Source organism: Solea senegalensis, linkage group LG8 (assembly GCF_019176455.1).
Source record: "Solea senegalensis isolate Sse05_10M linkage group LG8, IFAPA_SoseM_1, whole genome shotgun sequence".
In the NCBI taxonomy this organism is placed as follows: domain Eukaryota; kingdom Metazoa; phylum Chordata; class Actinopteri; order Pleuronectiformes; family Soleidae; genus Solea; species Solea senegalensis.
Genome location: NC_058028.1, coordinates 18,177,522 through 18,288,618, shown reverse-complemented (window position 1 = coordinate 18,288,618; position 111,097 = coordinate 18,177,522). Strand labels below are relative to the sequence as shown.

The window sequence follows — 111,097 nt, the reverse complement described above, 5'->3', positions numbered from 1 at the left end:
GCGGCGTGTGTGTGTGTGTGTGCCGTGCACGTACTACTGTTAAACTGAGAGTTATTTTTGTTTATCACTTTGTTAAATCAAAAGCCACTGTTTACCTTGCACTGCCCTTTGTTTTATGATATTTCATAGGTGCAGCAGGTTTAAATGCAACACAAAGAATATGTCTCTGCTGTAGAAAATTTAACCATCTATCTTCACTTTTCTCTCATCAGCATGAGCACACTTTCATTTTGGGTGTCATTATTCATAAATGACTGTGCCAATGTAAAACTCACTTTATTAATGAAGAATGGCACCGTTTTAGTTTCATTTTTTAAAATCATATACATTTTCTTGTTTGAAACACTTTTATTATTGAGCCACTTGTGCACTTGTGCTCACCCTGTGCTCCTTCACTTCCTTGTAGCAACAAACGTTCTAAACAAAAACTAGTTTGTATTGGTCAGACGGGAGGTCATGTGACACATTTTTCTTTAGGATATGTGTAATATAAACCTCGAGGAGAGTTTAAAACCACTGTACTATAAATGAACCCGTGTCGCTTTTGTGATTGATTTTAAAGGTTAGGACTACAGAGCCTCCATTTGTCTCCCTCAGCCTCCGTGTGACTGATAAAGAACTAATTGAGTGTGACACAATCCAAATGAGCTAAATATCTGATATCGTTAGTTTCTGCTTCAAAATGAGCGGCCGGCTCACTTTGCAAGGGTGAACTGTGTGTTTGCTGAAAGCAGTTAATAGTTCACTAATGAGCGCACAGACAGGGATTGATCAACTTTAAACCTCTGGAGACAGAAACTCTGGAGAGACGCCACAAGGAGACTCACTAATCATGAAGACAGGATTGTCCTGCTCTTGTGATTAATCGCCGCAGAAGGTTGTGAGAGAAAATGACATTCTTCTAAGGTGTCGCTGCTCAGTGTGTGTGCTGTGTTTGTGTAATGAACACATTTGCAAAGGGGCAGTATGTTTACCAGCAGAGGAGGATACTAACCGACAGTGACGCTATTGTTGATTCACACACCACACCAATACTATAGAGCAAATGTTAATGTCAAATGTTAATGTCAAATGTACAAACATGTCTTCACCCACTCATTTCACTCACTGTGCTCCAGCTAAATGTCACATGCACTTGGTGACACAGGTTGCTCTAAACAGACAACATGAGCTCTCATCATCTTTAGATTAGTCACAGCAGAGTAGTTTCCTCTTGACATTCCCTCACGTGAAGATGAGTCACGTACATGTGTCGAAAAGCAAATTTATTTTCCAAATTTTCCAATAATTTCCAATTATACCTTGTCGTGTTATATGAATATGACCAATGATGAATGATAAATATTAACTCCTCATCTTCAGTTTTCCCTGCATGGGAACTGAAAAGCAAACATTTGTTGTTAGACATATGAAACTGCCCTGTTTGTCATGCCACACTTCTGTCACTGTGTGTCACTATGTGGAAGCTTAGATGGGCCTCGTAATACTCTTCTATGCATCTCCTCAACATGCATGACATTACGTTCAAGACACATGCAAAGTCTATCTCCTCTAATGTTTCCAGCAGTTATTTCAGTTATTTCATTTCTCAATAAAGAGGAATTACATGTGTGCCTAAATAATAACACAACAGCCTGTGGGTGAAAAGGGAGAGGCTCAAGTTTAGTTCTGCTAATTTAATAGTGAAGACAGCAGCTGTTCCTGTTTACTCCATGGGTTTGGCACCTGTGTGTGTGTGAATGTGTGTCTTTTATCTTTAAAGTTTCTAATGCCACCAAGTTTCCTATATTCCAATCACCATCTCTAATCAACCATTCACTGCCTCGTAGATATTTAATAAATGATATAGATATAGATATTTGTTATATACTCTAAGTGTACAGTTAGTGTTGAATATTTATATATATTATATATTATAATATATTTGCCAAAATTTGAGATTTCCATTGGAACTTGGGGAAAAAATTTCAAACTTGAACTTTAAAAACACATTTAAGTTCAAAATAAACAGCCCAGAAGTGCACCAGACTCTCTGGGATAATGACCTCTCTTGGACCATCACAAAAACAAGACTAATGTTAAAAATAGTTCTATGGTTTTGCTGTGAAAATGGAGGACATGAGGGTCGCGGGGATGCTGGTGCCAATCCCAGCTGACACAGGGCGAAAGGCGGGGTACACCGCCAGTCCATCACAACCATTCACTCTCACCTTCACACCTATGGTGAATTTAGAGCGTCCAATTTGCCTAATCCACAAGCAAGCTCAACTTGACTATTTTCAAAGGAATAACATGTCATGTTAAATTGATTTAAATTAGAATTTTGTAAAAAGTGACAGCCCTACTGTCAGTCGTAGTTATATGTTTTATGTGTTTAAGCTGCTGCACCACAGTAAGTAACACTTTCACCTTGCCATAAGTCCACACAGAAATATCCACATTACTTTTCTCCATTGCTGTTCCATGTTAAACTACAAAGTATAGATTTCCTTTAAAACTGCATTTTCAGACTAACATATTTTTGTGGGAGAAGCCTCACACATGCACACACACACACACACACAAAGCCACTGAAGCATTCTAGCCTTTGACCTCAAGGTTAAGCAGGTGAGTCAAATGTTTGTGCTCGCATTCTCTCAGAGTGACGGCAACTGATGTCTGCTCAGGATTACTTTGGTCTGTAACCTCTAAAGTAGGATGGATATGGATTGATAACTTGAGCTGAATATCTGAGAACGGTCCAGAACCGGTTAAGCTTCACTGTGGAAAACTCCACTGTTGCGATGAACAGAATAAGTACACTTGTTCTTTTTACTGTGGTGAAACAGCTGTCACTGTCAGTGATAGACTAAAACAGAATCAAACACACGTTTAGTCTATTACATAAGACCATGTGTATGTGTGTGTGTGTGTGCGTGCGTACATTCTAAACGATCAGTTTGCGTGTCACTGGTGTTTCAGGATGAAGGACTTGAATGACAGATTTTGTCCTTGCTAGAATTTCCCTCTCGGTGACTGAGCTGTTACAGACACGTCAGATTGGATTCACTTTGTGTGATGAATCTCCTCACGCGGCGACCGTGAGGTGCACCAGGTCGTCCAGCTGAAGTCATGTGCACTGCAGGTCTGTGTGAGGCCGTGCTGTTTTACCTTAAGAGACCTGCACTAAATCAGGTTGTACCATGATGTGTCAGTTAAATCAAACATGTTATTGAAGTCCCAGACTTTCGACCAGGGTCTGTTGGGATGTTCAAGGTCACCTCCACAATGACACACTGTGTTAAATCAGGTAAGATATCTGCAGTCTGCAAGTGAATTCAGACCAAACATGTACTACACTACTGTATAATTGTACTGAGTTGCTTCAGCAGACTCACACCAGGTCCAACTCAACTGCTTCCTGTACCAGAACAGCATGCCTTGCCATTCAACATCTTCTGAAAGGAAGTAGTGCTGCACACTGAGCACAAGCCAAATACTACTCATCTTTGCTGTTTGTGCAAAACTCCCCCCATGTCCAACTCAGACCAGCTGTTGGCCAAAGACACAGAGCTTCACTGCTCGGTCAGCAATGATCCCTGCCTTACCCCAGACCCCTCAGATGCTGAGAAGTGAGATATCGGTCTCTTTTTACGAGGCTGAATAATTTAAAGCTGACACCCCATCACTGATTTATTCACTTGACCTCAAAGGACACTGATCTCTGAGTATCTGCTTAGATATCAGGGGGATCCTCGGCCTACACCACTTGACCACAGAGACTCACTTGATGGACACGGGCATCTTGATTGGTTAATTGGATATTAGACCAATTACGGACCTTTGATAACGGTTTTCATGATCCTATTTAGAGGAGAGTAGATAAGTAGATGATAACGCATGGCACATGTGAGTGGACACAGTGTGATTGACCAATAGGTGTGTGCAGGTGATGCCTGGGAACTTCCAGTTTCAAAAACTGACATGGCACAGGTCAAATCACAAATCTTGAGGGTTCAAAACGGGAGTTTGTTTTCTAACTTGGGGGTTGTCTTAATTGGGGGTGGAATTAAGAAATCCAGGATATCTAAGAAAGTGGAGCTGGCTGGATAAGTAGGCGTGGCTTGGTGAAGCCAGGTGAAACTAATCCTGGTAAATGTGCATTCACAGCTTTCTAGTAGACCCTGATGTCGATTAATAAGTATAATACCTATTAATAAGTATTTCCGGTCATCGGGCGCACACGTCTGTCTCTAAACCTTTGCGCAGAGCAAGACACGCACATAGACACACCCTCGCAGTGCAAAAAATGAGAAAACTGGAGCAGTATGCCGAAGGACGACTGTAACTTGGAGGACTAGCTTGATGCCGGCGGAAGCGGAAATGCCTCCGCTCGCTTCTATGTCAGTTGTGCTAACTTTACCAGCGCTTAATTGACGGTTTCATCATAGAAAAAGAACCACCAACGCCTTTCTCTCGCTGCAATTTTCGGCTGATGGAACTTAGACCCGACCAGACGAACGTCGCCATAAAGCAGCAAACAGAGGGAGGAATTACACTTATTCTTTCTTTCTCCATGAGCTGAGAAGAAGGACTGGCTAACTAGTTACCCTCAGACCAGTGCCATGTTTTATTTTCCCTGCGTCCTTGTTCAGATTCCGGACACCGAAGAAGCCTGGATTCAGACCGGTATTACAGACATCTGAAAGAGCTAAAAGTGAAAGACAAGCTTGCATGTTTAAAGGAGAGATGGGCAAAATGCAAATGCCTGAAAAGTGAAAACTTTTTGTTGTGTTTTTATTTTCATTAGATTGAATCTTTTAAAACAATAGTATCAGGCATGAAAATGGTGCTTTGGCGTGTCCTCGTGGTGATATGCAGTAAATGTATATCACCACTGGGCTATGTAACCACATTGTGGTTATATAGCTGTTTCCGGACAGGTGGAAATGAGGAAGACCACAGAGAAGGTTTATGGATGTTGTGAAGGAGGACATGAGGACAGTTGGAACAAAAGAGGTCACAAGATGGGGCATGATGGAGGCTGATCTGCTACAGCGACCCCTAAAGGGAGAAGCCATAAGAAGGTTTGGACACAGCCCTTGACTTACAAACTCCACTCTGTGTCCAAGTTCTGTTTCTCCTCTCCTCCCATCTCAGACTGACTTTGAACTGTGTGATGAAGCTTTTTTCTTTTTTTTTGTGTCCCTGTCTCTTTAGGCGTGGAAAGAGTTCATGCATGCTGTGGCCAGAAAGCATTTGAATGTAAAGTCCATCAAACAGACTCTGGTAGGTGTATTGTTTTTTTGTTTTTTTTTCAACAAAGAAAGAAAACGTGCTCACACGTTATTGTGTTCTGCAGCCAAACATCTGTGTTTTAAACATTGTTATGCCTGGGAAAGGTGTAAATTTGTGTTTCTCCCACCACAGCATGGAGTCTTATGACACAAGGAATGGTGTTAAGACTTAGAGACTCTGAAGTGGTCTGCGAGCTGTGCAAATATAGAGTAGTCACTCATACCAAGTCTGGAGATAAAGGGAAACATTCTGCAACATGTGCTGTGTGTTAATAAATGTTAATTGCCATGCTTCAAATAATTTAAATAATTTGCATTGCATTTATTGTCTAAATCCACAATCGCATTATTATTTTATTTTCTCGTTTGACTATCAACATGTCCACAATCATTCCATTGTGTATGGAGATAGACAGATTGCTATTAATAAATATACAATTAAAATAGTGCTCTGAACGCATCTGTGTTTTTTTTCGTGGGTGTGTGTTTGCATGTGTGCGTGGGTGCGTGTGCGTGCATGCACACATTGTCGTCATCCTGGCATGTGTGTCTCCCTCCTTTTAGGCCATTGCAGCCTGTGACGAGACAAGGAAACCAGGATCCTGTTTCAGGCTTGATGAGGCTATAAGAGAGGTAGAGAGCACACTTCACAGGCAGAAAGGAAGGCAGACAGAGTGACAGACAGAAGTCAGAACAAACAGCAGAAAAGAGCAGGTTGAAGTGAATTACAGAAGAGTGGGGGAAAGAGAGAGGTGACTGAAATGGCAGACAAAACAAGCTTTTCTTAGACATGCATGACTGATCGGTCTTCCCTAAAGAACGGTAACCAAGGACTAGGACACACTTGGGAACTCTGAAGTTCCTCCTCTTTGACTTGTCCCCTGAACTCTGCCCTTGAGCGAAGGGGGCACCTCTTGGGGCCATGCTAGCAGCCCGGAGCAGTGGAGGTGGCATCGGCGGGCCACATCCACTGCATGTGCACCGCAAACAGTCAGTGGCCTCTCTTAGTGGGACAAAGGGCCACCGGAGCAACTCACAAGATGCCAAGCGCAATTCCTCTGCTGGGAAGCAAGGGGCACAGCTCCGGCAAAAGGCGACGCTCATCAGAGAGATGGAGACGACCTGGTACCTGAAAATGTTTGGACTGGGCAAAGAGGAGACAGTTGCACATAAAACTGGCATGCCCTACAGGTCAGTCAAGTGTGTTCAGTGTGTGTGTGTGAGAGAAGTCAAATCACATGTCGCTGAAAGATACCCTGACAGTGCAAATAGACTGAAGGCCTGAATGTGATAAACAGAGCCACACATTAATGCATCACACACACACACACACAGCTGCCCTATGTGCGTCTGCGGTGCCTAGAATGCACACAGGGGATTGGCAGACTCTGAATATAAAGCTGCCAGCAGGGACTCAAGGAAAGACACATTCTAACCACCTAACAGACAGCTGCAGCTGTTCAATTCTACATCATCTTAAAATAATATTCACCACTTAATTTGCGTTTCGTTTGACAATTTTCTAACTGAAAACTAAAGTTTCTCGCATCACCAAAGTCCATAGAGGAAATTGGCACAGAGGAGTTGTTGTTCCTCTGCTTTAATTTTGCTTTTAAAATTAGCTTGGATTCATTTAATAGTTCCTTACTAATGAGGCAGCAGTAGACAAACCGCTTTTGTGTCCACAACCAACATTTGCCCTCACATCCTAATGTTTAACACATTAATGCCAGTGTGTGTGCGTGTGGTGTACATTAGACATGGTCAGTGTATGTATACACTGACAGATTACTTAAGTATTTTGGGCTGGACCACAAGTGCTTTCACATGACAGTTGTGACAATTGTGTGTCACAGACATGACAGTGGTCATTGCGACCTCTGGCCTGCAGCTGTGTCACCTGATTTGGCTGTTATGTTAATAGCTGGCATCTAACGTGCTGCATTAAACTGCGTTGACATCTTCTAACACTATAGCGTTAAAACATATGTCGGCTGGACTGGATGTGATTTGATTCCTGTCTTTGTGACAGACAGACAGCACAAATAGCATGACACAAGTTAGTGTACGTAATTATTATCTAATATCATTATTTTAAGAATTATTAGTGAATAGTTCACTAATCATTAGTTGTTGATGCACTGATTAACTGACCTTTTCACACTTTCCCCTCATACACTTTCCTGAAGTCCGATGCTTTCTTGCAGATGCAGAGTATATTAATCAATACCGAGTACATGTTTATAACAACAACAATAATAATACTATTATAATAATCATAATAATAGTACACTTTATTTATACAGCACTTTTTATATTTACGCAGTACTTAGGAATCACTTGATTAATGCAGAGGTGGAATTGTACTGAAATATTCTACTCAAGTAAAAGTACCATTTTACTTAAGTACAAGTAAAAGTACTGGTCTAAAAATGTACTCAAATTAAAGTAAAAAATTAGCTTGTTTAAAATGTACTCATAGTAGTGTACTCAAGTTTATTTTTTAACAAGGTTGGGGTTCTTGTGTGGTGCAAAAAGGACAAGGGGACACAAACCTCACATTAATTGTTTTTAATTAAAGGCAAACCTTTACAAACTAAAGTGCTGACAGCATGAAATATGTAAACACATAATGTATCAGTCAACATGGGTCAAAGGTCACAAATGCTTTAACTTTCTCACTCACTCAATTCACCTGTCCTCATCACTCAGCTGTCCTCATCATTCCCTGCCAAATGTGTGGAATTATTATTTTTTTTAATTCAGGCCAACATTTTTTTACAGCACATCCAAAAAAACAGTACAGCACATCCAAAAAAACAAACTTCAGTAAAAGTTACTTTACAAAGTACAAGTACCTAGTTAACTAACCATCTCTTTCTCACACATAGATGTTTTCAGTATTATGTTACTCCTCCCTCCTTGCTGTGTTTCCCTCTCCTCACTCTACTCGCCTTTCTTGTCACTAAATGCCTAATCCGTCTGCGTCTCATTCCAGTCATCTAAGCCTAAAGATCCACATTCATTGGTCTGCTGTCTGGCCTTTATTCTCCTCCCCTGTCCCTCTCTCTCTCTCTCTCTCTCTCTCTCTCGCTCTCTCTCTCTCCCTCTCTCTCCATTCTCCAGCCTCCCTGTTGGTTTTGGCTCAATCCACTCTCTAATTTAGAGAAAAGACAAAGCAGAGCAGAGATAGCTGAGCAAAAATGTTCAGCCCTTCCAAATATTTATGCAACTATTTATGCCGCATAGCAACACGGCACGGTATTGCTTATTCAAAGAGATTTCCGTCATCCAAATGTGTTTGGTCACTGTTCAGAGAGAATGAATTGGCAGTGGTTGACAGTCTCATGCAGAGCGAACTGACGGCAAGATAAGCAGTGAGATCATTTTGTGAAGAGGCTCCATGTAATGTTGCCCTCCTTTCACAGTTACAAAGAATTCTTGCAGCTCAAAGTACTGAGTGACATTCTCTGGCCTCGTTTATGTCACAAGTGACACTTACATGGCTGCATATACTGTATTTGGTTTGTGTGTTGTTTGTGTAGTCTGGACTTAAACAGCAGGATCAGGATCAATGAGTTTCCTTTCATTCATGTTCACTCATCACATAACATTCACTTGGTGACAAGGATGAAGGATTTCGGCCCGCATAATGTTAAATTATAGTTTAGTCAGTTTAAAGACATCATTGATCCATTCAAAAACTGATAAAATATTGATAACTTAGCAGAAAACACTTGGCCTATACATGTTGATCTCAGTTGTAAAGTTTTGTGGCGGCCATTTGACCTGAAAGACTTATGTTCAGCTGTTTTTTCAGATGTGGTTTTTAAATGTTACTTGGTGACATGTTGGTGACACACACACTTCACATGCTCTTCACCGACCGGCTCATAAACTTAGGATGAAAGTCTCTTGTGGTTAGACAGACTGACAGGTGCATGTGGACTTGTGCTGTGTGTGTGTGAGTGTGTGAGTGTGTTTAGTAGTGAGCTCAGTGGAGCGTGAGTATGAGACACTTCACTGTGTGAATCAGTTAGCAAGACCTTAGCACACACAAAATACATGTGTGCACACACACATAAATTGGTAGACAATGGATGAATGTGACTCCATTACTATGACTATGATCAAACTTATGAAAAGCTAATGACCGACTCCAGTTTACCTCAACAAGTCCTCTACACTCAAGAACCCTTTTTAGGGGTAACAGAATGAAATGTCCTCACTTCCTTAGGTTTATAAGTTTTTTTATTCCCCACAAAGATACCCATAAAGAATACACACACACACACACACACACACACACTTCAAATGGCATGAAATTGATGTATCTCAGGTCTCTCATTTGAATCTGAAAAATGACTGCAATTTTAAGCTCCTTAGTAATTTTGCCCAAAAACTGGGTCAGAAAAATGACCACAGGAATCCCAGGCTGTCATAACTGAGCTGAAAATAGCACTTTCTCTTCCTTAATACCCGTCAGTGTTATTTAATTAGAATAAGTAATTTTTGCACACACACCAATTAGTGGCGATGAATTTGACCTCTGTAGTATAGTGAACACACACACAAGATGGGCACAGGAGCAGTGGGAAGCACTTATCTGCACCCAGGGAGTAAAGGAGGGGATTAGAACAGTGTCCTTCCCGTTATGAGCCCAATTCCTTTCCTCTAGGCCATGGGCTACTGTAAGTTGTTTGTTTTTGATAGGGATAGAATATTTTCTCTTCACTGTTTTTGTGCGACTGTATACAGATAATAAAATGGGGACCCGTTTAAATTGATCAGGATGAGTGTGGTGAATTTCAGTCTTGGGCCAGTGATGTGAAGTGCAACCTGCTTTAAATGGTCTTTTGCATGTTCACTTAGCCTACTACTGCATATTTAACTGTTTCATGTTATTGTCCTGTTGCTCAGCAGCCCTCTGATTTATTTGATAAAATATCCAGAGATGACATTATAGGCTTAGAGATTCATATGAAATAAAATAATGCAATAATCGAGCTGACTGTTGATGATTTGAGACTCCGTCAGCGGAAGAATCCGTCATCTCTTTATTGAACATGGCACTACTGGCTGATCGTGACAAAGTGTCACACAGTCTTTACGAGCTGTAGGATTTCCCCTCCTGTGTTGTAGTTTTGCTTCCAATACTGATGGATTAATTTTAGAGACTAACCCTAACCCTTTTGTCACAGGGCAGAATTTTTAATGTTGTAATCATATTTAGGTTTTCTGTTTTTATTATTATTTTTACTTATTTGCTGCAACACCTTCTCCTCTATTATTAATTAGTACATTTTTAAATAAAGTTCTTACAGCAGGGAGCCAACAATTCAAGGCTCCACAGCTAAACTTGATTGACTCAAACCGTATTGACATCCAACAGCATTGCTGCACTTCTCTGACCAGGTGTTGAGATTATATTTCCTCATAACACTGGAGACAAAGGAGTGGCAACATGATACAGTAGCGGGGAGAACAAAAACATGTGTACGATTAGAAGTTGATGGATGGAGTTTTGGGATACTGCCCAAAAGTGGCACTGCAAGCACCTTTTTGAACGGGCACAGTAAATAGATGTAGCCATTTCTCAGTACCTGTTAAACATGTTAAACAACATATACAGTACAGTCAGTGTGATGTGATAATGTCAGCCTCAGTGTGCTCCCATCCCTCAGGATTACGCTAAGGTTTTAAAACGATAATAAAACAATGGGATTTAGTGGAGAATGTAGGGCAACACATTGGTGTTAAACGGGAGCAGGACACTCCCTGAGGGCTGGAGGCTGATCAGTGGCATAAATTTTGCTGCCATTGAGTCATAGAAGGAGCATGTCCTTCCATGTAAACGACACATAAGTACCATTTTACACACTGTGAAGATGATAAAGTGTGGATGTGTATTTAATCATCTAATCTTTTTTTTTTTTTTTTAAATGGTTGCTCTACTTATTCTGTTTCTATCACACTGTGCACACTGGAGAATTATCAGACATATGCAATCATTAATCATTGTATAGGGATTTTTTTTTCCACTGGAGGGTGTGCATGAGGGGGTGGTGGGGCCAAAATGAAAGAGAGAGGAAAAAGGCGACTAATTAGTCTCAGGAAATATGAAGCTGATGCTGGAAACAGCCTGGATTTAAAAAGAAAAAGGAAAACATTAGAGTTAAAGGAAGTGAAATAAGTGAAGATATTGTTTTCACCACGTTGCCTCTTGACCTCATGTGACATTTTCTTCAATGCCATAGGAAGAAAAAATATAGGAAAGGAGAAAATCAAAGGTCCCAAAAAAAAGCAGCATCAACAGTTTGTTTTGTTATAATCAAAAGTTAATTGGATTACAGTAAATGTGTGCACACGTATACCCCGTGTGCACGAATGTGTCAAGTGTCTATAAATACTCGGTAAATACACACTGGCATTGCATAAGCTCAGCTGACTTTCCTGCTGTCGGGCAGGATCAGTTTTTCCACCCATCCTGTCGGACAACAGACACAGCTGCCCCTCTGCAAACATCCATGTCTACATTTTTATGTTTGCGCGCGTGTGTGTGTGTGTGTGCATCTTTACTGCTGTCGTTGCAATACAACAGTTACTGAAAGATAAACACAGTGAATCATGAATTGTATTTTACACATTAAATCAATTATTAAATATAATATTTATATTATCATAAGCAGTCAACCTTTGGAAAAATAATATTGCATATGCCTCCCCCTTTTTTTTTTTTACCTCAACCTTAAACCTCAATCCAAAGGAACTCACTGGGAACAGCCCACCACAAAGTTCTAGGTTTAAAATCACAGTGTAAGAAGCAAATGGCGGCCAAGCAACTGGTTCAGATGAGAAAAAAAACAAACACAATAAATGATGAATTTGCATGAAAAGCAGACATAATGAAGTGCTTTTATGTTTACATTATTGTGTGGACAGGTTTTTTGGCAGGGTTCTCCAGAGTGTGCTGACCAAGTATGGTTTGCTGAATACCAAGAATTAATCGATGTGTGTGTATGTGTTTGTTTTTGCACACACTTGTGTGTGTGTGTCTATAATGAAAGACTAACCACGTGTGTCGGAACGAAGAAATGTCCTGATATGGGAGAATAGCATTCCTCATGATTCCCACAATTCATTGGAGGACCAGACATGATGTCACTGAACAATCCCATGAGGATGCCCCGGGTGGGAGATCATATAGAGTAGTGTGTGTGTGTGTGTGAAATGCAATGTGTGTATTTACTTTAGGTGTTTGTTATTGGAAAAAGTCCAGAGTATACTCTGTTTAGAGAGAGGCAGAGGAGAAGCAGAGGAGGAAGGCAAAGATAAAAAGAGAAGAGGTAAAATAAAAGGAAATGTAATTGGGGCGTTTGTGGAAGGAAAAGTGCCAAAAAAAATAAAGTTTAATATGTGTGTCTGTGCCAGATGAAACCAGACAAAGGAGAGGAAAAAGCGTGAGATGTAACCGCTGAAAGGGAGACAAGGGAGGAAATCAGGAGAAAGTAAGAGGGCTTATGACGGAGGGAATACTGAAAGACAAAAGAGGGATGATGAGGAAAGTGAGAGTGGGAGAGAGTATAAGAGGGAGTTGGTGAAAAAGATAGTTAAAGGAAGGAGAGAGACGCAGAGAGAGAGAGAGAGAGAGAGAGAGAGAGGGAGGGCGGGAAAAAAATGTCCCAGATTCCCATGCCATTTAATAGGGAGCAAAACCAAACTGAGCTTATGATGTAGACTGGCTGAGCAGGGGGCAAAGTGACAGCATGAGTGTGTATGTTTGTGTGTGTGTTGTGAGAGACAGACAGAGAGAGAGACAGTTAGACAGTGAGTTATCTCTGTGTTAATGTCTTTTGCTCTCTCTCTCTGTATGTGAATAGAGAACATATTTGGCACAGCCCATGGTGAAGCACATGTAAGGATGTGCAGCCTGCAGTCAGACTAGACTACACTTTGATTATTGATTCTTGGAAACGGCTTTTCTCTTTTCAAAAGTGTTTTTTTGCCCCAGAAGTTGGATTTTCTTGCCTCTCTCTTTTTGCGATTTTTAAATAAGAGGACTGTACTTATGTGGAGCGTCATCCAGGGGAATACTTATCACTTCTCTTTTTTCATTTGAGATTCAGTCGCACAATCACCTGTTCCTGTGCTCCACTGTTGCGCTGCGTGGGCAAAGGGCCCACCTGGATTATTCTGAGTGTACATGTCTATGGGACAGACTCATAGAAGAAGGGAGAGACTGAAAGAGAGAATAAGGTGAAGAAGAGGAGAAGGAAGATGTATCTGTACAAAGCGACGTGCCCGGACATTCCCAACCCAAAACAGAAGGGGTCCAGAAGTCACGGCGGGGTCCAGGCTCAAGGCCTGAGCCATGGAAGGCTTGTCCGCCAGACGTCAACAGGGACGGGACCTCGACCTTACGCTCCTCTCATGCTTTGGACGGCTAAGAAACCCAAAGGCGTGGTGAGGCTCAAACAGCTGGAGGAGTTTCTGAACGTCCACTCGTTGTCTCTGCACGACACAGTGAAGAGTCAGACGGGCATGGTGTACAGGTAACCACACCTGTGTGTGCATGTGTGAGGTGTTTGTGGGACATATAGAGAAGCTTATAACGCTCTGAGGTTGCCATGGCAGCCCTAGCAGCCTTACAGCTGATAAGTGGGATGGTTAGTGTCCCTGCCAACTGCTGACTTGTGATTGACTGAGTTGTTAATGGTGTGTTGATGCCGGGTTGTTCTGCCCTTTTGGTGCATGTGTGGACTGTGGTGCCGGCTGCTTTCCTACTTATTACTGATCACATGTTTTTTTTGGTTTAGCTTTATTAATTCAGGAATATCTGATGTGTGTGGAAACGTCTGAGCTGAAGATTCAAAGAGCACAAAACCAGCACAACCAGCCACGCGCTCACATACTGTATCTTTAAAGTTAAAACGTGCAACACTTGTAAGTTCACCATTGTTGTATTACACAACGCCAAATGCATCAATAGTCCCAATTGACCTTCATGTGGGACCCAGTTGCTGATTGATCACTGACAGCACACATTTATGTAAGAGTATATCATTCGGACTGTTTTTATTACAATTTTTATAACAGCTAGTATTATTTTGAATAGGTAAACCTGCCATTTCCAACAAATATATGTTTCATTCATTCATTCATTCATTCATTCATTCATTCATTCATTCATTGTCTAACGCTTTATCCTCTACATGAGGGTCACTGGGAGCTGAAGACACCAGACAATCACATTCACTCACTATTGGTCTGAACCCATATCAATCATATTTGACCTTGAATTTGAACTTATAAATATAAATTAATATTTTATGCTATGCTATGCTGTGCAGTTGGTCATTTCTATGTTCATTTTTACAGTGTTTTTAAAGCGGAACAACTAAAGCATTTTTAATTTCACTTTTCAATGTATTTCAAAACAAGTAGCATGTAATGTGATTCAGTAATTGAAGCCGATGCGTCAGGCTCAATGACACTGAGAACATATATGGATTTAACGATCATCCAAATGGCTCACGTTAAATGTTAAATTAACTTTGTGTTTTGAAAACCATCCGTCCACCATGGCATCTTCACGGAATCCTTGGTCCTTTTATTTCTTTAGTTGTTTGCCCACGTTGTGACTAAGCATCAGTGCTTTGATGAGAGTGTGATTGTAACATTGTGGATCACTGCTCAGCCCTGAGGCGACAGAGCGGCATGAAGCTGCTTTGTGTCCGCTGTGCTGTTGTCTCCTGTGGAGAATAACAGAGAAGAATGATCTTAATAAAGAGTTTCTACTGCTGCTACCTTCAGTTTGTTATACAACTGGCCTCAGCAAGGATGCCCTTTTACAACCACTTGGTTCATATTCTAGCGGTAACACATATCCACAGGTGTCCTCCACAACATCATGGGAATCACTCAGAGACTATTTATAACAAGGATAGAGTCTTCTAAATAGCCACCTGGGACAACTCTGCTGATTGCAAAAAGAACTCTCATTTAAAGGAAAGCCTATGGGAAAATGAGCCTACTTCACACTTGATTTACAGAATCAGTTAACATTTTCCTGATGAGTTCATCTCAATCTCTAGTTTCAGGTCTTCTTCAGCAACACAGGATGTAAAGTAGACGATAAAGTATGACACATGAGTGGACAACAGTGGGATTGACAGCCTGGTTGCAGGTGACATCTGTGAACTTCCACTTGCAAAATATAAACATGTCACCGGCCATATCGATGACGTCACGACAGGTTACCACTACATGTTGACATCCCATAATGTTGATTATATGTATTTGAGTAAGGAAAGAAAAAGCTAAAAACACCTGTTTAACACAAATATTGTTTTTATTGAAAATCCAAATGAGGCTGTTATTCAGAAATGTGGCTCCATGTGTGATTTATATTTGGAGATGCCGCTGGATTAGTGTTTCCAAGAACTGTATTTTGGTCATTGGAACAGCTCTTTTATTCCCCGGGCTTTCTGCTCACTGATTCTCTGGCTATATTATGCAAACATGACTATGTAACAATCCGTGTAATAATAACATGAGCTAAACTTATTAGATGTGTTGGCACAGATGAATTGGGAGCTTAGAGCATGACTTCCCCATCACCCCTCTGAGAGAGAGGGAGAGAGAGAGTGAGAGAAAGGAAGTGTGATGGCAGTCTCCCTGTTGGGTCATCCAGGCTATGGGAGCTCATATGGCCATGTGTGGTGAGCATTTTGCCTTGGAACCTTGGCATATGTGTATATATGGGTGTATGTTTGTGTGTGTGCGCGATTTAATGTTTGTGTGTATTGCCATAGCAACCTAATAAAACGGCAATTTTTTTTAATGTCCTCAAGTTTTCCTTTTGAATATTTAATAGGAGTTAGAAAAGATGAAACTGTCCAGGATTTCACCAGGTGAAAAAAAGCAAAAATAATTGATGTTCTTTCTTCTATTTTATCTTACTCTCCTGTCAACCAGTGGCAGGGTCTGCACTGCATTCAGAAATGTCACAGTTAACCCAATTTGAATGCATCAAAGCAGACGCCCGATAACAGTAAGTAGACTGACGTCCCTCAGTACTTTGCTGTATATTAAAATTTCACTTGTTGTTGAATATTTCACTCTTAAAACCAATTTCTGCATTGATGCACCAAACTGATGCAACATTACTATACCCTAAAACCCAATGTTCAACATTGGTACAGATACACCGAACACGCATGACTTCTGTTTGCATTCAAAAATATGCACAATGCACAAAGTAGAAGAACTCACTCGCATGCCCCACAGATTATTATTCATGAGTATAGGTCAGACTGGGGCGTAGGTGTGTGCTTTCCACAGTAAAGGAGCATCTGTGCATGTGTGTGTGTGTGACAAATGCATTCAAGGTTTCCTTGAGGCAAATATTAACGCTGCTTTTTTCATCAGTGGCAGATATTATTGCTACATTAAAACACACACATGGACCATGTAAGAAAAGCAGATGACAGACATTTTGTTCCAGAGACACATGTTGGTCCTGAATGTACATCCAGTAGGTTTGTGCTGGTGTTTCCTGCTGGCATTCTTATTCTTCACTTTATTTGTCTTGTCATTCGACTCTCCTTGCATTGTACTGAAGAATGTACAGCTGTTACAGTTTGCTGTGTCTTTTTGTTTGGAAAGCAAATTAACATCAATCTGAAAATGATAATCAACAGTCCTGTTTAAAAGGGAAAAAAAAGAAAAAAGAGGAACAATGTAGTACATCCCCTTTTAACCTAAATGCCAAAGTAGTCACAGGCACTGATGCACTGATCAGACATTCTGAATTACATTGGCACCAATTCAATCAGCATAGTAGGAAAATAGATTAATCAAAAGCCCATGATATTATTGGATACAGAGCAGAGGATGCTGGGTAAATGGATGAGAGTGTGGGGGGTATTTAGACCTCCAGGGGGCAGAAAGCCACATATGCCATGTGCTTGTGTGTGTGTGTGTGTGTACAGAAGTGTAGATGTTTGTCAGTCCATCTGATTAAATGTTCTCTGCCTGTTGATGGACAGTGGTGTGAAGGTGACTGAGTTACAGTGTCACTCACTCTCCCTCTACCTTCTTTACCTATTTTCTGCTTTGATTTTTCCTTTTGAATTGTTTTTGTCCTACATTTTTTTATCAAACAAAATATTGCAAATGTATAACTTCATCATTGTTAGACATCCGTTAAATCTAAACCAATTGTCAAATGAGTCCACACAAGTCTGGGGTGGTACTGACACTACACTATAGCAGTGTTTTGGCAACTGAAGTGACACACTGGAGGTTTAAAGACCTAATGATTCTTACTCCTACAAATACAACATTGCTGTATTTGAATCCCAAATAAGAGAGAGCAGCAATGAGTGTCTGCTCACTGCAGGCAGTGAACAGTCTGTCCTACCTGGACTGGAGCCTTGTGTCCACTGACAGTGTTTATACTCTGGTATCTGCCTATGTAAGGAGAAGTGATCCAGGCAACAGGTTTATTTATTATTATGGCCCACGGAAACAGAGCGAGTGAAGACTTAGAGAGGAGTAAATGGAGGTGAAGAGACATGAACAAAGCAAAAAGACTTTGTTGTGTGCAGTAACTATTGTGTGTCAGTGTGTGTTCTTAATCAGAGCCTTGTGAAGTTGAAGTTTGTGACCCACCGAGTCACTTGAGAAACAGTGAGCACGCGACCAGACATTCATACAACATGCATTTGCACGTAGCTCCGACGCAGACAGTCAAACACAGCCATGTACGTACACATGCAGATAAATGCGTCGATTTCTCATCCTTTATTCATCTTGGAAAGCAAGTGAATATTTAATATATAGGAGCTGGTAATCCTCACTAAATACTTAATTGGTCTGGTAGTGACAAAAATGTGTGTGCGAAGGAATGAGCAACTTGCATTTTTTTCCCCACATGTGTTTTATTTGTAGATAAATCATTCAACTGCAGTTTTAGTCATCATCATTATGAATTTGAATTGTATCCATGCAATATTTAGTAGTGTGAGAATCTGGTTGATTGGCTCCAGTTCAATAAAAGCATTTGCAGAGGGTCTTTAAATAAAGGGTGGGTATGGATGGATTTATGGCTGTACAGTATCTGGTTTTGAGGCCTATATATTCTGAGTTATTAAAAGGCTTAGAGTGTGTGATGAGCTTTACACATAAGGAACCCACCAAGATCCTGTGACATCTTTGTCTTAGAACTAATGATGACTATTTTGATGGACAGAAAGAATGAAACAATTAGAGAACCAGTGTATTTATGGTGCAGCGTCACATATGCAGTTACAGATGATCATTTATAGAAAACATATACATATTGTATAAATAACTATTAGCACTGGAGCTCAACCCAGTCCTTCGATTGTGATCATAATATGGTGATACAGTGGGTGCAGCTTTTCAAATGTTCTTTTCTCTGTCAATGAATCAGGACTAAATATCAAGACTACAAAATACAATTCAACAAAATGACACACTACAGTAGTGCAGGTGTCAGTGTGGCACTTTCAGATACATCACTCTGAGTGTGTGTTGGCAGATTACAGCATTTTAAAGTCACTTGCATGCATGATTATCCAGAAAATGGAACTACGTCACACTCCACACCTGTGTTTTTTCACAGATTTGGTCTCTTTACGTTTTGAAGCAGCGCCGCCCTCTGGACGGAGGTGTAATGACCCAAAACCAAAGGTGTAACGCATTATGTTGTGATTGGCACAGGCATGTTGTCACTTGTCAGTTTATTCTTCAGAACTGTATTAACAATCAAAAGACAGCAACTTTATTACATAAATAAGAGTCAGCAGGTGCAAGTTACTTTTCCGGTGAGGAGTTGTGGACAGGGAATTCAAACGTGGACTGTCATGTCAGAAACGGATGCAGTGAGAGAAGATACAGTGATGAAAAGAAAATGAAAATGGTTCTTCAAACAGTGAGTAACAATTTTAAACTCTTGACTCCCTGATTTTCTGTTCTGTTTCACTCACTCCTGGTTTAAAGTATGTAATTGAAAGATGTTTTCAATGTGTGTAATTGGACTTTTAACAAGTCATGCATTTAAATACATGCACTGAGTTTTTTAAAGCTAATCTGGTGCTTAAATCCCAAACTGTTATGCAAATTATCAATAACCTAAAAAGCAGTAAAAATGGCAAATGTTCTGTTCTGCAAATGTTTCCAGCTGAAGTGATTGGTTGTTCTTAGGTTAACTGTGTTGACAGTCTCCAGTTTTTTAAATGGTCCAGGAATGACCACCATTGTCAATATTCTCTGCACAAAATCATGTGACCTTTACTCTGGTTGGAGTTGGACAGAGCTATGCTCGATACACTAGTGTAAATAATTAGTATGTGATTTCCAGCTATAACAGGTGCAACCCAGTTAAGAGGAAAGTGAGATAGATGTTTGCTTTACTTACTCTTACCGACCGTTGGTGTGGGCCGTTTTTTAAAGGTGTTCACCTGCTGATTCTGGCCTGTTGCCCTTTTCCAAATGCTTTTAAATCCTGTCAGGAATAAGGGCAACTTCCATGCTGACAACAGCAAACAAAAACTGAGTTTTGGTGATGAGTCATGACACTGACCCGCTTCTTGTATTGTTGGGGTTTTCTGTGCAAAGAGGTAGGGACGACTTTTATTCTATGTACATATACCATGTAATGTAGATACAGATGTATTGTGAACATTGCTTAGTGAACTTCTGGCTAATTATTACTCACTCACTCACTCACATATAGAGACAGACAGCCATTCACACCTATGGTCAATTTAGAATGTCCAATTTATCTATTTCCCAAAATTGGAGGAAACCAAAGAAGGCGGTCTAAAATTATAAGATTAGAGATGTAGAGATGTAGAGATGCTGCTTGTATGTATGGGTTAGGGTTGTATACATTTATGTATATATACATATATATATATATACAGTATATATATATGTATATGTATATATATATATATATATATATATATATATATATATATATATATGTGTATACATACAAGCAGCATCTCTACGGATTGCCACTGTGGGAAATGGAAAAATCCTGAAACTAGATATTGAGACCATTAAATAAATCTCAGTTACAATGAAGATTAGATCTATGAAGATATTTGCATGCTGGTAAAGAGGAAGTAGCTAGTGTAGGTTAAACTTGGACTTGGGCTGCTTTAAATGCTTTGTCAGGATTTACTGGTCAATGTGTGCACAGCTTGTTTTCTCACTTTAGACCCTTTTTAGAGCCATTTCATTGACAACAGTTCCTTAGAAAAGTGACGTCTCCCCTATTCTAGCCTCCTAATCAATGTATGTCTACCTCTATTACCTTTACATTCATCCATTTTCTACCTCCACGTGAGGGTCGCGGTGGAGCTGGAGCAAATCCCAGCTGAAATGGGGTGAAAAGGCCGTGTACACACTCGACAGTCGATCGCACGAAATAACATACGGACCATTCACTCTCACATTCACTCTTACAGTTAATTTAGAGCGTCTAATTAGCCTAATGTGTGCACATTTTTGGACTGTGGGAGGAAACTGGAGAACCCAGACAAAACCCACGTGCACACGAGGAGAACATGCAAACTCCGCCCAGAAAAGTGTGGAGTTTGGTTAGGTGTGTCCTGTTACCTTTACACTTAAAACTTTTTAATTGCACATGCTAAATATATTTCTAGTGAAATGGATGAGGGACACCAGATGTGTCCATGCTTAGTCAAAGCTGTTTACATACTGTGCTAAACAAATAAACTGGTTACCAGGTAGCAGTACCCCAACACTCACAAACACACACCCACAGAGACCACCAGTGTATTTGTGAACCACAAGTGTGATCAAGTTTGTACCTGATATGACTGTTATTCATGATTAATCACATGAACACACACACACATGAATATACTGCTGTTTCACTTTTCTCAGCAGTAGTTGGCTCTGAGTCAGTACTGGAGAGTTCAGTTACATGTGTTCTAGAAAAGGAGATTCAGGGATGAGCCGCAGAGTCATTGTGGATCACTGGACTCGTCAGACCAGTCCTTAAAACTATCTCAGCTTTAGAAATGATCAAAGCTTTACAAAATATTCTTGCTTTGTTAGTTCTGAGGATTATTTAATGCAAGAAAGTTTTGAGCTTTGGCAGGGAAAGGATAATCTTGGTGATTCCTTCTTCTTTGTTTTGCTTTCAAGTTTTAAACTGATTTACTGGTGGCAGGCTGTTTTAAGAACTCATGATCCAAAACGCTTCTGATCAAACACCAGTCACCCATCTCCCCTTGCTTGGGTCTTTAGGTGTCACTGCCCCACTGCTCCTCCTTCTTGCTGTTTGTTCATTATTGATGGGGAGTGATAAGTGGTTATTTAAGAGGCAGCGCTGTCTTTTGGTCGCAGAGGTCACTTGAGGATAAAAACCCAGAGGAGGTTCATCTTACACTGCTAAAGGAAAAGAGCCAATCTAACTAGACAATGAAACACACATGCACACACACCCCTTTGCTTTGAATCTATTAAGGGATGTTCAAGGTGACACTGTAGCCTAAGGGTAAATCAGATCATAGCTGCGGTACCTAAACTCATACTAATAGTCTGTGTCGGCTGAACATGGCCATGTAGCTCAATTAGAAACCCTCACAGGGACTCACTCTTGCGTATGTGTGTCTGTGGCGAACATGAGACTGAGCCACTTTCAGCTCTCTTACTGTTGGCCCTCTGTGATCAGAGGAGCAATGTTTTGCCTCTGCTGTAATGATGATGCCATACACATGAGGGGTGATTGTGTGGGTGGGTGATGATTCCCTCAAGGGGAAATGAGACACTTAAAAACATGTTTAACGTGGGTGGGATGAGCAGGTGATACAAAAACAGTCTTATGAAAGGCAGAGAAAAGGAGAGAAAATAAGTGTCTACTAGTTTGTTCTATACTGGTTGTTTGCAGTGTCACCACTAGGGGGAGCTATGAACTTGCCATCACTTTTATAATGAGCACAAATGTGTGTGTGAGAGCAGGCAGAAGTAGGTTGAACTCCTCAACACTGTATCGATCAGCAGTTTTTTCCTCTCTGACTGACACAAGTTAAAAAACTTTTAACACCTCTTGAAGCAAATATTTTACTTAACTGTCCGTAGTTCCATTTTTTTGCAGCAGTGCCACACTTCCTCTCTGTTTTACTGGCCACAAACCAAAACCTGAGCAGCTAAAAATCAATTGTCCACTCATTCCTCAGCAATTCTTTTTTTTTTTTTTGTCAAGAAGAAAGTTTTCAGCAAAGTAGGAGTGTTACCTATTTCTAGCTGTATATAACCTTCAAACCACAGCTCGGGGAGGCAACGCAATGTCAAAGCATAGCACTTTTATGCCGTGTTACTGATCATTTTCCTCCCCAACTTTCTGTCTTTCTGTCACTTCACCTTTCTTCTAATAAGCCAATTTCCTGTGGGCTACTTTTTATTGCAGGGTTGTTTCCACATCACAGCTGTCATTTTGCTCTTGTGTATTTTTTTTTCTCTCTCTTTTCATTTCTCCTTCCTTTACACCACACCCAGGTCCTCTCATTAGTAATTTCACTCCATCTATGTTTTTTGTGCAGTCATGCCCATCGTGGACACTGTGTCAGTTTTAGTGCCACCATATATCTCTGCTTCACAGCACTAACACTGATACACTGACATAGGCAAAGTTTACACTTCCTTGGATCAGCACTTTTCTTGTGCTTTCTCTCATTCCTGTGTGTGTGTGTGTGTGTGTGTGTGTCTTCACAGAATATAGTACAAAGAACAACTATATATGACTTAATGCTGTTTTTCTCCAAACCTCCCTGTTTAGAGAGAAACGGTGGGATATAAATTATTGCCAATACCACCTTGGTGTATCACAGAAACAGTACACACACACACACACACACACATACCTGGTTTCCTGCAGTATCACTGTTAAAACACTGCAATAAGCACAGGCGGGCACCGTACCAACAAATGCACTATACTTAAAGAATTGGACACAAATACTGTAGTCGTTGCATAAATGAAGCGCATGCATATCCATTAGTGAACTGTGTTGGCTTCAGTGCAGCAGTGCAGCACAGATTCAGTGATCCATGGCTGGCGACTGCAGTTTTAAAATGTCATTCATTTCAGTTTTAGCAGTTGTCATCAGCTTTTACCAGATTTTCAGTTACTTAAAATATTGGATTAATGTAAGGTTTCAGAACAAAAGCCTTGAATGACATGTAATTGCTTATAAAATAGACTGTGGTGTGCTGTTTACTGAAAAACTGTTTCAGAAAAAAAAAAACCACACTCGAGACCCACCTTAAAATTGCTGCATTGGCTGCCAGTATGTACCTGAATTAAAGAGTTGTTTGTACTTGTGAATGGCCTTACTCCATTAATGTTTACCAAGGTCTCGTCATGTTAAGCTCAGGTTATCTCTGGTGTGTGGAGCAATTCTTTATCTTTTATGGTCACTATTTTATTTAAAGCAGTGTCTGTAATGAGGCTTGTTACATAGTCCACTTGTGACGGCTGTGAATGGCTTTGTACGTCCAAAAACGTATAGGAAAATAGCTTTTTTGATATATGAAATCTCCCATATAGGAATATTTTATGTTGATATTTGTATTTATATTTGCCTGGTGATGGACACATGCACAGATGATAAATGGCACACAAATGATGGGGAATCACATGTGTGTAGATCATTGACATGAGTGAGGACCACACTCTCTCTTAGTGATGACTCGATACCACTGTTTCTAGTCCGATCTTGTCCGTAACATCTCAACCATACTTATTTAGTGACATTCATGTCTGTCTGTCATACAATAAACGTGATTTCGAAGGACTTCTGCTCTCTGTCATAGAATATATACTCATTTAAACATGCTGTTTTATTGTGATTAAATGAACTTGTATCCTTATTTCGAAAGCTATTGGCAGTAGAGACTTTACAAACCTCAATTTAACACTCCAGATACAAAACGCCTAAGATGAAAACATTTTGGACCCAAAAATAGAAACTGGACAGAGGCTCAGTCTGGCTCAGAGGCTGAGGCTGGACTGAGGTTTTCAACCTGGGCTTTACACATCTGATGGTGAGCAGAGTGTGGCACGAGAATGTGAAGAAAAGCAGAAGTAAACCTAAAGCACAGGCAAATGGGAGCAAGTTGGTTCAGAAAATGAACAAGATAACGTAGCTAAAGCATTACCAGTGATTTCTAAATTGTTGACCATGGCTTCCTGGTGTTCTTAGGGAGAACTGGAGGTGGGTTGTCATCTGCCAAGATGGAGCAGTGGTGCTCAGATGGAAAAAGAGAATTATGTGTTTTGATGTTGGTGATGCTTAGAGTTGTGATTAAAGAATTGGGTTAGCAGCAGCAGGTTTTTATAAATTGACTTCCGCCTCTTAGATTAGGTATTCAAATCACTTGCTGGGGATTTAAATATTGTAGTAGTTCAGAGTTGGTCACATTGTCATACCACATGTGCCTGCATCTCTGTTTAATTCTACAAAAAAAAGTTTTATGCTGACCTCGGAGCTGCATCAAACACTGAGTGACCTGCAAGAGAAATGCATTTCACACAGCAGAACTTTTCTGTTTCCCTCCAGCTTTGTCTTCACTGTAGAGGTTTGAGCACTCTGGAGCAATTCCCCCGTCATGTTCCTGCTCAGCCAACCAGGACATGGCTTTTTCCAAGGGTTTATATAGCGCCAACCTACTGTGAGCCAACTTTTAATTTGCCGACTGAAAGAGCAAGGTGACTCTAAGCTGCTCCGTCTCCACAGGAGCCATGTCACATTGGATTATAGTGCTTTACAAAATGTGTGCCCAAATCCAACAATGAATGTCAATTACTGGTATTCAAGGCTTCTCTTTGTTGTGTGTTACAAAGACTTAATCCAGGGACAGAGGTCAGATAGAGTCCAAATTATACTACAGCCTCATTAAGTCTAGGTGGGGCTTTGTTCTCTTGTGCAGGTCTCATTTCCGTGGGTCAATTTGTCTCACGCTAAAGGCTAACGATTATGAACTCATCCAGATCATCATCCAGACATTGGATGACGTTTTGCTTTTGTGAATGAGAAGCTTTGATAAATTCTCTCTGTGTGGGTTTGTTTGTGACAACCACATGCTCTTCAGGGAATTTCTTTGTGTTCTTTTAGTAAATGTTCCATTTCAGATGGGGCACAACATTTTAAACCATGTCCTCTAGACAAAAAATGTGGAGTAAATATTTAAAGTGTGTATGCTGTGGAGTTTAAGACCACAATTAACGTCTGAAATACTTCACTTTTTGCAATTTGTGACAGTACATTGCCTTGTACGTATTGGTTTTTCTTTTCAGCCAATTAATGCGTCATATTTTAGAGGCACAATTTTCATTTTAGTCCTTCGTTGTATTCATCTGAAAATGACTCGGTGGAACTCAGACTAAATTACTCCATGGCATAAATTAAAGCTTTATGGAAACCGAAGCTGCTCAGCAGTATACACTTGAAGTAACATTAGCTTTAGCTTTACCAGCTATAAAATGAGATTGATGCACATGCAGCTGCCTTGTACAGATATTGGAGTAGAAAACTTGAACAGCTTATACGGGTTTGTAGACCCTTACGTGTGCAGTACAGTACATGTACAAATATAATGTTCTCTAACCCTTCATGCATGTCCAGAGGGAAAAGGTCATGAAGTGCTTGGAGCTTATTTGAAAGTGTCACCTGTGCATTCAAAGCTGTCTACATTATTATACGTGCTCTGACCTTTACATTGATTGTGTGGTAAAATGTCACATACCTCGTCTTAGTTAACGTGAAGACTTGTGTCAAGTGCGTTGAGGGTTTCGGTCTTTTATTGCATCGCAGAGGTTTTATGTTTTTAATGCTTTGACTCGGCTTTTTACCTCAGTTTTATTGCACAGCATTAAAATATTGCCTTCAATGTTGTTATAATTCAGATTTAGTCAAGTCATTATTACTCTTGTATAGATGCTATGTAGGCTGCTGTTTTCAGAGGTTTGATCAAAATGTTTTTTTCCATGCAGTAATATTGTAATTTTTGAGATGATTACATGCGTCTGAGTTTGCAAAATGGTTTTCAGTCAGTGGCGAGGGCAATAACATGAATCTCATTCATGTCATCTGTGTTTCTATAGTCTATGTTTGAGATGATGCAGCTCTGACACTAGTCTTCCCACTGCAGAGTGCACAACTTTCTTATGAAAATGAGACTTTTTAGGACACCTCTTTTATGAGTTTTTATATAAAGTTTACAATGAGAAGTCACACCAACAAAGTTTTCTGGAATGGCAAAGTCAAAGATCCACAAAACATGAGCTCAACTTGGGAGTAACATGGATGAAGATTCTAGGGTGCAACAAGCATCCTTTATAAAAACACACACGATCAAAAACACAGTAAATAGAGATGATGACACAGTTGAGAGTGTTAAAGGAATTACGTGAACGGTTGAGACTAATATGGAGGGCTACCATATTAATGTATCTGCACACACCTGTCCATCCGTCTCAGTCAGGTCAAATCTCTGTTGGCCATTAAACCCTGAGAACGTTTTTAGCATCTTAAACAGGCAGAGTTACTTTTCCCCTCAGCTGTTCGCGGTGTGACCTACGGACAGGCACAGAGGTGTTAATGGTCTGCGCTTTGCTGCGAGGTGCAAGCCTTCGTTCTGATGGACATCTGCGAACGAGTGATCACAATAATCAACATAGTCATTAACAAGCCAGGCCGACTTCATAATTCATCATAATTTCCACCGACTGTGGCACAATTCACACACCGCTGTGCTACATCACTTTTGTCATTGCTATGTTATAACTGGTGCTCGCGGGCACCGCGTTGGTGACCACTGCAACATTACTAGCATGTGCCAAATAACCACTATAATTACTGAAACACAGCTAATCTGCAGCATAGTGCTGTGAAAGTGTCTGTTTTGACTTTTTACACATCAAGTGGTTCACCTCTTCCTAAGTTTCCATTATAAGCTTTTGCACCTTCAGGAACCATGCAGGGCAGGGGTTCCTGAAGACCAGAATTGGGGAAACACTGGGTTTGCTTTATCAGATATCCTGGAGATTTCTTAATTCTACTTTTGTGCTACTGGCCCCTGGTTTATCTACAGCGCTGCTCTTTTCTTTCCCTCTTTCTATCAGTGGTACCTGCAGCTGCATTTGCAGGAGGCTGCTCTTCTTTCTGTTCTTGTTTTCTTCATGTCCTCATCATGAAGTGCACTAGTGAATGGTAAACAGCTGACAAAGCACGCTGAAGGTTTCTGTATCAATGCAGCATTTGTGGGGGCGTTTTGCCAACCAGAATCAAAAATTAACAATTCTTGATTGTCATTATGCATGCACACAACGTAAATAACGTAAATAAAACAACTTACAAAATGTACAAAAATTATAAATATGTGTAAAATTAGAAACAAAGAAAACTGGAGAAGGACAGAATGAAAAATAGAGAGATGGATGGAACAGAATTGGAAAAGATGATGTCTGAGAAAGACATATCAGCAGCAGCAATGAAATTTGAAATGTGTGGATCTTTTATGGTATAGCAGCAGGTATTTGGCTTCGTCCATCATTTTTTCGGTGCATCATATTTTTGACATACCTGGAAAAAACTGCAATGAAACATGCACTTTAACCTCCTTCTTCATTATGCTAATTACTGGACACCCTTTCCTTTTGAAGGTGACCAGTATACATGTATCCTTCATTTCTCCAGATGCTCTCTGGTTGCCATCTGGCATCTTTAGTCCTGCCTGGTGTTATTTTATTGCTGCTTTGTTCCACACACATAACGCCTCCATACTGTTTCCATAGCGATGCTATCATGGAGATGACGGCTTCCTCATGGTGTTACCACTCTTGACTATCAAGTGTCCATTTCTGGAGATACTCTTGCAGTCAGGAACAACGCTCTCTGCAACAAATAGCTGATTGTAGTGCAGGTAGTGTGGGTGTATGTGCTTATTACATGGTGCAAGTTGAAGAACACCCTCATTATGTCATGCAAGTGACAGAATTATGAAAAAGTTGTACTTTTGTTATCAAAAATCCACCTGTAAATGCAACAGTTACATCCAGGTAAACCTGGGTGCATCATGAAAAATGGAGACTCCCTTTTCCCAACTCCTAAACTGCATCCACAATGACATCATTTTATAGGTTTATTAAAAACCAAGCCTCGTATACAGTACTACCTGGTAACAATGTACCAGCACTTCCTAATTTTACTATTTTGCGTACTGGCACTTCTCATGATGTGCTGGTTACTTTTGTTTAGATTATCTTTCCAAGTCATTATATGCCCCTGAATAACAAATTCCAAGTGCACACTACAGTACGTGATGCTCACCCGTTCTCGCGATAGTCTATTGTTTTTTTCTAGTGTCTAGAGTTTTTATTTTTAATGTGAAAGGAGAACAATATCTACTGGAAGTGTTTAAATGTTTCACTAATGTTTAGTGATAGTCACTGACTTGTTCTCACATTTGCGTCCCAGAGGAGAACATAATAACTGGACACCAAATAAAATGGACTGTAAATGTGAAACACGGCCAATTTTTAGTTATTCTAAATGGACTATCGAATATTTGTGAACATCACTGACATGATTTAGTAATACCGATATATACATGCTTCACATGACTCTAGGGTTGCAATGGAGACATGAACTGTTTTAGGCACAGCCATTTAAGATGAACATGTAACCTGTAAAAACAGACTTGAGACCTTAGCATGTGTCTGTTACAATTTATGCCACAGAAGTAATCAAAACATGATAGTGTAGGCCTCTCTTTATAATGCAAGGCATAATCTGCAATATAGATTTAGTCAAATGGTCGTCTGCAGTGGTAGGAGCACACAGGAGGTCCTTTGTTGTCTGTGCAGGCAGAAAAGTCCATATGGTTATGTCATATGGTTACAAAAAAGGGTCTGTATGATCTGCATCAGCATCAGCATCAGCCACATAAGGCTTAATGCGCAGATATTACCATGGTGACCAACCTGGTGATTTTCTGTAGATTTTTAATCTGCAAGAATAACACTTACAGCTTGTATGCCACAGATTGTCATACAAAGTGTTGAATTAGAGGAGCTGCAGCTTCCTGTGACATTCATTATTTTCTATTACCTGAGCTAAACTCAAGTTAAATTGATTTCTTACTCTTTTTAAATCTATTATAATTTCAATGACTTTGCTATGGAGAGGGTTTTAAACAAACGAGATGGTTAGTCTGTTAGAGAAGAAATGCTGCAGTAACTAGTAATTATATTTTCTGTATTTCTATGAGGTCTGTGACCGTCGGTAATGCTCCGTAGAAATTAAGTATGTACTGTTCAGTGAGTTAAAAATATACAGCCTAGGGGCATTAGCTCAACATTGTTATTCAACAGACGTACATATACTGTACTTCATTCAATTTCTGCCAATAAACACCCGTGTCATGTGTATGTTCCATTCCAATCCTTTTCATTCAGCAGCAGTGTGCTATTTTTGACTCCGTCTCTGTGGCATTGGCAGCAGTAGCAGGGCAGGACCTACAGTCGGCAGTGTAATCTGGGACCGTGCTTGCTGAAGTGTTTAATTAAAATAAATGTCATTAATTATAGCATTAAAGCTAATGATGATGATGAGAGATGCAGGACTAAGTACAAGTGTCAAGTTGCGTGTATTGTAAGACTGAGGGGGTGACTGATGAGTAGAAGCTCGTAAGTCTTTGACTATTCTTATCTTCACCAGCTGTCTCAAGTCTAAATAACGAGCCGTAATCTAATGCTACTCTGAGAACAATGGCGGTCACTAAATGGATACACTCTGGATTATGACCCAGTGGTGACCTGCCTGCATGAGTGAATGGGTGATAACAGAGAGGAAAGAGATGCCTAAATCATTAAGCTGTGTGTTGACATGATCATGTGGGTTTACAGTATTTTTGTAAAAGTGTATTTCTTTTCATTTAGCACAATTTTAGACTTGTTTTTAAAACAAACAAAAATAATTTAGTCAGTAGTTAGTCATGTAATGTATGAGGAGGTGTAATTTCATTTTCAGGGTTTTTTATTGTGCGATTAGTGGAGGTGGCAGCTGCCAGAATGTCTGACATCTTTCCACTGTGATATCACTCGCTGGAGAAAGTCTCATTCTCATTCAAAGATTGTGACGGATGTGGTTATTAAATTAATTTATCACTATGATTACATTTGTATTTAAAATAGCTGAGGTTCAATGATAAAATTCATTGGTTGGTTAATGCCGCTTTTCCACTACATGGTCCCAGCCTGCCTCGCCATGCCACGGCAGTTTCATGCAGCCTGCAGTGATGACTCCGCCCACGTTGAGGAGGTACTATATTGTAATAGAAAACCAACCAAACCGCGTAGAGTCGAGCTGTATCGTGCCGAGGTGAGGCGATGGAAGCTGGGGACATGTAGTGGAAAAGCCACTTAGTCATTTGAAACCCAGTACCTAATGTAAGTAGGTCAATGATTGACATGACCTTAAAGTTCATTCTTTCCACTTTAATAAGCTTATGTGTGTAGTATCCTTGACCCATGTTCTAGCCCACAATAATATGTAAATGACTTTAATGATTCAAATGAGCAGGAGTACAGTATGACATTTAATCAGTATTTGTGATCATGTGCACACGTTTCAATAATAAAATATACACTGTTTGGACTGCATCCAGTTTTGTTGTACAGTGTGACTGCAAAATGACAGTAGAGGTATTTTATTCTAAGATGCCTGTTGTTGACTGGATCCAGACTGGTGACTATGGTGTTGCACAGATTAATGGTGTCACAGTTTGTGCTGAGGGTGAAATCACTGCAGCAACAAAGGTGAAATTGAAATGCTGATTTTATGGATTTTAATGGATATGCTTGACTAATGAAGCATGCATGCTTTCCTGTCAAAGTTTGTCAATTTACCCTTTGCTCTTTGGCTTCCATCATGGCTGGAAGCACATCGGTGTGTGTGTGTGAGTGTGTGGGGGACATGTGCTTTTGTGTTTGTGGTTGGTCGTTTAAAAATGACAATATTTCTTTTGCTCTGCTTAGTACCTCAATATTGAAACCTCAAACACTGTCTTTGTTTTTAAACCCTAATTTCATCTTTTGAATAGTCCAGTTACTACTATTCTAATCATTGTTATAGTTATAGTAGTTATAGCATATCATTCAAACAAAACAAAACTCATTGCCTCATCTACTAATATTCCCACCCCCCATGATTTTGAAAAATACCAAAAAGGTTGGCTGGTAGCTAAGTGAGCACAAATGAGGTAGTGTGAGGAACAGTGCAGGGGTCTGATACTGAATGTGGAACAGAGTTGCAGCTGTGTGGATAAACCTCCCTACTAATGAGGTGCTCAATCAGTTTGCACAGTTTAATCGAGCTACGGCTGCAGTCCGACCAAGACAGGCAGAATCAATTTCCGTTGACCTTTACGTCACAGAAAAACAAAGAGTGAATGGTGAGATGGATTGTGCTGTGGTTTTTGTCTGCTGTACATGTTAATTATGATACAAATTAGATCGAGCATGGCTCTTGTGGTTGCTGTGTTGTCCGAACAAAGATGCCGTCGTCGTGTTGTTTGTTCTTTCCTGGCTTATTGTATACGTGCTGGAATAATCGGACCCATTATCCAGGTTTGTTAGTCCGACTAAAACTAGCTCGATTTTGGGCAGACTAACATGTTTATTGTGACATTAAGGAAACCAAATTATTATTCAGTGGTTGTTCAGCTGGTGTTTGACCAGAGGCAATAAATCATCACGCTCATTTTTATCGCAAAAAAATATAATACTTTACAATATGCTGTAAAGATTTACACCTGGATCAAAAGACTTGAAAATATGCTTTAAATACATGCAACATTACTTTTTACTTTTCATTTAATCTTCTTTATCATGGTATTTATGCTGTCAGGTTTCCCATACATTAAGAAATCCACACGGCCTCTTGAAATCACCTTCCATGCTCTTGTTATGCTCTTTTTAAAGTATTCTTATTGCAGATATAATTTAAAATAGCATCTAAGTTATCCAGCAATTCGAGGAGTTTATTAAAGCACCTGGCTCTTTACCGGGTGGCACTCACAATATGAAGATTATAGGAATTTCTTAAATGGTTTGGCCTTGACCCCAATACAAGTGTGCTGTTAAAGTTTTCTTCCTGCAGTTGCTCACAGGGTGTGCTCTGCTCTTCTTTTGCTTACCATGCATATCTGGTTCAAATATGAGGTCACATTTGCTTCACAATAGTTTCATATCTCAGTTCTAAAAACCCCTCTAAAGCTGCCAAAAATGGTTTAGTCCATGGCAGCAGGGACTGCTCAGTTCCATTGACAGCAGATGAGGAGCTTTAAGTCCATAAGGAGGGCTGACATCCCTAATACTGCCCTGTCAGCTTACGCCATGACACTCTGAGCAGAGCTGCAGGCAAGGGCAGAGAGGATACAGCATGTACTACACTGACGTTTTAGCCTACAGAGAAAACTTGTTTCTGGGTTCTTTACTTTTACAGCACACTTCAGTACTGTAACTAATAAGGTAATAGAATGGTTAAAAACCATGTAATAGGAAAGTATGATTATCTTAGTGCCATCTCAGCCAGCTCAAACTAGTTTCACGTGACATGCTATTCCTTGGAAGATATTCGGATTTCCTTCATTCGCACACACAAACAGGATGACATTATTTGTTATTACACTTAATAGTCTCATGAGGTTGATCACTCATCGTGCTGCTTTTCTGGAATACCTCCGAGAGCTAGATTTGTTCATTACTTTGCCATCTAAGCCGTAGAACCTGAAGTATCACAAGAGACATTGAAGCCACACTTTAGCTGCTTTGGTGCCACCCGATTGTCCAGTCGGGTTTACTTACTCTCACTCGCTCATCTCCTGCTGCTTTATCCTCTACATTAGGGTTGTGGGGGCACTGGTGCCAATCCCAGCTGACATAGGGCAAGAGGCGGGACAGGTCACCAGTCCATCCACTCACACCTATGGTCAATTAAGAGTGTCCAATTTACCTAATCCCCAAATCTGCATGTTTTTGGACTGTGGGAGGAAAGAAAGGCCAGTTGGGTTTAAGGTAAGAAAGAAACCTAAATTCTGGAAACAACATAACATCACTATCTTATTTTTCTAATGGGCCAACAAGCATACGTATACAAGTATGTGCACATATTGTGATCTGGGGATTTCAATGTGTAGTGTGTAGACTTTTGCTGATGAAGCACACACACACACACACAGGTGCAGAAGTAGGACACAGTCACCACCTTATGCTCAGAATATACGAGTGTGTCATCACTTGCCGCTTAGGGGCAGCTGCAGGGAAAACAAAAACAAAACATAGATAACACTTAGGAAACTAGGAAGAAATTATACAGTAAAACCCACAACATTGTCATTATAGGAAATGGCTGCAATACACACAGCTGAGAGGGAAACTGCAGCAGTGGTGGAGATTCAGCAACAGTCTGTCCTTAAAAAAACCATAGATTAATATTCACATTGGACGCTTCATATTGCAGTGTATATCTTAAATGACCATTGAATGTAACAAAAACATGTTTGTGACATGTTTTAAGCTGTTAATCGCTTCCAAACCCCCCTTCCAAATAAATCATTTTATATTAACAATGTGGAATTTTATTTCCTCTGTAGTTGCAGAACATCACAGCCCATACTGTTCATGCAGTATACTGCAGAGTACAAGCAAGCAAGAAAGACTTTGAGTAAGAATTAATATTCTCCTCGGCAGAGCTCAAGTTTGCCTCTCCTCTTTGAGCAGCAGTGTAGCTGTAAAACCTCTAATTAAACATGAATCCTTGTATCGATTGTGGATATGAATTGTGGCCTTCTTTACAATAGGGCAAAAGTGTACTTTCAGCATGCTCATACTTTGGCATCAATCTTTCGTTTTCAAATACTTGGAATTGTATACTCCTACAACACTGCATCTGTCACATGTATTTATTTATAAGTGCAAGTGTAAATTCATCATATTAAAATACAAGGCTAAAGAGAGTAGTGGAAAAACCTAACCATAATGGTTGGATTATGTTAAGATCAGTGGTTACAGTTAATAAAAAAAAAACTGATTGTCGTTAATGGTATCCATATTTCCCTATAACCACTTACAAATCAACAGCGTTCCTTGAAGTACAACTTGTTTTTGCAAATAAAAGGTGGGGACATTGGTCATTTTCATTCGAAAACATGTTAAATTCATCATGTGCACACTGTTATTGTGCTGGTGGTCTGGCAACCCCGAGCCTCTTTGAGTGTGTGTGTCTTTTTAATGTGACTGAGGTAAAGTGGGCAGCGCTCAACACGATCGACTGGAGCACTTTACTTGAACTGCACGCTAATGCATCACAGTTGAAAGCATAGAATCAAGATGAACTGAAATGCAAAGTGGAAAAGTCAGCAGATATTACTGTGACAGCTCTGGCTGTTTTTTTTAGTTTTTTTTTAGCCACAGCAGGTGATGTTGAACTCAATGTCTGTGAACGCACTTCAGGAAGCTCGTGATTATGTTTATGATGCTTTTCTTCTACAAGTGTCTCGGTTAGCAAGTTCAGTTCATATTAATTTGCCAGCACCTGTCTCCTTTAGAAAACCTAGACATGATCTCACTCCATGTTGATTATCTAACCAGCGAAGCACTGTCTCCATTTAGTGTGTGTGTTTTTTGCATGCGTCATATATACTCACTATGTAAATCACAGTACAACACTGATGCAGTACAACATAAATAAAAGCAATGTATGTGACAATGAGAGTATGCTTCAGCTTATTCTGTGTCTGGCTCAGAATGATGCATGTCGGGTTCAGGTCAGGCTCAGTCAGTAATCTCTCAGGCTTGGTTAGACAGAAACATGTGACCCGAGCCACTCTAACTCAAGGAAAGGCATGTAATATTAGAGACATATTCAAAATGTTCTTTACTTGAAGTAAACTGTTGTGAAAACTACAGGGTTAGAACTGCACAAACAAGGCCACTGAAGCCATGTCACCAAGCAGTACAATTCAGCTCAGTTCATTTGTAATGCAATTATTTGCATTTCCATTGTCAAATGTTGACAAGGGGTACAAAAATAGTTCACTCCCTGTTTTGGGGTACCAAGCTCACTGGTAGTCCTCCTACAGGGTGGAGCTATAGACTCACTGCAGGCCGTTGATTTGTCGACCAGAGAATCTCACTTACTTGAGATGGTAGGGGAAAAACAGCAATGTTTTTACTTCAGCCTTCTCTCAAACAAAGCTTGTCCTTTAAAGATAAGATAAAATGGTCCTCTATTTGTCCCCGCAGTGGTGAAATTTACAATTTACTTTTCTTGTGATAAACAGCCACATGTCAAGAAGAAACAACATGGAATGCTGAATGTCCTCTGTTGTCTTTGTTTACTGTGTCGCTTTCTTCTTTTGTTGAATCTATTGGTGAACTACACTTGTGGCGCTCTGCTATCTGAAGTGTGAAATAGCTCAGTACCATTTCAAATTGCACCATGGCGAGCTGGGTTGGCTAGGGTTCGAAGGGGGCATTTTAGGTCACATGAGTGATTCATTGCTTATAAGCTAAAATTAGCTGAAGTACTCCAGGGTCAGATCCAGGGTAATTTAAAAAATTAAATTGCTGGTACTGTATGCTTTACAGTAACCACTTTATTTAGTTTTTTTTTAAAGCTGCACACTCTCCAGGACAGTAACACACCTGACAACTGCAATACTGTTTTCCTGCTCCACTTTGTCTACTTTTCAACAGAGGAAAGAGTGTTTAACCAACTCTAATTCCAAATGTGGAATTGGTTGAGAATGCCCTGAGGAATGGACTTGTATCGATCTAGAAGGTGCTGCTGACGAATGGCTTTTCCATTCGTTGTGAGATTGATCCAAGATTGTGTTCATCTCCTCAGTGGTGATGGCACAGCAGGGGTGAAGGTAATATGAAGAGCTCAGTTTCAAAGGAGTGAAATAGGATTAAAAAAATAAACACCATCTCACCCCCAGCTCTATACAGGTATAGCACAAATAATACAACATAGATATAATACATACTGTGTTGTTTTTTTTTAATTAAAGGTGGATGAATTTTTAATGTTTGTAAATGTATTTCAATAATTGATGAAGTGAGTTAAAGTTTGAGGTTGCAGATGAGCTCATGGCAGGAGTTAGCACTGTGATATAACTGGTGTGCATATGTGTTGTTTTGTTTATCCTGCTTGTCTTGTTACACCAACCAAGAAAAATGGTTTCCCTATGGGGACACTAAGATGCCTACAACTACTACTGCACAAGATCAGATCCAGTTCAGTCATCGTGGGATCTAACCAATTACTTTAACAGTCGCCTCCAACCCTGGTTTCTGTGCGTCACCTTATCCCATAGAGACTCTTGGGAGATGGTCCAAAGTTGATGAGGTCCTCGCTCCCTGAGTTTGTAGCAGGACAGATTTATCATGTTCATGTTCATAGGTTGTTCTCCTAGCATCGATGATAGTGGAGTTATGTAGCGCTGAAAACTAAGCTGAGACAGAGCACTTATATTTATTAACAATTGTTTCTACGCCAAAACAAATGTGCTGTGATGTATAACTGTTGAAATGCATCTGGTCTTGACTTTTTCCAACCATAGCAGCAAACTGACTTCCTGTTTGCGCTGCACCTCTGTCCTCCAGTTCAGATGTTGATTTTTATCACGCGGCTGAGCATCGTGGCGTCTCCCATGACCGATGACAGACGGAGAGACACAAACAAACCAATATGGAAACGGCTGCATTTATTCAAGTCCAGATAATGACGCGGTCCATTGTCGTGCATTGTTTACAGTGACACATGCACGCACATGCAGGGATAATACTGCTGATGGAGCCTGCAGCACAATACTCTGTTTAGAGAGCAAACGAAAACACTTACTCTATAAACGCACACATACACGTGCCCACAGTCAAACACACTTGTATGTGCTGTAATCAAACAAATTCACAAATGCAAGAATTTCCTATCGTTCTAGCTGTTACACCTCAGTCTGCTGGTTCTCCTTTTCCTTCTGATTCCAATCTCCACTCACCTCCCCCATCTTGTTCATCCATCCATTTGATTAGGTGCTGTCAATGGGGGTTGGGTTAAGTGAAAATTATTACTTTTACACGACTATATTAGCAAATATGGGATTATAACTTGCAAACATCATTTTGTACTGTATGTACACTAAATGCACAACATACTGTGTCCAGAAAGTGAAATCAGTGTACCAATTACAAAATTAAGTGCAAAAGAGTGGCCCACTTTCAGCAGCAGGATTTATCCTTCTACAATAGAGGGGGACAGAGCTCACAAATATGTCTCCTGTAATGACTTTCTGTGTATGTTAGAAAATAGAAAATCCTGGAGAGAATATTTAAAAAAAAAAGCTTTGCTGCATGGAATTATTGGTGGAGGAAGAAAGGAGGGAAGCTTCAAAGATAAAGACAGGTGAGAAAATGGTGTGAGAGGATGAGTGAGACAGGTCGAGTGGGAGCTAATGAGAGGGAGAGAGAGAGAGGGTGAGATGGAGACTGAAACAGTGGGAGTGGGAAAGAGAGAGAGAGAAAGCTTGAGTATGTGTTGCACCACATGCTTCTCAGTTCCCTGAAGCAGAGCTGTCGGCAAAGAGGCTGCCCTGCTGAGAAAAAAACAGAAACAACAAGTAAAAAAGAGCAATGCATCCAGATGCTGGATGGAGAACAAATATCACAGCGTGAGGGAGAAGAGGAAAAAGATGAGAAATTGGGGCACAAGCATATTATTGACTTGCATCAACATCAGTATGGACCCAGAGGAAGTGGGAGTCGAGGAAGAGCAAAGCCAACAGAAGTAGTGATGAGACTGAAAAAAGCGCTGACAGCAGGCGTGTGAAGGTGCATCCTACCTGGACCGGAGAGAGACTCCTCACTTTCTCTTCCTAGTTTCCTCCTGCCTCCCTGTCCTTCTGTCTCATATCAGTTCCCTGACCCGGTCTCCTCCTCCTCCCTCTCCCTCTCTCTCTCTCACTCTCTCACACTCTCTCTCTCTCTCACACGCATACTACTGCTCGCTCTCTCTTCTTACAGTCAGACCAGGGAAGCACAGTGCCTGGGTTGCATCTCCATCTCTCTCCGTCTGTTTCGCTCCTCCGTTCCTCCACACTCTCTCCACCTCCTCTGATTGTGAATCTGCAGCTGAAATCCTGTTAGGAGAATTCCCCAAGCTTGGCTTCAGAGACAGGACGCAGGAGAAGAGAACACCAGAGGGGCATACATTCTTTTGAGATCGCTCAAAGAACTGAGGGTTTTTTGTTCTTTTTGGCCTTTGATGAGTGACCTAATCCGCTGTTTCTCTTCCCCAAGAAAAGACTTGAGTTGAAGACTTGATGTGAGAGCAAGAACACAGAGAAAGAGCTCTTTCGCAGCTTGATTTTTCTTCACAGAACCAAGTGATGCACTGAAGAGAGAAACCTAATCCTTTTTAAAGAAAGAACTTCAAAAGGAACAGAAGAGCCTGTGTGCAGACTTTGACTAAAAGAATGAGATGCTGAGAGAGAGATTTTGAAAACGCGCTCTTTCTGACTTCAGCGCTCCTTTTACAGGCTGGTTCTGCTCCCTCTGTCCCATCAGTACTTCTGCTTGCCAGGCTCTGCTCCCTCTTCTGAAGCTCAGCCATGCAGGTGTCCATCGCCTGCACGGACCACAACCTCAAGAGAGGCAATGGAGACCACAGCAAGCAAAGCGCCACCAGCCCCAACGTGGTGAACCAAGCCAAGGCCAAGTTCCGCACTGTGGCCATCATTGCTCGCAGCTTCGGCTCCTTCACCCCACGCCACATCTCACTCAAGGAGTCAACGGGGAAACACACGGGCATGAAGTACAGGTGAATCTACTGGGATTATTGTCTGTGTTTGTCTTTTACACCTTGTTAGGGTTAAAAGTTAGTTAGCAAGATAGAAAATCTTTGAAATAAGTGCACTTCCCTCTGTGGTGATTTGTTATTTAATAATGACATCATTCTGAAAAGCACAATTAAACCTCAAACTTTCAGCAATAAATTGCATCTTAATGCTGAATCTGCATCTTAAAATCACACAATTAATGTACAATTAATGAACACAAAGCATATTGTATTTGCATTAACAGAAAAACAAAAGTCAAACCAAACTGAAGAGCCATCAAGGCCAATAAAAGTATATAGGAGACAATCATTTCTCGTATGTACTCATGTATTATAAAGGTGCTTCTCTTCTGAGTTAACGCAAATAAGTGCAGTGTCCATCGCTTTCAGATAAGTGCACTACGATGGTCTACTGTAAGAGGCAAGACCTGTGTTTGTCCAAGTGTCTTCAACCTTCATACGAGGACTGAGCAATTCAAAGTCAATACCTAATTGTGATCGTTTGCGGTTTGATTCGGGAGGTGATTTGTTTCGTGTCAATCCTCAGGTCAATATTTCATAGGTTATAAAACAGGATGGATTATTACATGAGATGCCAATGTACTGCAATTCAAGGATGTCAACATGCAGTACATTATGATAAAAAATAGAATGAAGTTAAAGTAGATAAAATGACAGCTTTTGCAATTTTCCAATTGTGATTTTGACTTCAAAATGCTTAATTGTTCAGGCTTACTTCATTTCCTGTGTTGATTCCTGAGAGAATAGAGTTCATGATGTGTCGACCAATGCTAGTTCAATCATTTCTCACAGTCCATCATCCTCTACAATGCTAATTTGTTGACGGGTAAGTTTCGTAGGAGCTTCTTGTTGACACATTTCGTTATTTTTCCACAACTAACTAACACACTGTGGTAATCACTGGGTTCATTGGACAACTTTTTAAAGTAAGGTTTTTGACCTCTAGGACTCCCCTCTAATACCTTTTATTGCTGTCATTCTTGAAATACAGAAGCAGCTCATTCAAACTGGATATCACAACAAGAAAACCTGTCTGATTTATGAATAAGCGCTATTTGGTGTCTGCTACCTGCTGAGAGTTTACAGACAGTTTCTACACATCCTTCGTCTCTCCTCTCTGTCAGTCTCTCCTCGCTCCTTTTTCTCCGTCTCCCGACAGTTCATGTACACTTTTTCATTCTCCAGCATTTCTACACTGTGCAGTACAAATGTCACACCTCTCTGCCTATTTTTTCTTCTCCTCACACATACTCAGGCTCTCAGGTTCTGATGTTTTCAAATGCCATGAATGGAAGTGTACTTCTTTTTCTTCGGCTTCTCTCCCACACACCTAAACACTTCCCCCCCAGTTTTCTTTTCTCTCTGCCACTTTCTGAGGCTTGGTGAGACATCTCCGCAGTGTGGGCAGATTGTCTGAGTCGGATTTGACCTCAGCAGTGCTGCTGCTCAGCTGACTTGTGTCTTGGACTCTCATCCCCTCAAGCTGTGAATCTTCTGTAAAATACAGTGGCGTTACTTTTCTTTCCAAGCTCTGCAGATCACTGTCAATGGAGACTGTGTTGTGTGCTCAGCGAGTGCATGAAGATGGGGTTTGCAGAGCAGAGACAGTGACAGAGTACAGGCTGAGGGAAGCACTTATTGTTGATAATGTGTTAAATGAAACCACTTGATTAAAACGCTCCTCGGTGTCAGAGCAGACATTATCAGCCCTAAATGTGGTAGCAGTTTTGCTGATGGTAACATTTTAAAGCTGTTATTGAACTTTCATGTGCTGCACAGTGGCTCGTAGCAAATTAAACTTCAGTGACGGTTTATTTTGATAACTGTTGAGTCTCTACTAGTGATCAACAGTATTCAGTATCAGGTCAACAGATGATCAGTTGACAGTTATTCAGCTGACAAGTGTCCTACAATTAAATAACTGCTGTGCTTCAAATGTTTCTAACCCTTATCCTATAAAAAAAGTGCCTATAAAAATGATCATTACTGTTAAGGACTCCTTAAATTACATTGTCTAGACAATATGTAATGTCAGTGGGACATGATGTTTAATGAGCAGTAATGAGAGCTGGTAGACAGGTGAGCAGCGGACTGTTTGTGGCTTGGTGCCACATAATGTTGCTTTGGAAAAACAGATGGGCGCAGGTGCATTTGTCAAAATAATGGATGCTGGAAGAGAAAATGACAACTGCTTCAGTTTGAGGTTCATAAGACACTTGCATTGTGATTGGTGCCTTTTGAAATGGAAGTTTCAAAGGCAAGCTTGAGCTTATTATGTTAAAAGCACATTGTCGAGGTTCTCATTTTAATTTAATTTCAGTAGAACTAGAGGCATAGAAAAAAAGGCATCTTCTTGTTTGTGTCTCTATACATTGATGACCTTCTGCCAGAGTTGTTAATCCATGCTGATGTGTCAGTATTGATCGTAGGACACTGGCTTCATGAAGGTTTGTGCTGATCAGTGTGTCATGACTGTGACAGGTGACAGGCAGTAACAGAATCTCTTGACAGGCGTGGGTGGATGAGATTATTGAGTGAACTGACTTGGAAACACATGAATGGTGGAACACAGTCACTGCAACCACATTAGTATTTATGGAAGTAAGTTGATAAACAATATGCAAATTCTGACAAATATTTCCCCTGGTCTTGATACAAGCATGAGAATTTCAGTTGAGCTTGTGGTTTGAGAAGTAATTTGCCATCCGCCTGATGAGTATTTTCATGTCATGCCGCAGCTAAATAAACATTTATGGGAATATTTGCTGCTATGTGATAGCCAGGGTCATAATATTGTTCAATTATAATGGTAAATTATATTAAATACTTGACTCTTTAACCTGTAGAAACAGTTATTTTAAAACTGTGTCTTGGGAAGTGAGCTAGATTTGAGCGACTGGGTGAATATATTGAGTATTGATCACTGGCCAGAGACTTCACTCCTCATTACATGGTCCAACACTTACACGGCATGGCAGTGGTTCACTCATTTTCAATCAATAGATTTCATAATATTTTATGTTTCCAGTAGCAGCTTCTTCTTCCAAATGAGTTCATGATGAGCGCGCTCTCAAAGTCCACAGCGCATCGCAGTAGATTGACGTGCCTCTTTTAGCCTATTTATCTAGTTTAGGTAAATTATGCTTGGAAACTGCATTGTTTTTGATTAAAATAAGTTGTTTGGGATATTTTAGCGAACCCCATTCATGTATGATTCATGTATGATTTTTAAACCACTAACATGGAGCTCAGACCAGCAGTGTGACGTATAATTACGTGCCCCAGAGCATGTCATTATGATGGACATTTGTACTTAACTACTAATAACAAACCAACAACCAATGTGGATTTTCTTTGTAGGGAGAAGAGGTTAAAGGTGAAGCGGTCAGAACCATGGACAGTGCTTGACCGAAATGGTGAAAACAATGTACCTGAGCCAGAGTAGAGGAGCTGTTTAATGTTGCTGTGGTGCTGAACTAACCACTTAAAAAATTGAACGTGTCGCATAGTAAGTCAACTCCCAGTGGTGAAGGTGGCATGCTCAGCAGGACGATGGATTTGATGCTTGTGCTTTTATCAACATTATGCAAATACGGCAAATGGCTTCCTTCAGGTCCGCTGCCTGCATCCACTTTAAAACCAAAATATTGTTGTTATGCTGCAGGTGGCTTATTGGAAAAGCTTTCCATATTGCTCAACCCTGAAGTGAACCCAAGGTTGAACACACCATCTGCTCTGGCACTGTAGGTGAGAGCATGATAATGGAAGATGTGTTTTTCTTTTGGTGTGTAAAATTATTTCATTTCTTGTGCTTGTTTCAGGCAGCGACCATCGGCTCTCTCTCTCTCACACACACACACACGCACACACACACAAGGACAAGTAGAAATCATTGAAATGTTAATACATTCCAATGGCAGCAGTGTTGAGAGCCAGTGTTGGCAGTGGGGTAGAGAGCTGGGTTTGTGCATGAGGAGATGGGTGGGAGTGGTGGATGCATCACTGCACACATGTGAATGCAGTGATAAAATATTGGTTTATGGTGGATTTACAGAGCCACAGTTTTCAAGTCATTCTCACTCCAGCAGAAACAACAGAGCTTGTTGGTCTGAAACTTTTAAAATTACATTAACGTTACAAAAATACATCAAGACTCTCGACTGATGCAGTGTGGTGAGAGATTATTCAATTGATAATGATCTTCTTAAATTCCAGACTTGGTAAATAACATTTGCATCAATCAGTCAGTCAGATTGGAGTCTTCATGCTATAATGTGTCCATACTGTATGTGTTTGTATAGACTGGGCCAAGAGAGTGCTTCCTGCATCTGCGTGTGTAGCACTGATGCAGCTTTGAATCAGTGTTTGTGGTTTGGTAGCACTTGAAATGGTGAGATCTTTGTGTTGTCTCCTATTTAGGGTTGTTAATGCATACTTACTTTATTGAGGGATGGTGAAAGAGAGAAGGATGAAAGTACAGATGTAAAAAGAGGAGAGGAGAAGGAGGTAGGTATAACAGATGAAACAGCAGGTAGGTATAACAGAACTATCAGGGGATCTCATGAGACTATACTTAACTTCATATCACACCTATTAATAAGTCACTACAATTCCCCACAGAAATGTGTGAAACATTAAAATTCTGTACGTACTCTGGGTGCACACATTATAGGCTTCATTATTTTCTCTCTGACATACGTCACTAGCTTCTTTCTTCTTTCCTCTGTGAAAAGAAACAAATAAATAAGCATGTTTTGTTGAGGTGTTAAAGATAATAGTTTCCGAGATGCGTCATAATGCAGGCATGGGTGATTTTGCAGTGATGGCATAGTAAGTAGTAGCCAAGTATTGTTACTTTTTTGCAGCTTGACTATAGAAGCATTCGTTTTGTTTGACAGATGGAACAACAACTTTAATGTAAAAAAATATTTACATTTATATCACTACTTGTACTAATTATTTAAAAAGTAGCTCTTTGAGGATGTAATGCCTCCTAGAATCAGGTCATATCTTCGACTTGATAACTGAATCATGAAACCAGTGAAGATGTATTTGTGGAGTCAGCTTCACTACAGCATATAAAAGCCAAAATGGACATTTCTAGGATGACACAGTTCCTTATAAATCTGATTTTAATGAAGTTGTCTTACAAAGTTGTTTTCCTCCCTCTTTGGTGAGGCATTGCAGTGTGTTTTGGTGTTTGACCTCACTTATCAGAGGAATAATGTGATCATACTTGCATGCGTCCTGCATATGGACAGTCAAATAAAAAATAAACTGCTCATGAAAAAAGAGAAACATTAACATTACTACGCATGTCTATCTTGTCTGGGGCTGCATGTGAGATTATATGGCCTTACGAAGGAACACAACATGTGAACAAACATGATCATTTGTTTTATAGTCAGATATTCATAGCAGCTTTTTCTCAACTAAAAAGGGATAAAATGTGAAAAAAAAAAGATTAATAAAGGAAGGAATTCTTATAGTGACTGCTGGCCAGACTCCAAACCACTACACAATAAATATCCTAAACCAACACATTATCTATGCTTGTTGCTATGGTAATTATGTGCTTGACTATGTAGTGCCATCACTCAATTTAGAAACTTTTAAACTGGGCCTGCAATGATTTGTCGACTTAATTTGCGATGTTACATCTGACAAACCATGTTCAATAACTGCAATATATTAAGACTGAAGTTAAGTTATGCAAACAAGCCTTTGTATAAGCACACACACATTCTTAGTGGTTTTAAATAAGACGGACAGTGGTAGCAGAGCAGCAAAATTTGTTGTGAGAAGCTGATTTGTCTGCAAATAAACACCATAAGCTGGGTTCATGTGTGTTGGGGTAACCCTGAATTTTACACCACTTAGGGCGATTTATTAGTTTAATCTGTGCTACTTAACTAGTCTTTGAGCAAAATAATTAAAAATGAACCCATGTCTCCTTCTCTCCACATATTTTATATTATAACACATATATTTTAATTGAATATTAGAAGAATTAGAACTCTGACATCGTTGAAATGACCAGACAGTCCATTACACCTAACCACTGTGTTATCCATAAATAACAGATCACTGAATTTCGCTATTGACCAATTACAATCAATTGCTCAACCATACCATGTAATAAGTCATGTTTGCTAATGATGTGTCAAGTGCAGTGAATTATAGCAGTAGCTGTTTTCTTCATTTTTTTTATTCGTATTAATAAAGTTACTAGTGTTTATTCTGAACAAGCAGAAATAATCATGAGTACGTTGCAGCCCTCAACTGTCCTATCGGCCTATGTCAGCTGAGATTGGTACGGCTCCCCCCGCAACCCTCAGAGCTTGTTGATGAGCTGACCATTTGAATCAGGTGTGTTGAGCAGGGAAACATCTAAAACCTGCAGGCCAGGGGTCCCTGTGGACCAGGATTGGGCAACACTGCCTATCCTATTACCCCAACCATAACCACTTCAAGTAAATTCCTGACCACAAGTCTAAACCCTAACTCTCATTTGAACATAAACCTAACTGCAGCCTAATCTAAGCTCAAGTCTACCCTCACTTTGAAAATCCTTTGTCTTGATTCTCAACAATCTGCTTGATGTTATGAGGACCTAATCAATTGATTCTCACATCATCAGCATATTATGACAACAAAAGTCTTGAACCATAGTTGACCTCATAACCTACCTATACTATTTACATACACTGTAACTCACAGTGAGTTACTTGCTTATGTAATGAAATACTTTTGGTCAGAATAGAAAACACAAGTTTAGGTTGGATGGGAAACTCACTATGTGCAGGTGTAAAATAGCTTTGTTAGCTTTGAAGTCTTTTATCATTATGAACACAGTTTGTTGATCAAACAATCACAATATCAATTTTATACTGGGAAATGGAACAGTGGACTCCTGCTTGAGTAGTGATTAAAGGAGTGTAAGAAATAACAAGAGGGGAGACGGATGGGGAGTGTGTCAAATCTAAGAAAGATTACACTGTTAAATCCCTACGGGGTCTATTGCATTGAACTCTTGTGCAAATAACAAGCAGCCATTGTTGCTGATCATCTGTCGGTTTTACTGTGAAATGTTGCAGTGCCCTATAGCTGAATTAAATGTTGGACTCCATTTGTGGCAGCTGGCTATGAACTTGTTTGTCCATTTATTTGCTGCTGTTGTGACCGCAAGACATGAAAATGCTTCACGCTGTTGATGTGGTCCCTGTGATTTGATCCCAGTAGCACTGTAAGAGTTTTCTCTGAAGTCTCTGAAGTTGAGAAAGTGCTTTCTTTATCACAACAACTCTTGCTTTTTATTTAGGAGGTGCTAGGATGGCTTGTCAAATTTGTTTTGTGCCACTTGTGGAGGGAGATGTGTTTGAATGGAGCTGAAAACAAAAAAAAATGGAAAGAAATGGTGAATAAACTGAAACCACATATTCATGTAATCTTACCATTTTGTGTGTCGTGGTGTAATAGGACCCAAACTACCCTGGGACCTCGAACGTCACACTGAATTGCAGTTTGAATGACCTTTAACGAAAACAGTCTTCAGCAGATTGAACGGAGCAGCAGAGTGTGACAGCGTGCTCACACAGTTCAGTCTTTGGGCAGTGCAGAGATGGATGAGAAGAGAACGGGATGCACAGACTACAGATAGTCTGGCTTCACGGAGGTAAATGATATACTGTACTTACAGCACAGAGTAGATGGCAGAAGCTCTGTTGGTGGAAAAGACAGGGCTCGAGGTCAAAGACAAAAGGCTGTTGAGTTTGCTGGGGCAGGAACAAAGAGTGGAGGTCAGGGGCAAACGGAATTGTAACCAGGAAAACAGTCCACAAAGAAACGCTGGAGATATAGATGATTCCACAGCACCAGAGGAGCAGCAGTGCAGACTGGGGCACTGTGGAACTGCTGTAAGCTACAATTATATACCTCACACATTACTGTGTAAAATGCTGCTATTGTACAATTAGTGTATGTTCTTCATTATCACTATTTCTATATTAAGGTCTGCAGACTAGACTGGCTCGTTCAGTCAAAGTGAAAGATAATGAATGTTTCCATCTTAATAAATCAAGGGGACAGTAATCGATAATCAGCTGGCCTAGAGGTTAGCTCTGCTCCGCTCTCTACAGAAGTGCCGATTCAGCGGATATTTTCATGAATATAGATGATGTAGATTATACACAATGGCATTATTAGCCTGCCTTCATTCCAAAATTAACTCTGCCTCCTCTCTTATGACTTGCAAAGAGAGATGCAAATTATTTGCAGTGGATAAGTACACATATGAAGGTCAGAGTCAGCACAGCTCAAACTCCCTTTAACAACTGAAAACCCTCTGCAGCCATGTCGGTTTCACTCATACTCAGGAGGATTCAGTCCTATGTGACGTAAAGTACCCTCAAGTCTTTGTATGATCAATGTGAATCACGATTATTTTCACAAATCGAAATGTTTATTGCACTCATGAACAAAAGATCAGAAACATTCAATGGTGTGTTTCCACTAGCTCCACTTGCGTGACATCGTCAAACAAGAATCAAACCAAACAACGCTGAACTGTCGACCAGCTTAAAAGACTTAACAATTCTGAAAACGTGGGTTAATCTCTAACATTTAGCAAAGGAAATGTCTAAAAACTCATCATTTAACAGAGGAGTCTGGTGTATTTGGCGACAGCACTGCTGAAAGCCTGCGATCGCGAGTAGTGGTTGTGTGATTCTCGTCACTACCACCTGGGTTTCCGTCACCATCCATTTTGTATTTATTTCTCCTTAGCACAGACTTTCTCCTATGTTCTGTGCCGCGCTCACTCAGCGCCGCTGCTTGTAAACTCTCATGTGCAGACGGGCTTCCGCCTCCACTGAATCACGGGACATAAGGACACTTGTTGAGAGAGAAGGCAGCGATGCAGCTCATGAAGTAAAGTGCAGATGAATCGTCATTTAGAAATGAGATTACATGTAGTTGTCAAGATGGCGATTTTTATTTTTATTTTTTTAACAATTCATCGTGCAGCCCTACATCATGGGTAACTGGTGAAGAAATTATTTATTGTGATCCTGTTTTATGATAAAACGAAACAAATGAAATGGTTGTAGTTTGCTTAATACCTGCAGCGATGGGCGTTCTCTCCTCTCACTTCTTCATACAGTATCTTCATGTGTAGTGCTTGTGTGGAGCTGAATGTAACCATACTAAGGCCATATAATTGACTTCTGTCTCCATGGAGATGTGAATGACTGCAGAAGCTGCAATCAAGAGGCTCTGATGTGTGGGTTTGTCTAATGTGTGTGAAAGAGAGGCTTTTATAGGTTTATACAAGGCAAAATTTGACATTTCAAGGTGTTTTTAAAGCGCTGTATGATACAGAGATAGTTCACTGCTCTTTCGGTCTCACACATGCATGCACCACATCATGTTGACCACCCACATCGATGTTGAGTCTTGGAGACGGCTCAGCTGAATCAGGAGATCAGAAGGTGCATGTGGCTGCACGCTGTGTTAAAGTACAAGTGAGTGAACAAAGACAAATAATGTGATCAGCGAAACAGGATGTGATGAATGGGGGGGTGGACATGCACTGTGTGAGAAACACCCTCAGCTTGTTCTTTAATGCGACTAAGACGTATTGTTTTCACACATGGTTTTTAAGCGGTGTCAACATCAAAGCTGACAAAGGAAATCCTTCGGTGACAACCTTTGTTCACCATAGTTGTCCAAACGCAGCGTAAAATCAGCTGTAATTCTGAAAGTCACTGTAACACATCAATCATAAACGAAGTGATTTTGTGTCTATCATCTCCTACAGTGTAAGCGCTATTGTAGTGTAACATAAAACCTTTTCATGATATAAGGTAGTTGGTCTTTCAGATTAATTATTTAAAAAGTGAATTGAAATATTTCACTTGCTTAATTTGTGGGTAAATGTTTATTTTTAAGTTTTCCATGTTGAAGCTTCATTCACCACCACAGTTTACACTGAATTGGTTCTATATCGCTCTTTTTGAAAGACTAAATGAGTGGTTGCATCTAATCGATCTAAAAGCGAAGGTCAATCCTGACCTTTAAACCTATTACATTCAATGTTATGTTGTATGTTGTAAGCATGTAACTACAAATCCCAGAGCATTCCCAAAACACATGCTAATGATTTTCACTCATTCAGTCCCACAGTCTCTCCATGCACTGTGGACTATTTAAGTGCTATATTGTGTGGTGTTATATCATTGGACTATTTCCAATGAGTGCGTACATAGAGTGCATATATAGGATGTGTTCATCCTGTTTTGGTGATTGTAAATAGTCTTAAGTAAACTACAGCAGGTCAGGTCATAAACACTTAAACTAATATACCATATTTATATTTTATGAATGTAATATCTCAGCTATGAGAATGTGAAGTAAACCTCTGCAGTTCAACAACATTGCTCCGTTAATTCTCCTCATACAGAAAATCAGAATAAATAAAATAAATATTTGGATTACACTCCTTGGGTCCAACGAACCTGAAACAACCACGAACAGAGCCATTTTAATTCTTTGGTACTGGACATAGGTCACATATTTTAGCAACAAAACTCACCCTGGTCTCCAACCTCAGGTGAAAGACTCTTGTTTTGTCCCTCTGCATCTGTCCACCCCTCCATCTTCACCAACTCCACCTCTGCATGTTATATCGCGTCAGTCTCTGTGATGTAAATGTTTTTGCCCCATGAGAAAACATGTGATTGGTGTGCATACATCCACATGATGACACACTTGCATACTTTGCTAATTGTAGCTTTAGTGAGTGACCCGCTCCTCTCTTCTGCTCCTCTCCTCCCTGTGTAATTATCCCAATTTCATTGTTCCCATTTCGTTCTTTTTTCCCTGTTAACCATTGCCGTCAACATGGCTTGGATGTGCGTTGTATATGGATCCCATGCTCGACTGTATTTCTCTGAGAGAGAGAGAGAGAGAGAGAGAGAGAGAGAGGGAGAAGCGGAACAAGCGGTTAAGGATGCAGTGGAAGACCCAACAGAAATTAAGATTTTTAATGATGTAATTTTTCTTGTGGAAAAAAAGCTTATTGGGTTCATTAGTCCTTATGCTGCCAACACAGCGCTCATCAGTGTATATTGCTTTGTATGCACTTTTAAAGTGAAGCCCAGTTTATCTCAGTTACTCATTGAGCGTCTAATAAGTATATTACATAAACATCTGGCAAATGCCAACACACCAAGGGATTTCTGTCCACGCAGTCCTGATGCTCGTGTCACTGCTGGACCTTTGCTACATGTGTGTTATTAACTCCTACTGCCTCTAATTAGGTGAAGTCAGGCTTACTTTTACAATAAGCAGTAACAAATTCATTTTGCATTATGTTGTTGATGTACAGCATGATAAGCTTTTTTATTATTGCTTAAATGACAGTAGGTTATTGTACACAATTATACTAGGACAAACAAACCACTAGGTAAGCACGTTTGGACTTAAGTAAAAGCAATAATTCTGAACGTTAGAGGAGCATATTTGTGCAATTTGGTTGAACCAATTTGTAGACAGGACTTGGAAGATAAACAGTTCCTATCCCTATATTTTCAGCAGCAGCAACAACAGCAGCAGGAAAAAACTTCACATATTTATGAGAATTCAGATACAACCACATGTGGCCAAATCTAGGAGGATGCAGTGGAAGATCTGAGGACCGGATGAAAGGTTGCCTTTGTCCAAGTCTGTGTTCTAAAATTTAACTTCTAAAACACGTCCCTGAGCAGTTTTCTGTACAACAGAAGGTTGTACAGGTCTGTGTTGATGGTGAAGAGTCCAAGCTCATGTCATCTTATCAACACAGAAGTGGTAGGAAATGCAATCAAGAAAGAAAGATGGAGCGTAAGTGTAAAACAGGGTAAGAGACGGAGAAAACACACAGTGACGGGGAGAGATTCTTGCAAGGTGCAGTGCATGGCTGAGTGAGCACTGATGCACTTGTGAATAATGCAGCATGAATTGATCAAACAAGGTTTTCAGAGTGTGGTCAGAGTGGGTATGAACTCATTTACAGTCCATATGAAGCACTGGCAGAAGCAGAAGCAGAAGCAGGGAGGTGGTAACTATATCTCCAAGTGATGTTTAGTGGCATTAATATATAAATGTTGGGTAAAGTATTTAATGGTCGCTCAGAAACAAATGTTTAATGTTTGCCCTCCCCTCAAGCAAGTAGTTTAATCTCATACTACTATCTGCTGCACACTGATTTATGAGGTATGAAATCTGTCCTCTGTAATCTAATCGAATGTGATGTGTGTCTCATGTGACCACATGAGATCGTATGTTTCTTCCCGCACCGTTTATTCAAATACACACTCGTGTCATTTTTGTTCACAAGAGAGAGAGCAAATTACGTGATGTCTGGGAAATGCAAATTCCAAAATTTCCAAGAAATGAAAAAGACTGGCTTGTACGAGGGGGCCACACGGTTGGTGTAGTGGTTAGCACACTTGCCTTTGCAGCAAGTTGAAGAGGCGTGGGTTTTGGGACTGGCGAAGTGTCCAGGGAATACCCCGCCTATCGCCCTATGTCAGCTGAGATTGAGACAGCACCCCCGTGAACCTGATGTGGATGATAAAGCGGTAGAAGATGGATGGATGGCTTGTCCAAGATCCCAAGGACAATCACTTGGCCAGATGCAGAGCGTGCTGCAAATCAATAAAAGTGGACGCCATGGGCGAATTGGCTCTTACAAGTTGCCCTCCCATCTTAAGCTGCGTTAGCACATTTGGTCCTTGAATTTGAGGAAATTGGTCCTGGAAAGGCCTTGAATTTGATGTCAACCAATGTGTGGGAACCCTGTCTTTCTCTTTAAACTTCAGTCAGCAATATTATATGTTGTTGAGTGTACTGTGCAGCTCTGTCTTCCAGGCAAATGTCTTATCAGCAGATACTCAATAGTAAAAAGATCAGATCGGAGTTGGGGCCAAAATAGCTGATTGGGACGTCAATAGATTTTGTGTGTCCGTCCGTGAGTGACAAGGATAGAGAGGGAGCTGAAGAGAGTGAATCAAGGCCTCGCTGATGCTGCTTTGACATGAAACATGGCCATCAGTGTTAACATTGTGGTGTATACTAAATAAAAGACTGCAGGTCAGAGGACTCCGCTAAGGAGAAGGTCTTAAAAGCATCCTGAGGACAGATTGTGTTCATGCAGCTCAGGAATGTGGACATATGAGTCCTGAGGACATATTGTGGATGCATTTGCAGTTGGCACAATCTGGACGTGAGCAGATCACTCAATACTAATGTTACTATCAGGTATGAAGCAGGGTCTCCACACCACCATACTGCTTGCAGGGTGAATGCAGATCGTGTGATTCAGTCTCATCTGTCATTGAAGGGTTTGTGTTCCCCTTGAACACAGTGGAAAGCATTTTGTTTGGATTGCCAAACCTGCACATTTACTCCAAATCCATTTTTCTACAACAAAAGGTCTTGTCATTATGATTCATTTAAGATTTACTTTGTTTCATCAACCTTTTCTTCAGTTTGGACTCAAAAAAGCCAAAGGCATTTGTTGATCCCTGAAGGGATTTAGTTGTTGCACAGCATGCAGGCCTGAGCTGAATATAGCATGCTTTAATTGGTGCTGCAGTCGAAATGTCAAACAATGACCATCTTCTTGTAACATGTGGTATTAAAATCCCAAAATAATAGAGTTGGTAACAATTACAAGCAAATATCATGCATTTGAAACATTGTACACAAAGTCTTCTGTGACTCCTCAGCTGAGTCTTCATTTAAGATAAACATAATTAACATTTTCATTTCACAAAATCAGACCTTTTCTTTGACTTTTTGTCTTTTATTCAGTGCTTGTTTATTTTGCCCCCTGAGAGGAATTAACACTTACTATGATTGTTAGAAAAAGAAAATTTTTAATGAATAACAAAGATGAGTCATTTCATCTTCACATTATCAAGAATCATTCATTGGCACTATAAAGTGATAATCACTGTAAAACAGAGAAAACAGAGCATTGCATTGTATTGCATTGCATTGCATTTGGTTGCACTGGAGACATGGCAGTGTTTGTCTCTCTCCTGTGTTATTCACTTTATGGCCTCAAATAAATGTCTTCGATTTATTAAACTGGTCATTTTAACTCTCTGTGAGTGTGTGTGTAACTGTGTCTGTACAGCAGCCATTAGCTGAGAATGCATTGGAGCCATCTGTTGTCGTGTTGTGCAGGATTTATTGATTGTGTTCCACTCACTCCAGCATTATACTGTGATAGCCTGAAAATGTGCTGGCTGTGAATTTTCTCTCGGGAGTAAATTTAATTCAATCGCTTCACTTGGATATGAATGTGTTCGACAGTACTGCGTCGGAGCTGGGTGTGTGTGCTTGTGCTAGTTTTTTACCCCCTACTAAATTGTGTCTGCCGCTGTGCATGCATCTATGAATTTGTGCATTTATATATAAGAAAAACAGTTTTTGTATTTTGTGTGTCTGTGTATTTAGATGTGTTTTTGTGTTAATCACTGCTTTGCACCTGATGAACGGCCCGTAAATGATATAACAGCCTATAAGACTCAATATAAATCCCTTAATCGGAGCAGCACTGTGACATAAATTGCCACGTCACTGTTCCTTTGGGAGAAAAAGCTTTAAATGACATTTTTTTATTAAAAAAGACACACTGAGTGAACATGGTGATGAAAATGTATATGCAGGCAGTAGTAATGTTGTAGCTCAGTGGTAGAGAGAGTCGTCTTTCAACTACATGCCGATGTGTCCTCGGGCAAGACACTTGATCCATTTAACTCCCGGCGTGAGCATGTGAATGGGTATGAAAGACGAGTGAGAGAACTGTGCTGCACGCAGGTGCGCTGTATGAATGGGTGAATGGCAAAACTGCACTTTAAAGCAGTTTTTGAGTGGTCACCAAGGCTAGAAAAGTGCTATATAAATAGAAACCATTTTAATAATGTTTTATCCACGGCCATTAGTATATTAGTAATATTTTATACACAGTTTACATTGAAACAAATTAACAGCTCATAATGTATTTTGTTCAGTGAAGAGAAAAAGGTTTTGTTGATGATTTTTTGGGATGACGTCAGTGCTTTAGTTCAAAAATGACTTACTCTATAGCAAAGTACTTTGAATCATTTGATTAATTCTCAATAACAACCACATCCACAGTAAATCACGCCATTGTTGTGGCAAATGAACCTTTACTTTTTTGACCTGGTTCTCATTTTGCCAAAGTGCGATGTGTGAGTGTGAGATTCATGAGTTGATGAATTGATCTCCCTTTTATTGATTGAAGTTTATTGATTGAGTAAAAACTAATGACCCGTCAGGATTAGTGGAAGATGCGTCACAGAAGTCTTTTTCTCTCATTAACTTGTGTGTTTTTTGTGTCGTACTCAACTTCATTCACATAATTGTCCACTCTGCTTTTCTCAAAGACACTTAGCCAGCTGTCACTGGAGGCAAGACTTCTGTACCATCTACTATACGATCTTCTCCTGACAAGAACACGCAGTATAGATGCACTGATGCTCTCTGAGTGATTGTAGGTGGTCCACCGCCCTCTGTTCCTGGCCAGATCTCTGCAGCACAGCAGTGAGTGTCAGCACAAGTGAACAAACCAGCCTTGTGTCTTCTTTCCTTACAACAACAGAGAAGCTGCTCAGGTGGCAGCACAGATTATTGAACACTCTTTTCCACATTTCTTTCACAGCTATTGGAGTGGCACACTTCCCTGTTTATTTTCCAAATTAATAAAAGTTTTCACTGCAATGTGAGAATCTGTAGAAAAAAATGGGATGATAATCCCTTGTGTGTCCTTCTTACATTTTTAATCACAATATAGTTTTTTTTATTTGCCAACAGCTTTTTAAGTATTTATTTACTGGTAGAAAGAATTTAATTTTTATTTAACTTTGATATGCTGTCCCTGTAATTTTTAGAAGTACATAACAGCCTGTTTGTCTTAGATAGTTGAGTGCAGACCACTTTGGCCTGAAATATAACATCATTATATTCTGTTTATCTCCCAGCAGGTTGTATGGCCAGCTGCTTGTGTAAGTGGAAGTGCAGATCAGCATGTTTTCTATCCAGGCGTGAGAGCTTTTATAAAAGGTCCCCTACAGTTATAATATGGAACATTTACATTAGAAAGTTTTTTTTTTTTTTTGAGAAATAAATCCAGGCATTCTGAGATAAATCATCACTGTGAAAGGCAAGCTAGGGAAATTAATTATAGTGGAGTAAACTCAAATATGTACAGTATGTTATGTGCAGTGTGCACACTTCCATTTAAAGTTAATTTAAAAGAGATGCATCACACACACACAATAGGTCAGATCAGGTACTGTATACACAGATACTTATACAATATATAGTGTCTACATTGGGGGTTTGTTCTATTAGTGTATTTTGTATTTTTGTATTTCAGAGCTTGTTTTGAATTGACTTCAAGTACAAGTTGGTCTTATCAGTTCAGTTATCAGTTCAATATCTATTACGGTGCTTGTATGCTATGGTTTGTTAATAGCATTCACATCACATTTATGTACACAGTTACATGCTTCACTTTGTTTGGTCGGTGCTTCCTTTGTCTTTTCTGCTGTCAAGTTGAAAAGAACAAAGCGGCATTTTCACATCATACAAAATAATAATCATTGTTGCAGACGAAAACTTTATTGACGATTGCGCATTACAACTGGCTTTAAGCTCTCGTGCGTGGGCGCCGTCATCTGCTGGAGGGAAATGTGGGATCTTCTAAGAATCTCATTTCGTGTTTGTTCTGTTTTGCCTCCAGGCTCAGAATTATCTATGTGCACAGTCGAGGACAGCGCTCACTGTTTTTAAGCACTACAAAGAGAAAGCACTTAATACGGTTCAAATAAACAAAAAAACAAACAAACATTGTAATGCTCTGAAACAGTGTTTCGGTCAGGTCACAAGGACTGATCCACTTGCTACTGTTGGTGTCTTATGATATTTACAAGTTTGATAAAACAAACTTGTCAACAAACAATATTTTTGAGATTTCTCCTCTCAGGCCTCGCTTGTGTTTGTAACATATTGTATAACAATGGCATCTGTTGTTGGAAACCAAAGCACCAACAAAGTTTTAGTTTTTTTAATAATGATGCTGGCAGGAGAACAGATTGTTCCACCACTTTTATTGGCGTTTATTGCAAAGTCTGTTGTTTGTTTGCACTTAAAGTTGCCGCATATCCCCAGTTCCCCACATCAGCATCATTCTTTCACAGATGTGCTGGCGAATGCAAAATTTGACAAGCCTTGTATTTCATTCAACACCTCTGAAAATGGATCTGTGTGTAATATTTACAGTTTGTCTGTGTGTGTGACAAGAAGGTCACTGTTTTCAGTGTGGTTGCCAACTTTTGCCAGTAGATTCTGTAGAGTTACTGATCTTTTGTCCTTTCTCAAAGTTTATGCAGTTTTGGAAACCTGTCAGCTCTGATCTATACGTTGTAAATTGAATGTGCTGTTCAGTCACGACTGCAATGTGAGGATCTTTAGTCCATGCAGTCACTCTTCAGGTCACCACAGGCACTCATTGCTCTTCTCGGACATGTCCTTATCTTGCCGGTCACACAATTATTGATGCCTGATGATGTTTATGAATACATAATTGTGTTTGAGCTGTCCTAAACATGTCAAAATCCCTACAGCTTTACATTTGCAAAGCTTTACCCTGTGAGTGTGAAAGCTAATTGTGGTTCATTTGCATTTTGTGCAACAAACTGAGAGGCATGTGTATATTTTTCACAAGAAAAGACCATCAGATCCTTGTTGAACAGAGCTGACACAATGACAGGGGCTCCATGATGATGCATTATGGCTCCCAGTGGCATGTTTGTACTGTGGGGGTTGAATTACAGCAACACTGCAGATTATTTTCCTGAATTGTCACATGTCGCATTATAGTTCGCGATTATCACTTCATTTAACACAAGACTAATTTTTCCATCATTCCACACAGCTTAATAGAGGCTGTCCTTCTTTAAATACTAACACATAAATCATCTGTGCAGGCAGCTTTCTACCATCCGTACAACTGTTTTCTTTGCGACCATAGTAATTATGACTTCAGCAAAGGAGAAAATTGGGTTACATAGTTTATAGAGCAACAAATTCCATGCCAGTGTTGTTTTGGATGAATGGGTCAATGAAATACGAGACGTGCACACAGGAGGCTGTTTGTTTCCTCTGTGACACAGTTGCTTGGCCTCTTTAACTCAGAATATGGATTTCGGTAAAGTCTACCAGCGTTTTAAGAAACAAACAAAACAAAACATCATCATATAGTCACCAATGGCATTGAATCAGACCCTTTCTGGATGTATTTTTTTTAACATTAGCACTAATTTTGCAACACTTTTCAGTCCAGTTGGTGGTGTGTTTCTTGATTTAGTCAAAAAAGAGATGAGTAAGGAGTCAGTTACCACAGACGCTTACTCATGGTTATTGAAGGTGGTCTGCCGGTGTTCTATCCATCAATCCATGCTACCTATCAAAATCTGCTACTTTTGCAGTTCTGCACATGCACAGTCCCATCTCTCCTTTCCCACGCCTATACATTTCTGCAACCTCATGGTGTAATTGGTGATTAATGAATGAGTAACTTCACTGTTGTAACGTAAGGTCTATGTTTATAATTGCAATCTAAAAAATGTGAAACAGTGAATTTGTAGCATTAGAAAGTTGTGCATGCTGTGTGCGCGCATCTTTTATGTCCAGAAGTCTTTTCTCTTTGAAGGCCACGCTGAACTAATTCAATAATAAAAATGATGAAGTTGCCTTTCAGCACTTCAAAGACACTTGAACTAAAAGTCATATTAGTTATATTATATGGAATAGTCATATTATACTGCTCTATTATCACTGTAAATTTAAGTGGAGTATATTTTGATCAGGATCTCAGGGGTAGCATATTCTCATAGACTAATAACACCCACTCATAAATGTTGTCATATTATACCACTGTTCACTCTATTATCACTGTAAGTGGAAGTGGAAACCATAAGGTAGTTTTTTTTTTATAGGGTAGTGAAATACTATAGACTCTGCTAACAACTTTAGCTGCAGTAGCATTTTTTTGACGCAGCAGCAAAATGTGACAGAACGCCGGCACTCACTCCTATATCACTCAGAGTATTCAAGGGCATGGAACTGTGGATGAACTCCTGGTGAGAAATTGTAGCAACTGGAATGGATGAGTTTTGTATGCATGGCATGCTACACTGACAGAGACCCTCATTTTAGTATAAATGGAAGTGTGGCCATGTACACACATGCATAAATGTGCAAAGTGTCACCCAGGCCTTAATGTGGATTTACAAACATGTGCATCAGACTGCATAGCCTACAGACAGGTATGATCAAGATCCAGTGTGTAACGTCTGTTACCAAAACACTGCAGGCATTTGTTTAGGGAGTACAACCCACTTCTAAAACATTACATGGGCACTTCTGGGTGTTTTGTCTGGCTTTATTTGCGCTGTGCGTTTCTTGCCTCCCTGATTCTACCCCTGTGTGGGTGGGTAAAGCAGAAGTAGGAGAGTGAACTGAAGGAGGAGTCTGTGTTTTCTCTTTCTGTCAGGATGTTTAATGTTCCATGCGGATGTTCAGGTTTTCTATTTCCCTCGAATAACAACTGAATGAAGGTTAATGTGGTTATTGTGTTTAAAACACGTGACTCATGCACGCTACAGTACATGATGCATTGACACGACAGTCAGTCACTGTAGCGCGCACTGTGTGGGTACAAAATAAACACAAATCACAGACACACATGCACGAGGCATCACCACAAATCTCTCCATAATCACAATTACCGCTCATGTCACGGTATATAGAGCTGCTGGAACTGCGAGTGTGTCAAAAGACTGATTAGCTGAAAGTGGGCTTCCTACCGGTGCCAGTGGTGGTGTTATCTCGCCTCACTTTGTGACAGCTTTTATATTACTTCCATGCAGGCTGCTGCATTACTCTGCCTGGGTGTAGGCTTTGAAAGCTGCCCCCCACTCACCCACCAACCCACCGAAGCACCCACCCACCCGCACTCTCCCACTCACGGCTCAGGCTTTGATAGGTATAAAATAGCCCCACTGCTGAGATTGCTGCGTAGTGCATAGACACAAATTCATGAACAGCTGAGCTTGTGCATCTAGTTTTATGCATGCATGAATGTATGGGTACACACACACACACACACACACACACACACACACACACACCAGTTAATGCCTAACCCGAACATGTGGTTTGTGCATGTTGGTTGTGTTGCCGATTTATTTACACTTTTTTCTTACACAGAGGACATATGGTGTCGCTTTTGCTCAGCTCACTTCTCCCCCGTACTTCATAGATTAGATTTGTCCTTCATTTATTTTTCCATTTATGGCTGTTTCATAATCAATTCCTAGTCGTTTAAGAGAGAATTGCGATGCATCACAAAATAGATCATTTCTCTCACCATAGTGTTTATGCCAGAAAAGCTTCTGCAGGGTGATCCTGCTTCCCAAGAGAGGAAGCCTGCCTCAGTAGTTTGTGTGTTCTTAGCTGATGTATTTCCTCTTGAGGCTCTGAGGGTAACTTCATCAATCTCTGTCTTCTAATTAGTGAGTGTTTCGCTGACTCCCAAAAAGGCCAGATTGTTGTTTTTTTTCATTGTTATTTTTTGAATAAAACTGGGTCAACTTTATGATTTTGCTAGTGTATCCTTATTTTTTTTAACTCAGTGGTTCTTATTCCTCTTTTCACTTATAAATTGACTGGTGGATGTCCCCGAATGTTCTGTTTTCAGTTGGAAGGAAGGAAGGAACAAACAAGTTATTGGTGTGGATGAATCAAGTACATGAATCATTGGAACTCTGCTTTTACAGTAATTACTCAGTTGAATATGGGGAGATAATTAGTCCACACACACTATGACAATCATCTACCATTGGCTCATTTTTACTCTCAAATCAAGTCATTAACACTGAAGCGCTTCCCCACAAGAAGACTATTATGCAACTTATATATGTTATGTGTTAATATGTTATGATATAAAATGCTTCAGTGCTTCTCTCTTCCCCAGTTACTGCTCCTCAAACCTCACTTTAAAGAATATAGTGACTTCCTCACAGAGTCGTTTGCTCACTTCTTGCAGATTCCCGGCACAACTTGACCGAGTTATACTTTGAGCAAACAGGATGAAGTTGGAAAAAGGAGAAAATAGAAACAAGTCAGCAGCTTTAGTGCTTTATTATGTGAAGTGGTCGATAGTTCTCACAGTTGTTTTTGAAATTACTGTTTAAATAGGGCACCTTGATTTATTTTGTGAGTCGAATGTGTGATCAATAATGTTACATTATCGTTTATAGTGCAGGTATTAGAACAGTTACAGAGTTTTACAGCAATTATTGATTTAATCATTCAAAATATTGTATTTTATTGTTTGCAAATACAATTATTTTTGCCATGGTTTTTTGTTCGCGATTTTGATTATGGCCAGGTCTTAGGAAGCTACCTGCTGATTGGTTACTGAGTTTTGGAGTGACAGCAAAATGGACCAGATGTCGTCACAGGCTTGGAGTCACTGTGCGTCTGGAACTCGTTTCCCAAGTTTTCCCCGTCGACATAGGACAAAATAATTGTAATTATCTAATGTTTGTCAGATTATAAACGTTAGAAGCTTACAATTATTTTGTACCAGACGGACAGTGACTCCAAGCCTATGACTACTTCCACGGCACAAAGAACAAATCAGTCAGCGCAAAGTGTATTTTCAACTAATAAAATACAATATGTTAAAATGATTAAATCAATATTTTATTTGCTTCATAAAAAGTTTTCGTCTTGAAAAAGTGTCGTTTGAAAATATTGACACAAATCTAATTCCATAAAAAATGAGGTTCTGCCTCACTACACCCAGGCTTTGGTTTCCTCCATGAGGAATACTAGTCCAAATATGGCCAGTGTTTATAATGGAAAATGGCACACAGACAGACAAACAAACAAAAGTGTCCACAGCCTCACGTGGATTCAAATATGTAATGAAGCCGACATTCTGCAGTAGTAATCAAGTTTCCTTAAGGACAGACAAAAATGGTTATTTCTCACTTATTAATATTGAAGCCTTCAGCCACATTTAGAGCATCAACTCAGTGATTTCTCAACCAATTACACCCAAGCGTCTACTAAAAACTAGTCATTAAAAAAAATCCATACTCGAAGCATAAACCACATTTTTAATGCTGAACAGCTGCCTCCTGTACTGAAGTGGGGGAGGTAATTCATGAATAAAGGACGAATCTGTGATGATGACTGTTGACGTGCAGGAGAGCGTGAGACAGAGGGAGTGTGTTTTGGCAGATGAAGAGAGGGTGACACTGCCACAGTGCCAGGGGAATAGGAGAAAGTCATTACTGCCCGTCATCAGGCAAATGAAGACAGCTTTAAGTGGAGATGAATAGCCTCATTGAGGGTGAAGGCTTGTTATGGTAGATCTGTTTGGAAAAGTGGATACTGGGGTTCATATTTCAGTAAATATTTGATGGCTGAGGACACTGTAATAGTGTGTGTGTGTGTGTGTGTTTAGTGGCACTGAAAACTGACTGAAAACATTTGAATTTCTATGAAGAGTCATTTGAAAGAGGTTTTGAGTGAACAGGATCACTTTCTGATTCTATCTCCCAGGTGGATAAATCTAATTTTCTCCTTCTCTGCAGTCTGCATCATTCTTTCTGTCTCCTCCATTATCCCCTTCACTACCATCCATCTTGTAATCTATCCCTGTGAAAGCTGAAAAAGTGGATGTGTTGTGAGGGCTGTGCAGTTCCCAGGCCAACCAGGCTTATCCGAGAGAAACTATTTGTTCCTTTATTACTTCCATCAACATGAAAAAAAAAAAATCAAATAGTGAGCAGAGGAAATTAAAGTCAGCTCCTATATGAGCTCACATTAGTGTTTCTCACTCAGTGAGAGGTGATTTTTTGTTGTTGCTGCATTAGATATATTTTCTGTTTCTGTTATGATTTTTATCGTTTGGTTATTTAGTGTGGAAGACATGTTTGCAGCCCAAACTACTGTAAATAAATACATTTTCATTTGTAAAGTTGTGGCACAGAGCTGTGACACTATAGTATTGTGTACACCACAGTGAACAGAGATCACAAACATAAATCACCATCCCTCCATCAAAATGGGTTGTGGCCATAGCATTCAACACAGTGAGCAGTTTTTTTAATCCTGTAGATAGTCCGTCTTTGCTTTGCGCTCACGTTTCCTCTTTACACTAGAAATAGATTGCACCTGTATTGTCATCATTCATAACCATGGTTGGGGAAAACTTCCTCATTAATCGGCAGCAGGGCATCCACTGCCTGACTCGGCAGTTCTGAAATCAAAAGATCGCACTGATGTTGCACTTCTTCTCTTTTTGGACATGTAAGAATGTCTTTTTTTTCTTAGGCACCAGGAGTTACTTCACATAACTTTTATTGTTTTCTTTCCCTGTTCCGGGCCATTGGGAGTTTTGCAGAATGGCCCTGCAGAAATTGGCTGAATACAGAAAAATACTCTGAACAGACTTCTTCAACCCACTGGAATTAAAGCTGCATAACTTCAATTGTAGTACTTCACTTATATTTGCCCTAACTGAACTTGGATATAAATGAATGGCTGTTAGATTCACTGCTGATTAATCTCCACATGAGTCTCCCTGTGTTTCTTAGTATAGCTATGTTGCCCAGTTACATATCCACACTGTACACAGAGTGATGTGTTTGTGTCCCGACTGACGGAGGGAAGATGGATGCACAACAGTTACGCTAGTAAAGGGAGAAAGGAGAGGGAACATGGACCTTGAGTTGTCTGCAGGTTCACCTGAGAAGTGGGGACATTCTGAAGTCACTGCTCGTCTTCTTGGCTGAAAACACCGTTGCTCTCTCTCTGTGTATGTGGATGTCACAAACCCGCAGCAGGAGAAGATGTGTCTTCCTCAGAGCAGTGTTTCTGTCACTCACTGCAGGCACTCGCAGTGTTTTTGGCGACAGAAGAGCACGCTGGAGCTTCAAATTGAACTATCATGAGGAAATAATAAGTGCAATCACAAATTGTTCATGTAAAAATAATGCTAAACTTCATCCCTGTGTAAGAGCAAACTTACCCATGTTGTTCAAGGGCACCTTGTCGTAAACTGCTCTCCTTTGTGGATATCTCATTGGCTGGAGATCTAATGCATCACCTGAAATCAATTTTCTGTCTGTGGCGTGATTTTTACGCCCAATTAATTATTCTGATTTTGAAGGACGCAAAGGTCAGATGTCGGCAATGGATCACCTTAAGTGATTCTGACAGATGAGTCAAAATGAAAAATTGACGATGACGATAATAACGTAGTCATTTGCCATAACTAAACATCTGTGACTCTCTTGCTTTTAATGTCATTTATAAAAGGGAATTCAAACATTTTCTTTAATTTCTCATAGAGTTACAAAACTTTTGCTTTACCTTTGCTTTATGTTGAGGGCAAAGGATGTTTGGCAAGTCAACTGGAAGATCTGTTTACGGCACGTTTTTAATGGCAGATGCTTGTCTGAAAGACAGAATTATAATAAACCCATGTTTTTTCCAGGAATAAATGGAAGGATTATTTACCAGGGTATATTCAGGGCCACACGGTTGGTGTAGTGGTTAGCATCTCTTGCCTTTGCAATTCTGAGCAGGAGAGTCACAGATGTGTAGTATGCGACCCGCGAAGAGGACCTTTCTGCATGGAGTTTGCATGTTTCTCCACTTTCCTGACACAGTCCAGAAACATGCAGATTTTGGGATTAGGAAAATTGGACACTCTTCGTTAACTGTGAGAGTGGATGGTTGTTTGTCTCCATGTGGCCCTGTGGTGGACTGGCGACCTGTCCAGGGTGTACCCCACCTTTTACCCTATGTCAGCCGGAGGTGGAGGATAAAGTGGTAGAGGATGGATGGATGCATTATGCAACAAGACTGGACATGAATGATGTCCAGTTTAAATATGCACATTAAATGTGATTTTCTGTCTCCATTCTACACATTGCACCACTGACCTGTGGTACAACAAAATCTCTAATGACTTACTTGTTCTAGATGCGTACACAGTGTGAGGTTTAGAGATTTTCCTCTTGTGCGCTCACCACCACTCATTGTTACGTGCTCAAAATAAAAGTGATGATGTGGATTTTAATTGGAGATTGGCTCTCAAGTGTACTCACTAAAAAAAGGTTCCCAAACAAATAAACTGCTGAAGTCACAAAAATTAGAAACTCCTCCCCCAGGAAAACTGTGCCACTGGCTGTCTACAAGCTGATGAATGGGAGCAAAAGTTTTAGCTTTTGCACCTGCTTTAAAACTGTGTGAGTGTGTGTGTGTGTGTGTGTGTGTGTGAGTGTAATCTGCACATGATGAAACAGTAATGCCCATCCTCCCAACCGGGAACCATCTTTGCTGTGTAACTCTAATCTGAGTGCCATTCTTAGAATGCATTTACAAACCAAAGTATAATGCAGCTATTTATGTTATAGTGTACTTATCTTTCTGTTTTTTTTTAACAATAATGCTACAGTGTCACATTTCATTGTCCTTCAGAGCCCAAATGAAACTCTTAGTTCATTTGAGCTCTGAACCAACAGACCAAACATACACATACTTTCCTTAAAAAACACATTATTATGGTATTTAAATGTGTTAGGTGGACACACACACACAAACACAGCCTCGAATAACAGATGCTGTCCCTGTCATGCTGCATGTATAAACATCTAATGATTAATTTGTCATGTGAACTTACTATGGTGATGACGTTCCTTTAAATAGGTCGTCAGATGAACTGGTAAAGAATCAATGAGGTGCGCTGATAGACTCTAAAGTCAGCATGTCCTTGATTAATTGGGTTAATAAGGTTCCTAAGACGGCATGTTGATAATACTGATACTGGTGAAGGACAGGCTGATTACTGGATGCATACAAGCACTGTGTTTGTGTTCCAAATGATAAATGACAAGCCCATCAGGAAACTAATAAGTGTTTAATCTAGTACACACAGATCTTATATCTTACCATACAAAAGTTATGACTAATATTCCACACAGTTGTATATAAAGGTTTTTTTTAAAGACCACTACTACTTTTACATTAAGTGCAATCAGTGTTGATTGTTTTTCTTCACATCACTTTTCCCCCTGCAGTTTCAACATTTTATTGTTTCTCTCCTAACTGCTGATTGTAGCACCATTTTGTTCCACTGCAGACTTTACATACACTGTTTTCTTCACCATGGGAGGGGCCTAACAGGATCTAGCTGAGGTGATGTTTACTGTGCAGTCTTGAAAAAGTCCATTGAGACAAAGGTGCTGTCGAGTTCTCATGTGATTATATCAGAAGCCACTTCCATCCTCTTATGAAAATCAAAGTCTTACTTGTTATTCTAACTGTCTCCTTGATGTCATGCATCTACCATAGATTGATATGTTCATCAAACATTTATTTTTTTATAGATCAAGGATTGTAGTGGGTGATTTTTATATAGTAAGACTACCCACACGTCACCAAATGTAATCCAGGGTTGTACGGAACCATACTTGTCCACACTTGTCCACACCTCTCCAATCCTTTACCTTCACCTGCTTCTGCTGAAATGAATGTGTGTATTGCTGGATGTGTTGATTGTCATACAGGAGATCTGATGCCTACTTTCTGTTTTCGCAGGAATCTGGGAAAGTCTGGACTCAGAGTGTCTTGCTTAGGACTGGGTGAGTAGACTCGAAATGACCCTCATTGAATTTCTCCATCAGCCTGTGAGAAAACAATGGATGAAACTACACTGAATACACAAGTAATACAATTTCTAGTTGTCGACTGTGGTTTGTTCTTCTGCCCCATGGTTTCAGATGAAATGCATCACAGTGTGTCTGTGTGGGCTCATGTGTGCATCGCCATATAAATTGTGCATTCCTGGTAAAAGTTATTCCCTTTTTGTACAAAAGTCAAGCCCCAACGTTGCTTCATTATTTAGTCTGGTGGGCGAAAGAAGACAACACACACACACACACACACACACCAGCCAGACCAATTTCTGCCTCTGTCAAATACTTTGCAGTTTCACCAAGTTATGCAATTATTTACATTTTCTCTAAAAACTCAGTTTCACTGAAATTGAAATATGTAGTAGCTGCACACAAATATATTTTATTCTCTGGAGGACATTGAAGTGTGTTTTAAGGGAAAACATTACTCAGAATATACACATACATGAATTATATAATCAGAGGGTACACGTTGGATGTTGTTATTGCAGCTCAGATTGATCAGTCGAGCAGATTTCTGTTATCTTGAGCTATCTTGAGTTATCTTCATACATGGCTCAGTGAACATAGTAAAACCAAGTTTAAAAAATAAGAGTCTTACAAGATACAACACTTTTTTTTAATCAGGTTTTTGAATAAACACACATCTTGCTGTTATCTGTGCACAGAGAGGAAGCATTTCAATGTGCAGCTCAGCCACCAGTCCATAAATCAGATTATAAAACCTTCTGGCGCTCATTGACTAAGCTGAGTCAAGCTGATTTGACAAGTTGTTCGCTGTTCACACTGAAGATGCTTCAGCTGTGGTTCTCAGACCGACGGTCATTTCTCAACATTTCTCTCAGTCTTTTGGTAAGACATGTACATCTCCTCCGAGCAGTGAAGAATCACAGAGTCATGTCTGAGTCATACTTCTACTGACTAATCTTCCTCACACTAACTCAGGAGCTTTTCCTCGTCTCATATGGAGAAATTTTTCTTGGATTACTTGGCTTTCAAGTATTGGAACATCTTCATTTAGTTTCCTCAATTATAGTTTATCTTAGACTCACATTAGTCAGCACAATAATATACATACACATACACTTTTAGTGACAACATGCATCATCTTTGATGCGTGATATTAAATATCACTGAGCAGCGAGGAATGAGTTTATTCTCACTTCTCTATCAGACCTGATTTGATTGAGCTGTTTATTCCTGCTTCCACTAAAAGCTTGTTTTCATGTCACATTCTCATGTTCAACATACACACAATTATGAAATGGACACTTAAAACCTCCACCAATGACCTGGTGAGAATACAAATTGTAGTGAAGCTGGAGACATCATCTTTTAAGAAGAAGGTGTAGAGAGTATTTACAGGGATTAATAAAATGGAATATTAGTTTGGACCAAAGGGACTTTCCTGGTGTTGGTTGCAGATTAACAGCAACCACAAAGACCTTGTGGTGCAGTGGCACAACTTTTGTTTATCAGGTTGTAATGACTCCCAGGCTGCTTGTGAGTTCTGCAGCCCCATGTGGTTCACGGTACACTGAGAGGTCGAAGTCAGACTGAGTGAGCTGCACAGTGCAGTAAAGGTCAATATAATGCCAGCTGCCTGCCACATGTTGCGCTCAGAGCGGACATGAACCTAGCAGGGGAGGAGAAGAAGATAGGGCACAGAGGAGGATGCTTAACGGCATTTCACTGATTAACTTGATAGCACTAACATAGATGTGTATTGTGTGTGTGTGTCTGTCCAAGTGCAGTTAACTGTAAGAATAATTAAAACACAAATTAAGTTAAAGTCAAGTGGTTCTGTGAACAACAGCTAAGAAGAAAATGTAACTGTCACAGGGGTTTGCACGCTTTAAGAGCACAGTCTGCAACAGCATGATGATGTCCCTGAGAGAAACACTATTTCACTTGAAATTACTTAATTTGCATAAAGGTTTAAATGATTAAAGACCTCTTTTTAATGGAAAATCAAAGATTTTCCACACTCTGTTTAACACAAGGCAACATGCTGAAAAGAGGCTGCTAATGAAGGCATTGAAGCCAGTTTTTAAGCTGCTAGTTCCCGGGATTTGAACTGGCAATCTTTCGATTACGAGCACAATTCCTTTCCTTTTGGCCATGGGCCGCCCCCTATGTTCATATATTCATATATGACTAATGCAGCATGGATTGTCTGGGTGATACATGTTCACAACAGCAGGAGAATCTGTGAATCACATCTACTCTGTGACTCAGGACGAAAAGCTGCACTTTGTAACTGTTGCTGATTTTTATTGTTGACTTGACTGAGGAAGGGTTTGTGTATGTAGCAGCAGTGCAGCGGTGAGCGAGAACAAATAGTGTTTATCCTGTCAAACTGCTGAACGACAAAGTATTTTGAGCAGTAGAATTCACTTCTGAATTGTTTGTGTGTTCAGTTGAAGTCAGACCTGTTTGCAGCCATCTCGCATTGTTACGGTTGCCGCCGTTTGTTTGGACCTAAAATAAATCCCTTCCTGTGATTTGTTAGGGATGGACCTGCACTGATTGTCTTTGGCAACATGTTCCGTTATTGGGGAACCGCAAATAGAAACCATCTGCACTGTGGTGAATACATTCTGTGCAAAGGCTGAGACCAGAAGACCTGTAGGAGATTTTAGTCCATGCCCTCATACTGCAGGGACGGAGTGCATATTGAAGGATGACACAAGGAAAAGGAAGAAAGATGAGGAAAATTAGACTGACAGTAATACTGAAAGTAAAATATCCCTGCCATACTGTATTGTATACTTATACCAAACATCCTGTACATAAAACATAATGGCACAAATGAGAATGACATCACACCCTTAATGGCCATATACAGTAGATACGTATTCACAGCACTGTGCAATCTGCTTCTCCTCTTTCTCCTCTACCATTTTCTCCTCCCTATCCCTCCATCGAAACTTGTAATTCTGCATGATGATGAGAAATGTATGAATAAAAAAATGCAATTGTGATAGAGCTGCAACTAACAATTATTTTAATAATCGATTAATCTGTCGATTATTTTCTTGATGAATCGTTTGGTCCATAAAATATCAGAAACCCTTAAAAAATGTTGATCAATGTTTGTCAAACATGGAAATGATGATGTTCTCAAGTGTCTTGTTTTGTCCACAAACCAAAATGACCAAAACTTTTAATGATTTCTTTGTTATCCAGAGCAAAGAAATGAAGAAAATACTCACATTTAAAAAGCTTAAACAATCGCAAATCTTGTTTTAATCATGAAAAAAGTTTCAAACAGATTAATCGATTATCAAAATGTTAATTTAATAATCGATTCATTGTTTCAGCTGTATAATATACAGTTGTAAAGCCAGAGGGAATAAGCAGATTTAGTTGGCTCTCTCTGTTTCCTATTTGCACTCCAGACTGAGAAAACTGACTCAGTATAAAACTGTCCACATACTAGTTAAACTTCTTTTGTGTCGGTTGTTTATATTCCTCTAAGTTAATTTCACATTCAAGCTAAAAACACAGATTGATATCAATTCAGTTTCCAGGCATGTGAAAATGTTGCCTAACTGTGAAACAGTGTGCTCGGTTTGTAATGTGAAATCCTCTCACCAGGTCATTTAAATTGAATTGGTAATTGATTTGTGAATTCATCATGGTCAGTTGGCACAGGCAATCTGCTTCTGCAGATAATTCACACTCTTCTTATTCACTACAGTCAGATGAGTATCCGTGTGTGTGTGTGTGTGTGTGTGTGTGTGCAGCTGCCAGAGCAGAAAGTGTGGATGCACTAGTAGTTAATGATCACATTATCAGTGTGAAATGAAAACTTTTCCTATCTGGGATGTATTGGTTGCTGTGGTGACTTCAATTTCACTGGACTTCCTTTTCAACCCAGATAACCCTATAGAAACAAATTACAAACTCAAGCTTTAATCTCAGGATAATTGTGCAGTGTGCGGTGAAAACAATATAATCTGTGATCTCATGTAAAGGACCGAAAGTATACGACATTAAAGCAAATATTCCACAATCTATTCTGAATCTCCTGGAAGAAAGAAACAAACACATTGTTTTTCTACTTATATGGTGTCTAGGTTGTTTTATCTTTTCTCTGCTGAACCTTATACAGATATAACAGGAGATGGAAGTAATTGAAGTAGAAGTGTTTTGAAGAAATCAATTCCAGTTGAAGTAACAGTCCAGAACACAAGGGCACGCACCATGACTGAAAACAGGCAGTGTGTGTGTGTGTGTGTGTGTGAGCCATACCTGCTCGACACACTGGTGAAAAAAAAAACAATGCAGAAAGTGAAGGTGTCCAGAAGCTCTTCCTCCGCAGCAACCAAACCACCATGAACAGAGCTTATGGCCTGCAAATCAAAATGACATCTGTGACTGAGTTAGTCTTGGTTTTCCCCCATTGACTTGAGCACCTTTCACTTCAAGGTATTTTATTGTCGACAGTTGTCGCATAGCAACATCAAGAGCCATTTCTAGCACTTCCCATTAAGCTGTCAGTGAAAACAAAAATACTGACACTTTCTTGTTGGCACAGCCTTAATTTCCATCAGAGAGAAAATTGAGTCAAACCAACAGTGTAAGAGCAAAGGCCTGGACATTAGAGCTCTACAGGGTTTCCATCCCACACACAAAGCCTAGAGCTGCCACTGACTAGGGTCTGCGGTTATACTTCCACCACCTTGGAGACCTGGACATTAAAGGACTGATCGAACACACGCACACACACACTCAAACACTCACACACATACGGCAACATAAAAATGCCATACACACTGCATAATAACCCCTGTACTGTGTGCAGTTGAAGCTTGATGTTGATGACACATATTAGTGGACAAGTTGTATCATGATTCCGCTGATGATGCATGTTAAGATCTATAGCTTTCTGCTCCTTATTAAATTAAGATAATATTGTTATGCACCAACAGATCCAATTTGGCCATGCCTTGTCATCTATAAATTAACCTCAGTGGAGTTGATGGTGCCGTGTAGCAATGTATGGAATAATGAGTTTTGCACAGTCGCTATTAGCAGCTGGTTAAATGCATTTTTGTTGTCCCCTGTCCACGGCCTGTCATACAGCCAGATTGGAGTTGATAAATGGGCATATTTAATTGACTGGAGAGGTCGCATTATTATTCTTATATAATTGAGGCTAGAAAATGTGTATTTTGTTTGACTTGAATGACAATATCTTCTAATAATAATAATAATAGTTAGTTTTGTTCATAGTCTAATCTGACAATGGAAGACGCCACACTGTCCCAGGATTGGCAGACATGCAGTGGTTTCATTTATAGATTAAGACGTTGAATATACACTTATGTCAAGGGTGAATTATCAATGATAATGCACAGGGTAAAGCTGTGTTTTGAGCAAGTTTTGCAGAAGTCAATAAACTGAAAATGAGGCCTTTGGAAATGAGTCAACTAGGCAGGCAATCATTTGTAATGATAGTTTTTTGATGATTAGCTGACATGATAACAAAACCATGTGTTTGGTTCTAAAATTAAAGGCAAATTGGGAAGAAAAAATGCAAAGTCTAAGGCTTCTGGCATCCAGTTTGTTCCTCATCATCTTGTGATCTACGTGTTAAAGTGTTTTTTTTTTTTTAAATCTGACTTTATAAAGCACCTTTTATACAAAATAATGTAATTCATAAAGTTTTCCACCCACAATATATAAGAAATAAAGTAGAAGAAACAGAAATGGGGAAATGGCCTTGTTTTGTAAAGTGAGATCAATAGGCTGCACCTGCAGCGGTGACTGCAGGTTGGCTTATTGTGCTTCTGTCTCTGTAGTTTCTGAATCATTACACCTTTAATCATTTTGGCTCTGTTCACACATTCATCACAAATTGACAGCTCTGAGTACACCTGTTCTCACCTGGCATTAAAATATGTCCTCAGTGACCACAAGTGAATACACAAGTGTCATTTCTGTTGGCAGAGAACAAATGGCTGCGTTCACACCTGTACTTCGAGCTGTACGGGTCTGAATGGATCATTGAGGATAATGTGATTAATAGTGTTGTTGGTCCTCCCCCTGCCAAATGTCAGACTTTTACAACAGAGACTTAACGTGTCGGACTGCTCAGAATTTCTTGCTGCACCTTATTCACAAATGCGCCATGCAGTATTTACAGGTTTGCACCATCGTATTTCTGATGTCTCCGTCTCTGTCTGTCTCTCTGACAGTTTTAGATGGCTGAGACTGTTTTGACATAATCTGAAAGGGGAAGTGTTTTCTGCCACGAGAAAGCTGCAGGCATAATACAGTGACGGGATGTGCAGAGGATTTCGAGTCTGCTCCTCTGGCTTAGTCTAGTGTGTGGCTTACCTGCAGTGGCTGTTGGACTATCAGCATCATGTAGTCAGGGGAACACACGTGCATATTCATTACCCGTGGTCTTGCAATTGTGTTACCATAAGAAACACTGGTAAAGACAGGAAGTGTTAACAAACACTGCTCAGAGTGCTCACACACACACACACACATACTGACATTGTCAGAAAAGACTGAGGGGGTAAAAATGTTTATTAATGCTGAAATGTCTCTGCCTCTCTCTTCTCTCCAGGTACATGGGTGACATTTGGAGGACAGATAACAGACGAGGTATGAGACTCTTAATTATTAAAGTTGCTTATTGATTGTTTTGGTTTTGTTGTACCACATGTAGACTAATTTATGAGGAGTAAAGTGTTGGCCCAAAACAAATGTGATCACGATTGTGTGCACACGTGTGCACGGTTTCCGTGCCGACTGAAAAACAGACATGTAACACTGTGTATGCATTTAGTTACTACAAGATAAGGAGACGGGCTTCTTTGGAAGTAAAACCAGAAGCAGGCCTTCAGCTCCACACTTTGAACTTCTTTGTTCCACAATAAAGCATGTTCTTAGTCACTGTCTATTGCTGATTTTCAAGAACATTTGTTTTGTCTTTGGTCCCAAATGCAATTAATGCACAGAGCGACACTTTATCTTTTTGCTGATTTGTTTATTTATTGTTGCAGATATTTCAGTGGAGGTTGCTTGCAATATTTTGTCTTCTGTCTTATGTCCTTTGATGTAGTGGCAATTTATCTATCATAGCTATCATACAGTAGCTATCACGATCCATGGTGCCCTTTATCTAATAACATCAAAGGTCCACAATACCACATTCCTTTCCCTTTAAGAGCAACTGCTTAAGGCCGTCAGTTAACTCCTTTAACTGTTCACAGATAACACTGTAACATGTAATCAATTCAACTAAATCTAAATTAAATTAACTCAATACTGGCTCCTACATTTCCCGGCTCGTAATTGGGAGGCAGTAAGGCTACCAATTACTCAAAAATAACACAAAGGTACCAGCAATATACATACACACATTAAATGTACCCTGTTTATACACAAAATTAGGTCTATGTCATTTATCTGGGTAATTCTTTTTTGGGGTTCATTCATTTCAAGGTGCAGCGTCATCAAGAATCATTACTACATCTCCATGATTGAGGTTTTGTTTCACTTGAGTCCATTTTTGACGCTCCCGTAGTAGAGGCAGATACTCACGTCCCCACCTCTTCCAGAATAGGTCAGCTAGGTAATGCACCTGTTTCCATCTTCTGCGTGAATGCAAGTCTTCTTTTCTCAAACCGTCCATGTTTCGGCTGCCTTTTCAAAAGCAGGAGGTGATTAGGGAAGTGTGTCTTGTATTTTGTTTTGATTTCTCGCTCTGCAGCAACAAAATTGGTCCCATTGTCTGAACGAACTGTTGATGCTTGACTTCTCCTGCACATAAACCTTCTGATTGCATTCAAGCATGAGTCGGTGTCCAGTGTGTGAGTGATCTCACACAACGTCCTCTTTTCTTTTCAAAAAGACAAGCAAAAATGGTCCAAAATAGTCTATGCCAACATGTGTGAATGGTGGTTTGTCTGGCTGAAGTCTGTCTTTGGGCAAGTCGGACATTTTTTGTTCATTTCCTCTGGCTCCGACCTCTGAAACTTCCTTATCCTTGGAATTTGCTGTGGGGAACCAGACTCTTTCGCACAACTGGGACAACATCATTTCTTCCACAGTGTCCATTTTTTTCATGGCTATCTCTCAGTATCAGAGTGGTGAAGTGAGAATCTTTTGGTATAAAAACCGGGTTCTTGGCTTCTGCTGGCATACAGGACTTGCTGAGCCGGCCTTCGACTTTTAACAATCCATCTGGAAGTATTGGATCCAATTTATACAGAGGGCTGCTTCTCTTTAGGTTATGCTGATGCAAACCAAATTCCCCCTTGAGGGACAATACAGGTCTGAGCTGAACTGAGAAGAACTTGGAAGTTGGAATTGTCCGTGTCCAGGACATCTCAGAGTGTTCAAACACACAGCATGTTTATATACAGGGTCCAACGGTATGCAAATGCAAGAGCCAGACTGGTTACAAAAACAGAAGGAGATAGACGTCATTCTCTGCCAAGACATCAGCACTTGAATAGGTGAATGTTTCTGAATGAACATAAACTTTTATTAGGACATCGAAGTCAAGCCGTGTCAGCTACAGCAGTTATGAAGCACAATTTAATATATACAGGATCATTCTCGGCTGTATTAACTGAAGTTTTGATTTTCGCTGTCGTGAATGCAGCCTGCAGTCGGGTTTCTCACAGGGCAAGAAGTCTTTTGTCAACGCATTACACAACAACTACTGTTTCCGCTCACTGTACCGTCTGTTACTTTTTTTAATTGTGTCTTAATTCTGTATTTTTAAATACTGTAATTTCACTTAATTTAAATCAAAGAAAAGCTATGATCATTAACTCCTGCATCTTCAACAGCTGGTCAGATGAGAAGAAGTCATGAACCAAAACACACAATGACAAAGAAAACAATGATAAATGTCCCATAGTCACATAGACTATGGGACATTTATCATTGTTTTCTCTTTTTCCTAACTTAGTGCTGTGATGCTTAACCTTGATCACACTGCAGTTGGCTGGCTGTCAACTCTCTGGCAGGCTCAGTTAGTTATATTTTCTCTGTTGTTGTTTTTTTTCATGCTTTAAGGAGAAGACGTGGTTGTTTTTAAGATGTGAAAAGTTCCAACCTTTTACACTCTCTAGGTGTGATGATGTTAAATTCACTCAACTGTTTGCTGTAAGAGAGAAGAGACATAGTGACGGTCAATATGTGAACACCACACATACTGATGTCCTCCCTACACTCATGTTGATAAAGTCTAATATGCTTTGATGTTGCTGCTGGGGCTCTGGCATCGGCCATCACATGCAGTCCCTACACAGACACTCACACACACACACAAAGAGGGACACTAAGAGACAAGAGAACATAGCTCAGCCCGGAGGACAAAGTAAGCTTATGTAACAGGATTATTTTTCTTACCTCAGGGCTTTGTGCCATCAACTCACATCATACACTCAAAGCCTGGTTCCCTTCTTCTCTCTCTCTCTTTTTGAGTGTCCTCAGTCCAGTGTCAGTGCCATCAGTCAGACACATCATCCCTCTAGGCTGCTCTGCTTCAGCACAGCTGGGAAACTGTTTGGACTTGCACCAGTTCTGTGCTTCTCAAACTTTTTCTGCTACCCAGAAGTCAAAAATTCTTCATACATATTTTTTTCCCCCAAATGATGAACAACAATAGGAACTAATAGAAAGGGTTTGAGACTGTAATTGAGTGAGCAAAATCTCCACAAAAAACCTTGTCCAGGGGAAAAATGGGAGAAAACTCAGCAAGTGCTGGATTCCTCTCCCAGGACGGACAGATGTGCACGTGTCATTTGTCACTTGAGCTGAGCCAGAGTGAAGATGTCGCGGGCCAGATTATACAGTGAACCTCTTACTGTTTCAGCAGTTTATTTCTCCTTCAAAACTATGCGACCATCTGAAGATCATATCCGGTCACATTCAGTTCATCCACAGCGGCCTGAGGTGAGAGGGAGTCAAAAATGTGAGTAAGCGTCGATGCTTCATTACCAACACAATCCTCTGACCTTATGAAAGTCAATGTAAGCTCTTGACAGCAACTGACCTTTTGGAGACACGTCGTGAATAAGCAATCACTGAAGTCCAATCAGTCACGCTTTAAATACCGACACTGCTGCCCCTGCTGTCTGTGTCTCTGTCTGTCTGTGTCTCTTCAGCATAAAAGTTTAATACCCACTGTGTTCCACCTTTTTAAATTGTCTTTATTTACTTCACACGTTTTCTCTATCCCAAACTTCTCCTTGGTTGTAAACAGCTGTTTCCAATCTCCTCTCAGCAGAAATCAGTTTGGTTGAACATGATCATTTTCTCTTTCATGGCCCTGTCCCAAATCTTCCTCTCCGTTACTAACTCCCCCTCCTATTTTTCACCTCCCCATTATAAGGCTCTGTCTTTTCATTCTGCTCTGTTTGCTTTAATGGCACTCTGGGACTTGTAGATGGAATGTGCCATTAGGAGATGTGGACATTGTTCCCTCTGTCCTTTTACTTTCAAACATTTCTTCTCAGCCACTTCTCTTCAGTAGGGATTTTTCACTCCGGCATCTTTTCACCAGAACTTTTGCCAAAGCATTTTTATCTTTTGTAACCTGAGAGGAAATGATAGAAGTTTTGATTTTCGCCGTTGTGAATGCAGCCTGCAGTCTGGTTTCTCACAGGGCAAGAAGTCTTGTCAACGCATTACACAACAACTACTGTTTCCGCTCACTGTACCATCTTTTTTTAATTGTGCCTTAATTCTGTTTTTTAGCAAATTGATTAACATTCTTGTCTCTTCTATGCCAACGTAGAGCTAATGTCTTCATTTAACCTTGTGCTATTTTATTGTGTCTATACTGTATTTAAACACAGTTTATATTATTGTATCAGCACTTCACTCGGGATGGAAGTGTTGCCTGGTCGGTGCTGATGACTGGGAAAGGGTTGAAGAAGGTTGAGACAGATTCTCACAAAGAGGAGGTTATATAATTTTTTCCTCTGCTGTCTGACACCAGTGAAACTGCACAACACCTACATACTGCACATGCACTGCCAGGCGTTCACACAGACGACCCAGACAAACACATTTTTGTACACAAATATCAACACAAACACACAACACTCTACAATTGTCATTGTGGGCTTTAGAAGCACTAAAAGAACACTTCCATATCACAACAGAGACAGTGGAGAGGGTCCTCAGCTTCGAGGGTCTTTGAGTCACAATCACAGAAGACCTCAGTGATAGTAGGTAAAGCACAACAATGCCTCTACTTTTCAGAAGCCAGTAGTCAACTTTTATAGATGCACCACAGAGAGCATCCTGACCACCTGGTACAGCAGCTGTGCCAAAGCTGCTAAAAAGCCCTGCAGTGTGTCAGGGAAACGGCACAGTACGCAATTGGCATTTAGTTGCCATGGCTTGAACACTCTCATAAAACTTAAGACAAAAAAGACATAAGTTGTTCTAAACATTAGTTGTTTGCGCTCCACCCATCACACGGGCACCTCAGATTAGGCCACACATGCACAAACTGACTAAAAACAGCATCCCCAACTGCCATTAACCTGCTGAACTCTACAAGCTCAGACTGTGCCATAAGTTATTAATATGTCCAATAACTTCTCTCCTGGCTACACTTAAACTGGCAATAATGGCACATTTGTGATGACTTGTTTGAAGTTATTTTTCTGTATGTAGTTATATATCTTTTTTGTACTGTTGGATAATAATAGAACTCTGCTTTTAAAGTATAATTTTTTTGTGTGTTCTTTTATGCCTCAGATTTTGTGCCTTGAGATTTTAAGGCACATCTGCAGTTGTAATAAAATCATTTGCTTGTCCTATACAATGACAATGAATGACTTCAGTCCTGAATAAAGCAGCACTCTTGCAGCCTATTCTGCAGGACACACTGTGCTTATTGAAGTGTATTCAGTAGCTAACACATTCTGTGCATGAATAGATTTTTTTTTGTGTGTCAGTGCAGCATGTCCGCTGTTCATGAACCACACCTCTGGTCGTCACCTGTGGACTCTACAGGTCACAGCTTATTCATAATCACTACCCATTTTCATCATCAATCATGCTGATTTTGCCACATCCTTGTGGAGAGTGTCAGGGTCAGAGCAAATGCCAACTCTTCATATTTTGTGTTCTGCATGAGTGGGGTGACTGTAATTATTTTCCCCTGCATTGAATGCATGTTGTTTCTCCAGAAATCCTGGATGAAAAATTGTGAGAAAGCAGGTGTGAGTGCTGGGGAGAAACTAGGTACCAAACTTCTACTGTACAATAGACCATAAAAGTCTTAAACCAGTGATTAATGATATAGTACTTGTATTCCTATATATTCTCGCTCTCTTTACAAGGTCTCTGAGAGTTTGCACCTGTTTGTGTATTGTCCTGAAGTAGGCCACGGTCTTAGGCTGCATCTATTCAACTCTATTTGGTTTAAAACTTTAGTGCATGACTTTGACGTATTAATACATGTCTGTTACATCCAAACTACTGTCAAATTTGTTCACACAAAGCTGATTAAGCGTCCACATGACACTCTGTGTTTAGATCTTGTGTCATTCTTACACTGCACAATGGAATTGTTTGATTATATGTCAAAACGTCAAAAAGTGAGATAGCCGCAAGCAGGTAAAGACTGAAAACACAAAGAAGCACCAACAAAGTTCCAGAAGTCATTTCTGCTGCTCCAAAAACCCACTTATTAAGTACTTTGATGGGATAAATGTTTCTTGTCCCCACCGACGACCAGTGTCATTTATATACCTCACTCAGGTCTGATAGTCTTGCTTGTTTTCAGAGGAATGATAGAATATACAAATGTCCCTCTGTCCCTGAGGAAACACCAAACACCCTCCAGGCTTTAACCCCTTACCATTTAAGCTGTACTTTACCAGGTTTCTAAAGTCATCCTACACACTACCATGCAATGCTGCTGAGCCACATTTCTCCCTTGACAAGATTTCATCTACAGCATAGAATATAATCTACTTTGTGAAAGAAACTCCCTTAACTCTCACATAGTCACCTGTCTAATTAAAGGAATCCTTGCACTTCCTTCTCACTGTTGTTGTTTTTCCAAACAACTATAGACCAGAGAGTCAGTTTCCTGTTTATGTGCACGCCCAGTGTAGCTGGAAGTTCATGTGATACACACTCTTAGGTGTTGGTATGGATGCAGATTCATTTCCATGGGGAGCTGAGATACTCCCTAAGTGGGAAATGTTCAATTTTCAAATGACAACATAGTAGCATGGGTATCGCCTTACATTATATTACTGTGAAAAATGCATTTGACAAATATGTTGGTACCTACGTTGATATTTCTATTGAACTGCAGCACTTTAATGATTGGTTTCTTTGACAGGAAACAAGCACACCTTTTTTATGTCCCTCTCTCCATGTGTGTGTGTTACCAGGTTGCAGAGCAGCTAATGACCATTGCATATGAGAATGGAGTCAATCTGTTCGACACAGCTGAGGTCTATGCAGGAGGCAGGTGGGTGTCATACAACACTCAGTCTCTGTGCAGTTCAGTTGCGCTCAGAACAACCTGTTCCACTGAAATCTAGTAATGCTCGACTATAGTTTCACACACAGCTGGCTGGTATGGAGTGTCACGCACTCGTCCAAATGTACATTTACAACAAACGTTGACTGTGTTTGGTGTAATGACAGCGAGTGAATCGCATGATTGATATTGTGCAGGGAAATGTAATGGATTCAAACTGCAGTTTAATAACGTCACCTCATTTATGTCTCCTCCCAGGGCCGAAGTCATTCTAGGAAACATTATCAAGAAGAAATGCTGGAGGTAATGATGACATTAATGTGCTGCTTCATCACTGTGTGCATGGAGAAAGTCAGAGAAGGACTGTGTGTGTGGCTGTGGAACAAGTGGGTGATTTCATTGGACGTGGAAGCATACCTAGTGATGCTGAGATATAGAGCGATATAAACACACACATGTCTTCATTTTCTGCCCAGAGACTGTGAGGAGAAAGTCACATTAACATTAAAAAGAAATTTAAATTTCGTTGGGATGAAATTACTACCTTACATTTGTGATTGCATTTGTAAATTCAAAAATTGGTAGATGTCTATCAGACAACATGTTTGACTTTAACAGGAACTATTAGTAACAGGAAGTAACTGATGGAGCCTGTTTCTAGTAAGTAAATGCTCTGTATTGTCATTTTCTGCTCTTGATGACCACTCTAAGCATTCCAGTACAAAAAAACACCACCCCATCAGTCTCTAAATGTGTCAGTATGCAGCAGAGTTCACATGGGAGCAGTCAGCTGCTGCTCTTCTCTTGCTGTGCTGGCTGTTTTGTTCCATCATCGTGCAGCTACGTGTCATGTACGAGGGAGAGGACTAGATTACAGCAGGAGGCGGTTTGATGCTGCTGCAGCAGCACAGACACAGTGAGCCTGACATGTCGTCATGGATTAAGTAGATTATTACGAGGGGGGAAAGAAGAACACACGGTACTGAGGGATGAAGATCAGTTTCACCACTTGTTCAGATTTGGTAGGACTTTGATGGGGATCACAGTACACATAAATATCAGTTGTACATAAACAGGAGGAAGTTTTTAATATTGTGTTTCCTCTGTTAGGTTTTGTGATGCTGAAGACATGTATGGTCTTGGACAGCTATTACAATACTGGGACCATATAATGAAAATAAACATGCATTATTTAGAGAGAAGATAATTATTTGATGTGCTTTTACGACATATAACTTGATTAAATGTGCGATATTTGAAATAAGTGATACATTCACAGAGCTCTGATACACTGTAGCTAAAGAAAATAACAAACTGAGCCTCTACAGTGCAGTGTGTGTGTGTGTCACTCAGTGTGTCTTTCTGTGTGTTCATCTGTATATTCACAGGCGATCCAGCTTGGTCATTACAACTAAACTCTACTGGGGAGGAAAGTAAGTAAGAGAAGTTAAAACTCATTAAGATTTGAGAACAAATTACACATATACAACAACACCACAAGTTGACCATTCATTCACACAACGCTGTAAGACTGGACAATGTGGGTAAAAGATATTTAGTGTCAAATATGGTGATTTGAATCATTTTTAAGTAAAGCATCAGTTAAATATTAACTGTTATAGGTTATTTTATTCTAATGCAAGGATGAGAACTTGGAGATATGAATGGCTTCCCGCATGTTACGTAACAGGACCTTTGACATGTAAGTGTGAACACTGGGTCAGATGCACTACTTAAGATGTGTACTAAATTACAGCCTTTGCTGACTTTACTGCTTGGGTAGTGTCAAACTGTGATTTCAGTTAGAATAATTATTAATTGGTAATGGACAATTTGAAATGGACACAAGCAGCTTTTTTCCAAATGTTGGTCCCACCATCATGTTACTAACCAAAAACTGGATGTTGACCTCAAAGCCTCAAATTCCACATGTTGAGATCAAGTGGACGTCTGTTTGAGGTTCATTCTCACTTTCTTTGACTCATGATGCTCTTTTTCTTTTGCTGGGTAGAGTTTCCACACTGTCCTCCACCTAGCAAAGCTGCTGATTGCTCATGAAACCACTGATTTCTTTCTGGTTTGGTTGCACAGTGACAGACTCTCAAATCAACCCTTTGGTAGAGTTAATTCCTGCTGGCAGACAAAATAACACAGTGAAAGTGAAGCTAAGCACAGATGGTGTAATTACACCGATCAATCAGTTTACCCCGATAATAACACAAAGCAATCGACTTGATTATGTCTTTTCAGCATTCACTATGGCTTGGTATTTTGACAATATAATTGAACATAAGGTATTTAAATTGTTTGTTAATTGTTGGCATATTTTCTGGTAGATTTCTCTGTTATGAGCAACATCATCATGTCACATAATGTTGCAACCAACACAACTTTCCAACCAGTTCTGTTGATAAGTGAATAAGTTATTCCTGAGTATTCCTTCAGTCCTGTATGAGAGTCATTTTCCTCCTCTGGAGTTTTAAGGCATTATTATGCCGAGCTATTGAAAGTGTCCTGGTGCGTATCAGACAGGTTTTTACTTAAACCACGTATTGTGTCGCACTGCAGAGGTTCTAAAACTAATTGAAAATTACCCTGCAGTATTTTCAAGTCATTAATGAAGTGCCAGGAAGTTCAGATAATGGTAAAGGCAGTCATCGTAAAGTAAATGAAAAGGCTGAAAGAAGAGAAGTTGTGCACACATTCACAAACACGTGTAAATTGCATCTCATTTTGTTTGTCTTTGTGTTTTGTTCCATTAGAGCAGAGACAGAGAGAGGATTGTCAAGAAAGCACATTATTGAAGGTGAACACACACACACACACACACACACACACACACACACACACATAATGAAAAAACAGCAACTTTATGCTTTTGTGCTCAGTTTTTATTGTGTCAGTTCAATCAATTTTACGACATCTCTCTGTCCCTCAGGTCTGAAAGGCTCTGTACAGAGGATGCAGTTAGAGTATGTGGATGTAGTTTTTGCCAACCGCCCGGACAGCAATACTCCCATGGAGGGTGAGTCACATGTCATTAATGATGTCAGTCAAGTGGTAGTGATGCTTCTTATCTAGGCATTCACTATGTGCTACATTACTGTTCTTCCTGAAGTCACATTTCCTTCCTCCAAATTCTATATGTACTGTATTGCCACTTGCTGTTGTTTTGTAATTCACACTGGAGACAGTCTTGGGTTGAAAATGTTTTTTTGTTTTTTTCTTAATGTAGTCAATATGTCATCCAGCTTCATCCATAGCTAGAAATGTGAGCGTTGTTTGTAAATGTCCACATGCTGTCATTCACTGTGCTTTTCGACATGTGCATTAGCAGTGTTCTCGTTAGTCATTTTAAATTAAATGTGTTCTTCAGGTTCATCCAATTACCTGCTGGTTTACTCTTTGTACCAATTACTTAGTGTTTACAACCAATCAATGAGAACTTGTAATGGTAATTAGGCTCTGGCTCTGTGTACTTAACGCTCCTTCAATTGGACTTTTAAATATGTTTAAGTAGCCTAATCTAACTGTGTAGATAATCTGGATAAGACTGGATAAGATGCATGGGATAATTTGTGATATCCCGTGCATGTGATATATGTAAAATATGCAATCCCAGTTCAAAACACTACACTAGTGTCCTATAAATAAGACGGTGTTAAACTGCATTCATGAACACATCTTTTTTAATTCTTATAAACATTGAATCCATTCGGTTAATTTAAAACATGTCAGCCACAGACGGAGAGTGAAAGTGAACGTGTGTCTGCCTGAGAGCAGCACCCAAGAGTTATCACATGATCAGAGGCGACGACAAGGCGAGAATAGCGAAAAAAAAGTTCCATACTTTAAATATCCACTGACAAAGTGAATCCCCATGTTGCGTCCCTGGCGAGAGAAAAGTATCCACTCTGACACGGCCTGTCGTCAGCTTCCTCTCCCATTTTCAGCGTCTGCATCTTAATGCATCTCCACTGCAGACGCTTGATTTTCTTCTTACACACAAAGACTTTGATTTTACAGTTTTTCTTATCCTTCACTGTTAGATTTCTGCCGCCAACCTCTTTGTATTGGCGCTAATGCATCAACTTCCCTCCTCCCGCTGCTCTCTCTCTTGTTATGTCGGCTTGAAATTGAGACAAGTAGCATTTAAAAGTGGACTCAGTGTGATGCCAAGGACTCGGTGGGTTGGACGGCAGGAGGGCAGGACAGGAGATGGTGAAGAGGACAGGAGCAACAAGATATAGGAGAGAGACAGACAATTATATGCTTGTCTCAATACTGTGTTATTCCCTTTGACAGGATGATATTAAGTTAGACGTCTGTGTTTTAGCCTGTTAATTATCACTTACCAAACTGAAGGGAAAATGAAAACCTGCGTTCGGTCTTTTTAGGTCCTTGTGAATAAATAATTGGTGCTTATTTGCTCCCTGGCTTTTCTTTATCTACCTACAGTTCTTTGTAAACTTTTTTGTTTTTTGCCAATACTCTCTCCTGACCCGCTTCACCCACATAATCTGCTCTCTTGCCAAGAACCAGTTATACTGAGTGAAATACCAGGGTCCTGCCACAGTGAACGATTGCATTGTAATTGGAGTGAGTACAGGGAGAGATGAATAACCTTAATGATGGCTTCATACTGAGTTTGTGTTGGCTCTGACTGCTGTTGGCTCCTGCAGTCAGCAGAGTTGGGGCTGCTAATTATCATTAAAAATGCAGCGTATGAACGTAATCAGCGGGGGTTTGTTAGTTTGTCATAATTTAAAAAGTTGATGCTATTTGTTTTATTCTTGTGATCTTCGTCCTTTTTCTGTTGACTTGTTGTTTTGAGCTTTCTTATTGTTTCAGTAGATCTTCTGCTCATTCTCAAGTGGCCATTAGGTGCATGCATGCATAAAAAACATGGTCTAAAGTACCCTCTACGCTGACATGTATTTAAAATGATTTTAAATCTAAATTTGTTTTGTTGTTTTTGGGAGCCACAGACAAGTATTTCTGGAAAGAGAAGCATAACATAAACCTGTTGTGTTTGTGTGTCTCCAGAGATCGTTCGAGCCATGACCTATGTGATAAACCAAGGCATGGCAATGTACTGGGGAACGTCACGGTGGACGGCCATGGAGATCATGGTGAGCATCATTGAACTCTTTGTGTAACAAATAAATGTCTACTTGAGTGAGGATCATTGCAGAAAGAGAATAATGAAAATTCAATTAATGTTGATTTTACTGCACAACAAGAAGAAAGGGTTGAAATAAATTCCTTATCGCAGGAAACTTTCACTCCACTGTAGTGTGTGATCTATTTGTTCTGTTGGTCCAGAAGCAAGAAGCTACTTACTAAAATAATGAAACTACACCTTAACTCTCTTTGAGCTGATTATTACCATTTATTTTGGACACATTGGCTTGTGCACAGTCATGGTAGGCATGGTTTTCAGGGATGTGCTTCCCTCCTTGTCTTGTCAGAAGCAAACAACCTCCAGTTTTAGCTCTGCGAAATTAATTAGACAGTCAAAGACCTGATGTCTACTCCCCTCTCTCTCATCTCTCTCCCTCTCACTGGTCTCTTTAACACGCTGGCCTCTAAGCACAGTGTGATGTGTTGATATTTACTCTGTGATCACAGTGAAAGGGAGAAGATATCTTTATAGAACACAAGCCCAGATGAAAGCTGTGTAATTTAGATGGCATCAGTAATGAAGGGGGGGGAGGTAAATACAGCTTTTCAGCATACGTGACAAGGCAGGCACACTTGCACGCATTGCTGCAGATGCACACATGTTCAACGTGCACACAGGCTGGAGGCGAATGTCACGGGTTGCAGCACAGAAGGGCAGCTGGTAATTTGTACCAGGAGATGATGGTGCTGACATTACACTCGTGTTATGCAAGTGTAGATCATTCCCCTCCAAACTACGTCTCTGACACCCTGACACGTGTTCCAAAGCAGGAAACATTCAAACTAAAGTGTTTAAAGATTGCTTCCACAAACACTCGTCCTCTCCCATCTTTTCCCCGACTGTATCTCATCACGATCTATCTCTTGTAAACTGTTATCCTTTTCCAACATCACCGGTTGTTATCCTTCTGCTCTCATTCTGTCATTTTGTTTTTATGTCCAGGAGGCGTATTCAGTGGCAAGACAGTTCAATCTGATCCCTCCGGTCTGTGAGCAGGCAGAGTATCATCTCTTCCAGAGGGAGAAAGTAGAAGTGCAACTGCCGGAACTTTATCACAAGATAGGCAAGTGCTGTGGCTGTAGTCAATCACAGCCTGATTGTCAAGTGTTTTCTGTCCACTTGTTCTAAAAATTGTCTGTGCAAGATGAGACTATTTTTAGAAATAAATAATCAATCCTTAACCATAATTTCCTCCTTTGATGCATCATCTTCTTCTCCTGTGTATAACTTGCATGACAGGAGTTGGAGCAATGACATGGTCACCGCTGGCGTGCGGCATCATCACAGGAAAATATGAAAATGGCATTCCTGAGACCTCGCGAGCCTCCATGAAGGTAGGGAGACGCACTTTGATGTTAGCTGAGGGTTTTCTGCTCTGTCCCCAAAATAAACATGTGACGTGATGGCAGTGATTCATAACAGATTCATAAAAGCTCCAGTGTGTAGCATTGAGCATCAAGTGTGTTTGTATACATGTATAAGTGAACAAAAAAAGGTTGTTTTTTGTAGCCTTAGAATAAGCCTTTCTGATGTAGAATGCCTTTCATAAGGGCTTTATGTAGTCCGCCATCTTGCAGTGGTGTTTTTCTACAGCAGCCTGAAAAGACAAACCAGCCATACAGTGGAATGCAAATAAGAAAAGAATGACATCCCACCTCAGCAGTGGCCCGTCATCATAAACCACTGAATTAAAAACACAGTAGTCAGCTGACATCTGATTTTTTTGGGGAAGGGACCTGCGACATTGGCCCCCTTTACACTTGACATTAGTATGCACTTTTTCGTGATCAGATTCACTTCACTTCACCACATGCATTTACACCTGGTTTTAACATTCGTCTCCAGTGTCCGCAACAAGATCTGATTGCTATCTGATCGAGGTCATCCCCATTACGTAACCTCCTCCTCCTCCTCTTCTGCAAAGATTTCCAGCAGCAGACTGCTGTGTCACATCCTGTGTGCTGCCATATCAACAACAACAACAATAACAACAATGACATTGGCTGCATGAGAAATCACACTATTGTTATATTACAGATAAAACTCTGTGGCCAAAAAAGGACTGTAGAATGAGATGGGAATCATTCGGCCATTATCTTCTCTGACTCCCTGTGCTATGTTTAGACAGATGCTTAGCTCACGCAGTACAGTGATAATAGTATACAGTTTACGGTTTGCTGCACTGTACGTTATTTGGAACACAAGGAAAGAGGAAGCAGCTTTGAACATATACATACAGTAACTACCAGTGGCTTTAAACTTCATTAGGTATCATCTTTTATCTTGTTTGTTTAATCCACTTAAAAACAGATGTGATAAAAAGACAAGCTGAGCGTTCAAATAGTCAGAGAGACAAAGTCTGAAAAGTTCAAAACCTTATTGTCCATCCTAACCATGATGGATGTGGAAGAAACAAGTGAATTTTCATCTTTATTGAAATAAACAATTTGACCAAATAAAGTCCTGTATATAGCACATGGAGTCCACCGATTGATTTCTCCGTGACATTTCTCTCTTCAGACTTCTCATTTTCCCCCCATTCTTCTTTGTCTCCCGCTCCAGTCATACCAGTGGCTAAAGGAGAAAATAATAAGTGAGGACGGAAGGAAGCAACAGGCAAAGCTGAAAGAACTGAACCACATTGCAGAAAAGCTGGGCTGCACACTGCCTCAGCTGGCTGTGGGTAAGAAGGCTTTTCTGCCCCGCTGCACTTTCTTACAACAAATACCATGAAGGTAGTGTTGAGCCAGGTCTTTGATGCAGGACTGCTCAGGTCAGTCAGTCAGCCAGGAATCTTTTTAAAGGAAAGTAAAGTACCCACTCTCTTCTCCCAGTGACATGAGAGTTCTACTTGTATTTGTGTTTAAAAACGCATTACCATGCACAGATGACATTACTGAACTACCCAGAGTGAAAAAGATATGCATTTTGCTTTGCTAGTTCTGAAATAAATGGTAGTAAGTGTTAATATTATGTTTCAGTTTGGTCTCCCAAATGAAAGCCCTGAGTTTGTTCTGTTTTATAAATTGTCACGAGAGAGAGAGCGAGAGAGAGCCAAGGTTTGTTGTGGGTCTGATGAGTAGCAGGAGTGCACCATCAAGTGGCCCGCTGTGTGAACATCACCCTCTGTGTTTCTTCCAGCGTGGTGTCTCAGGAATGAAGGCGTGAGCTCAGTCCTTCTGGGAACTTCCAACCCTGAACAGCTCACAGAAAATCTTGGGGCCATACAGGTGGGAACATGTAGAGATGCACATCACACACACTGTGTTTCTTCAGCAGCATCCTCTGCTATCTCTCAGTTCTATTTATTGACAATCTAAAATCTCCTCCTAGTCTACGGCACTGTGCAAATGTTTCAGGCAGGCGTGGAAAGAAATCTCGTACAGTAGGAATGCATTCACAAAAATACATTTTTATCAATTGCACACTGAGTTAATCTAAATCAAATCAATATATGATCACCCTTTTTCTCCAAAACATCACAGGAACTGTGCAGCCAAGTTGTTCCAAAACTTCTTGGAGAACTAACCACAGAACTTCTGTGGATGTAGGCTGGTTTAAATCACGTAATCCCACAAACACACATCAGGGGAGATCAAGGCTCCTTGTTCTTTACCTTTTAAAATAGTTGAAATTGGCTGTGCGTTGGGGTCGTTGTCCTGCTGCAGAATACATTTGATGGTCTCCCTGATGCTATTGCATGGTGGATAAGAAACTGCTATCTGTATTTCTCAGTAATAAGGACATCATTAATCCTTCTGACCCAAAGCTCCCAAAGCTTCCCTGTTGCCTGCAGACTCTTCAGCCCTTGTGCCTAATAGTTCAAGTTTTGAATCTGGACATCTCTGAATTTTAAGAAAGTATGATGTATGTCTTGCTCTCTCCCTCTCTCACGTACCCAGGTCCTTCCTAAGATGACCTCTCATGTAGTGACTGAAATTGACCACATCCTTGGCAACCGACCGTACAGTAAGAAGGACTACCGCTCTTAGACCAGACAGTACTGACCTACTTCCTCATACTACTACCATGGATCCACCGTTCAATGTTAAACTGTCTATGGCTCACTCCTTGGGCCCCCACTCTGGAACAGCCTGGAACAGACAACTTTGCAAAGCCCAGCGTCACATCTCTGACTTAGACTTGTCCTGCTCAGATCAGCCCCACCAGGTTCATCTCAGGTCCAGTGCAGCTCAGCCCACAGAGAAATGCTTGACAAACTTCGCTCTTTGTAGCATAAAACATCTTTAAAGCTATCTGTGTGTATTGGAACTTTTCCTTTCCTTGTTCTGCACAAGCCTGTTCACATGTTACTATGCAGAACTGTGTCCAGCCTGTTTTTGACGTTCAGATCCAGTGCCATGCTGACATTATTTAGAGCAGTCTATCCCCGTTTCAACTGTATCTGGAGGCCTCATTTCTAAATTCAACACATTAAGGCTAAGTAGTTTTAGTTTTAGAGATAATCAGCTTCTCTTGGAGTTGTTATGAAATAAAAAGAACTGCAGGAGGATTTAAATCAACTGTCTTGTTCAATGTCATCTGGAGAATAGATGGTAAACTGCATTACTTATTCACTTTATCACTCAGCCGATGACTCAGTCCCCTTGGTGTCAAGTGTTCCTCTCTAATATCCAAACTTGCACCCACAATTAAAATCACTTGAGCACAAAAATCAAAGTGAACACAGGTTTTTATTAATGTCCCATTACTGAATACATTAAAGCTCTTTAGACTTGTTTTTCTTTTAAAACAGATGGTACCTCAGGCTGCAATCATAATGAATGAATGAGGCCTCAATAAACAAATGTCTGCTTTCAAATATCCACCAAATGTAACTTCTATACCTACCAAATATCCAGCTGTGTATTCAGTTTAGTGCAGAATAGCATTCAGTAGATATTAGACTGCGTTTCCTGAGCATATTATCCAGCACATGCATGTGTCTCCTACTCTAGGGTGCATTTCTCTTTTATTTCATTTTCAGCAAAGCACATAATTAAATGACCAAAGCGAGTTTGGTCAAAATAATGTACTGTGAAGCAAAGGATTGTGGGATATTGTAGGCTTGGTCAGCAGACGGGGGCAGAGAGTGAAGCATGTTGTTTGACAAACCGCTCCTTAGCTTTACTTGATCTTAGAGAGATAATGCTTTAAAAAACAAAACAAAAAAAAACAGACTACCTGTCTCCTTGATTGCATTCAGTATGGATTTGTCCTCTCTCTTGCTTGTCAACTGAACTTTCATCGCTGATTGCCTCAATTAACCTTTTGGGACTTACTCTCTCTCTATAATGGAAGGATGACTGGCCCCTGGTGGTCATGTTTTGTAATAACTGCAAAAACAGCTTGATAATGGCACAATGTGGCATGAAGGCAAAGTATTTAGGATGTGACAAAGATTACAGTATTTATTCTAGAGCAGTTAACAAATATGACATTTATTTTGACATTCTGAGATGTTGTTTTTGTTAGAAAATGATACGTGTACATAAACTGTTATGGCGTACCTTGTAACTATAAAGACGCCTCTCTTGCATATGAGGACTTCCCTGTACTGTTAGGCTAACATAATATAAATAAGATGTAAATAGAGTTCTTTTATTGCTCCTCTGCAGTGTCGCTGCATGGTTTGCAGTGTTTGAATCTTCTTTTCTCCTCCAGCGTGACGTTTTATATTACCTATCTTCATCCAAGTGGTGCGAGGGTTGATTGATTTATTTTTGCATAATACAGTCAGATCATTGAATCTGTCGTGATAATGGCATTATGTAAAGAATGGGCTTCTGTTATGAGTAACGAGCTTGGAGCATTGTTTAAAGACTTTACCTTGAATCTTTTGCATCTGGAAAACAAGCCATCATAGAGATCTAGCAGACATGTTGGCTGGGTTCCAGCTGACTCACTGGTTTGTCCTTGGTGCACCATTGTTGACTGGGAGCACAAACACTCCTGATTTTAATCAAAGGAAATTTCGGTACATCACAGCTCCTGATGCTTCTGCCAAAACCTTGTTACACACATATTGGAATAAACATCGACAAGCAGCAGCCAGTTCATTGTTTATTTAAAGTAGCATGGCTTTGACAGATGAATAGGCTTCATTGTGACTGTTTGCTTTGGCTTGGTGGTGAATACAAATGAGGGCGACCTGACCGTCATTGCCACGCAAATTATTAGCCATGTACACAAACATCCGGAAAAATGTTTGCCTTAAGACATTTATTTCACTGTACTTGATGAAAATATACCAAAATGTGGACGATGTGTTTTGTATACACTCATTAGCCACTTTATTCGGTACACATGACTCTCAATAAAGTGTCAGGAGTGGCATCAAGTTGTGCTCTTCTGCTTCAAGACTGAACGCGTAGTGTGTTCAGAGATGATCTTCTGCATGCGTTGTAACAAGCGGTTATCTGAGTTATTGGCTATTATCTTAAGAACTCTTGCATCATCCATGCATTTCACCCAGAGAACCATTGCTCACTGGATTTTTCGTTTTTAGACCATTCTCTGTAAACCCTATAATTCAAATTCACTTCATATCACCTCTTTCATCCCCATTCTGATGCCCAGTTTGAATTTGAACTTGCAGGTCATCTTGACCATGTCTACATGCCCTAAATGATTGGAGTTACTGTCATGTGACTGACTAAGTATTTGCTTTAACAAGCAGTTGAACGGGTGTACCTAATAAAGTGGCCATTAGGTGTACAAAGAGGATGTTTGCTTTGGAGTCAAAATCATTTGTTTTTGTTTGCTGTAACTGTTATTGGTAAAAAAGTGTGACATCACATGTAGTTGTGGTGCATTTTGTGCACGTCAACAAGCTGCCCATTAGTGACCATGTAGGACAGTTGTGTGTGTGTTACATGCCATTTTTTTGTGTGTATAGACTTCTTCATTTGATGGAGTGCCTTGACTTGAGTCCAACATTCAGGGATGTCTTCATTGTTATATGGTGATTGGATGTTATCCTCATACAAATGTGAGAGTAAAGCAATATTTCTACAGATTATGGTTAGATCACCCAGGCTACATTACGTGTCATCTGTTAACTTCACTTGGGCAAAACTAAGTTCACAGTCAGTGTAGCAGTTAACTTTTGGGGGAATTGGCTCAGAATGAATTATATATTAACCGTTTGGCAGATGTTTTAATCCAAGGCAGATTACAACTGGAAGTGTACGCTTCCAGGAATTGTCTTCCTTGTCCATGGAGTCTCAGTGCATGACTGTGGCTTTGTCCTGTCTAGCCTTTTTGGGTTGCTTCCCCCAAAACAATCATACTGGAACAACACCAGACAATTAAACCAGTCAGTGACTTCATGAAACAACAGTTTGCCTCCTGGAAACATTTTCTTTGTAACAAACTTTAGAGAAAAACTAGCAATGTACTCATTTGTAGTGTGTTTAAGTAAATTGTTACAGTGACAGTTGGAGGAAATCTGTGATAAATGAGAACAGTGACTCCGGGTGTTTGCTCTTTGACTCTTCTCAATTTGTTATCAGAATCAGCTCCACAGCCTTGGAAACAGATCAAAGGCCAAAATTGAGCAAAGGCTGAAGCAATTCACATTTTGCTGCCGAATTCACAGATTAACATTTAAGGTCCTGCAAGGCGTTGCATACGCTTCATCACCAGATTTACTGGTCTCATTTAAATTTAACCAAAAAACTATTCTGATCTCAGTGTGAAGCACAAACTTCTTCTACAGATCAGTGTGGTCTACAACATGTGAGTGTATGAGTGGAAGAGAAGTGAGTTTCATTGTTTTTGTTGAAAATGCAAACCATCAGTGTAATATGTCCTCTCCTGGTAGTGATTTCTCCGTACATACTACGAAAGTGTGATTATTAATAAATGCAATGCCAATGGGAATATCTATCTGAGTGTAGTTGGTTTGTGGACCAAGCCTTTGATCAATTTTAGTTTGGGAGACACTGAACAACATTTTTGTGACATTTTACAATTAGCCAAGACCATTAAAATTGATCCCAGAAATGCTATGTTGCGGACTGATTGACACACTTTGAGAAGCACAAGTATACCTGGTTGCTTTATTTGTTACAAAAAACAGAAGACAGACCTGGAGAAACACCCTCCAGACATTTGATCATGAATTTCATGAAGATGAAATGTGATATCACAGTCTCTCTTCAAACCCCATTCCTTAACTCAGTGAAAAAAAATCTGTTTGCCCCTTTTTCTTTTTTTAACCCCATGTCCTTCCCTCCTTCCCAGTCCCACCCCATTATCCCTCGTCCCTTCAGCTTCTGACTTTACTTGGAGCCGGTGGAAAGCAGAGCAATGAGTCCGGAGGAGGCACTGATGGATAGAATGTAGTTGCTGGAAAAAAATGTGAGTTAAGGCAAAAACAGGAATCAAGACAGCGCTGGGAGAGAACACATTTACCAACATCAAGCTTGAAAAGATAAGAATTTGTGTAGAAATGCACAGAAACAACAAAAAGTGACTAAGTGACTGTTAAGTTTGTTGTGTTTTCTGTTCAGCTTGATAAAAAAAAATGAGAGCATGCGCATAACCAAGGTGCAGACAAAAGTCACTCTCCAAACATATCTGTTGAAGAAAGCATGTTATGCTGTGGAAATGTTGAGCAATACGTTCTCATTCTGATGATCTTGTTGATCTTACATGTTCAAATGTACGACTGAAAGGATACACGGTGGGGTTGAAGTTCTTTAGCAAGAAGAAGGAGGCGACGATGACGAGGACCAGGAAGAGTGTGTTGTTGTAAAAGATGGAGAAGGTGGTGGCCTCATAGTCAGCAACTTCATTCTTCTTCCACAGGATTCTGAACATAAGAGAAAACGACATAAATATTGTTCATTGACCGTATTAGGCAGGGTATCTCTTAAGAAGCTGGCCCACAGAAAAACAGTTTTGTTTTTTAGAAAGATGATTGCAGTGGGGGTTGAACAGCTAACCCAGGTGGTAATTATCAAAGCTTTAATCAATGCACAGCTGAGTGACTGCAGTCTGAGAAGACACATCATAACATTTAAGCTGAGCTGTTGTTACGAAACACAAATCTCCAACACAGCAGTGTATTCACGAATCACTTGGAAAAAAAGAAGACTTGAAAATCAATCACCTCTCATCCTTCTCCTTGCGGGACATCTTGCGGTTGTCTGCCTCTGACAACTTCCTAGTCACCTCCTTGGAAACAGCGTCCTCACGCTTCTGAGCAACTCTGCAGGACCAACGCAAACGACACGCATCGGTGAGAAATTGTCATTGATACTTTGGAGCAAATCTTTAAATTATCAAGTCTAGATTAAGATGCAGTAGTAGGTATTCTTGCGAGATAAAACATAATGTGTGAGTAACTCTGACAGCACAGGCCTATAGTAACACGTATCTCAGCCAATGACTTGTGTTCTCAATATCTCTCTATATATAAATAAAGCTAAAGTGCAGTATTCTGTGAGAATCCCTATCAGTGTGAAAACAGCATACACATATTAAGTAAGATGAATAAATAAATAAGCCACGTTTAAAAATACAGAAGAGACACGTACTTATGTTTGAGAACGAACTTGACGTTCTTGTAGGCAAAGGCCACCAGGTAGGTGCTGACCAGAGTCATTACAGCGTACAGAACTGCAGACTGGACAAGGTCCATGTGCCAAATCCTCCAGAAGAGCCCTGTGAAAAAGAGTCACATTGTAAAATAAAAGCAATATGAGTGTCGGTGCAGTAAGACGAGATCAAAAGCTAAACTTTAACAGGCACATCAAAGATTATTGGTTGGAACTGTGTCCATCTGTGATCTAAGATGCTGATCAAAGCTTTAATAATTACAGTATCGCCGTGTTGTTCTATTTAATGTCATAAATAGTTTAGCCAGAATGCATTGCAACTAATTTGATCACTTAATAATAGTAATGGTAATAATAATGATAATAATTAAGTCAGTTTATACTATTCTCTCAGCTTCGAAAAATCACTTAGCTAAGCTAGGCTAAGCTAGCAGCAGTACTCACAGATGGGGATGGCAGAAACGATGAGCGCGTTCCCGTAAAACAAAGCGGTGGATTTGGCTGAGAGGTTTCTGCTGAAGTCCTGGAGAAGCAGGTCCTCCTCTGACTGCTGCTTGTTGCTGCCTTTGGGAGCCATGGCTGTAGAGTGACCGGTGTGTTAGCTGCTCAGGTCTGAACACAGGAGGACTGACACGTCGCTGTACGAGGAGAAAAGAGAGGGACGCGTCAGCATTAACCCGGAAACACGCCAGCTCTCCTCTTCTTTGTTGACATGAAAACATGGACGTTCCGTGTCTTTGCTGCCCTCCAGAGGAAGTAGAGACGCTGCATCTGTAACGCTACACTGCGCATTGGTATGTTATGTATATTGAGCCTTTTTTTAACATCTATTATATAGCCAAGTTTGACTATATGTATACATCTGTGACGCCATTTTGGCGAGTTAAAACTACATTTTCAGATATCTGCAATTCACTGATGTGAATCTGTCAAAATGGCGTCACTTTTGTCATTCGTGTGTATGGGGTTTGTCATTATGGGTATCTACAATTCAGTTGTTTCATAAAACATGTGATAATTTGTAGAACAAACACTAAAGGTTCAGCTAAAGCTATTACAGCTATGGGTTCAACTACCAGCAGGGTTCACATGTTGCCCACTAGAGGTCAATATCTACATGTCTGTACGTGTTTGTGTGTAATCAGCTGATGCCCATTTACTCAACAACTTGCAGTTGAGTGCAGCCAGCAACCACCAGGATTTCAAACAATTAAGAAAAGAGAGATCATCCCACATTGCTTATAGTCCATAAAGTGCAAGAGTTTGAACATTTTAAAAGGATTTTAGGATTTGAAAGCCATTTCATGATGTAGAGAGGGGTGGATCTTGAGAAAATAAGCTCTGCAGCATAAGTTTGGAATGGAATCTTTTGATGATAAGAGAATATTCAAACCAAACACCAAATAAAATCTCTGCGTTTATTACCAGGTAAGAAGTACAGCTTATCCCTGCCTGACTGGGCCCATATGCCCCAGCTTGCTGTAGAATTCCTACTTTCAGTTTTGAACACATGTTTAAAATCCAAGTATGACTTTCTTCCTCATCTGACAAGCATGGCAATACAGCTCATGGTGTGACACATCAAGTCTCTGACCTTGCAGCTATAACCATAATAAGCAACTAAAAAAGTCCCTTCTCCTTGCTTAATGTTCAGTCAAGCCTGACGCATGCCTGCCACTGGAGAAAATAATGTTCGTAAAAAAAACCACAGATACTTGACCTGCTGCTAGCGCCTCTACCACAGTGCTTATCTCCCTGATGAGCTGTTTTCTCTTTTAGGCTACAGACATGCTAATTACTTATAATTTCACCATGTTTGCAGGAACAACGAAGCAGCATATGTATGACGCTGAGCACCAAAATTGGTTCAGTTATGTTAGAACGCAATGTTGTAGACCACAAGGTTTGCGTAATGTTCCTGTTTTTAAATGGGGATAGAGATTAGGGATTATCGGTGCACTTTGGGGGGAGCAGCAGGAAAGGCTTCACAAGGCAATAAGGAGGAGCAGGAGGGGAGGAGCTGATGCCAAGAGGCCTGCCAACAAAATGCCAAGCCAGGCTAGTTCTCTCTCCCTCTCAAATTGCTTTGAGTTTAGTGACAGTGCAGACAGATCTACAGGGACAAAGACACTACTGACCAGTCTCAGCCGACAAATACACACACTGACATTTACTGAACTCCTGATTGTGAGATTCCCTGGCAGTGCTGGTTGTATCTCCTTTTGATTGAACCCTAAGGAGTATTTATGACAAGTTGCCTATTATCATGACCAATTCTTTTTGAGGTGTCATTACTCACTTTAAAATAAAGAGTTCTTGTGAGCCCGTGTGTCCGCTAGACGTTCTATAATTTCAGATAATTGCAGTTGCACAAAAACACCAAGTCACAGATGTTAAAAAATAATGGAAGATGTGAGGGAGAATCTGATGAGTAAAGTGTGACGCTAATTTGGATTGCTATGCTGGATATTATGGAAGTCACCTGTCACTGTAAAGTAATTAATAAATGGCATGAAGTACGACTGAGCAGGCACATGGTCACACAACATCCCTATGATGTTCTTTTGAAAAAGAGGAAAAACATTTATTTTTTTAATCATTGGCATGGGGCATATATTCTGAGAATGGGGGAGTGCAGAGAGTTTACCCCCCCCCACAAAATCTTTGTTTCTCAGTTTGACCCTCTCTTCTGTGAGCATATGTTAGAGCAGTCAAATAATCACGCTATACTGTAGATAAGTTAGTTGAACAGTCTACTTCAAATGATATCTCAGAGAATATGCTTTTTCTTGTCAGACATTTTACACATACACATTAGTAATAAACTAATTAAATACATGAATGTGAGATTTAAAAAAACAAACAAAAACAAAACAATAAACCAACCGTAGGTGCAATCAGTGTTTACAATGATGTCATCTAGCGGCAATAAGTACACCTGCTTACAGTTAGTCCATGAGATGGTTAAGGTGTCAAGCCCAACCTGTGCTCAACTGATAAACTGTGACTTGTGCTAACATTTGAACAGAGAGGTCATGGGACCAAAACAGAGGGAGCTATTTTTAACTGGCCTCCACCATTCATGTTTATTTAACCTCCTCTGTAGGAGTATGCACCGCTCCACAAAAGAGTGGTCCACAGACAGTTGTTTGACAAGATCTGACGATACAAGTAGTTGTAAAGAGGGTGAAGTTGTTCCAACAGCTTGGAAGAACGAGTATGAACTTGCATAGAGTTAGCTGGGAAGTTAGTATTCAGTAAGTGTTTGTAGCTTGCAGGGACGTGGCAGACCTGCTGGTCTTCTGCTGCCTTGTTTAGTCATTTTATTTAGGCTAAGCAAAACAAAGGATTTCAAACACTAGTGTCACAAAACAACACATCAACATCAACAACCCTGTGTGCTTTGATGTAAAATCCTTGATTTTCTCTATGAACTTTGATTCAGGTCGTCACTAGTTTACAAAATTACACAGACTTACAGATTTTAAGTAGCTAAAAACAGTTTTCCTTGTGCCCATGTTTGTTAGTGTGATCATCTGTTTCTGTTTTTTCAGAGATGGCACACTCAAAGTCAGGGCTGAATGTTTGTTAGTACCTCATACAGGTAATTCAAAAAACAAACTGAACTATCACTTTAATATTAAGTGCTTGACATAATCAAGTAGTTCATCATTTTATTACAGCCGCTGTTAAGCTCCTGGGTTATGCAAAGTACAGTTCTTGAACAGGTACGACAACTTCAATGATGGAAGAATAAATCTCACAAATGTACATTGTCACCTCTTAGGGCTCAGTATGATTATATCACAGTGAACAACAATGTCCTTTTGTCAGGGTGAGGGATGACTGAAGACAGAGGAGGCTGTAAAATGAACAGAGGAGGAGAGGGAAGGCTGACACAAGCACCTGTGTGACAACACCGCAGGCTGCCTGCATGTAATGTAATGTTTTAGGGCCTGTTGATATTTCCTGCTTTCATTAAGGACAGGATTGTGTCACGCTCACGCAAAACCCACCCAGCTCCTCTGCCCAGGCCTATAGTGCTTCTCCCTTTAACAGACATTTGCTGAAATGGTTGCATGTTTTCCTCCACTCCTATCTCCTTCATGTCCTGTGATTTATGCTCCCCCTTCGTCTCAGAGGCACGGAGGAGAACGTGATATGGTAGAGGCGGAGGGTGGAGGTGAAGGGTGGGGAATGCTAAGAGAGATGAAGGAAAGAAAACCAGTGAAATATTTGTCTTTTAAACGGATGCCAGACATGTGTTTACACTTTCTGCCCACTTTTACCATAAATAGTTTCCTCACCCTCAGGCCTGTGTGCTTGCAAGGGAACCTGCATGCAAGCATATGACTCTCTGTGAGTGTGTATGTGCAGTATGTGTGAGAGAGCTACAATAAGATGGGGAGACCCCAGAGACCAAACACTTTGATCTATTTTCTCCCTTCACTCATGATTGGAAGGATGATTAATGGTTGTGTAAGCAGTAAAATGTGTGCATGCCACCACTCACTGCTACCTATCACAGCCTATTTCCTAGGAAGTGAAGTCCAGTGGAAACTAAAAGCAGACTGATTTATACATTCATCAGCCACTTTACACAACCAATCAATACTATGACAGCAACCCCATGCTTTTAGGCATGTAGACATGATCAAGGTGACAAAGAAAGGTGACTTTGAGCATGGCCATTTGTTGGTGCCAGATGTGCTGGTCATACTATTTCTGAAATTGGTGAGGTGTAGGATTTACTTATTAATAATAATAATAATAATAATAATGATGATGATGATGATGATGATGATGATGATGATGATGATGATAATAATAATAATAATGGTCCAAAAAAGAAAATATACAACAAGGTCAGAGTAGAATGGCATGTTTTGTTTGAAATGATAGAAATGCAACACTAACTAAAGCCCAGCAGAGGACCCCACCTGGTGCCACTCCAGCCACTTTATTAGGTGTCTTATGTACGTAATAAAGTGGCCAGTAAGTGTGCATGTCTAGAAAAAGAATTCTGTTGTATCCTGTGCCTGTAGAGTTTTGTGTGTGTGTGTGTGCGTGCCGGGTCAGCTAGACCCTGGCATTACGATTCATAATTATTCTGATTGCGATGACATGGGCTCAGATTCCCCTGGCAGAGTTACGGTGACCCCTCAGGCAGAGCTGCGTCCCAAAACAAACGCTCACATGGTTCCATTCCTTCACTCCAATAAACACCAGATTTCACAGTGTGCTCTCAGAGAAACAAACAGATAAGATTGTATTAATGTGTTGATTCAGGCAGAGTGCACCGTGGTCGGGTCATGTACTGCAGAGTGAATTAGGTGGGAATTTAAATCTTCAACAAATCTAATAATCAGAATGTGTGTGTGCGTCTTTCGGAGTGTCAATGAGTGTAGAAATGAGGGCTAACCTACTGCCAACTTGGCTTGTCTCAGACACCATGAGAGAGCAGAAGATGTTGACATTTTTAGCAGTGGAGGGAAGATGCTGTTCCATCTGTGTCTGAAAGGTCACTGTGGTGGGTGTCTGGAGCACTGCATGCCCCTGTGCCTGCCAAAATCAGTATGTTTTAAGTGAGTGTCCTCTCATCAATTCTGTGTGAAAAGAGCAAAGGAGAGCTGTAAACAAACATGCTGGGAGTGTTGGGCATAACACAAACAGAATAGTAGGAATCCACCAGCTCAAACACACTTCTGCACATTTATACACACACACATACACACACACTACACACTTTTGCTTTGAAGATGAACTGTGTAGGTACAGACTAGTAGTAACACTAGCAGCGACATTTTTAACACCGCTGCTTTGAACATTCTCTCACTGACTAAGTTACATCAGCAGGGGCGTTGCAACAGGGGAAACAACACACTCAAATGCCCGGGGCCACAAGCTGAGCTCCCTTGAATTTTCATTTTTGCTGTGTACAGGAAACTGCAGTGACCCCATGGTTGAAACATTCCCATAACTAGGCCCAACGCCACAGGCTTGCTTTTTCCAGTTTGACCCCCTGACTCCCTGTTGCCTGAGACCCCCCAACGTCATGTGAACCACCCCTTTTATAGCAGTGTCAAGAGTGTAATTTAGGAAGTGCTCTTTCGAGCTTTTGTTTTCACATCATGAACATGATGCAGTGGTGACAGTGAACCAAAAGGTAAAACAAAAAAGCTGTAAAAACAAAACAATGGCCTGAAAGATGCAACAATGCTTTTAGAGCGGATAATTCAATAACTACTGTCAAACTATTACTAATGAATAGTTCCAATTGTCAAACAGGTTCAGTTGTAAGTCCTCTTTTCAGTAATGAGCAGCCTCACACAGTCTCCAGCTAACTCTAATGCTGAGCTGTAGAGGAAAAGGACAGATTATAATGTCGTGGACAATGACCAGTGAGACCGTCTCTCTGAACTTGAGGCCTCAAATGGAGATATTTGTTCTGGACTTGAATAACAAACACAGTTGTGAGGGTAACTGGGGGTCAGTTGTATCAAATGACAGGAAGGGTTATAGACTTTGGGAACACAAATCCGCTGTAATAATGTGCTGGGAATGCTCAGTTTGGAAATAGTGTACTTCAAGTGTCACACTGAGATATTTTTCGTTTGTGCCAGAGGGGGTTGATGAGAAGGTCTGGCAGATGATCCACTGATGTGGAAGCAGCTGTGAGGAGCTGTGGTGAAAACATGTTGAGTGCCTGACAGAGGCGACCTCAGAACGCTCTGGTGTCTGGTCACACGAGAACTTCATGGCCTAGTGGTTACGGCGCATTCGTATCAAATGGTGAGCCTTTTACGCACAATAAACGATGCAGATTCCTCTCTGGTCATTTAAACACAGGCTTTCACAATGTCAGTGATAATAAATGAATAGTGCTGAGTTGGCTGTGGCAGTATATTTTACAGATTTGTGAAAGCATAAGATATCCTGAGAGAGTGGGGTGGGGGGTGTTGACTCGTGTGTCTCATCAGGAAAAAAACACATGTGACACAAGGGAATGATGCTTGAAAGCTGAGCACAGATTCATGTCTGTAGGTCAACAACCACTGGGCTTTTATTGTCAGTTGTCTGTGATCGCTGACATGTTTATTAATGTTGTATTTCATCATTACCTTCTTTCGGATGAACCACCGCTTTTACCCCATCTTGGAGTCTGACTCGCTGGGGTGGATTGAGATTTGGCTGGAGTTTGTGATGCTTCCATGAGACACCTACAGGTCTGCATCTTTATAGTGGCTGCCAAATGCCAACTGACAATCATGTGCCGATTGGGGATGATGAGCCGCAAATTGCAAAAGTCATTCGTGAGCAGATTATCAGGAGTCAAGTAACGTGAACTTGGCTTTACTGGTGAAATGGACTAAAAAAACTGAGGGGTAAACACATACCACACATACCTACACAGAATAAACATTTTAGTGAATGAAGTGTTAACCGAGGAGTGGATGTAGAGGGATTGTTTGATTGTGTGCACACAGCTGTGCACAGTGCATACATTCTGCACATGTGTATACACCCAGCAAATGCTCTTAAGAACATCCTCAGTGTGTTTCTGTGATGTGTTTGGATGTGTATAACAAATAGAGCTGCAACTAACGATTATTTTCATAATCGATTAATCTGTCGATTATTTTCTCGATTAATCTGTCGATTATTTTCTCGATTAATCCTTTGGTCCATAAAATATCAGAAAACCTTAAAAAATGTTGATCAGTGTTCGTCAAACCTGGAATTGATGATGTTCTCAAATGTCTTGTTTTGTCCACAAACCAAAATGATTAACTTTTTAATGATTTCTTTGTTATCCAGAGCAAAGAAATTAAGAAAATATTCACATTAAGAAGCTTAAACAATCAGAAATCTTGTTTTAATCATGAAAAAAACTTCAAACCGATTATCGATTATCAAAATAGTTGTTGATTAATTTAGTAATCGATTAATAATCGATTAGTTGTTTCAACTCTAATAACAAACACACCATATGGGGAGCACGAGTGATCAGATGGTTGAAGAACATGTGTGAGATAACAGAAATTCCTCCCAGTGTTAGCGCGGAAAGAGTTGGGTCAGGGTCTTTTCTGTCCTGCGAGGCAAGGCTCTCCCTGCATGTTGATAGTACAGCTGGCAGGACGGGATTCTCCTAGATAAATGGACACTCTGACCTACTCTATATAAACTAGGATCAAAGCTTGAGGGCTGCTGCTGCAGACTGTCTGTCTGGTTCGACTACAGATATCACCAGATTTAGGTTTTGTTGTTGAATTTTTTTTAAAAACATCAGGCATTTATTTATTTATTTATTTATTATTTATTTATATGTTTATTTTGGTCATGTCAGTTAGATCAGTCATCATCTTAGTGTAGTTCACACAATACACCAACAATGTACAATACATAATTTCATCATACTCATTTTTTTTTTCTTATGACAGTTTGGAACCTGCACGTCTTGATGAGAACACTCTGTCGATCGCATTCAGTGATCAGCTTAGCAATTCCATCTTGGGTCAATTGATTCTCCGTAGTGGCTCGATTCACAGGGGCAGCTAAATACTTCTCACGTGCTGACATTTGTGCTTATCAATGTCAGCTATTGTTTAGGTACATTTGCTTCTTGTTTTTTTTCCACACAGTGTCTACTGATTTCTGTCTCTGACCTTTATCATACTTTCTTCCTGGGTCATTCTGTATTGATTAATAGTCATGTCTACATACTTCTTTTTAAATACACTCCGTTTTGCTGATTTTTTTAATCTCCACATCCAGATTATTCCACTGTCTGACACCCGTGACCGATATGGTAAAGGATTTTAATGTCTGCCCTGTACATCATCTGTACTATGCGGTAGTTTATTAAGTCATATAATTTGAGTATTTTTGATTTGATAAATAATTGATTTGTATGTTCCCTGTAATTGGCATAATGTAGAATTCTCAAGGCTCTTTTTTGGAGTATAAACAGGGGATAAGTAGTGGCTTTATAAGTGTGTCCCCAAACCTCTGTACAGTATTGCAGGTGTGGAGAGACTAGTGCGCAATACTATAGTGCCTTCTGATTTATTAGTTTTTGTGCCTTCCAAAGTATGGACACACTCCTGGCCAGCTTACCTTTTAAGTGTCTTGTGTATGGCTTCCAGCTTAACATGTCATCAATAATCACTCCCAGCACTCACTAACCCTTTCAATATCCACTCCATTAACTTGTATGTTAATACTTTTCTTGCAGCCTTTTTTCCCATACAGCATATATTTAGTTTTCTCTAAAATTAGTGATAGTTTATTTATATTAAACCACACATGAAGCTTGGCCATTTCATTATTGACTGTTTCCACTAATTGGTTCAAGTCATCCCCAGAACAGAAAATATTAGTGTCATCTGCGAATAGTATTAATTTCAGAATATTGGATACTTTGCATATGTCATTAATGTATAGTATAAACAGTTTTGGACCCAGTACTGACCCCTGTGGGACCCCACAAACTATGTCCAAGCAAGTTGATGTGTTATCACCCATCTTAACGTATTGAGATCTGTTGTGAAGATAGCTCTTGACCCATTCCAGTACTATGCCTCTAATACCATATCGCTCCAGTTTAGCTATCAAGATATCATGGTTGATGGTGTAAAATGCTTTTTTTAGATCTATGAAAATTCCTATTGAATGTAATTTCTGGTCAACAGCATCATAATGATTTCCACAGACTCAGTTAAAGCTAGTCGAGTGGTTTCTTCTGAATCCATATTGGCTATCGTATAGCATTTGCAAAAAGCATTTTAATTGTTGTTTGACTACTCATGACTCATTTTGCATCCTATTTCTCTCTTAACAGAGATAATCTGCCGATAATTATTTCTTATACTGGACACTTCTACAGTACATGGTTTGTGTTCAGAGGCGATGCAGGATGTACTAGTGTGGCATTTATATAATGTGAGAAAGGGAAGGGTGTGGAGGCCTGTGACCTTGTTTATTTTGACAATGAACATGCAAAACCCCATTAGAAGGACACATGCATGTCATTGTTCACGAGCAGTGCGGATTCATTGAGATGAAGGTTAAATATATGTCACTGTCAAAACAGTGTAAAAACATGTGTGCTACAGTACCTTCACAGCAGAATCTCTCACACTTCTGTTATGTTAACCAGTTCAAAAATGAAACACTAAATGCTTGGTGGTGCCTCAATGGTGATAAAAGATAAATAATAAAAGGTAGAGCTTGTAAAAAGTGATATTTATGAACTGGTGTACATTAAATAACATCTGAAAGTGGAGATACAAATGATAAATAATCTAATGGTTAGCGACTCCAAAAAAAGATTCTTGTTTTATCCTTTCCTATTCACGCCTGCTGTTGGATCACTTTGGCAGGTAACACTGTTGTTAGTTGTCTGTCACTCTGTGAACACAAGATCAAAGACACTCCCTGCAAATGAAAGCCTGCTCCTATTGTATGCTTCTGACATGTGCTGTTTGCAAGTGCCTTTGAGAGTTTTGCATGTTAAACACCACTTTTATCAACTATGTGTCATTGTGTGCCAGGGGAACTGATGGCATGATTATAAAAAACCATAATGTATTTGCATGATATTCTTTATGCATGTAAGACTCTGAATGTGGAAGTAGGCTACTTTGTTAACTGGTGTTGCTGGTGTGCGTGCCACTGGTCATATGCTGAAGGTGCATGCATGAATTAGAGTTAATGTCCAATTCCCTGGGAGAGGTTGACACATTTGCGTGAGAGAGTGCAAATTCGTGTGTTTGTGCGCTCCTGGTTGAGGCAAGGGGGCCCAAGGTCTTATGTGGAGAGTGTGTTTGCATGTGAGTGTGTAGGAGGGAAAAAAACGTGTTAGTGAATTGGATGTGAAATGAGGAGTGAATGGTGCAGGCAGGAAGTGTGTAACGGCCAGTGTGTGTGTGCTTACATCTGTGAATTGCTGTCCTAATAAAATGTGAAAGCCCTCCAAGTCACCTCTGCCCTCCCTCAAATGACTCCTGTCTGCCCCTGTGTCTTACGCACAGAGAAGCACGCACACACATTCCTAATCTTAACCATAAAAAGTGAATGCCTACCCCCCAAGTTTAACCTAACCTTAACCATCACAACTAAGTGCCTTATCTTAACCCTATCATAAACTTAATTCTAGCCCTAATCATAAACCTAGGTCTCTTCTCACTTTCTGTAGCTTATAAGCCAAAATGGTCCACACAAAGACAAACATACAAGTATGCATACAGGTCTATTCTCTCTTGCTCCCCTTATTACTTCCCCACATAAACAATGACGTGTGTGCACAGCTCATATTAACATGGAAGCGTTAGCGTGGAAAGAGTTGGGTCAGGGTCTTTTCTGTCCTGCGAGGCAAGGCTCTCCCTGCATGTTGATAGTACAGCTGGCAGTGCGGGAGCCTCCAGACACACACGCACACACACACAAACACACACTGTCTATACATGCATGCATGCAGACAGAGGCACGCTACACAGTAGGTCATAAAGCTGCTGGCGTGAAGGATAGATGGCTCTGACACCAGAGAAGCAGACAGCCTTGCAAACATGCACTGGGGAGCTTTAGTGGGATAACAATGACGTGACTGCGTGTGTGTGTGTGTGTGCTTGAGCTTTTTTAATGTGTGTGTGTGTGTGTGTGTGTGTGTGTGTGGATATGTTTAGGTAATGTTGTGTGATAACCGCGTACTCCAGGGTGAGTATTGTGAAAGTAGTATAGAAAGTGCGTTAACAACACACACACCTTGCTGTTATTTTTGAAAGAATGTTTGAAATTAGTGTTTTTGACAGTTGAACATTTACCAAACCCCTCCTCAAAACAACACAATTCTTTCATCTAAGCTCGGCAGCTGTAACAAGGCACAACAGACCTGTCTAGTTTTGGATTATTGCACATGCTGAAGCTGCATGCATTCAATGGGACTGCATACTTGGCATTTTCAGTCCACCACCCACAAAAATCCCCTGTCCAAAACCAAAATATGAGAATGTAAGGAAAGGATGAAAGAGAATGTTTATTTATCCTAATACAGGCTACGAGTTTGTCACATTTCTGGGAAACAGTGCTGTCCTGCTGTGTTGGATTTGATAAAGTTTAAACTCCAACAACGTTGGCTAAAAACATTGCCAAAGATTTTTATTTTTATTTGTAGCCAGTCAGCATACAGTGTATGAAAGATGACATTTATAGATGGATGTGTAGGTATTTTTAAGGGATGATGGGAAAAGGTGGAGGGAGGACAAAGATAGACAAGAGAGCAAAATGTCCTTTAACCTTCTTTTGAAATGCTCAGACATTGATCAGAATGGGTTTCCTGGCATCCTCCAGAAAGGTAAATTCTCAGATGGGGCTGTCCCCATGGAAACATGAATCCACATGAATCGCCACCCTTGCGTTTTCATGTAGATAATCACTATGCTACTTGGGGGAAATGATAATGTCATAATCCCACTTCTCTCGTGCTTTCATTCACTGTTGCCATCTTTGCCGCCATTGTCATCCTCCCCTTGTTTTTTTAGATTGTTTGTTCTTCTCGCTTTATAGGTTTTATTTACTTTCCATAGTCCCCCGGGCTTTTTCTGTAATTGTATACATTATAATGTAAAAGAGTGTTTGCTTTATACGCATACTCAACGTGTTCTTCTCTTGTTTTGGTTAGCAGCAGTACAGCTCCACGTACATGCCTGACGAATGTACTAGGGCGATGTTAGCTCAGTGGTACAGCGAGTTGTCTTTCAACTTAAAGGTTGAACTCCCAGCTCCACACACTGATGTGTCCTTGGTCAAATTGGGTTAAGTGTGAAAAATTAGTGATCGAAAATGTGCAATCTGAATGACAGAAATAGTGTAAACCAGCTTTGAGTGGTCATCAAGAAGACAAAAGCTCTATATAAATACAAACCATTTACGACAGTGTTTCGTGTGGGTAAAGATAACATTTCTTGAAACAATGCCGTGTTTCTGAAAAGCTTTTTCAAAAGATAATTTACATTTTGTTTCCGTGTGGGTGGGGCCTGAATGAGAGGGTGGTGGCGAGCTCTGAGGGCTATACACCGAGTGTATGTGTGTTTTTAAATCCTGAGGACCTGTGTGGGAGGGTGGGGTTACTGAAACCTTATACATATGGTGGCTTTATCTCCAACACAGACACTGTTGTGCTCTCGCTCTCTCTCTCTCTCACACACACGCAGCTGTGTTCCAGATGGGTCAGCAGTCCTCTGGTGAATCATACAATCTCTATGATTTAACCGTTGCACAAAGTCAGTAGCGAGCAGCAATTTCAGTATTACCACCTCCCCCTACTGCTGCATCAACTCCCACCTCTGTCTGTATTTTAGTTTCCTTCTACACATTTACTCCCCTCTATTTGTTAAACAGTTTTACTTTCTCTGTCCGCCTTCATATGTTGCCGTCTCTGGTTTCTGTTCTGAGTCCTTTGTGTTTTACCCCATCCCACTGTATCTGTCATTGTGTCTCTTTCCATCTTTAATTTATTCCTATTTAGAGGTATAGTTCATTTTGTTTTTTGTGGGCAGTGTGATGAGAAGAGAAATGTTGGGAAACAGCTAGTCTGGAAAAGGAAAGGAAAAGGGTAAACCTACCATCACCTAAAAAATACATGTTTTATCTTCTTTGTTTCAATTGCAAAGCACCGTTTTAACTTCAAGTGTGATACGTGTTATATGTGTGGGTCTATTTTCAGATTGGTGATTTTCAGACTGATTTCCTGGTGTCTTCACTGGAACCAGCCATCCTCATAATAACAATATGAATGCGTGGCCAAATAATGGTCCCATAAATAACCCGCCATAAAACTACAAACGGATGCTCAGTGTGTCACATTTAGGAGGATTTATTGGCAAAATCTACTATGAATATACTGCCAATACAGCTGAGATTGGCACAGCGACCCTCATGTGGTAGAAGATGGATGGATGGATGAAGTATGTGTTTAATATCGTTAGAATAAATTGTTTAGATTTGGAGCTTCAGAATAAGCGTTTTATAAGTACATTTGGCAAGAGCATTGCTTTACTGAAGCCGTTACCTTGCACTGTCATGTTTGTACAGCAGCCGGAACAGATAAACCAGCCAGAGTGTGTGTTTTGCGTTTTGAAGCAGAAGACTACAACACAAAACTAATTATTACATAGTTTCTGGAATGCAAAGGCCACTGTAGTTCTCTGATGCTTTTGGGAAAGATAGGGGTGAGGTCCTCCATTTATTACAAACTGCAGTCTTACCATTAGGTCTGAGTCATACTTTCTGCCTGCATTTCCACAGAAGTCCATGGTTCATGTGATGTAAATGTTGTCATTCAGCCATATCCGTGATGGTGCACGCTCATCCTTTGCGGAAGTGTTTCGCTCAATCCACATTATGTGACTGTGTGAACCTTAGACACAGAGTGTATGCTCCTTGTGCACTTGTTTTGGTCCAAAATAGAGACAATAAAGAACCATGAATGCTTGTTTAAGGTTATGTGAGGATGTCACATAATGTACTCAAAGACAAATGGAAATCGCTGGCCAGAGCTCTTGGACAACCATTTCCATTTGTATGTCTTTGACTGAATTGGAATGTGTGAGTAATTACCCATGTGTGGAACTCTAGACATGGGCTGACCCTCATTTTATGATGAATTGAACTATGGATGGCTATGTACAGTTTGTGCATTCGGAAATACATAGTGCCTCTCTGTTTATGTCACTAATTCTCATGCCTTTAACTGTGGCCTTGCTCAATCTTCACACTAATGGATATGAATGTAGCATAATTCTCCTTACACACTCTAAGCAGGAAATTAACTAACAAATCTTCCAGTGTCTTAAATTCTTATTCCTGTAAAGTGCACATGTCTGTGAGAGAAAAGACGAGGGAGTGAAATGTAGGTGTGGTACTTCCTCTTTTGCAAGAAACAATCCAACTGGTGCACATCAGTACTTTGTATATTTTTTGGGAAGACTGAATAGCCTCATCACCCACGTGTGTAGACTACAGAATGCAGAGCCGGGTTTGTGTCTGTGTGTGTGTCCCCTTTTATGCAGCGGGTGTTTGATAGCAAGAGGCCAGGAGGTGGAGCTAAAGTCCTCTCGAATGAATTAATTTAGTGATATTATTAATGAAATGATTGTGACAGCTGGGGACTCCCTGTAGAGAACAGTCTCTTGTTTTTCTTCCTTTTTAAGTGGAGGTCACAGATCAGAGCCAGATACAGAATAACACCTCGAGAGACCTGCTGACGACTCAGACTTTTGCTCAAGGACACCTCAGCAGGCAATGTGTTTACCCTTAGAGGGTCATGAACTGTGAGTGAAGGACAACTTGTTGTTCATTACACCACCCTGCTGCCTACACTTCCTGGACTTTGTGATAAAAAGCAGATTTATTCTTTGCTACTATTCCTCCTCTCCTCCACTCTGCGTGCCTTTTTTTTGCCAGGAAATGAGGTGATTGACTCCATTTCAAACCCTGTCGCAACACAAAGGCAACTGCTGTACACATGCTTCCTGTAGAGTATGTACAGGGGACAGAGTTCAACTTTTGTGTGAGTCAGTTGTCCTACAACCCACACACACAAACACACCAGAGTACCATGTGTACTGAGCATCCACATTCTCCTTTTACACGCCCACACATGTACATGCACATGAGCACAAACCTTCCACCTAAACCTCCATGTTCATCTCTGACGAGAGCATACTATATAATATTACATACAATGTATACATTGTGTGCTTGTGTGTGTTTGTCAGTATACTGGTGCACAAACAGAGGCAGAGGGGAAGCAATAAATGAATTCTCCGTCCTGGCAACAAGCTGTTTTCCTGTCAACATTGCTGTTTCTGTGCAAGAGTGAGTGTGTGTGTGTGTGTGTGTGTGTGTGTGCGCGCGCACTGTGCACGCACCTACTCTGCCAAAATGTTTTTCCAGTCAGGAAACGATAGATTGTCATTCTTTCTATCATCCTCCTCCACTGCACCATCTGTCAATATAGCATATAACTGAAATCCTACTATGAGCCAACGGGCCTCCAGCTCACTTTCTCGTAGTTTCTTTCTGTTTCTCTCTCCATTCCTCTGATGTCTTTGTGTACTTGTCATTTGGAGTGATATATGGTCAGTGAGAGAAGAGGAAAAGGAAACATAATATGACAGGATAAGTAGAAGAAAGAACCATCTCAGATCTGTAAGGGAGACAATAACAGACAGGGGTTCAAAAAAGGAGCAGAGGAAAAACAAAAACATTTGGACTTATAATGAAAAATTTTTTGTGACATATTTTGTCGGTAAGTGGGAGTGCGTAAGTGCTCTGTCAAACAAACAAAGCGTAGGTCAGATAAGCAAAAAAATTGCCACAGTAATAGTTTTAAATTTAAGCCCCACTAACTCTGGCATTAAAAGATGAACACAGAAAAACAATATACTCATTAGGTTTGCCTGGATGGTGGGATATTCATTTAAAGCTCTTTTCTTCCAATATTGAAAGTTGAATTTGACTATAGACCATGGAATACATTATGTATTTTCCAAAGATACTTTCGGTTTTGCACAAGAGAAAAGTACATGAACAGTCCACGTGTTTGGTGTTGGTTTATAAGGACATTTAAATATGTTATTTTATCATAGGATTCACCAGCAAAATATTCATCAATACAGATGAAAGGTTAGTGGGTCAGCAAGAAATCATTAGGAGCCTATATGTTTCA

The 111,097-nt window shown here is 40.2% G+C and overlaps 2 protein-coding genes across 5 annotated transcripts; one reads left to right on the top strand and one right to left on the bottom strand.

The window, feature by feature from the left end:
• The first annotated feature begins 6,163 nt into the window (after positions 1–6,163).
• kcnab1a (potassium voltage-gated channel subfamily A regulatory beta subunit 1a) lies at positions 6,164–92,692 on the top strand. Of its 4 annotated transcripts, none has more exons than XM_044032228.1 (14): positions 6,164–6,467; positions 66,025–66,068; positions 72,709–72,746; positions 79,526–79,605; positions 79,876–79,920; positions 81,006–81,050; positions 82,380–82,423; positions 82,556–82,642; positions 84,664–84,749; positions 85,745–85,865; positions 86,042–86,136; positions 87,365–87,485; positions 87,944–88,032; positions 88,705–92,692. In XM_044032228.1, the coding sequence occupies exons 1-14, from the start codon at positions 6,199–6,201 to the stop codon at positions 88,792–88,794; spliced, it is 1,254 nt and encodes a 417-aa protein (XP_043888163.1). In that variant the 5' UTR covers positions 6,164–6,198; the 3' UTR covers positions 88,795–92,692. The 4 variants fall into 4 exon arrangements, with proteins under 4 accessions (XP_043888163.1, XP_043888161.1, XP_043888162.1 ...); XM_044032227.1 differs by lacking the exon at positions 6,164–6,467 and adding an exon at positions 13,161–13,828; XM_044032229.1 differs by lacking the exon at positions 6,164–6,467 and adding an exon at positions 38,435–39,225.
• A 159-nt stretch (positions 92,693–92,851) lies between these two features.
• On the bottom strand, positions 92,852–95,032 carry ssr3 (signal sequence receptor, gamma). The gene is made up of 5 exons (XM_044032245.1): positions 94,813–95,032; positions 94,348–94,474; positions 93,921–94,019; positions 93,489–93,620; positions 92,852–93,154 (listed from the first exon to the last, which is right to left on the bottom strand). Exons 1-5 carry the CDS (start codon positions 94,943–94,945, stop codon positions 93,088–93,090), a joined length of 558 nt encoding a protein of 185 aa, XP_043888180.1. The 5' UTR covers positions 94,946–95,032; the 3' UTR covers positions 92,852–93,087.
• Positions 95,033–111,097: the final 16,065 nt, after the last annotated feature.

Bases quoted from the DNA above. Each gene is read 5' to 3' on its own strand.
- kcnab1a (XM_044032226.1), top strand. From the start codon at position 13,554: ATGTATCTGTACAAAGCGACGTGCCCGGACATTCCCAACCCAAAACAG. The intron at 72,747-79,525 runs GTATGAGACTCT...GTGTGTTACCAG, and splicing joins GAGGACAGATAACAGACGAG to GTTGCAGAGCAGCTAATGAC. The intron at 84,750-85,744 runs GTGAGCATCATT...TTTTATGTCCAG, and splicing joins GGACGGCCATGGAGATCATG to GAGGCGTATTCAGTGGCAAG.
- ssr3 (XM_044032245.1), bottom strand. From the start codon at position 94,945: ATGGCTCCCAAAGGCAGCAACAAGCAGCAGTCAGAGGAGGACCTGCTT. The intron at 93,621-93,920 runs GTGATTGATTTT...TCTTATGTTCAG, and splicing joins CGCAAGGAGAAGGATGAGAG to AATCCTGTGGAAGAAGAATG. The intron at 93,155-93,488 runs GTATCCTTTCAG...ATTTTTTTCCAG, and splicing joins AAGAACTTCAACCCCACCGT to CAACTACATTCTATCCATCA.